Here is a 144,179-nt window from a genome sequence, read left to right as displayed (position 1 = left end):
AGAGATGCTATACTAGAGTATCTGAAGAAGAATAACCTCATGACCCAATATCAACATGGGTTTACGAGGGACCGTTTCTGTCAAACTAATCTGATCAGCTTTTATGAGGAGGCAAGTTCTGGACTGGACCAAGGAAATGTAGTGGATGTTGTGTATATGGACTTTTCAAAAGCTTTTGATACGGTTCCACACCAAAGGTTGATACATAAAATGAGAACAATGGGGATAGGGGAAAATATATGTGTGTGGGTTAAGAATTGGCTCAGTGATAAGAAACAAAGGGTGGTTATTAATGGAAAACACTCAGACTGAGTCTCAGTTAACAGTGGGGTACCACAGGGGTCAGTATTGGGCCCACTTCTTTTTAACATATTAATGACCTGGTAGGGGGCATACAGAGTAATATTTCAATATTTGCAGATGACACTAAACTCTGCAGGGTAATCAATACAGAGGAGGACAATTTTATATTACAAGGAGGATCTATGTAAACTAGAAGCTTGGGCTGATAAATGGCAAATGAGCTTTAATGGGGATAAATGTAAGGTAATGCACTTGGGCAGAGGAAATAAAATGTATAATTATATGCTTAATTGTAAAACACTGGGCAAAACTGTAACTGAAAAAGACCTGAGTGTATTGGTGGACGACAAGCTAACGTTTAGTGGCCAGTGTCAGGCAGCTGCTGCAAAGGCAAATAAGATAATGGGATGCATTAAAAGAAGCATAGATGCTCATGAGGAGAACATAATTTCACCTCTATACAAGTCACTAGTGCGACCACACTTAGAATACTGTGTACAGTTCTGGTCTCTGGTGTATAAGAAAGACATAGCTGAACTAGAGAGGGTGCAGAGAAGAGCGACAAAGCTTATTAGAGGACTGGGGGGTCTGCAATACCAAGACAGGTTATTACACTTGGGGTTATTTACTGTGGAAAAAAGAAGGCTTAGGGGTGATCTTATTACTATGCACAAGTATATGAGGGGACAGTATAAAGACCTTTCTACTGATCTTTTTACTCTGAGGCCTCAGACGGGGACAAGGGGGCATCTTCTACGTCTGGAGGAAAGAAGGTTTAATCATAATCACAGACGCGGATTCTTTACTGTAAGAGCAGTGAGACTATGGAGCTCTCTGCCGCATGATGTTGTAATGAGTGATTCACTAATAAAATTTAAGAAGGGCATGGATGCCTTTCTTGATAAGTATAATATTACAGGTTATAAATACTAGATTCCTTGATAGGGTGTTGATCCAGGGAACTAGTCTGATTGCCGTATGGAGTCGGGAAGGAATTTTTTTTCCCCAATGTGGAGCTTAGTGTTTGCCACATGTTTTTTTTTTTGCCTTCCTCTAGATCAACATGTTAGGCTATGGGTTGAACTTGATGGACTTAGTCTTCCTTCAACCTTAAAAACTGTTACTATGTGGTCCGGCCATGGTGTGACGGTATTTGTCCCTTGTATGTGATACTATTGGTCATTTTTAAAAAATGTATGTGACATATTCCCTTAAAGAAAAATAAATAAAAATATTCCTAAAAAGAGTACTGGATATTTCAAGAAATGTTTAATAGGCTAGAGTAGAGCAGGGTCCAGTCAGAAGAGTCTACCTTGTCATGGTGTTGGCTTACAAAATCTTTTGGCCAAAACAAAAGCTGCTGGCTATGTATGTGATATGGTGTTCTATGAGAACTGTTAGGGTATGTGCACATAGTCTGGAGCCACTGCGGGTTTGACACTGCGTGCTTATGCAGCATGAAACCTACAGCGGCCAGGTGTTACAGCATAGTGCATGGATTTCTAGAAATTGTGGGTCCACATGTGGACTTTCTCCACAGACTTTACCTTTATGAATACAGTCTGCATGTACAAAAAAAAATAATTGTGCCACTCATTTGCATAAAATGTGGTGCAGAAGTGGAGTTTTTCCAACAGTGGGTGGTGTGACTGATGAAGGTTCGAGGAGTGAAGGCAGAGCTGGGGTGGAGTCTCAGGGGGCCTGAAAATTTTTCCAGTATGGGACCTGAAATTCCAGGTGGCAGCCCTGTCCACATATACATACACTCATATACTAATCTTTTATGATATTGGGGTCTTCTGGAGAGGGCTGCAGAACCCACTGTGGAGGAGAGGACACAGCAAACAGGACTGATTTCAGCTTCCTGCTCCTGCTTGCTGTCCGATGCTGTGAACTCTCCTCCACCACCTTCTACTCTTTGAGGAAATGCTGCTGGGAAAGGAACCGCAGGAGGCAGAAGACCCCCTGTAAGCGCTCTCAACAGTCTGATGGGGAAGCGTTCATTGGCCAGCGGCCTCTCTCCTGCATGACATGCCCCCTTTTGCAATGCTCGCACTCTGCCCAGGGTATCAAAAATCATTACGGGTGGGAGTGGACGGGGTTAAGCAGCATCAGCCCTCAGTCAAGGGGCACCATAGCAGCTGCGTGGTCTACTGCCTGAGCACTGCGCCCCTTCCTGCATGGGCCCCCCTCCACCTGTGGGCCCGGGTGCGGCTGCATCGGCGGTGTGTCCACCCCTGGCTGAACCCCTCGCTGCGGCTCTGAGCAAATGTAATATTATTTACACACAAACGAGTGGTAAAGTAATCAGTGAGACACCTGTGGGATAAGAACGTAAGAACGCCCATTACACCCTCAGATGACTTCCCTGGTGGGTACAGTGTCCGAAATGGGGTCACTTTAGGGGTTCTTCACACGTCGGGGGCTTTGCTATTGGCCCTCACAAGTGAGGACTGACAAACACACACGGCTCTGCTCCGTACACCTCGTACACACACGGCTCCGCTCCGTACACCTCGTACACGCACGGCTCCGCTCCGCACACCTCGTACACGCACGGCTCCGCTTCGCACACCTCGTACACGCGCGGCTCCGCTCCGTACACACCGTACACGCGCGGCTCCGCTCCGTACACCTCGTACACGCGGGGCTCCGCTCCGTACACCTCGTACACGCGCGGCCCCGCTCCGTACACCACATACACGCGGGGCTCCTCAACCGTACACCTCGTACACGCACGGCTCCACTCCGTACACCTCGTACACGCGCGGCTCCGCTCCGTACACCTCGTACACGCGCGGCTCCGCTCCGTACACCTCGTACACGCGCGGCTCCGCTCCGTACACCTCGTACACGCGCGGCTCCGCTCCGTACACCTCGTACACGCGCGGCTCCGCTCCGTACACCTCGTACACGCGCGGCTCCGCTCCGTACACCTCGTACACACGCGGCTCCGCTCGTACACCTCGTACACACGCGGCTCCGCTCCGTACACCTCGTACACACGCGGCTCCGCTCGTACACCTCGTACACACGTGGCTCCGCTCCGTACACCTCGTACACACACGGCTACGCTCCGTACACCTCGTACACACGCGGCTCCGCTCCGTACACCTCGTACACACGGCTCTGCTCCGTACGCCTCGTACACACGCGGCTCTGCTCCGTACGCCTCGTACACACGCGGCTACGCTCCATACACCTCGTACACACGCGGCTCTGCTCCGTACACCTCGTACACACGTGGCTCTGCTCCGTACACCTCGTACACACGCGGCTCTGCTCCGTACACCTCGTACACACGCGGCTCTGCTCCGTACACCTCGTACACACGCGGCTCTGCTCCGTACGCCTCGTACACGCGCTGCTCCGCTCCACTCCGTACACCTCGTACACACGCGGCTCCGCTCCATGCACCTCATACACACGCGGCTCTGCTCCGTACACCTCGTACACACGCGGCTCTGCTCCGTACACCTCGCACACGCGCGGCTCTGCTCCGTACACCTCGCACACGCGCGGCTCTGCTCCGTACACCTCGCACACGCGCGGCTCCGCTCCGTACACCTCGTACACACGCGGCTCTGCTCCGTACACCTCATACACACGCGGCTCTGCTACATCCACACTGTAAACCCCTCCTGACCCCACACATAAACTTCAGCTCATCCAGCACCATGACAACCAGCACAGCAGAGTCCTGCATCCACTGAGGCCCCTGATCATGTGACCCCTGACTCCTCCCCTCCTGTGACCTCATCACAGCTCCTGTGCACACAGAGCAGCCATATATGTGGTGGCGGCTCTGCAGGTGGAGGTATGTGGAGACCCCCATTACTGGGTGCAGGGGGCATTAACCCCTTCAGCACGGAGGCTCTTTTGGGGTCTTGTGTGGGGTCTTGTGTTGCCCCTTTATAAGCTCTGCTCCGTACACCTCGTACACACGTGGCTCTGCTCCGTACGCCTCGTACACGCGTTGCTCCGCTCCGTACGCCTCGTACACACGCGGCTACGCTCCGTACACCTCGTACACACGCGGCTCCGCTCCGTACACCTCGTACACACGCGGCTCTGCTCCGTACGCCTCGTATACACGCGGCTACGCTCCGTACACCTCGTAAACACGCGGCTCCGCTCCGTACACCTCGTACACACGGCTCCGCTCCGTACACCTCGTACACACGCGGCTCCGCTCCGTACACCTCGTACACACGGCTCCGCTCCGTACACCTCGTACACGCGCGGCTCCGCTCCGTACACCTCGTACACACGCGGCTCTGCTCCGTACACCTCGTACACACGCGGCTCTGCTCCGTACGCCTCGTACACGCGCTGCTCCGCTCCGTACGCCTTGTACACACGCGACTCCGCTCCATGCACCTCGTACACACGCGGCTCCGCTCCGTACACCTCGTACACGCGCGGCTCCGCTCCGTACACCTCGTACACGCGCGGCTCTGCTCCGTACACCTCGTACACACTCGGCTCTGCTCCGTACACCTCGTACACACGCGGCTCTGCTCCGTACACCTCGTACACACGCGGCTCTGCTCCGTACACCTCATACACACTTGGCTCTGCTCCGTACACCTCGTACACACGCGGCTCTGCTCCGTACACCTCGTACACACGCGGCTCTGCTCCGTACACCTCGTACACGCGGCTCCGCTCCGTACACCTCGTACACACACGGCTCTGCTCCGTACACCTCGTACACACGCGGCTCTGCTCCGTACACCTCGTACACACGCGGCTCTGCTCCGTACACACGCGGCTCTGCTCCGTACACCTCGTACACACGCGGCTCTGCTCCGTACACCTCGTACACACGCGGCTCCGCTCCGTACACCTCGTACACACACGGCTCTGCTCCGTACACCTCGTACACGCGCGGCTCCGCTCCGTACACCTCGTACACGCGCGGCTCCGCTCCGTACGCCTCGTACACACGTGGCTCTGCTCCGTACACCTCGTACACACGCGGCTCCGCTCCGTACACCTCGTACACACGCGGCTCCGCTCCGTACACCTCGTACACACGCGGCTCCGCTCCGTACACCTCGTACACACGCGGCTCTGCTCCGTACACCTCGTACACACGGCTCCGCTCCGTACACCTCGTACACACGCGGCTCCGCTCCGTACACCTCGTACACACGCGGCTCTGCTCCGTACGCCTCGTACACACGCGGCTACGCTCCGTACACCTCGTAAACACGCGGCTCCGCTCCGTACACCTCGTACACACGCGGCTCCGCTCCGTACACCTCGTACACACGCGGCTCCGCTCCGTACACCTCGTACACACGGCTCCGCTCCGTACACCTCGTACACGCGCGGCTCCGCTCCGTACACCTCGTACACACGCGGCTCTGCTCCGTACACCTCGTACACACGCGGCTCTGCTCCGTACGCCTCGTACACGCGCTGCTCCGCTCCGCTCCGTACGCCTCGTACACACGCGACTCCGCTCCATGCACCTCGTACACACGCGGCTCCGCTCCGTACACCTCGTACACGCGCGGCTCCGCTCCGTACATCTCGTACACGCGCGGCTCTGCTCCGTACACCTCGTACACACGCGGCTCTGCTCCGTACACCTCGTACACACGCGGCTCTGCTCCATACACCTCGTACACACTCGGCTCTGCTCCGTACACCTCGTACACACGCGGCTCTGCTCCGTACACCCGCGGCTCTGCTCCGTACACCTCGTGCACACGCGGCTCTGCTCCGTACACCTCATACACACTTGGCTCTGCTCCGTACACCTCGTACACACGCGGCTCTGCTCCGTACACCTCGTACACACGCGGCTCTGCTCCGTACACCTCGTACACGCGGCTCCGCTCCGTACACCTCGTACACACACGGCTCTGCTCCGTACACCTCGTACACACGCGGCTCTGCTCCGTACACCTCGTACACACGCGGCTCTGCTCCGTACACCTCGTACACACGCGGCTCCGCTCCGTACACCTCGTACACGCGCGGCTCCGCTCCGTACGCCTCGTACACGCGTGGCTCTGCTCCGTACACCTCGTACACACGCGGCTCCGCTCCGTACACCTCGTACACACGCGGCTCCGCTCCGTACACCTCGTACACACGCGGCTCCGCTCCGTACACCTCGTACACACGCGGCTCCGCTCCGTACACCTCGTACACACACGGCTCTGCTCCGTACACCTCGTACACACGGCTCCGCTCCGTACACCTCGTACACACGCGGCTCTGCTACATCCACACTGTAAACCCCTCCTGACCCCACACATAAACTTCAGCTCATCCAGCACCATGACAACCAGCACAGCAGAGTCCTGCATCCACTGAGGCCCCTGATCATGTGACCCCTGACTCCTCCCCTCCTGTAACCTCATCACAGCTCCTGTGCACACAGAGCAGCCATATATGTGGTGGCGGCTCTGCAGGTGGCGGTATGTGGAGACCCCATTACTGGGCGCAGGGGGCATTAACCCCTTCAGCACGGAGGCTCTTTTGGGGTCTTGTGTTGCCCCTTTATAAGACTCATAAGGTTTTTGTCCTGATTCCTGTAATAGATACATACGACCCAACTATGGAGACAGGAAGGGAGGAAACGTATTGTTCTCATAGTACAGGGCCCCTTTACTGGCTCCACAGTGTAATGCCCCCATTATGCCCCTTATACAGGATGTATGATGCCCCCACACAGTGTAATGCCCCCATTATGCCCCTTATGCAGGATGCATGATGCCCCCACACAGTGTAATGCCCCCATTATGCCCCTTATGCAGGATGTATGATGCCCCCACACAGTGTAATGCCCCCATTATGCCCCTTATGCAGGATGTATGATGCCCGCACACAGTGTAATGCCCCCATTATGCCCCTTATGTAGTATGTATGATGCCCCCACACAGTGTAATGCCCCCATTATGCCCCTTATGTAGTATGTATGATTCCCCCACACAGTGTAATGCCCCCATTATGCCCCTTATGCAGGATGTATGATGCCCCCATTATGCCCCTTATACAGGAGGTATGATGCCCCCACACAGTGTAATGCCTCCATTATGCCCCTTATGCAGTATGTATAAACCAGGGGAGGAGTCCTGAGGAGATAATTTGCATATTCCCACTGCATTTTGGGGTAAGTGAAGAGTCTCCGCGAGCTCAAAGAACACTGGATTTTGGCTGTTGGAGCTGAAAAGAGGACATCGGCAAACCAGGGGAGGAGTCCTGAGGAGATAATTTGCATATTCCCACTGCATTTTGGGGTAAGTGAAGAGTCTCCGCGAGCTCAAAGAACACTGGATTTTGGCTGTTGGAGCTGAAAAGAGGACATCGGCAAACCAGGGGAGGAGTCCTGAGGAGATAATTTGCATATTCCCACTGCATTTTGGGGTAAGTGAAGAGTCTCCGCGAGCTCAAAGAACACTGGATTTTGGCTGTTGGAGCTGAAAAGAGGACATCGGCAAACCAGGGGAGGAGTCCTGAGGAGATAATTTGCATATTCCCACTGCATTTTGGGGTAAGTGAAGAGTCTCCGCGAGCTCAAAGAACACTGGATTTTGGCTGTTGGAGCTGAAAAGAGGACATCGGTAAACCGCTTTTTTCACTGTTTTCAGAACATTAACAATAAGAACATGGAAGAGTCCAGGAGCCATTTGGTGAGCTGCATATCCTGCTACATGTTCACAGACTTGCCAGTGGAAAAGCCAAACTTCACATGCCAGAAATGCAAGCTTGTGTCCCTGTTGGAGGAAAAGTTGCGAAATCTAGAAGAGAGGTTAACTACCTTGAAAATCATTAAGGAAGGTGAAGAGTTCTTAGACAGAGCAGAATTATCTCTTCATGATTCAGAAAGAGAAGAAATTCGAACTGCACCTGAGGAAACAGAGGAATGGAAGCATGTGACCCACAGAAGCAGGAGGATCGAGAGGCAGTCAGCACCCATACTGCTCAGGAACCAGTACCAGGCTCTCACGCAGGAGAACCATGAAGAAATACAGCAAAATAAGACTTTGCCAGCAATGAATAACCTTGTAAGCCCTCAGAATCCTCCTGGATGGAGAAAGAAGAATGTTGTGAAGAAAAAACGGAGAGTGGTGGTCATGGGGGATTCCCTGTTAAGAGGAACAGAGGCCGCTATCTGCAGACCAGACATAACCTCAAGAGAAATGTGCTGTCTTCCAGGAGCAAAAATTAAAGATGTGTCTGACAGGATATCAAGACTCTTCAGACCTACAGATCACTACCCATTCCTGCTAATACATGTGGGGACAAATGACACCGCAAGAAAGGACCTGGAAACCATCTGCAGTGACTTTGAAGACTTAGGCAAGAAAGTGAAAGAATTGGGAGCGCAGGTGGTCTTCTCATCCATCCTCCCAGTGGATGGCCATGGAACAATGAGGTGGAATAAGATTCTACAGGTGAACAACTGGCTACGTCGATGGTGCCGTCAACAAGGATTTGGATTTCTGGATCACGGAATGAATTACCTATACGATGGACTACTTGCTAGAGATGGGGTGCACCTTACGAAGACTGGAAAACATGTATTTGGAAGTCGCCTTGCTACACTCATCAGAAGAGCTTTAAACTAGAACAATGTGGGAAGGGAAGCAAAAGGCCAGAAAAAGCCATACAGCTGACAAATACTATTGAGATCTCTGCTACTGGAAGTGGAAAGGAAGAACAAAGACAAAACAATTTAAATAATAAAAATATGGGAGGAAGAGAAACCAATCACAAACTAAAATGTTTTTATACAAATGCACAAAGCATGGGCAACAAACAAGGAGAATTGGAACTACTAATGCAGGAAAAGGAATATGATGTCATTGGAATCACTGAAACTTGGTGGGACGATACACATGATTGGAATAAAAGGCTAAAAGGATACAACTTATTTGCAAGAAACAGACTTGATAAACGAGGAGGAGGTGTTGCATTGTATGTTAGAAAAGTGTATATCTGCACAGAGATTGAAGCTTCAGAGACTGGGAGTTCTGTGGAAACTGTTTGGGTAAGAATACAAGGAGAGAACAACGGAAAGGACACCATTGTAGGCATTTACTACAGGCCACCTGGGCAAGCTGAAGATATGGATGAACTCTTTATGTATCAAATGACCAAGTTCTCCAAAAAATATGACGTAGTGGTCATGGGAGATTTCAACTATCCAGACATTTGTAAAACTAACAGGTCAAGCAAATTCTTATCCTCTCTTGCTGACAACTTTATCTTCCAAAAGGTAGGGGAGAAAACAAGGGGATCTGCTACTTTGGATCTAATCCTTATAAACAGGGAGGAAATGGTTGAGGATGTAAAGGTGGCTGGGACCCTAGGAGGCAGCGATCATGCTATTATAGAATTTTGGATAACTAGAGGAGGAAGACATGTGAAGACTCAAACTTCAAGGTTAGATTTTAGAAAGGCAGATTTTAAGAGACTCAGAAAGAGAATAGGAGGGATCCAATGGCTGGATGTCCTTAAGGACAAAAATGTCCAGGAAGGATGGGAAATTTTTAAAAATGAAATTCTCAAAGCACAATCGTTAACAATCCCGAAAAGTAGGAAGAATGGGAAGCATTTAAGGAAACCAGGATGGATGAACACAGAACTTAAACACATGCTAAAAAGAAAGAAAGAAATGTTTATTAAATGGAAAGAGGGAGGCATATCTAAAGAAGATTATAATGCAGTCTGCAGATCCTGTAGGGCACGTATCAGGTTAGCTAAAGCTGACAATGAATTAAGGCTTGCAAGAGATGTCAAAAGCAATAAAAAAGGATTTTGGGGGTATGTCAAAAGTAAAAGAAAAGTCAAAGATGCTATAGGATTTTTACAGGATGAAAATGGAGAAATGGTAAGAGAGGATGTTGAGAAGGCCGAACTTTTTAATTCCTATTTTGCATCTGTTTTCTCTCAGAAAGAAAATGTAACATCAACTGATCTTCACTGTCCTTTTAAAGGAATAGAGGAATCCAAGTTATCTGTAAACAGAAAGATTGTGAGGGAATATTTAGCTAACATAAATGAGTTCAAGTCTCCAGGTCCAGATGAATTACACCCCAGAGTACTGAAGGAGATCGTAGAAGAAATTTTAGAACCACTCTCCATAATCTTTGAAAATTCTTGGAGAACAGGAGAAGTCCCAGAAGACTGGAGAAGAGCAAATGTTGTTCCTATCTTCAAAAAGGGGAAGAAGGTGGACCCAGGGAACTATAGGCCGGTGAGTCTGACTTCTATACCAGGAAAGATCTTTGAACAAATTATTAAACAACATGTATGTAAGTACATGGATAAGAATGAAGTGATTAACCAGAGTCAGCATGGGTTTGTAACTAACAAGTCATGTCAGACTAACTTAATTTCCTTCTATGACAGAATCACTGACTGGGTGGATCAGGGAAATGCTGTAGATATAGTATATCTTGACTTCAGCAAAGCATTTGACAAAGTATCTCACACCATCCTTATTGAAAAAATGACCAAGTATGCAATGGACCAGGCAACTGTTAGGTGGATTCATAACTGGCTTAGTGATCGGACTCAAAGAGTGGTTGTAAATGGCTTCACATCCAGCTAGATGAATGTCTCAAGTGGGGTACCACAGGGCTCCGTCCTGGGACCTGTATTGTTCAACATCTTTAGCAATGATTTAGATGAAGGAATTGAGGGTAAACTGATTAAATTTGCTGATGACACAAAGCTAGGAGGGATAGCTAATACTAGAGAAGAGAGAGAGAGGATTCAAAAAGACCTAAATAAACTGGAGCAGTGGGCAGCAACCAACAGAATGGTTTTTAACAGGGAAAAATGCAAAGTACTACATCTGGGCAATAAAAATGAAAAAAGCATATACAGAATGGTAGGAATAGAGCTAAGCAACAGTACATGTGAAAAAGATTTAGGTATACTAATAGATCATAGACTGAACATGAGTCAACAGTGTGATGCAGCAGCAAAAAAGGCAAATACAATTCTGGGATGTATTAACAGAAGCATACAGTCTAGATCACGTGAAGTCATTATCGGTCTTTACTCCTCTTTGGTCAGACCTCATCTGGAATACTGTGTACAGTTTTGGGCACCACATTTTAAAAAAGACATAGACAAACTGGAGCAAGTTCAGAGAAGAGCGACCAGAATGGTGACTGGTCTGCAAACCATGTCCTATGAGAAACGGTTGCAGGATTTGGGAATGTTTAGCTTGCAAAAAAGAAGACTGAGAGGAGACTTAATAGCTGTCTACAAATATGTCAAGGGCTGTCACATTGTAGAAGGATCATCTTTATTCTCATTTGCACAAGGAAAGACTAGAAGCAATGGGATGAAACTAAATGGGAGGAGACACAGATTAGATATTAGAAAAAACTTTTTGACAGTTAGGGTGATTAATGAGTGGAACAGGCTGCCACGAGAGGTGGTGAGTTCCCCTTCAATGGACGTCTTCAAACAGAGGCTGGACAGACATCTGTCTGAGATGATCTAGTGAATCCTGCTTTGAGCAGGGGGTTGGACCAGATGACCCAGGAGGTCCCTTCCAACTCTACCATTCTATGATTCTATGTATGATGCCCCACAGTGTAATGCCCCCATTATGCCCCTTATGCAGTATGTATGATGCCCCACAGTGTAATGCCCCCATTATGCCCCTTATGCAGGATGTATGATGCCCCCACACAGTGTAATGCCCCCATTATGCCCCTTATGCAGGATGTATGATGCCCCCACACAGTGTAATGCCCCCATTATGCCCCTTATGCAGTATGTATGATGCCACACACACTGTAATGTCCCCATTATGCCCCTTATGCAGTATGTATGATGCCCCCACACAGTGTAATGCCCCCCTTATGCAGGATGTATGATGCCCCCCACACAGTGTAATGCCCCCATTATACCCCTTATGCAGGATGTATGATGCCCCCCACACAGTGTAATGCCCCCATTATGCCCCTTATGCAGGATGTATGATGCCCCCCACACAGTGTAATGCCCCCATTATGCCCCTTATGCAGGATGTATGATGCCCCACAGTGTAATGCCCCCATTATGCCCCTTATGCAGGATGTATGATGCCCCCACACAGTGTAATGTCCCCATTATGCCCCTTATGCAGGATGTATGATGCCCCCACACAGTGTAATGCCTCCATTATGGCCCTTATGCAGTATGTATGATGCCCCCACAGTGTAATGCCCCCATTATGCCCCTTATGCAGTATGTATGATGCCACACACACTGTAATGTCCCCATTATGCCCCTTATGCAGTATGTATGATGCCCCCACACAGTGTAATGCCCCCCTTATGCAGGATGTATGATGCCCCCCACACAGTGTAATGCCCCCATTATACCCCTTATGCAGGATGTATGATGCCCCCCACACAGTGTAATGCCCCCATTATGCCCCTTATGCAGGATGTATGATGCCCCCCACACAGTGTAATGCCCCCATTATGCCCCTTATGCAGGATGTATGATGCCCCCCACACAGTGTAATGCCCCCATTATGCCCCTTATGCAGGATGTATGATGCCCCCACACAGTGTAATGCCCCCATTATGCCCCTTATGCAGGATGTATGATGCCCCCACACAGTGTAATGCCCCCATTATGCCCCTTATGCAGGATGTATGATGCCCCCACACAGTGTAATGCCTCCATTATGGCCCTTATGCAGTATGTATGATGCCCCCACAGTGTAATGCCCCCATTATGCCCCTTATGCAGTATGTATGATGCCACACACACTGTAATGTCCCCATTATGCCCCTTATGCAGTATGTATAATGCCCCCCTTATGCAGGATGTATGATGCCCCCCACACAGTGTAATGCCCCCATTATACCCCTTATGCAGGATGTATGATGCCCCCCACACAGTGTAATGCCCCCATTATGCCCCTTATGCAGGATGTATGATGCCCCCACACAGTGTAATGCCCCCATTATGCCCCTTATGCAGGATGTATGATGCCCCACACAGTGTAATGCCCCCATTATGCCCCTTATGCAGGATGTATGATGCCCCCACACAGTGTAATGCCCCCATTATGCCCCTTATGCAGGATGTATGATGCCCCCACACAGTGTAATGCCCCCATTATGCCCCTTATGCAGGATGTATGATGCCCCACACAGTGTAATGCCCCCATTATGCTCCTTATGCAGGATGTAAGATGCCCCCACACAGTGTAATGCCTCCATTATGGCCCTTATGCAGTATGTATGATGTCCCCACAGTGTAATGCCCCCATTATGCCCCTTATGCAGTATGTACGATGCCCCCACAGTGTAATGCCCCCATTATGCCCCTTATGCAGGATGTATGATGCCCCCACACAGTGTAATGCCCCCATTATGCCCCTTATGCAGGATGTATGATGCCCCACACAGTGTAATGCCCCCATTATGCCCCTTATGTAGTATGTATAATGCCCCCATTATGCCCCTTATGCAGTATGTACGATGCCCCCACAGTGTAATGCCCCCATTATGCCCCTTATGCAGGATGTATGATGCCCCCACACAGTGTAATGCCCCCATTATGCCCCTTATGTAGTATGTATGATGCCCCCATTATGCCCCTTATGCAGTATGTATGATGCCCCCATACAGTGTAATGCCCCCATTATGCCCCTTATGCAGTATGTATGATGCCCCCACACAGTATAATATTTCCACAGTACCGCCTGAGGTCCTGCAGTCGGAATAAGTCCTGAGATTTTACAGTTGAAATAATCCCTCTGGAGTTGGATTTCCCTCTGCCTGCTCCCCTACATGTATACCCTCTGAGCATATATACATGCATGTAGGGGAGCAGGTCTTACTAGATATCGTAAAAAACAAGGGGTAGGGTGGAGAAGTGCTGTGCTTGTGTGAACCTGTATATTGAATGGAGTACACGTACAGATGACAATTGTCTGCTCACCTTTATGGGTTGTGCAGACTGCACAACCCGGGTTTAGTAGCCACTGATGCTGATGTCGTTACCACCGCGCCCACTGTGTCTCCTCTGAAACCGCAGACTGAGCTCCCAATCAATTGGTTCCGGATGTAGATCACGCGGGTGGTGACATAACAGGTCCTATTGCTGGAAGTGCATCCAGTTCCCTGCAGCTCCAAGCCACAACTCCCAACGGGAAAGGTGAGACAATGTGCAAAGTGTTGCGGTCAATATGGGCGCCGGATACTGAATGGAGCACTTGGGACAGGTGACTAAAAGAAACAAACCTTTTTATTTGGATATTCTTATGCCCACAACGCGTTTCTGCAGCGATCCGCTGCCTTCATCAGGTGGAATTTCACCTGATGAAGGCAGCAGATCGCTGCAGAAACGCGTTGTGGGCATAAGAATATCCAAATAAAAAGGTTTGTCTTACTAGATATCGAGGCTTTGTACAGTAATATACTGCATGAGGATGATATCAGAGGAGCATGAGATTTACCAATTATCCTTATGGTAGCATGAGACGGACTCTACAACCCACAGAAGTTGATCAGAAGTTGATGCAGCTCATCCAGGATGGCACATCAATGCAAGCTGTGGCAAGAAGGTTGGCTGTGTCCAGAGGCTGGAGGCGCTACCAGGAGACAGGCCAGTATACCAGGTGACGTGGAGGGGGCCGTATGAGGACAACAACCCAGCAGCAGGACCGCTACCTCTGCCTTTGTTCAAGGAAGAGCACTGCCAGAGCCCTGCAAAATGACCTCCAGCAGGCTACAAATGTGCATGTGTCTGCACAAACGGTTAGAAACCGACTCCATGAGGGTGGTATGAGGGCCCGACGTCCACAGGTGGGGGTTGTGCTCACAGGCAAAACACCGTGCAGGACGCTTGGCATTTGCCACAGAAAACCAGGATTGGCTAAGTCGCCACTGGCGCCCTGTGCTCTTCACAGATGAAAGCAGGTTCACACTGAGCACATGTGACAGACAAGTCTGGAGATGCCTTTGAGATATATATATATATATATATATATAACACACACACACACACACACACACACACTGCTCAAGAAAAATAAAGGGATTCAGGTCTGGGGAACGGGCGGGACAGTCCATAGCTTCAATGCCTCCATCTTGCAGGAACTGCAGACACACTCCAGCCACATGAGGTCTGGCATTGTCCTGCATTAGGAGGAACCCAGGGCCAACCGCACCAGCATATGGTCTCCCAAGGGGTCTGAGTATCTCATCTCGGTACCTAATGGCAGTCAGGCTACCTCTGGCGAGCACATGGAGGGCTGTGCGGCCCTCCAAAGAAATGCCACCCCACACCATTACTGACCCACTGCCAAATCGCTCTCCACGGCGTCTCCAGACTCTGTCATGTCTGTCATATGTGCTCAGTGTGAACCTGCTTTCATCTGTGAAGAGCACAGGGCGCCAGTGGCGACTTTGACAATCCTGGTGTTCTGTGGCAAAAGTAAAGCGTCCTGCACGGTGTTGGGCTGTGAGCACAACCCCCATCTGTGGATGTCGGGCCCTCATACCACCCTCATGGAGTCGGTTTCTAATCGTTTGTGCAGACACATGCACATTTGTGGCCTGCTGGAGGTCATTTTGCAGGGCTCTGGCAGTGCTCCTCCTGTTCCTCCTTGCACAAAGGAGGAGGTAACAGTCCTGCTGCTGGGTTGTTGCCCTCCTATGGCTCCCTCCACATCTCCTGGTATCTGCTCCATGCTCTGGAAACTGTGCTGACAGACACAGCTACACTTCTTGCCACAGTTCGCACTGATGTGCTATCCTGGATGAACTGCACTACCTGAGCAACTTCTGTGGGTTGTCCTGTAGACACCGCCTCATGCTACTGTATCTCTAGGGGTGAGAGCAATGGAAAAATGAAAAAGTGACCAAAACAACAGCCAAAAGGATGAGAACAGAGAGATGGTCTGTGGTCACCACCTGCAGAACCACTCCTTTATAGGGGGTATCTGGCTAATTGCCTATCATTTCTACCAGTTGTCTGTTCCATTTGCACAACAGCAGTAGAAATTGATTCACAATCAGTGTTGCTTCATAACTGGACAGGTAGATTTCACAGAAGTGTTATTGACTTGGAGTTACATTGTGTTGTTTAAGTGTTCCCTTTATTTTTTGAGCAGTGTGTGTGTATATATATATAATATATTTCCATATTTTTATTGATCATATTAAAATTGTACATATACAGTACAGACCAAAAGTTTGGACACACCTTCTCATTTAAAGATTTTTCTGTATTTTCATGACTTTGAAAATTGTACATTCACACTGAAGGCATCAAAACTATGAATTAACACATGTGGAATTATATACTTAACAGAAAAGTGTGAAACAACTGAAAATATGTCTTATAGTCTAGGTTATTTAAAGTAGCCACCTTTTGCTTTGATGACTGCTTTGCACACTCTTGGCATTCTCTTGATGAGCTTCAAGAGGTAGTCACCGGAAATGGATTTCACTTCACAGGTGTGCCCTGTTAGGTTTAATAAGTGGGATTTCTTGCCTTATAAATGGGGTTGGGACCATCAGATGTGTTGTGCAGAAGTCAGGTGGATACACAGCTGATAGTCCTACTGAATAGACTGTTAGCTGCTTTTTTCTTGCCATAATACAAATTCTAAGTAAAGAAAAACGAGTGGCCATCATTACTTTAAGAAATGAAGGTCAGTCAGTCTGAAAAATTGGGCAAACTTTGAAAGTGTCCCCAAGTGCAGTTGCAAAAACCATCAAGCGCTACAAAGAAACTGGCTCAAATGAGGACCACCCCAGGAAAGGAAGACCAAGAGTCACCTCTGCTTCTGAGGATAAGTTTATCCTAGTCACCAGCCTCAGAAATCGCAGGTGAACTGCAGCTCAGATTAGAGACCAGGTCAATGCCACACAGAGTTCTAGCAGCAGACACATCTCTAGAACAACTGTTAAGAGGAGACTTTGTGCAGCAGGCCTTCATGGAATAATAGCTGCTAGGAAACCACTGCTAAGGACAGGCAACAAGCAGAAGAGACTTGTTTGGGCTAAAGAACACAAGGAATGGACATTAGACCAGTGGAAATCTGTGCTTTGGTCTGATGAGTCCAAATTTGAGATCTTTTGTTTCCAGCCACCGTGTCTTTGTGCGATGCAGAAAAGGTGAACGGATGGACTCTACATGCCTGGTTCCCACCGTGAAGCATGGAGGAGGAGGTGTGATGGTGTGGGGGTGCTTTGCTTGTGACACTGTTGGGGATTTATTAAAAATTGAAGGCATACTGAACCAGCATGGCTACCACAGCATCTTGCAGCGGCATGCTATTCCATCCGGTTTGCGTTTAGTTGAACCATTTATTTTTCAACAGGACAATGATCCCAAACACACCTCCAGGCTGTGTAAGGGCCATTTGACCAAGAAGGAGAGTGATGGGGTGCTACGCCAGATGACCTGGCCTCCGCAGTCACCAGACCTGAACCAAATCGAGATGGTTTGGGGTGAGCTGGACCGCAGAGTGAAGGCAAAAGGGCCAACAAGTGTTAAGCATCTCTGGGAACTCCTTCAAGATTGTTGGAAGACCTTTTCCGGTGACTACCTCTTGAAGCTCATCAAGAGAATGCCAAGAGTGTGCAAAGCAGTCATCAAATCAAAAGGTGGCTACTTTGAAGAACCTAGAATATAAGACATATTTTCAGTTGTTTCACACTTTTTTGTTAAGTATATAATTCCACATGTGTTAATTCATAGTTTTGATGCCTTCAGTGTGAATGTACAATTTTCATAGTCATGAAAATACAGAAAAATCTTTAAATGAGAAGGTGGGTCCAAACTTTTGGTCTGTACTGTATATCGTGCAAGACAAATTTGTTTTGCATCAGGCTGGAGATGACTACGGAATTGCACCCAATTCCTCAAATTATATACTATTATCTAAATGATCAAAGGTTCATTATTATGCCATCAAGTTTAGTTGATTTGATAATCAGAATTATACTATGTCAAATAATAAAGGAGATTATTTATGAAAAATTCTAAAGTGACTAGTGCATCAAATAGATAACAATTGATCATATATACTGTGTATAAAAATAATAAATAAACAAACGATACAACAAAGATACCACCTATAAAGTACTCTTGTGCCATATTTCGATATGAAATTCATATGACAAGATTGATAGATTATTAATTACCAGAGATGAGCGACTATTTTGATGTTCCAGTTCGGCAAATAAACCTGTAACATCAGAAAAATGTTCGGGCTCCCTATCACGGACACGAACATGGCCCGAATATCTTTGGTTTCCCGCGCTGTCATCTGCGTGACATCGTGGGAATCAGGGCCTGTGATTGGCGGTAATATAGCTACCACCGGACACAGCACTGCAGGGACTATACTGACAGCTGTCACCGTGATCCCCGCAGGTTTGACAGTGACCTGCGATAATATATCTACCGCCGGTCACAGCGCTGCAGGGACCATACTGACTGCTGTCTGCGTAATCCCCGCAACTGTGACAGTCACCCGGGGTAGAAAAGCTTACCGAGGGTGACAGGCGCCGGCTGATGGGGCTACTACCCTCATCATCCGGCGCCTCGTGGCATTGTAGACGAGCGCCGCTGATAGGAGAATTAACATGTCATCAGCGCGCTTGCGCGGTGAAAGTAAAAGTAAAATTAAAAAAAGTTAAAATAATTAAATAAAAATTATAAGCACATATACTCACCTATCACTTACCCGCACCTTGACCCTGATGTTCTCGTCCCCTGTAAAAAATAAAAAACACCATATACTCTCATTTCAGCTAATCCTCGAAGCCCATCATCACCTGCAATAAAGGTAAAATAATAAACCAACCTCAATCTCACCTGTCTGCCACAGTCCATATAGCGAGGGTCCCATGACGATCTCAGTGATAGACCAGCCACATCCCGAGATATTTATACTCTCCAATCTGCGTTCTTTTTTAAAGCTACATGCAAATGTGCTCACCATCTTTTTATACAGATAATCACCAATAACATTTCATAAAAATATCACATGACCCCGAACAATTTACATACAGAATTATTAAAAAAAAATGTCACATGATCCGAGGCAATTTACATATATGATTATTTATACAAAAAACATACAACGTATATTAAAAAACTCTTTCAATACAATGTTTTTAGAACAGACTGAATTATCCTTTAATAATGGAACATTATTTCTCTTCGCATGTTTAGTCCATTTGGATGGCATGTATTTAGGTGGAACATCAAATATGTCTCCCGATCTAGTAGGCGTTTTTCAAATCACCTCCTATGGGATTGGGAAAGATTTTTTCTCAGTACCATACATAAAGCTGAGAGATATCTTTGCTATGGATCTGAATAAAGTGTCTGGAAGCATAAGAAACATTTCTATTAGATTCATTGACATTGAATATATCAGCTACAGTTAGGTCCATATATATTTGGACAGAGACAACATTTTTCTAATTTTGGTTTTAGACATTACCACAATTAATTTTAAACAAAACAATTCAGATACAGTTGAAGTTCAGACTTTCAGCTTTCATTTGAGAGTATCCACATTAAAATTGGATGAAGGGTTTAGGAGTTTCAGCTTCTTAACATGTGCCACCCTGTTTTTAAAGGGACCAAAAGTAATTGGACAATTGACTCCAAGGCTATTTCATGGACAGGTGTGGGCAATCCATTCGTTATGTCATTCTCAATTAAGCAGATAAAAGGCCTGGAGTTGATTTGAGGTGTGGTGCTTGCATTTAGAAGGTTTTGCTGTGAAGTAAACATGCGGTCAAAGGAGCTCTCCATGCAGGTGAAACAAGCCGTCCTTAAGCTGAAAAAACCTATTCGAGAAATTGCTACAATATTAGGAGTGGCAAAATCTACAGTTTGGTACATCCTGAGAAAGAAAGAAAGCACTGGTGAACTCATCAATGCAAAAAGACCTGGGCGCCCACGGAAGACAACAGTGGTGGATGATCGCAGAATAATCTCCATGGTGAAGAGAAACCCCTTCACAACAGCCAACCAAGTGAACAACACTCCAGGAGGTAGGCGTATGAATATCCAAATCTACCGTAAATAGAAGACTGCATGAAAGTAAATACAAAGGGTTCACTGCACGGTGCAAGCCACTCATAAGTATCAAGAATAAAAAGGCTAGATTGGACTTTGCTAAAAAAACATCTAAAAAAGCCAGCACAGTTCTGGAAGAACATTCTTTGGACAGATGAAACCAAGATCAACCTCTACCAGTATGATGGAAAGAGAAAAGTATGGCGAAGGCGTGGTACAGCTCATGATCCAAAGCATACCACATCATCTGTAAAACACAGCGGAGGCAGTGTGATGGCTTGGACATGCATGGCTGCCAATGTTTATTGATGATGTGACACAGGACAGAAGCAGCCGAATGAATTCTGATGTATTCAGAGCCATACTGTGTGCTCAGATCCAGCCAAATGCAGCCAAACTGATTGGTCGTCATTTCATACTACAGATGGACGATGACCCAAAACATAAAGCCAAAGCAACCCAGGAGTTTATTAAAGCAAAGAAGTGGAATATTCTTGAATGGCCAAGTCAGTCACCTGATCTCAACCCAATTGAGCATGCATTTCACTTGTTAAAGACTAAACTTCAGACAGGCCCACAAACAAACAGCAACTGAAAACCACCGTAGTGAAGGCCTGGCAGAGTATCAAAAAGGAGGAAACACAGCGTCTAGTGATGTCCATGAGTTCAAGACTTCAGGCAGTCATTGCTAACAAAGGGTTTTCAACCAAGTACTAGAAATGAACATTTTATTTACAATTATTTCATCTGTCTCTTGTAGCTAGGATCCTTGAAGCTCTGTCCAGAGTCCAGGGTGGGTAACCTCTCCTAATTAGTTTATCCCACAAGTAGTGATTTCACTTTCTAGTTTGTCAGCTTTAGGCTGCAGTTACGCTTTATCCTGGTATACTCTCCCACTGGGATGGCTTTTATGGTGTGACACGGTTGACTGCTTGCAGCATGCAGTATCGTATTTCCTGAGCGGGGTTTAGAAAATGTTGAAGTAGCTATACTGCCATTTCCCCCCTCCAGTCTGAGGTCCAAGAATGGAATTACAGTGGGTGAGTATTGTATGTGAATGACAAATTAAAATCATTAAGATACTGTACAAATTCCGGTATGGCAGATATATTGCCCCTCCATATGAAGATCAAATCATCGATGTATCTGCCATACCAGAACAGACAATTCACATAAGGATTCGCAGAAGTATACCAACATTTATGCTCCCAGAAGGACATTATTAAGTTTGCGAGCGACGGGGAGTATTTAGCTCCCATGGAGACCCCCTTGCACTGAAGGAAAAAAACCTGCTTGTACATAAAAAAATTATTAGTTATTAAAAATTGCACCAACAAGACAATATATTCACATAGATCAGAAGAATAAGCGCTGAATTTAAATAGATGATTCTTTAGCGTTTGGATAACAATATTATGAGGAATGCAAGTATACAATGACACTACATCGCAGCTAAGCCACGTGTAGTTAGGCTGCCATTGCATTTTAGATACCTGATTTAAGACATCCCTGGAGTCCTTTAAAAATCCTGCAGTTCTTTGAACTAATGGCTGCAACAAATTATCCTTCCAATCCCCTATTAATTCAGTAACTGAGTTTATACCCGATACTATGAGTCTCATCGGGGGAGGAATTATATTTTTATGTATTTTTGGCAGACCATATAAACCTGGCAACATTGGTTGCTCCACAATTAAATAATCTCTTTCTTTTTCAGTTATAACCTCTAGGGCAAAACCCTCTTGAATAATAGAATGGGTATCTATAACTAGCTTTGATAAGGGATTATTTAGGACTTTTTTATATGTTGTATTATCTGACAGCATTTGTAAATCATACATCCCTACTTCCATTAACCTCTTCCCAACCTCCCACTTGTAAGGCGGCGGTGTTCACACCGTGCAGTAACTGAGGCAGTGACCCAAGCAAGTCATAGAATGGTAGAGTTGGAAGGGACCTCCTCGGTCATCTGGTCCAACCCCCTGCTCAAAGCCGGATTCACTAAATCATCTCAGACAGATGTCTGTCCAGCCTCTGTTTGAAGACGTCCATTAAAGGGGATCTCACCACCTCTCGTGGCAGCCTGTTCCACTCATTGATCACCCTAACTGTCAAAAAGTTTTTTCTAATATCTAATCTGTGTCTCCTCCCGTTCAGTTTCATCCCATTGCTTCTAGTCTTTCCTTGTGCAAATGAGAATAAAGATGATCCTTCTACAATGTGACAGCCCTTGACATATTTGTAGACCGCTATTAAGTCTCCTCTCTGTCTTCTTTTTTGCAAGCTAAACATTCCCAAATCCTGCAACCGTTCCTCATAGGACATGGTTTGCAGTCCGGTCACCATTCTGGTCGCTCTTCTCTGAACTTGCTCCAGTTTGTCAATGTCTTTTTTAAAATGTGGTGCCCAAAACTGGACACAGTATTCCAGATGACTTCACGTGATCTAGACTGTATGCTTCTGTTAATACATCCCAGAATTGTATTTGCCTTTTTTGCTGCTGCATCATACTGTTGACTCCTGTTCAGTAGTGTTGAGCGAACATGCTCGACACTGCTCGGTACTCGCCCGAGCATCGCGCTACTCGGGATGTTCGGCGAGCACCGAGCATTTCCGGGTTACTCGTGCGGGAGCTCGGGTCTCCTCCCTGCATGTTTGGCGCTCTTTACAGAGCCAATGAGCATGCAGGGATTGCCAGCCAGTCACTGTAATGCCGCAGCCATGTTGGTTGTGGGCATTACATTGATTTGCTGGCCGCACAGCATCACCTCGAGTATTTAAAACCGGGCGCCGCCATCTTGGACACAGACGCCCGGGATTAGCTAGTGTAGGGAAAGTGCTGCTGAGCTAGGGAGAGATTTATAGTGCAAAATAGGTAGTGTAGGGTCTCTAAAGGCTGCCAGATCAAACAAACAGACCTTCTCAGGACTAATATCCATCCCAGATATCAGGCAGGCAGGCTGTATAGGAGATGCAGTGGTTATACCAGCAAGCACTGCATTACAGTCCTGTGTGCTCCTGTTGCTGAAATTTCTGGACTTAGCTCCAGGTCTCGGGGGGCCAGGAAAAATCCTTTTTTTTTTTTTCATCTAAATCCTCTTTTTTTTTCCCTCCTTCACACTGTACAAATACCCGTCTTATTAACCTTTTGGTGCCCCCCCCCCATCCAAAAAAAAAAAGCGTGTCTGTGACAGTTCAGACACAAATATATCTGTTGAAAATAGTCTGGTGTAGGCCAGAGAAACAGGAGTGTGGTTTTGCAGTTCCACGGTTCAAACCTCTGTATTATCCACTTTTGGGCCATTTTTACCCCCCAAAAAAACAGTTTGAGTGTGTCGCTCACTGTTCAGCCGCAAATATCTATATTTAAAAAAGTCTGGTATACACCAGTAAATTATAACTGTGGTTTTGCTGTTCCACGGTAAAAAATCTCTGTATTATCCTGCTTTTGGCATTTTTTGCTGTAAAGAAAAACAGTAATAGTGTCTCCTGATTGTTCAGACACAAATATATCTGTTGAAAATAGTCTGTTGTACACCAGTAAATTATAACTGGTTTTGCCGTTCCACGATAAAAAATCTCTATTATTCAGCTTTTGGTATTTTTTGACGTAAAGAAAAACAATAATAGTTCCTCCCTGATTGTTCAGATTGTTTAAAAGAGTCGGGTGTAGGCCAGAGAAATTGAACTGTGGTTTTCCTCTTCCACAGTTGTAATCTACTTTTTATTACACTTTTTCCATTGATAGTGCGAGTATAAGCTATTTTACTTGATTTACAATGGGCAAGGTGCGTGCCAAGGCATGTGGAACTGGACGTTCTGGTGATGGTGCGTGCAGAGGACGGGGCCGTGGCCAAGGTGAAAATGTGCCACAACCAACAGTCACATCTTCTCACTCCCAGTTCTTGACCGAATTACTAGGGAAGCACAGAACAACACCAGTATTGCGACCTGATCAGTGTGAACAGGTTATTAATTGGATAGCAGATAATACTTCCAGTTACCTGGCCACCACCAGCTCCGGTTTGTCTTCCACACGGTCAAATGTTAGTAGCCGTGAGTCTCGACCGCATACTCCTCCTCACCCTGATGCTCCTTCCTCCCACTATGCCAAGTGTCGTCAGACAGCAACTGATCCCACATTTGGACACTCTGAAGATCTGTTCACTGGTCCATTTCCAGATTTGTGCCCCTCGCCTGCTCCGCTTGAAGTGGTGGAAGAGGAGATCCCATGTAGCGATGCCCAAATATTTGAACAGCCACGGCCACAGGAAGTCGACGCTGGCAATTTGTCACAAGAGGTGGACGATGACGAGACACAATTGCCAGGAAGTGAGGAGGAGGATCGTGGTGTGCAAGTGGAAGAGGAGGTGGTGTTGGAAGATCTAGTAACTGACCCTGCGTGGCAGGAGGACATGCAGAGCGAGGCCAGCAGCACACAGGGTGAGGGAGGCAGAGTACCCCAACAGGCAGGAAGAAGCAGTATGGTAGCCGCACACAGAAGGCAGGTAACAGTTCCTCGTAACACCAACACGAGGGACGTTGCCAGTACAACCGGTAGGTCTTCCAGAGTCTGGAATTGTTTTAAAGACTCTGCTGATAACCCCAAAAAGGCCATTTGTACCACCTGCCATGCCAGCATCAGCAGGGGTGACAAAACTACCAGCCTGACCACCACCAGCATGATCAGGCACATGGCAACAAAGCACCCGACTTTGTGGGGTGAACCCCAGGGTCCACGACCAGTGTCAGCGGGTGTCACCACTGCTTCTTCCGCTGTTGTGCGAGCAATAGAATCCCCTGTTGTGTGTGCAAGGCAATCCCCTGTCCATACTGCATGCAAAGATGCCCCCTCCTTTCAGTCTTCACTTGTTATGGCAGTTTCTCAAGAAATAGCATCAACGTCCACGTCCAACCGCAGCGTTCAATTGTCCATATCCCAGACCTTTGAACGAAAGCTTAAATTCGCAGCTAACGCCCCACAGGCCACAGTCCTAAATTCGCACATTTCACGACTGCTTGCATTGGAAATGCTGCCTTTTAGGCTGGTGGAGACGGAATCCTTCCCCAACCTTATGGCGGTGGCCGTCCCTCGGTACTCGGTCCCCAGCCGACACTATTTTGCCTGGTGTGCCATCCCCGCACTACACAAGTACGTGTCCCAAAACATCTGCCGTGCCCTCAACAGCGCAGTTACTGGGAGAGTCCACCTGACAACGGACACGTGGACAAGTGCTTGTGGCCAGGGATGGTACATCTCCCTGACGGCACACTGGGTAAACATAATGGAAGCCGGGACCCAGTCGGACCTTGGGGCGGAACACATCCTCCCCACACCGAGGATTGCGGGCCCTATGTCAGTCAGAGTTGCCCCCACAGTGTACAGCTCCTGCGCATCGTCCTCCTCCTCCTCCTCATGTTCAGCCTCCATCTCGGCTATCACCACATCAGTTACAAGCTGGAAACACTGCCTCCGCCAAGCGGCAACAGGCTGTGCTGAAAGTCATAAGCTTAGGTGAGAAACCTCACACTGCTTGTGAGTTGTGGACAGCTGTGAAAGAGCAGGCAGATCTGTGGATGTGACCGCTGAACCTACATCCAGGCATGGTTTTGTGTAACAATGGCCGAAACCTGGTGGCGGCTCTGAGGCGAGGCGAGATCACACATGTACCATGCCTGGCTCATGTGCTTAACCTCGTGGTTCAGCGGTTTCTTAAATCGTACCCAGAGTTGCCAGATCTGCTCGTCAAGGTACGCCGCCTGTCAGCTCATTTTCGCAAGTCGGCTACAGCTTCCGCCGCCCTTGCTGTGTTGCAGCAGCGTTTGCAGCTTCCGGTACACTGACTGGTGTGTGATGTCCCCACACATTGGAACTCTACCCTCCACATGTTGCAAAGGATTTGTGAGCAGAAGAGAGCAGTTGTGGAGTACCAGCTGCAACAAGGCCGTCGATATTCAGGTCAGACTCCACACATAAGACCTCAGGAGTGGACCTGGATGTCTGACATATGTACCATCCTGACAAACTTTGAGGAGGCCACCAAGATGGTGAGTGGCGATGACGCCATCATTAGCGTCAGCATCCCACTTGTCTGTCTTTTGCAACGCTCTCTGCAGAGAATTAAAGAGGAGGCATTGCAGCCAGAGTATGATGAGATGGATCAAGAAGCCGTAGCGGGCTTTTACACACAGCCCAGCCTCATCTCATCCCAACATGCATTGGGGGACAATGAGGGAGAGGAGGAGGAGGAGGAAGAACAGGAGCTGGTATCATGCGCTGTAGACGGTAGTACCTGTACAGCTGTCATACCGTTAGTTCAGCGTGGGTGGCCTGAGGACAGGGGGGAGGAGGAGGAGGAGGAGAGCATGGTCAGTCGTCATCTTGGTGAGGACACGGAAGTCTTGCCCGTTACCAGTCTGGCACACATGGCTGACTTTATGTTACGCTGCCTTAACCGTGACCTTCGACTTGTCAAAATGTTGGGTGATAGTCATTACTGGTTGGTGACACTTTTAGACCCCCGCTACAAGGAGAACTTTAACTCTCTTATTTCTGAGGTGGAGAGGTCTACAAAAATGGGGCAGTACCAGAAGGCCCTTGCTGCAGAACTGTTAAAAAAAATTCCCATCTGAACACGCTAGCGGCAGAGATCACAGTTCTTTGCCCAACCAAGGCATACATGCGAAAGGGACGCAACTCAAATCCAGCAGAGGCAGGGGAACACTGTCAACGTTCTGGGACAGTTTTCTCAGACCCTCCTTCCGGATAGACCCTGAGGCGCAGGGTACTCTCACAAGGAGTGGAAAGTTTCAAAAGATGGTGAGGGAGTACCTTGCCGACCGTACCAGCGTCCTCCGTGATTCCTCTGTGCCTTTTAATTATTGGGTATCCAAGCTGCACACTTGAAATGAATTCACTCTGTACGCCTTGGAGGTCCTGGCCTGCCCTGCCGCTAGCGTGTTATCGGAGCATGTTTTTAGTGCCACTGGGGGAATTATAACTGATAAGCGCACTCGCCTGTCAACTGACAATGCTGACAAGCTGACCCTTATCAAAATGAACAAGGGCTGGATTGGGCCAGACTTCTCATCACCACCAAATGACAGCACAGTAACATAAAGTCAAATCCACTGTGTTATTTCGGGAGGTGTATTCACATGCTCCACTTCACACCCACACATGGGTATACGCGTCCTCATTTCGGCTGTTTTATGTTCTTCTCCTTATCATCAGCCTCCGCCACCACTATACCACCAGGGTGACCGTGTTGCCATTATTGAAAGTTCCTCCGTCCTTATTTTTGTCAGCTTTTGCTTGGAAGGCATAAGCAAATACTGTGGAAGACCCACTCCCCAATAATGGAAATAATATTTTTAAGATGCTGTACTGTATGGCTCTTGCAAGGGGCAATAAAACCGTCTTGTTAAGCTACTGCGACCTTCACCACTCTTCCATGGGGCATTGATAATGTGTTTTTATTCCACTGCGACCTCCACCACTCTTCCAAGGGGCATTGATATTGTCTTTTTATTCCACTGCGACCTCCACCACTCTTCCAAGGGGCATTAAAACTGTCTTGTTAAACCACTCTGAACTCCACCACTTTTCCAAGGGGCATTAAAACAGTCTTGTTAAGCTACTGCGACCTCCACCACTCTTCCTTGGGGCATTAAAACCGTCTTGTTAAGCTACTGTGACCTCCACGTCTCTTCCACGGGGCATTGATATTGTGTTTTTATTCCACTGCGACCACCACTTTTCCAAGTGGCATTAAAACCGTCTTGTTAAGCTACTGTGACCTCCACGTCTCTTCCACGGGGCATTGATATTGTCTTTTTATTCCACTGTAACCTCCACCACTCTTCCAAGGGGCATTAAAACCGTCTTGTTAAGCTACTGTGACCTCCACGTCTCTTCCAAGGGACATAGAAATGTTGTTTTTAATTAACTCTAACCTCCACGACTCTTCGAACGGGCATTGCATTTCCTCATAATTTTTGGCAGCTTTTGCTTGGAAGGCATAAGCAAAGACTATGGGAGACCCACTCCCCAACAATGGGACTGTTTGTAATATACTGTACTGTATGGCTCTTGTAAGGGGCATTAAAACTGTCTTGTTAAGCTACTGTGACCTCCACCACTTTTCCAAGGGGCATTAAAACTGTCTTGTTAAACCACTCTGAACTCCACCACTTTTCCAAGGGGCATTAAAACAGTCTTGTGAAGCTACTGCGACCTCCACCACTCTTCCTTGGGGCATTAAAACCGTCTTGTTAAGCTACTGTGACCTCCACGTCTCTTCCACGGGGCATTGATATTGTGTTTTTATTCCACTGCGACCACCACTTTTCCAAGTGGCATTAAAACCGTCTTGTTAAGCTACTGTGACCTCCACGTCTCTTCCACGGGGCATTGATATTGTCTTTTTATTCCACTGTAACCTCCACCACTCTTCCAAGGGGCATTAAAACCGTCTTGTTAAGCTACTGTGACCTCCACGTCTCTTCCAAGGGACATAGAAATGTTGTTTTTAATTAACTCTAACCTCCACGACTCTTCGAACGGGCATTGCATTTCCTCATAATTTTTGGCAGCTTTTGCTTGGAAGGCATAAGCAAAGACTATGGGAGACCCACTCCCCAACAATGGGACTGTTTGTAATATACTGTACTGTATGGCTCTTGTAAGGGGCATTAAAACTGTCTTGTTAAGCTACTGTGACCTCCACCACTTTTCTAAGGGGCATTAAAACTGTCTTGTTAAACCACTCTGAACTCCACCACTTTTCCAAGGGGCATTAAAACAGTCTTGTGAAGCTACTGCGACCTCCACCACTCTTCCTTGGGGCATTAAAACCGTCTTGTTAAGCTACTGTGACCTCCACGTCTCTTCCACGGGGCATTGATATTGTGTTTTTATTCCACTGCGACCACCACTTTTCCAAGTGGCATTAAAACCGTCTTGTTAAGCTACTGTGACCTCCACGTCTCTTCCACGGGGCATTGATATTGTCTTTTTATTCCACTGTAACCTCCACCACTCTTCCAAGGGGCATTAAAACCGTCTTGTTAAGCTACTGTGACCTCCACGTCTCTTCCAAGGGACATAGAAATGTTGTTTTTAATTAACTCTAACCTCCACGACTCTTCGAACGGGCATTGCATTTCCTCATAATTTTTGGCAGCTTTTGCTTGGAAGGCATAAGCAAAGACTATGGGAGACCCACTCCCCAACAATGGGACTGTTTGTAATATACTGTACTGTATGGCTCTTGTAAGGGGCATTAAAACTGTCTTGTTAAGCTACTGTGACCTCCACCACTTTTCCAAGGGGCATTAAAACCGTCTTGTTAAGCTACTGTGACCTCCACGTCTCTTCAAAGGGGCATTAAAAGTGTTTTGTTAAACCACTCTGAACTCCACAGCTCTTCCAAGGGGCATTGAAATGTTGTTTTTAATTACCTCCAACCTCCACGACTCTTCCAACGTGCATTGCATTTCCTCCTAATTTTAGTCAGCTTTTGCTTTTCAATGCAAAGGCAAAAACTAAGGGAGACCCACTCCCCAATAATGGGTAGAAGGTTTTTAGTACGCTGTAATCCACGTCTGTTTCAAGGGACATTGCAGTTCCTCATAATTTTTGGAAAGCCTTCCATGCACTGCTTAGGCCAACAGTGTACAGGAGACCCAGTTGCTATAAATGGCAAAAATGGTTTAGTTAAGGCCCTCTAACCTCCAAGTCACTTCCAAGGGGCATTGGAGTGCCTCGAAATTTTTGGTAGGCATTGCACTCACTGTATGACCTATAACTGTGTAGCCGAACCGCTCATTTTGTTACAGAAACATATCCTACAAGACATGTGTGGTTGACTGGCCTGATTTTGATGTGAATGGTCCCTGTTCCTCCTGCTCTTTCTCCTTTGCCACCACCTCATCCATCATTTATCACCTGAAGCTTTGTTTTAACGGGAGTCATAGAACTGGGATAGTAGCAGGAAAACATCCAGCAATCCTCGGAGGAGGTAAGATATGGTCCAAAACGCTGACCACCTCAGGCCTAGCCGCTGCTACATACATGCGCTTGCATTCCAAGAAAACAAAGCAGATGCTAACTTCTATCATCATCATGCTCCTCACCTTGGCACTCTCAACTCCCCTGATGGAGAAGCCAGGGCCCACTGGAGGAGTCGGGTTCTCTGGTGGGCTCATCCAATGCTGCCCTAAAGCATGCCAGTCTAAGAAAAGTGTGTGGGTCGGTAACAGGAGAAATAGGGGCGACTGGGGACCGTTTATGGACACCCGGCCGCCCCCATGCGGCTGGGGACCGTGTGTGGACACCCGGCCGCGGGGCGGTTGGGGACTGAGGGTGGACACCCGGCCGCCCCCTGGCTGCTGGGGACCGAGCGTGGACACCCGGCCGCCGGGCTGCTGGGGACTGAGTACGGATAAAACGGCCGCCGATGCAGCCATGACATGGTGGCCAGCGTCTGCCTCCACATGCCTAAAAGGCCCAATTTCAAGTGCAAGCAAGCTAGCAGTATGGTATTGCAGCCTGCGGGTGGGTGGGTGGTTGGCTGCATATTTGCGCTTGCATTGCAAGGAATGGGGGAGGTACAATTGAACACTGCCCTGGGACAAGGACTTGCACGGGGATAGTTGCAAGTCTGCATCTACTGAAGCGGCAAGGATCTCTTCTGATGGGCACACTTTTAGGCAGTTACCTGGGTGTCAGAGATGCTTCCAGGGGTCTTCCCCATGCTGTTCCCATGTCTTTTCAGCACTGTATGCATGTGTCACACAGCACATGGCCAGATAAGGTTGTAAAATGTTAAAATTACATTTCCCAGTGAATGCATTTGTCATGGTTGAAAGCAATACAAAAGTGCAAAAACGCATGAAAAATGCTACTTGTGAACATAGCCCAAGATGTGGAGCAGTATTTTTGTTTTTGGTTATTTATTTTACCTTATACACAAGTCTTTACCCTGGAAAGGAAATTCCTTAACATATTTCACAGGAAAACCGTTTGTTTCGTTTTTGAACGTTTATTGTGAGCCCGTAAAAGTGGCTTAATACCTCTGACCACGTTGTTGACAGCAGTGACCTGGGGGTCAGAAATGCTTCCAGGGGCGGTCCCCATGCTGCCCCCATGTCTTTTGAGCACTGTCACTATCATTTTGGTCAATTTTTAGGCTTTCTACAGACTGCCGGCGGTGCCGCCGCAAAAATGCTCGGGTCTCCCATAGACTAACATTGGGCTCGTTGCTCGGGTCGAGCACCTGAGTATCACGGTGAGCTCGCCCCGAGCTTCGAGCACCCGACCATTTTAGTGCTCGCTCAACACTAATGTTCAGTCTATGATCTATTAGTATACTTAAGTCTTTTTCACATGTACAAGTCCAACATAAGCAGCTTTTATTCAGCACTCACGAGTAAAACAGAAAGTCCTCTGGTTTGCAGCCTTGTTAACATAAGTCCATAACAACAGTTGCCATGGGCAACCTCCCCGCTGGGCTGCTCAGAGCCTGACTGGTGCAGAACCTTCCCAGGCGTAGGTTCTGCTACACACAGGCCCGCCAAGCTTTCCTGCTATGTCCCAACACTGAACAACACTAATCCTTAATGCAGGGTTTTTAAAGGACCTGTGGCAAGAGCCACTGGAAAACCCGGGTTGGATGGAGGAATCCGCCCCACTGCCTTCCTGTAGCCTCCTCCAAGAAATGAAGGCCCTGCCGGGTTTTACTAATCTGCCTTAGCCAGATAGCCTGACCAGGTCAATGCTCACCTTCATTCCTGCATTGCAGCCGCAGGTGTGACTGCAATGCACTTCAATGGGTTTAATAGGTCTCTGTACACATTCTGGGGGATATATACCGTCCCTTGTATACGATCCCCGTCACTGCCTCACATATCTGCAACCCCCCATTCAAACTTGATGGGTTGAACATTTATCACCATACAGGGTGCCCGGGACAGGGCATCCGCGTTTGCCTGTGACTTCCCAGGCGATGTTCTGCAGAGAAACTGAAATTTTGCAGTGACAGTAACCACCTGGTGACTCGCGCATTCCTCTCCCTGGCGTTACTCATCCATGTCAAGGGTGAGTGGTCCGTCACCAAGCGGAACTGACTCCCGAGTAAATAATAACGTATCGATTCCAAGGCCCACTTGTTAGCCAAACACTCCTTCTCTACCCCTATAGTTTTTCTCTGCCGGGATAAGCTTTCTACTCAAGTAGATGACCGAGTGCTCTTCACCATTCACTTTTTGTGACAATACTGCCCTGAAGCCTACCTCCGAGGCGTCTGTCTGTACAATGAAGGTTTCCTTGAAGTTGGGGCTGATGAGGACTGTCTGTCCACACAGAGCCAATTTCATGGACTGAAAGGCTTCTTCTTCCTGAGGGTTCCACCGAACCATTACTGATTTTTTTTTCCTTTCAAGAGATCGGTCAGGGCTGCCGTTATCCCAGCAAAATTAATAACCAAGGATGCCGAGGAACGCCCTCATCTGTTTTGTACTTGAGGGTTTAGGCCAGTTTTTAATGGCCTCAACTTTATTGATTTGGTGCTTGATAACTCCTCGGCCAATCACATACCCCAAATATCGGGCTTCCTCTAGCCCTAGCCCACATTTTTGGGGGTTTACCATTAACCCCGTGGCTCTGAGAGAATCCAGCATCGCTTGTACCTGGGATAGGTGTGTATGCCAGTCGGTGTTAAAGATGATAATATCATCGGGACCCCATGTAACCCAAAAGGTAAGACCACATAGTAATATAGACCCTCCAGAGTTATGAAGACGGTCTTTTCCTTTGCCGATTCCATGAGAGGTACCTGCCAGTAACCCTTGGTGAGATCGAGCGTGGTAAAGTACTGGGCCTGCCCCAGTCTCTCAATCAGCTCATCCACCCTTGGCATTGGATAGAGGTCAAGCTTCGACACTTCATTTAATTTCTGGAAATCGTTACAGAAGCGTAACGATCCGTCTAGTTTCGGAATCAGTATGATGGGGCTAGCCCACTCACTCCGTGATTCCTCAATGACGCCTAACTGGAGCATTTGTTTTACCTCAGCCGTGATGGCTTGCCGCCGGGCTTCAGGTACCCGGTACGGTCTCATTCGTACCCTTGCCCCAGATTCAGTGACAATGTCATGTTGGAGAACCATAGTCTTACCTGGTATCTCTGAGAACATGTCGGTATTCTGCTGCACCAGCAAGCGAGCCTCCTGTCGCTGCTGTTTAGTGAGCGCATCACTTATCCTGACCTCTCCCCTGGACGCATCCCTGGCTGAAGGTAGAGAAGTCTCTGGCAATATGCCCGGAGTGACGTCTGTAACTAAACACTCTCGATCTTTCCAAGGTTTTAGCACGTTTACATGATAAAGCTGCTCAGGGGTCCTCCTTCAGGGCTGATACACCCGGTAATTTGCCTCTCCCACCTTTTCTCGAACTTCATATGGCCCTTTCCACTTGGCCATGAGCTTACTCTCGGCTGTGGGTACCAGTACAAACACCCGATCGCCCTTGTTAAAAGACCTGACCGTGGCTCTTTTATTATATGTGCTCCTCTGGGCTGCCTGGGCATCTAAGATGTTCTCTCACGATGGGCGTGACCGTCACGATCCGGTCCTGCATGCTAGCCACGTGTTCAATTACACTCCTATGTGGAGTCAGCTCTTATTCCCACGTCTCTTTGGCTTCGTCCAACAGACCCCTAAGGTGTCTGCCGTACAATAACTCAAAGGGAGAGAACCCTGTGGAAGCCTGGGGTACCTCACGGACTGCGAACATCAAATAGTGTAACAACATGTCCCAATCCCTTCCGTCCTTAGAAACCATCTTTTTTAACATGGACTTGAGGGTTTTATTGAACCGTTCTACTAACCCGTCGGTCTGAGGGTGGTACACCAAGGTGCGCAATTGTTTTATTCTCCGCAGTTTGCACAGTTCCCTCGTCACCTTGGACATAAAAGGGGTCCCTTGATCCGTCAGGATCTCCTTAGGTAGCCCAAGGCGACAGAACATGGCAAACAGCTCCTGTGCAATCAGTTTTGCCGAGGTGTGGCGTAGCGGTATAGCCTCCGGGTACCGGGTGGCATAGTCGACGACCACAAGTATATGTTGGTGGCCACGAGCGGATTTTACAATGGGCCCTACCAAGTCCATTGCAATCCGTTCAAAACGTAGCTCTATCACTGGCAGAGGTACCAACGGGCTACGGAAGCTTGCGGTGGGGGTGGTCAGCTGACATTCGGGGTAGGATTCGCAGTACTTTTGGACCTCCGCGTAAATCCCCGGCCGAAAGAACCGCCCGACTGTACGACTGAGGTACCACTAACTGTTCCACGACCTCGTCCTTGATTTTGTCTACCCTATAGAGCAACTCATTGTTGACCACCACAGTATCTGCACCGGGCTGTTGAGCTATGCCATTTACCTCTAACACCCTTTCCCGCGCCCGAGTCAGGGTGGGATCCTGTAGCTGAGCTGTCCCAAATGTGCCCCGGGACACTTCCAGCTCGGGGATCGATGGGGTCTCCTCGACCTTTCCTGCCAGCACCTCTAAGGAAAACCTATCGGGGTCACACTCTGCCCCTAGGTTAGACACCCCTACGGCAGGTACCCCTGACTTGGGTTATTTGGGTACAGCTCCTGTAATAACTTTTACCGGGGGAGAGTGGATTTTGTCCAGAACAGGGGCAAGTCTCTTCTCAACACAGCCCCATAGGGAAGAGTTTTTACCACCCCCACCACATGGTTTATGTCTCCACATGGCGTGGTCAAAACTACCTCCGCGGTTGGGTACTCTCAGAGGTCCCCATGGATACACACAACCCCGACTGTCTGTCCACTGGGGTTGTCTCCTGCCACCAGCGACCCATGTACCAAAGTCACTAGGCTTCCCGAATCTAGGAGGGCCTCCGTGGGGTACCCATTAACCAGTACTTGGCACAGTTGGGGTTCACTCTCCGGGGGGTCGGCGCTCGCATTGTAGACGGTCTGGGCATACATTGAGACCCGGCGGTTATACCCGCAGTCCATGGGCTCTGTAGTCAGGGGGCAGTTCTTGTGACAGTTTGGGAGGGAACCAGTCTCCCGCCACTCTCACTCAGTGGTACCCCTTCAGCACGGGTACGGTGCTGACTGTCTTTTAGAAGAGGGACGCGACCCCTTTCCTGGTTCCTGGGGTTAGCAGAGATCGGTGTGACAGCCGTGAGGGGGCAGAGTCCCGGATAAAGTCCTGAGTGGTCGAGTAGCGCTCGATGAGGCTGACCACTTGGTCGAGTGTGCCGGGGTCCTCGTGCCGCACCCATTGTTGGATAGCGGCCAGCAGAGTCCTCACCAGCCGGTCAGCTACCACCCTCTCCACCAGCTGGGCGGGAGCCAAAGTCTCAGGCTGGAGCCACCTCTTTACCAACTGCAGAAGGTCATAAGCCTGAGACCGGGTGGGAAAATACGCGCTGAGCCCTCACGTATGTATTGACCCCCAGTTGGGCAAGAATCTCACCTTTGAGCCTCTGGTAGTCCTGGGCGTCCACCCGACTGAGGTCGAAGTAGGCCTTCTGGGTGTCGCTGACCAAAAACGGAGCCACCACTTCCGCCCACTGGCCGGCTGGTAGGTTTTCCCACTCTGCTGTACGTTCGTAGATGGACAGGAAGACTTCCATATCATCCTGCGGTCCCATCTTCCTTTATGCTGAGCGAACCTTGTCCCAGGCCTCTCGACGTTCCGGGGCTGGTGCCGTCGGCGTCTCCCGCAGGGCTGTGAGCTGCTGCACGATCAGCTCATTGGTGTGCTGCTGCTTAAACTGCTCCTGCTGCCGCTGTGTGAGTACCAATTGCCTTAACAGCTCCTCCATTTTGTCCACGGGGTTGGGCTCAAAGGTGGCCGGCCGAATCATGGGCATGCAGCTGCCGGTGGGGTATGCCTCAGTCACAATGCCCACATTCTCCACTAAGCTGTAAGTTGGCGATGTTCACACCGTGCAGTAACTGAGGCAGTGACCCAAGCAAGTCCAACATAAGCAGCTTTTATTCAGCAATCATGGGTAAAACAGAAAGTCCTCCGGTTCGCAGCCAGGCTAACACAAGTTCATAACAACGGTTGCTGTGGGCAACGGCCGCGCCAGGCCGCTCAGAGCCTGACTGGTGCAGAGCCGTCCCAGGCTTAGGTTCAGCTACACACAGGCCCGCCAAGCTTTCCTGCTATGTTCCTAGCAGGTCCCAACACTGAACAACACAAATCCTTAATGCAGGTTTTTTAAAGGACCTTTGGCAAGAGCCACTGGGAAACCTGGGTTGGAGGGAGGAAGCTGTCCCACTGCCTTCCTGTAGCCTCCTCCAAGAAATGAAGGCCCTACCGGGTTTTACTAATCTGCCTTAGCCAGATAGCCTGACCAGGTCAATGCTCCCCTTCATTCCTGCATTGCAGCCACAGGTGTGTCTGTGACTGCAATGCACTTCAATGGGTTTAATAGGTCTCTGTACACATTCTGGGGGATATATACCGTCCCTTGTATACGATCCCCGTCACTGCCTCACACACTGTACATAAACGTCGGTGCTGGCTGGGCTCTGTGCAGCGCCCACGTTTATGAACAGTCGGCCCCAGGGTCCTGCAAGCGCTGCGGTTGTGGTGCAGAGCAACAGCTCTGACAGGTAACATCATCGGGACCTGATTGGATCAGGTCCCAGTGATGCTAACCCTTTGCTATCTTCTAGATTCCGCAATCCATAGCGATCGCTGCATTTAGGAGATAGTGAGGTCGTCCAGTCACCTTTCCGACGGCCCCTGTGATAGGACCTGGCGTTGTCATGGCAGCAGGAGGTAATATGGTGACTTCCTGGTCTGCCATGCATGGTGTCCTTCTAAAATCAGCCAGCAGCTGAGTCTAGCAGTAGATCTGACAGTGTAAAACTGTCTGCTCTCATGCAATGCAATACATGTCTATTGCATTGCATAAGACCAGTGATCAGAAAAATAAAAATTGAAGTTCCATACAGGGACTAAGTAAAAATGTAAAAAAAAAAAAAAAAGTATAAAAATGTTTTCAAACTGTTAAAAAAAAAATCACAAAATAAAATTAAATAAATACGGTAAATAAACCAATACATCAATATATTTATGCAAAAACAAAAAAAGTACATATATTTGGATATTTGGTATCGCCGCATCCGGAACAACCCTATAAAACTGTCACACTAATTAACCCCTTCTGTAAACACCATAAAAAATAAAAAACGGAGCAAAAAGCTATGCTTTTTCATGATACCGCTCTCAGAACAAAGCGATGGAAAAACAATTCTTTTGTCTATAAAATAGTTTTTATTGTGTAAAAGCGCCAAAACATAAAAAACCTATGTGTGGTATCCAGGGCTGTGGAGGTGGAGTTGGAGTCGGTATAAAATGGAGCGACTCCGACTCCTAAAATATATAATAAATTGGGTACAGTAGTTGAATGCAGAATGTGCTGAATATTTTTTCATAGGAATTTGGGAAAGTTATGAAATGTCCTATAAATGGCTGTCCTATTCCTGATCTAAGGCTACATTCACACACAGCGTTTTTGCTGTGTTTTTTTGCGGATGTATTTTTCAGCTGCAAAAGCAGACCAGCTTTTTAAAAATCATCTGAAAGGTTTTTGAACTCATAGATAATGTTTTTAATAGCAAAAGCAGATTAGAAAAACGCTGCACAAACTGACATGCTCATTCTTTGTGAGGATCCATTTGTGAGCCCTAAAAACGGACCCTCACAAAACGATGTGTCTGAATGTCATATCTTGAAACCCATTGACTTTGCTGGGATGCCCAGAGTCAGTGCATTTTACTGCAAAAAACGGATCAGCAAAAACGCTGTGTGTGAATCATGGCTGTAGCCAGGGAGGGCCGGGGGGGGGGGGGGCAGCTGCCCCCCCTAGAAGCAGGGACACGCACCTATCAAAACTCACTTGTATGCTGCAGTGCTCCCGTCCTGCACTGGCTCCAGACTGCAGGGGGCAATCTCCCCTCCTCTGTCCTGTCTTCTGCCGTCTTCACCAGAGAGAGGAGGGGGAGGGTGCCTGCCCTGCACAGGATCTGATTCCTGGGCCCCGAGCTGGGTAAAGTGAGAAAGTGAAAGTACTACTGCTCATCTCTGTCACAGGAAGGTAGCTAATGCTAATATTGTAGGTGATTATTATGTGCTCTCTGTACAATGTGTGAACTATATGTGCGATGTGTGCAATGTACTTTTTGCTGTCTGTAGCTGTCATCTGTCTACCACACTCTATCTATCCCTCTATCCATCTATCCCTCCATCTATCTGTTCATTTATCCTTTCATTTATCCCTCTATCTATCTATCTATCCTTTCATCTATCCCTCCAGCTATCCATCCATATCTATCTATCCATCCCTTTATTTACCTATCCATCCCTTTATTTACCTATCTATCCCTCTATTTACCTATCCATCCCTCTATTAATCTTTCGATTCCTCCATCATTCTATCCATCCCTCCATCTATCTATCTATGATTTTATCTATGTTATCTATCTATTCTTGTCTTATGTTATCTATCTACAGTACAGACCAAAAGTTTGGACACACCTCATTTAAAGATTTTTCTGTATTTTCATGACTATGAAAATTGTACATTCACACTGAAGGCATCAAAACTATGAATTAACACATGTGGAATTATATACTTAACAAAACAGTGTGAAACAACTGAAAATATGTCTTATATTGTAGGTTTTTCAAAGTAGCCACCTTTTGCTTTGATGACTGCTTTGCACACTCTTGGCATTCTCCCGCAAAATATGGAAAAATTATAGCTCTCAAAATATGGAGATGCAAAAACTAGATTTTGCGAAACAAAGCAGCTGTCAATCATAAAAACCCTATATAAATCTGGTATCACTGTAATTGCACCGACCCGAAGAATATAGTTGTCTGATCACTTATACCGCATGAGGAACGGCGTAAAAAATGAATAAAAACAATTCTTCACCTGCTGCTAATTTGTTAATTCTGCTTCCCAAAACAACGCAGTATGGCACGGCTCATGTTTATTCTGCACTAAGCGCTTACACCGGGGTTTCCGTGTAAATCTCTGAAATACATGATTCAGACAGAACACCCGACGGAAGATTCCCTGTAATGAGGCAGATGGAGGCGCCGTGGACACCATCTAGCCTATCATCCCACTATGTCAGTTTTTTTAGACATGCGTAAAAGTGTGGTTGGCCACAATTTTGTGCACCTCTGAAAAAAAGGACACCGCTAAACAGAGCCAAGACTGAGTCCTGAGTAATTCTGCTGCCTCACTATAGTGAATGGATCCCTCGGGGGTTTCATCTGAATTACATCACTTGGAGATTTAGCGTAGAGAGACGGATAAACGTTATCTAAAATGTTCCCAATAAAAGCATCAACTCAATCCACAAAAAAAAGCAAGTCCCCACTCAGGTCTGTCATCTAACAAAAATATAAGGGCCTTTCAAGTTACTGGTAGCACAAAGGCTCTGGAAAAGCGAAATGGCCCTTGCCCCCCAAAAGAAATTCAGAAAATTCTGTGCTCCCAAGTCCAAATGCTCCCCTCCCTTCTGAGCCCCACAATGTGCCTAAACTATATTTAGGGTCCACATGTCTGGCATTCCTGTAGCGATGACAGCCCGCCTAATTTACAGGTGCATGTCTTAGAAGCATGAGCTGGGCACAACGTACTGGTCACTACAAGGTACTAGTCACTACAACAGCAGTTTGAAATTTTCACTCAGCAACATCCACTGCTGCATGTTTCTGGAAAACACCCATGAAGTGAAAATTGTCACTACACCTGTATGTAAATTCCCAAAGGGGTATAATTTCCTAAAAGGGGTCACTTGAGGGGGAATTCTGCTCTTCTAGCACTTAGGGGCTCTGTATGGAGTCCTCAAACTATTCTACAATAATTTGTTCTCCAGGAGTCAAATAGCGCTCCCTCCCTCCTGGGTCTTGCCGTATGGCTAGGCGGTACTGTACAGCCACATATGGGGTATGGCCACGTTTAGAAGAAATTGTGTGACACATTTCGGCACCATTTTTACCCTTTCCCCTGTGTGAAAATGTAAAATCTGAGGCTAAAACAATTTTTTTGTCTTAAAAATGTAATTATTTTTTCCTCACTGCCCAATGGTATAAATTTCTGTCACATGTGATGTAAATATGATCACTGCACCCCTAGATGAATTCATGAATTTATTGAGAGGTGTAGTTTGTAAAATTGAGTCATTTATGGGGGGGGTTCTTCTGTTCTGGGACCTCAGGGCCTCTCCCAGTGGGTCATGTCACCAGCAAACCACAACATTAAAATCTGCACTGTAACATGGCGCTCCTTCCCTTATGAACTTTGCATTGTGCCTGAAAAGTAGTTTTCGACCACTTATGGGGTATTGATGTACTTAAGAGAAGCTGTGTAACATTTTCTCTTATTACCCCTTTTGAAAACGGCAAACTTGGGGTAAAAGCAACATTTTAATGGAAAAAAATAGTAATATTTCATTTACTCAGCCCAATGTTATACAAGTTTGTGTATCGCCTGAGGGTTAAAAAATACTCACTACTCCCCTAGATGAATTCCTTGAGAGGTGTAGTTTACAAAGTGGTGTCACTTGTGGGGGTTTCTGCTGTTTTGGTATGTCAGCGACTCTTCAAATGTGACATGGTGTCTGCAATCTCTTCCAAGCCCTGCCGTGCGCTAAAGCAGTAGTTTTCCTCCACATATGGGTTATCGGCTTACTCAGGAGGAATTGCACAACAAATTGCATGGTGCAATTTCTCCTGTTACCCTTATGAAAATGTAAAATCGGGGGCTGAAAAACATTTTTGTGGGAAAAATGTAAAAATTTTATTTTTACGGCTCAATGTTATAAACTTCTGTGTAGCACCTGGGGGTTTAAGATGCTCACCACACATCTAGATAAGTTCCCTGAGGGGTCTAGTTTCCAAAATGGTGTCACTTGTGGGGGGTTTCCACTGTTTAAGCACACCAGGGGCTCCCCAAACACGAGATGGCGTCCACTAATTATTTAAGCAAATTTTACATTCAAAAAGTCAAATGGTGCTCCTTCCCTTCCAAGCCCTGCCGTGCGCCCCCACAGTAATTTTCCCTCACATATGAGGTATCAGCGTGCTCAGGAGAAACTGCACAGCACATTTTGTAGTTCATTTTTTCCTGTTACCCTTGTGGGAAAAAAAAAAAATTTGGTCTAAAGTAACATTTTTGTGAAAAAAGTTAAATGTTCGTTGTTTACTTCCATATTCCGAAAATTCCTGTGAATCACCTGAAGGGTTAATAAACTTAAGGAATGTGGTTTTGAGCTCCTTGAGGGGTGCAGTTTTTAAAATGGTGTCACTTTGGGGTATTTTCTGTCATAAAGGCCCCTCAAAGTCACTTCAAATAAAATGTGGTCCCTAAAAATGGTTTTGTAAATTTTGTTGGATAAATGAGAAATCAATGGTCAACTTTTAACCCCTATAACTTCCTAACAAAAAAAATTTGGTTCCAAAATTGTGCTCATGTAAAGTAGACATGTTAGAAATGTTATTAACTATTTTGTGTGACATATCTCTCTGATTTAAGGGCATAAAAATTCGAAGTTTGAAAATTGCGAAATTTTCAAAATTTTTGCCATGCCAAATTTCCGATTTTTTTTTCACAAAGTAACGCAAGTCATATCGAAGAAATTTTACCACAATCATGACATACTATATGTCACGAAAAAACAATCTCAGAATCAGTGGGATCCGCTGAAGCGTTCCAGAGTTATTACCTCATAAAGTGACAGTGGTCAGAATTGAAAAAATTGGCCCGGTCATGAAGGCGAAAACAGGCTCTGGCGTGAAAGGGTTAATACTACTACTCCTCCCTTGTCTGACATTCTTATGACAAGATCTTTCATACATTTTAATTCTTGAAGGGCAATCCGTTCTTTCTTGGTCACATTTCACTTGGCAGTCACCATATTCTGAGATGAATGCAACACCTTTAACTCTCGCTGCACAACATCCTGAAAAATATCCATTGAATCAGATCTGGACTGAATAGAATAAAATCCTAAAAATTTTACTTTGGTTTCTTTTGATATGGGTCACACTATGACTAAGAACATCTGAGTTCGAAACATGTTATTGTGACTCCTAAGTCCCATTGTCTTGTTTTAACTTTTTCACAATAAATGGAGTTTTAATTTTTTTCACATTACCTGGATTTCGTGCTGGATTTTTCGCCCTTCTGTAGAGTGGGTACGGAAAGTATTCAGACCCCTTTCAATTTTTCACTCTTTGTTTCATTGCAGCCATTTGGTAAATTCTAAAAAGTTCATTTTTTTTCTCATTAAAGTACACTCTGCACCCCATCTTGACTGAAAAAAACAGAAATGTAGACATTTTTGCAAATGTATTAAAAATGAAAAACTGAAAAATCACATGGTCATGAGTATTCAGACCCTTAGCTCAGTATTGAGTAGAAGCACCCTTTTGAGCTAGTACAGCCATGAGTCTTCTTGGGAATGATGCAACAAGTTTTTCACACCTGAATTTGGGGATCCTCTGCCATTCTTCCTTGCAGATCATCTCCAGTTCTGTCAGGTTGGATGGTGAACGTTGGTGGACAGCCATTTTCAGTTCTCTCTAGAGATGCTCAATTAGGTTTAGGTCAGGGCTCTGGCTGGGCCAGTCAAGAATGGTCACAGAGTTGTTCTGAAGCCACTCCTTTTGTTATTTTAGCTGTGTGCTTAGGGTCATTGTCTTGTTGGAAGGTGAACTTTCCACCAAGTCTGAGGCCCAGAGCACTCTGGAAGAGGTTTTCATCCTGGATTTCTCTGTACTTGGCTGCATTCATGTATCTTTCAATTGCAACCAGTCGTCCTGTCCCTGCAGCTGAAAAACACCCCCATTGCATGATGCTGCCACCACCATGTTTCACTGTTGGTATTGTATTGGGCAGGTGATGAGCAGTGCCTGGTTTTCTCCACACATACCGCTTAGAATTATCACCAAAAAGTTCTATCTTCATCTCATCAGACCAGAGAATTTTATATCTCATAATCTGGGAGTCCTTCATGTGTTTTTGAGCAAACTCTATGCTAGCTTTCATATGTCTTGCCCTGAGGAGAGGCTTCCGTCGGGCCACTCTGCCATAAAGGCCCGACTGGTGGAGGGCTGCAGTGATAGTTAACTTTGTGGACCTTTCTCCCATCTCTCTACCTCATCTCTGGAGCTCAGCCACAGTGATCTTGGGGTTCTTCTTTACCTCTCTCACCAAGGCTTTTCTCCCACGATTGCTCAGTTTGGCTAGACGGCCAGGTCTAGGAAGACTTCTGGTGGTCCCAAACTTCTTCCATTTAAGGATTATGGAGGTCATTGTGCTCTTGAGAACCTTGAGTAAAGCAGAAATTCTTTTGTAACCTTGGCCAGATCTGTGCCTTGCCACAATTCTGTCTCTGAGCTCCTTGGGCAGTTCCTTTGAGCTCATGATTCTCATTTGGTCTGACATGCACTGTGAGCTGTGGGGTCTTATATAGACAGGTGTGTGCTTTTCCAAATCAAGTCCTATCAGTTTAATTAATCACAGCTGGAGTTCAATGAAGGAGTAGAACCATCTCAAGAAGGATCATAAGGAAATGGACAGCATGTGACTTAAATATGAGTGTCTGAGCAAAGGGTCTGAATACTTATGACCATATGATATTTCAGTTTTTCTTTAATAAATTTACAAAAATTTCTACATTTCTGTTTTTTTTTCAGTCAAAATGGGGTGCAGAGTGTACTTTAATGAGAAAAAAATGAACTTTTTAGAATTTACCAAATGGCTGCAATGAGACAGAGTGAATAAAGTAAAGGGGTCTGAATACTTTGCATACCCACTGTATATATACAGTGGGGAAAAAAAGTATTTAGTCAGCCACCAATTGTGCAAGTTCTCCCACTTAAAAATATGAGAGAGGCCTGTAATTGACTTCATAGGTAGACCTCAACTATGAGAGACAAAATGAGAAAACAAATCCTGAAAATCACATTGTCTGATTTGGAAAGAATTTTTTTTCAAATTTTGGTGGAAAATAAGTATTTGGTCAATTACAAACAAGCAAGATTTCTGGCTCTCACAGACCTGTAACTTCTTCTTTAAGAGGCTCCTCTATCCTCCACTCATAGCTGTAGTACTGGCACCTGTTTGAACTTGTTATCAGTATAAAAGACACCTGTCCACAACCTCAAACAATCACACTCCAGACTCCACTATGGTGAAGACCAAAGACCTGTCGAAGGACTCCAGAAACAAAATTGTAGCCTCGCACCAGGCTGGGATGACTGAATCTGCAATAGGCTAGCAGCTTGGTGTGAAGAAATCAACTGTGGGAGCAATAATTAGAAAATAGAAGACTTACATGACCACTGATAATCTCCCTCGATCTGGGGCTCCACACGAGATCTCACCCCTTGGGTCAAAATGATCTCAAGAACGGTGAGCAAAAATCCCAGAACCATACAGGGGGGGGGGGACCTAGTGAATGACCTGCAGAGAGCTGGGACCAACGTTACACAGGCTACCTTCAGTAACACACTACGCCGCCAGGGACTCAGATCCTGCAGTGCCAGACGTGTCCCGCTGCTTAAGCCATTACATGTCCAGGCCCTTCTGAAGTTTGCTAGAGAGCATTTGGATGATCCAGAAGAGTATTGGGAGAATGTTCTATGGTCAGATGAAACCAAAGTAGAACTGTTTGGTAGAAGCACAACTCGTTGTGTTTGGAGAAGAAAGAATGCTGTGTTGCATCCAAAGAACACCATACCTACTGTGAAGCATGGGGGTGGAAACATCATGCTTTGGGGCTGTTTCTCTGCCAAGGGACCAGAACTACTGATCCGTGCAGATGAAAGAATGAATGGGGCCATATATCGTGAAATTTTGAGTGCAAACCTCATTACATCAGCAAGGGCATTGGAGATGAAACGTGGCTGGGTCTTTCAGCATGACAATGATCCCAAGCACATCGCAAGGGCAATGAAGGAGTGGCTTTTTAAGAAACTTTTCATGGTCCTGGACTGGCCTAGCCAGTCTCCAGATCTAAACTCTATAGAAAACCTTTGGAGCGAGTTGAAAGTCTGTGTTGCCCAACGACAGCCCCAAAACAGCCCCAAAACATCACTGCTCTAGAGGAGATATGCATGGAGGAATGGGCCAACATACCAGCAACAGTGTTTGCCAACCTTGTGAAGACTTACAGAAAACGTTTGATCTCTGTCATTGCCGACAAAGGATATATAACAAAGTATTGAGATGAACTTTTGTAATTGACCAAATACTTATTTTCCACCAAAATATGAAAAAAATTTCTTTCCAAATCAGACAATGTGATTTTCAGGATTTGTTTTCTCATTTTGTCTCTCGTAGTTGAGGTCTACCTATGATGTCAATTACAGGCCTCTCTCATCTTTTTAAGTGGGAGAACTTGCACAATTGGTGGCTGACTAAATACTTTTTCCCCACTGTATAATATAGTGTGTATGTGCTAATTATACATTCTATAGGGCTTCTGAGGGACACAATTGTCGTTCCTTAGGGTGCCAACCTCCTCTTCTAGGCAGCATCAGCTTAGTTTAGGTACAGGATTGGGTAAGGTAGTGACTGTATCAATCATTCATTGTTTACATCTGTTTATATACAGTACATCCACAACAAGCTATTGAGCTTGTAATTTTGGTAGTGTTGACCCCTTCATGACCGGGCCATTTTCCATTTTTGCATTTTCTTTTTTTGCTCCCCTTCCCACAGCCATAACTTTTTTTATTTTTTGGTCAAAAAACAAAGCCACAATAAGAAGAATTAAAATTCCCCCAAAATTCAAGAAAAAAAAAAAAATTAATTCTTCTTATTGTGGCTTTGCTTTTTATGTTTAGCGTAGGGACTCATAAGCATGAGGACCCTTGACACTGATTACGAGCGTGCGTATTTTGGCCAAAATATCGGCCAATACGTCATATATATGCATTTTTGCACTTTTTTATTCCAGGGTGCAGCCAAGCCCATCAGTTGTGGCATTGTAGACTAGGGTGTCTGTTCTCATGGGGTGCACTTAGATAGTACCGGATGCCCCGCCTAATCTTATAGTAAGGGTGTAACTAATTGGCTGTAAGCCGGATACTGTGCACTACCCAGGTGTGAACAACGCCCTATGCAAGCCATTTCATGTGCAATTCTAATACTAAGCAGTCACCCCCTCCATGAAATGGTAGGTTGTGAGTGATTGTCTCATCAGTATATTGCACCTGTATAGCCGCTGTTACCATTATGGATAATGTCGTTTGGATTTACACTTTCTTAAAAGGACTGCTGCTACTGGATACCTTTGCTTTCATCGTTGTATCTGCCGTCTAGAGGATCATGGACTGTGGCTACAGACTATACTGGCTGGAGATACGAAATCTGTGGGCCAACCAAAAGTTGGGAGACAGTGAGTATGGCCTTATACAAAGCCAGTGGAACTTCTGAACCCAGATTGGGAACTTGAGGACTGAGAGAACTGTATTTTGACCATTTACCTGGAATTGCTTTATTAACATGGTTGGGATCAATAAAATATTGTTGCATCGTTAACCTGCCTAGGTGATTACTTACAACCCACAACATCAGATCTTTACAAGTGGTGGCAAGCGGTGGGATCACCTATCTCTGGACAGCATACCAGGGAAAGTTACTGAGAGGTGACTTGGCAGAAGAAATGGCAGACTCCATCTACAAGAGGCTCAAGAAGGAGGAGCTGAGAGCCTTTTGCTCTGAGAGAGATCTACAGTGGTTGCCGGAGGACAATCGGGCGACCCTAATGCTACGCTTGGCCGATTGGGACCAGGAACAACCACATGAGGAGGTCAGGGCTGTCATCCAGATGGTGGAGGATTGACCGACTGAGTTGAGGCGGATGCTGGACGCGCTAGAAGATCGGGCTACGGAAATAGGGCGGGCGGCAGTGTTAAGAAAATATCTGGGTGTGCATGTAGCAGTACCCCAACCCGCCCCATTGGAGAGGACAGTGGATAACAGGAGAGAGGGGCCCGCATCTTTAAGGTACCGGGATATACCACAGTTCAATGAGGACACCTCGGATATTGACGAACATCTCCAGTTATTTGAGAACCTCTGTATGCTGCATGAGGTATCAGTCAGTGACTGGCCCAGATTTTTGAGTGTTGGCCTGACAGGAAAAGCAAGAGAAGCTTTTAATAACTTGTTTTCTGGGGATCAGAGATGTTACTCTACTATTCGCAGTGCATTACTAGAGAAGTATGCCATAACACCGGAAACCTACCGGAGGAAGTTTCGGGAGACTGACAAGCCCGCTGCACAGACGCATCGGGAGTTTGCTAATACACTATGTACGGCATGCACTCGGTGGATAGAAGGACTAAGGGCACGGGAAGCAGAACATGTAATGGATATAGTCATGCTGGAACAATTTATGTCAAAGCTCCCAGGTAATTTAAAAGAATGGGTGGCAGATAGAAAACCACTCAGCCTGGATGAGGCTGCAAGATTGGCTGATGATTGGTCTGCTAATTGACTAGGGCAACGTGGAAGTACAGCCCCAGTGAGTCAGGAACAGGATTTTACAGGGAGGCCATCGAAACCCATGGACCAGCCAGATGAGGAACTGCAGGGATTTTGTACTTCACAAAGAGGGGGAGGTTTCCCAAACCCCCAAGTTCGGTCTGTGTTGGGGCGAGGAGGGCTAAACTACCATAACTGTGGCCACATGGGGCATTTTGCCAGGGAATGCTGGGAATGTTCTAGCCCACATCACAACCTAGGACGAGGATTGGTGTGCAACTGGGCCAATGTGGTAACCCAAAGCCAAAGACCGGTTCTCACTGCTTCAGCCGAGAGGGAGCGGCACTATCTGCAGACTAACCCCCCACCTGTGGTGAGTAATACACAAAGTGCAATGACTGTCACAATGAAGGAATGTAATCTGTGGGAGGTAAATTGCATCAGGGAGGAGGTCCAGGGACATCGGGACACTGGATGTACCCTCACCCTGGTCAGCTCAGATACTGTTCCCCCAGAGCTCCCTTTACCAGGCCGCCAAGTGACCATCCCCCTAACTGGGTGTCAGCACTCTGGGGTTGGTCACAATGAATACAAGTTTGGTGCTCATCGGGCACGTGTGGAGTTTCCCAGGACAAACTGGGGATCAGGGGGAGGATATGGAGGACCCCGTGGAAGGGACAGATCCCTGATCCAGCGAACTAAATACAGAGTCATCGTCTCAGGGCTTCCCCCATCGGGAAGTTGGCAGGATCTGAAAGACCATATGAGAGAAGCTGGAGATGTCTATTACACTGACGTATACCAGGGTGGAATGGGGACTGTGGAGTATATTCGCAAGGACGACATGGAATATGCTTTGAGGAAACTGGATAATACAAGGTTTCGTTATCACAAAGGCGAGACCTCTTACATTTGTGTCCGTGCTGAAAAAGTGGGGGAGGTATATGAGGAGCTGCCCACTTACTAAAGACTATGATACTTTTCCAGCAACGGACCACCATTTTTGTCAATATTATTATTGTGTATTATTAGTGATTTACTTGTTATGTTTTATATAGTTCTGCTTACTTGTCAGTATGTAAGATTCACTTCTAAAATGTCCAGCATTCCACTAATCTCATCTTTATCACAGGAGTCCATTGTTGCAACAGCCAATAATCTCATTACGTGAGTGTAGATTGAGACACAGTGGAGCCGTCACCACAGGGGGTCTTACAGGCAGTCTCAGATGAAGGCTTCTAGAATATTCTTCATTGTTTGAGCGAACAGTGAATGTTTAAGGGGGAGGGTGTGATCACTTCTGACCTGGGAGGGGACTGATCCCAGTGGAAGAAAGTGGAGACATGCTTTAGTGAAGAGTTGTGTGTAAGGATTGAAGGAAGAGGATGGAGACCGTGAACTTGGGAGGATGGATTGATAAACATGTTACCATTATGGATTATGTTGTTTGGATTTACACATTCTAAAAAGGACTGCTGCTATTGGATACCTGTGCTTTCATCGTTTTATGTGCCGTCTAGAGGATCATGGACTGTGGCTACAGACTATACTGGCTGGAGATACAAAATCTGTGGGCCAACCAAAAGTTGGGAGACAATGAGTATGGCCTTATACAAAGCCAGTGGAACTTCTGAACCCAGATTGGGAACTTGAGGACTGAGAGAACTGTATTTTGGCCATTTACCTGGAATTGCTTTATTGCCATGGTTGGGATCAATAAAATACTGTTGCATCGTTAACCTGACTAGGTGATTACTTACAACCCACAACCTCAGGTCTCTCCATCATTGTTATATGGGTTTGCTGCATCCTGGTAGTTCATTAGGTCTGAAGAACTGAGCAGGTAAATACTACTGCTTTTTTGCTATATATATATATATATATATATATATATATATATATAATATGTTTAAGATTTTAATTTGATGGGGGGTTCCCACAATACTGTACTGCCCCCTACACTAACAAATTTGGTACCATCCTCCCCACTGAGTAGCCCATGGGTAATTAATAAATACCCATTTAGCTCTGTTATTGGTGCAGATGACGTCACTACATCACACCTGTAGTATGGATACTCAAAACTCACACTGCAGAGACCGGAGCAGCGCACCTCGGGAATGGTGTTGGTTGAGTAGTGTGTGTGTGTGTGTGTGTGTGTGTGTGTGTGTGTGTGTGTGTGTGTGTGTGTGTTTTTAAATACCAGTAATTGTGTGGGCATTATATTACGTGAAGGACTGGGGGAGCTCTCATACTGAGTGGAATTCCTCATTTTGTGTAGCAGGCTGTTGTGGCCATAATACTGTGGAGGTGCTGAGGGGCCATCTTACTGTGTGAGAGCCCTCATTCTGATCTACTTGGGCACACAGGAGAACAAAATCCTGTTGATGAGTCAGATAGGGATAAGTAAGTGAGAAATACAAACCTTTGTTCTATCTGGTTGAAGACTTGAATTGATATGGTGTTGTGTGCCAGTGGGACATCAGATAGTACGTTCTGAAGGAAAGGAAAGATATAATGGCAGTGGGAATCCAGATTCCAGGCATGGAGCATAGTGGAGAAAAAGAGCAGGATGAGGCCCTTATCTCAGATCAGGAGGCCAACCTTAAAAGGTTTGCCATTGGTGGCAGAAGGACTAATTAAAGGGTGATTAAGTTAAGGAAGGATTCCTTATCTTAGACTAACAGAATTTAAACAAACCATTGTCTATACTAGAGAGAAAGCTACAGTGTTGCCTAACTGGGACATGAGTTCTCCTAGGGAGAGCTGAAGATGCAGTGCCACAGTAGTGTGTGGCCCTCATCGAATGTACTTTGAGACTACTACTGTGGAGTTGTACCGATGCACCTCAGCCAGTGAGGTCCTCACAAATCAACTGGAAGCTGTGAGTAGCTCTCAGAGGCACACATCTTGACCCGTATGGTCCCCACTGGGGATGATAAGCCTTCCCATAATGGTTTGCTGCACTGATGTAGCTTGTAAGAAAAGTTATGTACTGCCAAATGTAACAAGAAAGTTCCTGACTCTGCATAATGCAGAAGAAACATTCATAAAGTGTTGTGCCTGCTATCTGATGTATATACTTCTCATCAAGTTCTTGTTTAGTGTGGAAAACTTTGCCTTTGGACTTTAGTTTTCCTCATTAATCTCCATTCCATCTGGTCCGTGCCTGCCAAGTACAGCAGCGGCATGCGGTCTGCAGAGTCGGGAGATATGACTCCACCAGATATACAGTATATATTTATAGCTACAGTACAGACCAAAAGTTTGGACACGCCTTCTCATTTAAAGATTTTTCTGTATTTTCATGACTATGAAAATTGTACATTCACACTGAAGGCATCAAAACTATGAATTAACACATGTGGAATTATATACTTAACAAAAAGGTTCTTCAAAGTAGCCACCTTTTGCTTTGATGACTGTTTTGTACACTCTTGACATTCTCTTGATGTACAGTTGAAACTAGAAGTTTCCATACACTGTATAAATAGACACATCTGCATGTTTTTCTCAATACCTGACATGAAATCAGAATAAACCTTTCCCGTTTTAGGTCAATTAGGATTACCATAATTTACCATAATTTTTAATATTTGCCAAATGAGAGAGAATGTTTTAAGGCATTTTTTATTACTTACTGCAAAGTTAAAACATTACATACATTTCATTAGTATTTGGTACCGTTGCCCTTAAACTTGTCTTGTGCTTTTTGCATGTTTTTACTATTTCTGCTGGTGTCTTTCTTGTAACATAGGAAAGCCTAAGCCAAGAAATAAACACCATAAAACAATGTACATGGAGACTTTGGTATCAAATAATTTCTGTCCATGATGTTTGTGTAAACAAAAAAGCTGCACATAACACATCTGCATCTCTGGCTGCTATGGGCATAAAAGGGGACAAACTTATGGTGTGCCACCCATGCTCCCCTCACCTCAACCCCATTGAGAACCTCTGGAGCATCATTAAAAGGAGTGTCTATGATGGCGGGAGGCAGTTCACATCTAAGCAACAGCTCTGGGAGGGTATTCTGTCCTCATGCAAAACAATTGAAGCAGAAACCATCCAAAACCTGACAAATTCAATGGACGAGAGAGTTCAGAAGCTCCTTTCGAACAAGGGGTCCTATGTGCAAATGTAACATCACCTAGAATAACGTTTTGAGTTGAAAACTGTTTGATTTCAGTTTCTAATAACCTGCTAATGCTTATAATTTCAAAAATGACCATTTTTTTGCTCTTTATTAAAATGAAAAGGTTGAAAACTCTGCTGTGCATAATAATTTGGAACATGCATTTTGAGTGCAGTTTGAGTTTTTAATTTTTTTAAAAATATACTGTTATCATAGGCAGTTTATACAAAAACTTTTCAATTGTACTCTAATAGTTATTTGACTGGAAAATTACAATGACTGCAATTCATATAGGTAATTTGGGAAAATCTGAGAAAATATTATTTGCATAATAATTTGGAACACAGTGTATAAAAGCCTCAAACTTCTGTGTGTGAATCAGCCATGAAATCATATGATACAAGATTACAGTACGGGGAAGACGGGAAACCTTCATATAGACGACTGTTGGTGATGTAGTCGGTGACGGATTCTGGCCCAATATGTTTCTAGAGCCGTAGTAGAAAATGAAGATGTCGTCCTCCTCATGAAGTAGTTATTTCTCATGTCACGTGTAATGAATATCTCCTGCAGTATTGCTAATACCGATTCTAGTGTCCATAAGTGAGACGAGAATTAGCATTATGGAAGATGAGTCTATGAGAAACTTGTTCAGCTGCAGACTCCAAGGAAGAAACTGCTTGTTGTCTGTGGCCTAAAATAGACTGCTGAAAAAAATAAAGGGAACACTTTTTAAACAACAGAATATAACTCCAAGTAAATCAAACTTCTGTGAAATCAAACTGTCCACTTAGGAAGCAACACTGATTGACAATCAATTTCACATGCTGCTGTGCAAATGGAATAGACAATAGATGGAAATTATTGGCAATTATCAAGACACACTCAATAAAGGAGTGTTTCTGCAGGTGGGAACCACAGACCATATCTCAGTACCAATGGTTTCTGGCTGATGTTTTGGTCACTTTTGAATGTTGGCTGTGTTTTCACACTCGTGGTAGCATGAGACGGACTCTACAACCCACAGAAGTTGCTCGGGTAGTGCAGCTCATCCAGGATGGAACATCAATGCGAGCTGTGGCAAGAAGGTTTGCTGTGTCTGTCAGCGTAGTGTCCAGAGGCTGGAGCCGCTACTAGGAGACAGGCCAGTACACCAGGAGATGTGGAGGGGGCCGTAGGAGGACTACAACCCAGCAGCAGGACCGCTACCTCTGCCTTTGTGCAAGGAGGAGCACTGCCAGAGCCTTGCAAAATGACCTCCAGCAGGCAACAAATGTGCATGTGTCTGCACAATCAATTAGAAACCGACTCCATGAGGGTGGTAGGAGGGCCCGACGTCCACAGATGGGGGTTGTGCTCACAGCCCAACACCGTGCAGGACGCTTGGCATTTGCCACGGAACACCAGGATTGGCAAAGTCGCCACTGGCACCCTGTGCGCTTCACAGATGAAAGCAGGTTCACACTGAGCTCATGTGACAGTCTGGAGACGCCGTGGAGAGCGATCTGCTGCCTGCAACATCCTTCAGCATGACTGGTTTGGCAGTGGGTCAGTAATGGTGTGGGGTGGCATTTCTTTGGAGCCAGACTGCCATTAGGTACCAAGGTGAGATCCTCAGACCCCTTGCGAGACCATATGTTGTTGCGGTTGGCCCTGGGTTCCTCCTAATGCAGGACAATGTCAGACCTCATGTGGCTGGAGTGTGTCAGCAGTTCCTGGAAGATGAAGGCATTAAAGCTATGGACTGGCCCGCCCGTTCCCCAGACCTGAATCCGATTGAGCACATCTGGGACATCCTGTCTCGCTCCATCCACCAAGGTCACGTTGCACCACAGACTGTCCAGAAGTTGGCGGATGCTTTAGTCCAGTCTGAGAGGAGATCCCACAGGAGACCATCCGCAACCTCATCAGGAGCATGCCCAGGCATTGTAGGGAGGTCCTATAGACACGTGGAGGCCACACACATTACTGAGCCTCATTTTGACTTGTTTTAAGGACATTACATCAAAGTTGGATCAGCCTGTAGTGTGTTTTTCCACTTTAATTTTGGTGGTGACTCCAAATCCAGGCCTCCATTGGTTAATAAATTTGATTTCCATTGATGATTTTTGTGTGATTTTGTTGTCAGCACATTCAACTTTGTACAGAACAAAGTATTCAATGAGAATGTTTCATTCATTCAGATCTAGGATGTGTTATTTGAGTGTTCCCTTTATTTTTTTGAGCAGTGTATATAGGTTTTATTAGTAGATGTAAAGAAGAAAACTAAATACTGTAAAATTATAAATCTCCTCATATGTTTCCCTGATTATCTCCAGTAATTGTATTATTACACAGGATTTTTATGATGTTACATAGGCTCATCATCTTCTCATTCAGGTCTCTACAATTTCGGATCCTCTCAGTAAAATCTTCTATACAAGAGAATTTTCCTGATTTATCCATCAAAGATGGAAATGGACAAAGACAAGATGGTGGAGAGGATATTACACCTCACCCTAGAGATCCTCTTCCGGCTTACTGGAGAGGTGAGAGATTCTGATGACATCACATTACATCATTCTTATCTATGGGAATAACAGATGGACAGAACTGGAGAGGTGAGGACTCTGGAAATGTCTGGAGGGAGATTTATTAATGTGTCTCTCCATAACCAGGATTACACAGTAGTGAAGAAGACCTCTAGTGAGCGCTGTCAGGACCCTGTGTCTGAGGGATGGGTGAGACCCCAGAGCCCAATCATTGGGCCTCCATCTCACCCCCTGATGCATGAGAACATCAATCGCCAGAAGATCCTAGAACTCACCTACAAGATGATTGAGCTGCTGACTGGAGAGGTGACACTGCTGGGAATGCTGTGATATTATACAGTAACGCTATGAAGGGATCGGTGGGATGACGGTATCATTGTATGTGTCAGGTTCCTATAAGGTTTCAGGATGTCGCCATTTATTTCTCCATGGAGGAGTGGGAGTATTTAGAAGGACACAAAGATCTGTACAAGGACATCATGATGGAGGTTCCCCAGCCCCTCGCATCACCAGGTAATAGGACTAAATACACACGGCCTATAATTATCTGTATGTAAAGAATTAATTCAGTCCCTGTATGTGTTTCCTCCAGATCTATCCAGTAAGAGGACAACACCAGAGAGATGTCCCCGTCCTCTTCTTCCACAGGACTGTGAACAAGAAGATCCCAATGTTCCTCGGGATCATCAGGTAGATGGAGAGAGGGTGTCATGAGATCTCCCCTATGATGTGTAGACGGCTGTGAAGGTCTTGTGCTCAGTCTTGTTTTATCTACCAGTATTATATGTTTTATACTTGTATAATGAGAACGGTGGAGATGGCAGGATTAGAGCTGATCATAGATGGGACTTCTCCATCTGTCTGTGACTTTTACAATATTTGTTTTAGGGTGAAGATCTGACCCATATTGATACTACAGAGACATATGTGAGGGGTGATGAGCTGTGTAAAGAGATGATTCCTACAGATAACCTCCCAGGTGAGTAGTAACCACTAAATGCAGAGAAGTCACAGATTCATCTCAGTCACCGGCTGTGGCTGCTTTATCGGTGGTGTAGTCCGGCCATGTCATAATTGTGTGATCACCAATTTACCTCTAGACCACAACATTCTCCTCCACCCAAAACTGTTCAAATGATTTTGAGCATTGAAAGCCCTTTTCTATTGAACTTATAACCTGGAGGATCCACCTACCAACTGAAATTAGAAGACGCTGACCCTTACCTCCTCAGATCTGTAAACTACAGAACCAGATGACAACGTATGTAGAATGTACAGACAAGTTAGAAAATCACTTGAAGAAAATATTATGATGGGCCTGTAAGAGAAAGCAGAGGGTAATGATGCTGTTGGCTTCCTAGATCCCTGATATCTTATTGGATGAATCTACCTTCTCTCCCTTCTGTGCTGCTGAATGTCCTCATATGGTCCCTACAGGACCAGGTCCAGTCTTTCTGGCCAAACTTTACTTTTATGATCGAAAACATTAAATGTACAATGAGGGTCAAGTGTGAATTTCTGTACATTAACAACCAAGTTTCCCTTTATCCTGACTTTTCAATTTCTTTTAAAACCGACTAACTTCATACAGGATTGCGATTAACTATGCAAAAAGCATTACACCTGTGCCATGATATACAGGTACTTCTCAATAAATTAGAATATCATCAAAAAGTTAATTTATTTCAGTTCTTCAAAAAAGTGAAACTCATATATTATATAGAGCCATTACACACAGAGGGATCTATTATATAGAGCCATTACAAACAGAGTGATCTATTTCAAGTGTTTATTTCTGTTAATGTTGATGATTATGGCTTATTGCCAATGAAAACACGAAAGTCATTATCTCAGTAAATTAGAATACTTTATACCACCAACTTGAAAAATGTTTTTAAAATCCGAAATGTTGGCCTACCGAAATGTATGTTAGTAAATGCACTCAATACTTGGTCAGGGCTCCTTTTGCATCAATTACTGCATCAATGCGGCAATGTGGCATGGAGGCGATCAGCCTGTGGCACTGCTGAGGTGTTATAGCAGCCCAGGTTGCTTTGATAACAGCCTTCAGCTCGTCTGCATTGTTGGGTCTGGGGTTTCTCATCTGCCTCTTGACAATACCCCATAGATTCTCTATAATAGATTCTCTATTGGGTTAAGGTCAGGCGAGTTGCTGGCCAATCAAGCACATTGATACTGTTGTTTTTAAACCAGGTATTGGTACTTTTGGCAGTGTGGACAGGTGCCAAGTCCTGCTTCAGAATGAAATTTCCATCTCCAAAAAGCTTGTCGGCAGAGGGAAGCATGAAGTGCTCTAAAATTTCCTGGTAGATAGCTGCGCTGACTTTGGTCTTGATAAAACATAGTGGACCTACACCACCAGATGACATGGCCCCCCAAACCATCACTGATTGTGGAGACTTCACACTAGACCTCAAGCTGCTTGGATTGTGGCCTCTCCACTCTTCATCCAGACTCTGGGAGCTTGATTTCCAAATGAAATGCAAAATTTACTTTCTGAAAACAACACCTTGGACCACTGAGCATCAGTCCAGGTCTTTTTCTCCTTGGCCCAGGTAAGATTCTTCTGGCGTTGTCTGTTGATCATGAGTGGCTTGACACAAGGAATGTGACACTTGTAGCCCATGTCCTGGATACGTCTGTGTGTTGTGGCTCTTGAAGCAATGACTCCAGCAGCAGTCCACTCCTTGTGAATCTCCCCCCAAATTTTTGAATGGCCTTTTCTTAACAATCCTTTCAAGGCTGCGGTTATCCCGGTTGCTTGTGCACCTTTTCCTACCACACTTTTTCCTTCCACTCAACTTTCCATTAATATGCTTGGATACAGTACTCTGTGAACAGCCAGCTTCTTTAGCAATGACCTTTTGTGGCTTACCCTCCTTGTGGAGTGTGTAAGTGACTGCCTTCTAGACATCTGTCAAGTCAGCAGTCTTCCCCATGATTGTGGAGCCTACTGAAACAGACTAAGGAACCTTTTTAAACGCATAGGAAGCCTTTGCAGGTGGTTTTTGTTAATTTTTCTAATTTACTGAGATAATGACTTTTGTGTTTTCATTGGCTGTAAGCCATAATCATCAACATTAACAGAAATAAACACTTGAAATAGATCACTCTGTATGTAATGACTCTATATAATATGAGTTTCACTTTTTGTATTGAAGAACTGAAATAAATTAACTTTTTGATGATATTCTAATTTATTAAGAAGCACCTGTATCTCTAAGTTGTGCGAGGCTGATGGCTGTAATATACTGTAATATACACACCTGCATGAATGTGTTGGTATGACTCAAGCCCTGGTATGTTGGATTCACTTCACGTCATGAATTCCATTATGTTTTCATCCTAAGGAATTCAGATTACTGCACAACCTCTCCTGAAATGGGGGCACTAATACTTCTCCACTCTTCTGATCAGGTTATTGTAGCTCCAATGGTCCACCATAAATAAGTGTAAGTTAATGTTGGAGTTCTCCCCTCATACATATGTTCTTGTTGAGGATGTAGCATATTTTTTATGTCTTTTTTTACAGGTTCATTCTGTATGATAGTTTGATTGTGGTGGGATCGGCCTGACTCACTTATGTGAATCTGTAACTCCCTGGTAGTCTTTAAAAAAAGGTCTCCATTACCTCTTCACAATGCCCGAGGTCTAAATTTAAGACACCCCAGCTCTGCACTATTATAAAAAGTTCATTTAAAATGTCTAATATTTCTTCTTGAAACTCATCTGATCTGAAAATATTGGAACTTAGCGATAATTTAGATTGCCAAGAACCACATGCTCTAATTACCCGCGAGAGGTTTCACCACTATTTACTCATTTTTTTTACTAAAGAAGCCTGTTCAGCTTGATTTCTTCAGTTCTTCAGTAGATGTGTTATGGTCTATAGTCACAGTTTTGCCCATCAGCCCTTTAACTTCTTTAAAGGGAATCTGTCCCCCCCCTGGGAGATGTGAGACCTCTAATATGGGCATACAGGTTATAGAAAAGTAAATCTATACATACCTGTATGGCCCATAGTAGAGGTCTGCTTGCAGTGAAATGGAGTTTTATAAAATCTGTCTTCACATGCTTGGCGTCCCCCGGACACCAAGAAATCCCCGCCTATCTCTTTAGTTAGGCCAGAAATTCCTGCCTATCTGCTTATTTAGCATGTCCCCACCCCCCACCCCGTCACAGGGCCCTATGATGTGCGCTCTTGTCACTCACTTCCCACTCATGTGCAATACGACGCTCACATCAGGAGCGCTTTGTTTCCTCCCGGCCCGTTTGTCTCTACAGTGTTCTGGTGCATCGGGGAGCCTGCACACCAGAACACTGCGGAGCAGTGCAGAGACAAACGGGCCGGGAGGAAACAAGGCGTTTCTGATGTGAGCGTCGTATTGCACATGTGCGGGAAATGAGTTAGACCAGTGCACGTCACAGGTCCCTGTGACGTGCAGGGGAGGTGGGGAACATGCTAAATAAGCAGATAGGCGGGGACTTCTTGATATCCGGGGGACGCCAAGCATGTGATAACGGATTTTATAAAACTCCATTACACTGCAAGCAGACCTCTACTATGGGCCATACAGGCATGTATAGATCTACTTTTCTATAACCTGTATGCCCATACTTTAGGTCTCCAATCTCCCAGGGGGTGGCATATTCTCTTTAACCCCTCTACATGGATCTAGACTTACACAGAGACCCCTAGGCTTGGGCCACTGTGTTATCTGCTGTTCTGTGGTGTGAGATGGGAAGAATAGTCTGGTATTCGGGTCAGAACCAGGAGGGCAGAGAAAATACAAAATCAGAAGAAACGAGTAGTCAGTAAACGGGCCGAGGTCACAACAGAAACAAATACACAAGCCGGGAGCTGAGCACAGAGGACTGAACCAGAGGAGAACAAGGCTGTATCTGGCAGCTTCCAGCGATATGCTTCCAGCTTTAGTAGGGTGTGGTGCTTTCCAATTGGCTGAAGCAGGGAGTAGATTACTCCAGCTGGACAGCACACACACCCATACTGCCAGACTGGATGGTACTACAGGTCCCAGGCACCCTAATCTTAGTGGCTGGACAGAACCTGCACCACCCAGAGCTTCTGGTTCTGACGTCTCCTCCATCACCAGCGCCGCCTGCAGGATGAATAAGGCTTCTGGTGACAGAATTAGACGTTGCAGGAGCAGATCCCAGAAAAAATGGGACCCACCATTTGCAGAAACGTTGATATGGCAAAATGAAAGTAAACCAGAGCAGTAGAAATCCCTATAAAGTGACTCCATCTTGGAAATTATAACCTTCAGGACATTAATCTATAGGAGTAGGGATTATTTTGACTCCACAGGCACTTTCCGGAAATTAGCACGCAGGGATGTTGGAGAGTGAAAATTGCAAAAATGCCATTTTATTACCCAACACACAGTGCCCTGATAAATTAAGTGGGTTCTTCTCACTATAGTAATGCCAAATACATGAATGCTAAATGTGGTTTGGGCACAGTCTTTTAGACTGTGAACTGTCATTGACTTGGTGAATAATTCTTTTTTTTTTTACGCAACTTGCCATTTTTACAGACACTTTAAGTAAAAATGTTAAAAAATTTAAGAATATTTTATTCACAAATAATACTTAATTTTATTCTTGGCAGATGACTGTACCAGGAGATCAGAAGGACAACTGACATCTTCAATTTTTAAATCACATGAGGTTGAGATCACACAAGATACAATTGAAGTGAATGCCATTACTCCAGATATACCATCATCCCTTCACAGCAAAGATCAATCATCTAATCCTTTGAAACAGATCCTGTCTTCTGATTCATTAGCGACTACTAAGGAAAATCGAAGTTACAAAATAAGCATTAAAAAACAAACTGCTCCTAAAGCAAAGAAGTCATTTTCAAGTTCAGAATATAGAAATACTCTTCTTAAACAAGAAAAAATTCACAGATCAGATCTTGTGAGGCACCAGAGAACTCACACAGGGGAGAAGCCTTTTTCATGTTCAGAATGTGGGAAATGTTTTAACCAAAAATCAGCTTTAGTTATGCACCAGACAACTCACACAGGGGAGAAGCCTTTTTCATGTTCGGAATGTGGGAAATGTTTTAACCAAAAATCAGTTTTCATTAATCACCAGAGAACTCACACAGGGGAGAAGCCTTTTTCCTGTTCAGAATGTGGGAATGGTTTTAACTACAAATCAGAGCTTGTTATACATCAGAGAACCCACACAGGGGAGAAACCTTTTTCCTGTTCAGAATGTGGAAAATGTTTTAACCAGAAATCGGGGCTTTATAGACATCAGAGAACCCACACAGGGGAGAAGCCTTTTTCATGTCCAGAATGTGGGAAATGTTTTAACCATAAATTGGTTATGGTTAATCACCAGAGAACTCACACAGGGGAGAAGCCTTTTTCCTGTTCAGAATGTGGGAAATGTTTTAACCAAATATCAGTTTTAGTTATGCACCAGAGAACTCACACAGGGGAGAAGCCTTTTTCCTGTTCAGAATGTGGGAAATGTTTTAACCAAAAATCAGCTTTAGTTATGCACCAGAGAACCCACACAGGGGAGAAGCCTTTTTCCTGTTCAGAATGTGGGAAATGTTTTAACCGAAAATCAGCTTTAGTTATGCACCAGAGAACCCACACAGGGGAGAAGCCTTTTTCCTGTTCAGAATGTGGGAATGGTTTTAAATACAAATCAGAGCTTGTTATACATCAGAGAACCCACACAGGGGAGAAGCCTTTTTCTTGTCCAGAATGTGGAAAATGTTTTAACTTAAAATCACATTTAGTTATACACCAGAGAACTCACACAGGGGAGAAGCCTTTTTCCTGTTCAGAATGTGGAAAATATTTTAACCTGAAATCGGGGCTTTATAGACATCAGAGAACCCACACAGGGGAGAAGCCTTTTTCATGTTCAGAATGTGGGAAATGTTTTAACCATAAATCGGTTATGGTTAATCACCAGAGAACTCACACAAGGGAGAAGCCTTTTTCCTGTTCAGAGTGTGGGAAATGTTTTAACCGGAAATCGGTGCTTTATACACATCAGAGAACCCACACAGGGGAGAAGCCTTTTTCCTGTTCAGAATGTGAAAAATGTTTTAATCAGAAATCGGGGCTTTATAGTCATCAGAGAACCCACACAGGGGAGAAGCCTTTTTCCTGTTCAGAATGTGGGAAATGTTTTGTGAAGAAATTATCTCTTTTGAGTCACCAAAAAACTCACACAGGGGAGAAGCCTTTTTCATGTTCTTAATGTGGGAAATGTTTTACATGGAAATCAATTCTTCATAAACATCATAGAAACCACAGAGGGGAAAAGCCTTTTCATGTTCAGAATTTTGGAAATGTTTTAAGCGAAAATTGTATCTTCTTAAAGGGGTTACTAAGAAAAAAAAAAACAAAATAAATCAGCTCAACCATTGAGGAATCCAAAGCTCAGGAAACCAGCAGGGCAGCAGGAGTACGAATCAAGAGCAGAAAAAAATCCAGCTTCAATGACTAAAGACCTTACTGTCTGAAACGTGTCTGCTAGAAAATATTTTCCCCTCTAGGGGTAGTAAAATCCATGCTGTTATCTCAGGTTTTTGATATTTACGCAATAAAGCAATGTTTTTAGAGGATCATTGAAGCTGGATTTTTTTCTGCTTTCGATTGTTAAAGGGGTTGTCCTCTACTTGGACAATGCTTTGTCATTCCTCATGTTTGGCCTCGTTAAATATGACACCAGCGCTGATGGGGCTCAGGGCTCACATGGCGTAATAACCTGACCTGAGCCCCGGGAACACAAGTGCTGACACCGATGGAACGGCACAAGTATGGGAGCTTTGTATAATTCTTATAATAATTTTTGTAATAAGTATATTGTTTATCCATTATGTATATATTCAGTGTGTTCATTAATAGAGATTTGAATCCTTAGTTATAGAAATATAGGTTTATCAAAAGATCATAACCTGTCTACTTTTCAGTCATGCTCTTTGCGGTCAGAAGCATCTAACATTCTGAGATACAGTGGTGTAAAACAAAGTGTTTGCCCCGTCCTGATTTCTTATTCTTTTGCATATTTGTCTCACCTAAATGTTTCAGATCATCAGATGTAAATATTAGACAAAGATAACACAAGTAAACACAAAATGCAGTTTTTAAATAAGGTATTTTATTATTAAGGGAAAAAGAAATCCAAAGCTCCAGGGCCCTGTGTAAAAAAAGGCCCCACTCATACTCATATACACACACACACACACCCCACTTAATTTATGTTTTAACTGTGGTTTATCACATCTTTGGGATTCTGAGTTAAATTTCCCTAGCCACACTCAGGCCTGATTGCAGCCACACCTGTTCTCAATCAAGAAAATACTTTAATAGGAATTGCTTGACAAAGTGAGGTAGACCAAAAGATCCTCAAAAGCTAGACATCATGCCGCGATCCAAATAAATTCAAGAACAAATGAGAAAAAAGTAATTGAGATCGATCAATCTGGAAAAGGTTATAAAGCCATTTCTAAAGCTTTAGGACTTCAGCGAACCACAGTGAGAGCCATTATCCACAAATAGCAAAAGCATGGAACAGTGGTCAACCTTCCCAGGAGTGGCCGGCCGACCAAAATTACCCTAAGAGCGCAGCGGCCACTCATCCAAGAGGTCAAAAAAGACCCCACAACAACATCCAAAGAATTGTAGGCCTCACTTGTCTCAGTTAAGGTCAGTGTTCAAGACTCCGCCATAAGAAAGAGACTAGGCAAAAATGGCCTGCATGGCAGAGTTCCAAGACTAAAACCATTGCTAAGCAATAAGAACATAAATGCTCTTCTCAGTTTTGTCTGAAAACATCTTGATGATCTCCAAAGACTTTTGGGAGAATACACTGTGGACTGGCGAGACAAAAGTTTAACTTTTTGAAAGGTGAATGTCCCATTACATCTGACATAGAAGTAACACAGCATTTCAGAAAAGGAACATCATACCCACAGTAAAATATGATGGTGGTAGTGTGATGGTCTGGGGCTGTTTTGCTGCTTCAGGACCTGGAAGACTTGCTGTGGTAAATGGAACCATGAATTCTGCTGTCTACCAAAAAATCCTGAAGGAGAATGTCCGGCCATCTGTTCGCGACCTCAAGCTGAAGCGGATTTGGGTTATGCAACAGGACAATGATCCAAAACACACCAGCAAATCCACCTACCTCTGAATGGCTTAAGAAAAACAAAATTAAGATTTTGGAGTGGCCTAGTCAAAGTCCTGACTTTAATCTGATTTAGATGCTGTGGCATCACCTTAAATAGGCGGTTCATGCTCGGAAACCCTCCAATGTGGCTGAATTACAAAAATTTAGCAAAGATAAGTGGCCAAAATTCCCCCAGAGCGTTGTAAAAGACTCATTGCCAAACTGCAAACGCTTGATTGCAGTTGTTGCTGCGAAGGGTGGCCCAACTAGTTATTAGGTTTAGGGGGCAATCACTTTTACACACAGGGTCCTGTAGGTTTGGCTTTCTTTTTCCCTTAATAATAAAGACCTTCATTTAAAAACTGCATTTTGTGGTTACTTGTGTTATCTTTGTCTAACATTTAAATTTGTTTGGTGATCTGAAACATTTAAGTGACAAACATGCAAAAGAATAAGAAATCAGGAAGGGGCAAACATTTTCACACCACTGTATGTGTAGAAGCTGTAACCGTATCTTTTGAAACACAGTATGCTTAGAATATTATCTATAGTCGGCAGCGAGTATTAGTTTTAACTGCCTGTCATATCTGATTGTGTATATTTTGCATTGCCTGTATAAGCTTGATCGGAATGAATTAGCGTCAGACGACCTGCTGAGTATCTCACTTGTCTCCTTGTTAAACAAAATAAACAGATTTTTACTGCGGACTTCAGGATGATCTCCTATCTCACTTGGTAGAAAGTGAACTATTTCTGTCAATAATTGTTTTTATTTTAGGGTCAAACATGTGGAATGTTTGTCCACTACTTGGACAACCCCTTTAAACATCAAAAATCCCACAGCGGGAGAAGTCATTCTCATACCAAGAGAGTGAAAAATGAAAAATTAATTACTGGAAAATCAAATTTTGTTGACCATCAAAAATGACTCAGATGGGGAGAAACTATATATGTTATTGACAAATTGTACAAAAACATATAAGATAATTAACCCCTTAATGACCACCAATATGTCTTTACTGACCTGAGATATAAGAGACTAGCATCCTCCAACAGGTGACAATCCAGCTGTACACTATAGCTGACAACTTGCTGCATTGGCCACAATCAGTGTTGGAACCGACCATGACCGTTTAACTCCTTAGATGCTGCTGTCTATAGTAACTACAGCAATTAGATGATTAAAGGGAAGGTGCCATAAAAAAATGTAAACAATTAAAAAAATGTAAAGTATTAATGTTTTGATTTTTTTTTAAATATTATTTGTTTTTAATGAAGTAAAATATGAAAAATGTAACAAGGTTTGGTATTTCCACTTTTAAACACTAGGGGGAAGAGCTGCTGAAATTTGCCATGAAAACCTAGTGTACAACTAGCTCACATTACGACTGCAGTAAATGTGGGCTGGGTCTGCTCTCATGTGTGTCATGTCGCTTCTCTACTCCCTTTCTGGGTGTTTGTAACAGGATAAGAGAGGATGACGTTTAGGATCACAGTGTGGAGCCATTTTGTTGGTGAGTGCCAGTGATACTGACAAGTACAGTGTCACCGAGGACGGCCGGCAGCGCCACTTCTGTTAGTGCTGCTCTCTGTATCATACGCTGGGGTTAGATACTGTCGTGGTAGCCCTTCCATGAATTTGGATTGAGATAATTATCTTCTGCCATTTTTGGTTCAAATTAAATAAATAAATACGATGCATCGGAGAAAGAAAATGACGTACAGCCAATGTCTGAGAGTATAATTCTAGTCTGCCCTCAGAACCCAAGCAACAAGTATTTATTACACCCCCAGAAGACAGGGGTGGCGAACATTACCTAAGAAAGAAAGTATTTTAATTGGAAATAACAGTCGTGCTTGAAAGCTAGCTCTGTCTAATTTACTATACTTTTAAAAACTAAGGAAAGCTTAACACGAAGACAGCTCTATATTTCATACAATGCCGTGTTATCGCTTTTATGAGTAACACTTATAAGGCTAATATTAAAATATTAAATTATCAAAAATATATAGGTAGATTTAATTGTCTAACATAATAATCAAAGCAAAGTATAAATAATTACCATAACAATACGCGGAGTGTTACACACAGTGGGATTATTCACAGCACATGATACACTACACATATCTAGATACAGGACTCAGTGTAGTGTATCACATGATGGGATTAGATACACCAGTCCGGGGCGTATCGCACACGATGACGGGATTAGATACATCAGTCCAGGGTGTATCGCACACGATGACGGGATTAGATACATCAGTCCAGTCCAGGGCGTAATGCACACGATGACGGGATTAGATACACTGGTCTGGAGAGTATCGCACATTTTGTTAGTGACCGCCAGTGATACTGACAAGTACAGTGTCACTGAGGACGACCGGCAGAGCTGATCCTGATGGTGCTGCTCGCTGTATCATAAACTGGGGTTGGATATGTGGACTGTATCACATGCGCGATTAGATACAGGACTAAGTGTAGTGTATCACATTATGGGATTAGATATTGAGCTCAGCAGAGTGTATCATACAGGATGGAATTACATACACAGTTTCTAATGTATGGAGCAGGGCCACACCTTACACCACTGCTCCCATAGAAGTGGACGAGAGGGGTCACACCTTACACCACTGCTCCCATAGAAGTGGACGAAGTGGAGTCACACATTACACCACTGCTCCTATAGAAGTGGACTGAGCACAGTCACACATGACACCACTGCAACCATAGAAGTGGACTGAGCGGGGTCACACATGACACCACTCCTCCCATAGAAGTGGATGGAGCGGGGTCAGACATTACACCACTGCTTCCATAGAAGTGAACAGAGCGGGGTCAGACATTACACCACTGCTCCCATAGAAGTGAACAGAGCAGGGTCAGACATTACACCACTGCTTCCATAGAAGTGGACAGAACAGGATCAGGCAAAAAAAAAACAAACCTGTTGTCCAAGTCTCAGGAATTCCACATATTCACAGGGATCAAATGGAATCTACAGGACGGTGAGGAGTTGGTCTCCAAAGCATACAACCACATGGAGGTCTGCGGAACACAGAAAAGCCACAAAGGACCATCCATCAACGGTTGGATCAATCCAGGAGAGGAAAAGCCATTCCATAGGTGAGAAATGGATTTTATTCATGACTATTCTAAGAAAACTAACATACAGTTTAAGTTTGTTCATAGCCATACAGATGCACATTTATGGTCTAGTTTGTATAGCCAATGTGAAGCAGAGAATCTTAGTACTGATAAAAGGTTTCTCTCTGTAAAATAGTTACAGAGAAGGCTTCAAAATGTGATGCATATGGTCCGTGTGTACAATAATTTAGTCTTTGAAGAAACTGACACACAGAAAGCATGGATTATCACACAGGACATCAGTCATACTGACAAACAGGCGGACACACAAGAGACCAGTCATACTGACACACAGGACACTGACGGGGATTACTCTGATTGTCCAAATTGTTTGATTTTGGCAGAACATATTGAATAATTGGATCAAATTGATCCTTGGACAGAGTTATTGTCCAAACTACACCAAGACATAAAAAAGGTTTCTGTTCGTACAAGATCCAATAGTAAAAGTGAAGATAATACCTCTACATCATTTGTACCAGACACACAAAATCCAGATATTTCAGTAGAAAGTTTACAGGGAAATGAATTACAAAGGAAAAAATTACATGACAGAGCAGCACAAATCAATCTTAAAATACACGATCAATTAATGAAAATTGTAAAAGACTTTCCAAAGTACAATGAGAAGATGGATGCTTTTTATAATGCAGATATTTTTGAATCTAATAAAGATAAATTCAATCTTAATGATGAACAAAAAAACAAGACATTCAGAGTTTGGTTACCCTCACATATGGCAAAAAGATTACAGACCACACCCAGACTAAATGAGGATAATGAACTGACACATAGTACAAAAGAAGACAGACTTAGACAATTGCTATTATTTACCACAGGAGACTCGCCCTCTCTTGACATTTTGCGTCATTTGAGTGCGAGTATCCATGATGACCCATTTGCTTTTTTGGTCAAATTTGAACAGGCCTATAGAATGGTGATGCCTGTTGGGCCTAATGAGGAACCAACATCCATGATCAAATTGTATGTAACAAAATTAAAGTACCTAGATCCTGTATCAGTGCAATTGGCTAATGTTCAGACATCATTGCAGGAGGCAACATCTTTTATTGACAAAATTAGGAGATCCATGAAGCAGAACCAGGTCAAGGCAAAAATAGCTGTAGTTCATGAGGAAAAAGATAGACAACTGACATCAGAGAAAACTCAACCAAAACCTAAACCCACATTAACATCTAGGAACAGAGATTACACTGAACATAGAGGTAAAAATATCACACAGAGGAGCAATATTAATTGTTATTTTTGTGGTATACTTGGACACTTAAAGTGGCAAGGCAGGAAATTTTTGAGAGCAAAATCAGAGGCAGGTACACCGGGAACAGGTAAGCTTGCAAGGGAAAACTGACTTATTCCAAAATCATCCAACAAACCTTCCGCCCCTCCATTCAATTCTCTCACATACCCTCACACTGACAGGACACAAACAGTCACCATATGCTCCATTAATCAGACAGATCAGAGAAATGACCGTGAAAGTCAAATTGCAGGGACACTGGTCTGCTCCCATCTCCTCCATCTCTCTGACTAGCAAAGAATGCTCCCACACCCCATCCATTGGAATTTGTGACTCGAGTTACATTGGATGACTGTGGAAGACCATTTCTCAATGTGATTTTGGCAGAACAGAGTGCTGTGTTTCTTATTGATACGGGGGCACAATTAAGTGTTACTAACCTTGATTTGATGGTAAAACCAGAATCTCCAAGTTGTAATATTATCAGATTCAGCGGAAAAGGAAAAACAAACGCAAAGCGCGTTCTCAATGTTATGTTGGAAATACCAGGTTCTTTCAAAACAGGAATTGACATTTGGCATTGTTGTGATTCTGAGAATATACTTGGCACAGATTTTATGCAGAAATTCGAATGGGTAATTGATCTAGGGAATCAAGTGATCTGGAACCTGTAGTCATTGACCCTAGTGAATATAGCCATGTTGGAAGTATTTGCTTGAATGATGTTGTGTCATCAGATCATTTATGGCCTGAAACTGGTGGTGATGAGGTACTGACTGAAATTGTACAATGCTTCCCTTCTCTTTGGGCTCAGTTCAGTTATGAGGTTGGGTACAATGAAGGATTTTGTTGTGAATGTAGAAGGATGTGATCCTCCTCCACAGCGTCAGTATAAATTGCCTCCAGATTAAATTGGTTCTATGTCTAAGATCATACAGGAATCGCTAGCTCAAGGTGTCATACCTAAGGCTAACTCTGTAAGTAACAATCCTTTATGGTGTGTATAGAAATCTGATGGTACATATCGAATGATATTGGATTTGCGGATGTTTAATAAACATACTCCCAATGTTGCTCCCATTGTTGCCGATACTCATGACATGATGGCAAGGCTAAATGCAAAGGCAAAATATTTCTCTGTACTAGACATCAGTAATGATTTTTCAGTATACCTCTTGAAAAGAGCTGTCAGTACAAGTTTGCATTTACTTTCTTGGATGAGCAATATCTGTTTTGCAGGTTACCTCTAGGAGCACATTTGTCACCTAGTGTTTTTCATCAGGTGTTGGTAAAGGTATTATCCAGATTTTCTAGGCCTGATTGCATACTGCAATATGTGGATGATATTCTGTTGTCTACTTAGGATAAGGAGTCACATGTTTCTCTTTTGACAGAATTGTTTGAACTGTTGTATGACGCAGGGTTGAAATTTAACACTAAAAAGGTCAAATTGATGCAGACCGAGGTCAGGTTTCTGGGAGTGTTGTTGAGTCCAGGAAAAAGACCGCCATTGCAGGAAAGAATAGAGGCGATCGCTTCTCTCCCAATCCCAACCACACACAAGGCATTGCGACATTTTTTGGGTCTTGTAAACTATTCCAGGAATCTCATTGAAAATTTTGCTGAAAAGGCCAGGCCTTTGTACGATCTTTTGAAAGGTGAAAATAATGATTATTTTGGTCCTTGGGATGTTGAACAACAAACCTCATTTGAACAATTGAAAATTAATTTACAGAATGCATCTGCTTTGTCCATAGTAGATTCTTCAGCTCCATTTGTTTTGCAAGTTCACCCATCAGAGACATCGGTGTCTGCTGTTCTGTTACAATTGCAGGCAGAAGAGTGGAGAATTTTGGGCTATTTGGTAGGTGTCTTCTTTGCAGTGAAAGCAACTGAACGCATTGGTTTTAAAAAAATCATTCTACAAACTCCTCATTCTACACTAAAACTTCTCTTTGAGAAAAATATCCCAGATATCCCACATCAGAGATTTGCTCATTGGTTACTGTCATTGTCTCCCAATCAAATTGAGGTAGATTATAAGGTCAAATATGTTCTTCCTCAGTTGATGCAATATGAAGGGCAAATTCATGATTGTCTCCAGTCTTTTCAGGATCCTATTCCATCATTTTTCAGACGGTAGGCAGAGGTAACAGATGAAGCAGTCTTTGTAGATGGTTCCAGATTCTATTCAGATGGGCACTCTTATACAGGATATGACATTTTTTATCCCAAAAGAGGACCAGTGGTAAAGCACAAGTTACCGAGTCATTTTTCAGCTCAGAGGGCTAGAAGCGGTAAGAATGGTGCTACAGCTGAATGAGGCTGATGATCAGTGTCCCATTGTAATCTACAGTGATAGCTCCTATGTTGTGAGATCACTGACAGATTACCTGTCAGTTTTGAAAAAGAGATGCTGTAGATTCTTCTAAGGCTATGTGCCCACAATGCGGAAATGCTCCGGATTTTTTCCTGAGCGTTTCTGCATCTCCCTGGCAAAAAAACGCATGCGGATTGTACATGCACATTGTACATGCGTTTTTCCTGCCAGGGACATGCGGATGTGAAGCGTTCTTCACATGTATTTCCACATGTGGGTTGTCAAGCACTTTCCAAGCGATTTTAGCATCACTTGGAAAGTACTTGACAACTTGGTCACACTATATAAATCCATGCAAATGGCATGGATTTATATAGTGTGACTGAAAGAATGGTAAAAAATAAATATCATACTTACCTTCCGATGGCCCCTGGAGTCTTTATTCAATGCGTCTCGGCTTGCCGGCAGCTCGCGGTACACTGAAGGACCTGCCGACATCAGCGTTGCGTGACCCATCACATGACTAAATGACGTCAGCGCAGGTCCTTAAGTCTACCGCGATCTGCCGGCAAGCCAAGACAAGCACACCGGAGGCCATAAGAAGGTAAATATAATATTTATTTTTTATTTTATTCTTTTTTTCACAGTTTCTATGGTACCCAGGTCCAGAGGATAGTCTCCTCCTCTCCAGACCCGGGTACCATCCGCACATTGAAACGCATGGAATGCGCATCTACAGATCCAGGGATGCATATTCCATGCGTTCCAATGCAAGTCAATGGTGGCGAAAATGCAGCGCTTCCGCAAAATAATTGGCAGTGCTTCATTTTTTTCCGCAATGATAATCCGCAGCGGAAATTTCCGCAGCATGTGCACAGCATTGGGGAGCATGGCAGGCCTTCTACCAAGCGTTTTTTAAGCGTTTCTGCAGCGGAATTGCCGCTGCAGAAACTCTTAAAAAATGCATTGTGGGCACACAGCCTTACAAGACTCTTGTACATAGTGACACACTGAAAACAATTTTTGAGATAGCTTCAAAAACCCCTAATAGTTTTGCAATTGTCAAAGTTCCTGCCCATAAAAATTCTGATGATGAATTATCTGTTGGAAATGCAACCGCAGATACGTTAGCCAAAAAAGGCAGCCCTGACAGGAGAAGTGTTTGAGCCTAAACCTCTTGAGGTTTCAGCAGTTCAAAGAACAGACACGCATATCCCTTCTTTTGCGGAAGAACAAGAAAAAGATACAACTCTTGTTGCTTCCCGGGTTTTGTGTCATGACTTAAATGGGGACTTGCGTCCTGTTGTACCAAAACATCTACAGGATGAGTTCACGAGATATAATCATGACAGCTTGGGTCATTTGGGCTAACAGAGATTGTTAGGCATTCTCAAAGAGAGATTTTACTGGGAAAAGATGGAAGAGACTGTACGCAATATTGTTCAATCATGCTTCATTTGTGCCCAAATTAATCCAAGACCAAAATGACAGAAACCGCCACTACTGAGAACCGCACCTGCAGATGGTCCTTGGTCTACGTTACAAATAGACTACATTGGTCCATTACCATCAGGTAAAAATGGTCTCAGGTATGCATTGATTGTAGTAGATGTTTTTTCTAAATGGGTTGAATTTTTACCTGTCAGGAAAGATGGTGCTTTGTCTACAGCTAGAGCATTAGTTAATCACGTCTTTTGTACTTGGGGGATCCCCAGAATAATTATCTCCGATCGAGGAAGTCACTTCACAGGAAAAATCATGCGAGCAGTTTGTACTATTCTAGGGGTACAATAGTTTCATGTACCTTACCATCGACAGTCTGCTGGTATTGTGGAAAGGATGAATAGGATAATAAAATCCAGAATTGCCAAAATGTTATTGGACAAAGGTAATACTTGGGTGGATGCAGTACCTTTTGTACTGTTGAGTGTTGGAGGAACAACTTTCTCCACAACTCAGTTTACTCCTTTTGAACTAATGACAGGAAGAAAAATGCCATTGTTTTTCCCACATGAACCATTTTTGTCCACACCTCAAAAAGATGCTGTTCCAAGGTCCAAATGGTGGCAATTGTTGCAGGAAAACTTGAAAACCATTCTTCTACATCCTGCATCAAGAATGCAGAGGATGAAGCCACCATATGAATCCAAATTCAAAAAAGGGGCTCTAGTCATGATTAAAACTTTCAGGAAGAGTGAACCTTGGGAAAGTAACTGGGAAGGTCCCTTTAAAATAATCGATACCATGGGACGAGTTAAGATCCTAGTGCAACCAGCATCCAACGTGGTTAAAACTACCCGCAGACAACAAAAATTGTGGGTACATGTTGATCAATGCAAATTTTATATTGCAAAATAACGATATTGCATTTCTTTTAGGAAGAAATGGATTCCAAAAAGAGCTGGAATGCAGAATACCATGTCCTTGATGGAAGGGATTCAACACCAATCCTTCAAGAAAAGAAAGTTTCTCAGGAAAGCTACTATCTGATGGGAACCACATTTCTGCTACTTTGTACTATTTTAATTGTGGTCTACGCAGAAGACATTTTATATCATGGAACAAATACTAGTGAAGTGGATGGACATATCAAAGGAACTTTACACTCAAGGAAACCAAAAGGATCAAGTATACAAAATCTAATAGAGGAAGACATACCAGATGATTTAGTAGATATTACTGGAAACATTTGCATGGGTTATGGTGTAAAATGCTGCATTGAGCTACACTTCATACACAACACTGCCATAATATTACATGCTGCCATAGGACCTAAGAGTAAGTTTACACAGTTACAAGGAGATTATATACATAATAATAAGACAGGCACATGGGAATGTAATCCTACAGATGTGTTATACTGGAATATAGAGATAAGAGGTGAAGAGAAAGCTGTGTGGTCGAGTGATATTACTAATGATATGCTCGCAAAAGGGACAGTTAGAACATATGAAACCGAGATTGTGTTAAAGACACAACGTTTTGGGAAAATTTTTGATCCTTCATTACTTTCTATTACAGAAGGAGATGAAGATTGGGTAAAAACATGGAACTTCCAGAGAACCAGTACAAGTACAGGTATCTGTAGTTTTTACAGTAACAAGTACTATCGCTCCAGAAGTAAGGGTCGCACCACAAGCAGTACATAGTCAAGAAAATATGTCTCCTCTTGAATTGAAATGCAACACAAGGTTAGAGTTACGTCCCGAGTGTTTGTTAACATGGACCAGAAACCAATTATTTTTGGGAAGTTTTTCAAATGGTCCAACAAATGTTATACCCAGAAGTCAATATGGGAATGTGAGATGGTTGGATAAGAATTTTTTTTTTTCTCTAGATAATCCATCTCTTAAAGATTCTGGACTTTATCAATTTGTGTTTTAACTAAAAATAATTACAAACAATGTAAAGATGTAAATGTTTGGTCAGCAGTAGGTAATGTATGTACACAGACAAGGTTTCAACCATCAACTCCTTTCCAAATCAATCAATTCCAATCTAAACCTCTATTAAGGGATGGAGTGTTGATGACTATGGTCTGGACTTTTAGCATGTCTAGTTGGAAAATATCATCCAGATATCCCCAGTGTCAATCACATCTCATCAACATGGAAATGGGAATACAACAATGTTTTGGGAGAAGAACTTCAACACAGGTTAGAAGTAAGAGGGGGATATTAGAAGGTATTTTGGGGGAATTAGGAACAGTGGGAAGTTAAATTAACACTATGGACATTCATACACTTAAATCAGATTTGGAAAATATTGGGTATATCGGAGGTAAAGGGGTAAAAATTCAGAAAAGTTTGAATCAACTCCTTGAAAAGATGGTTTTGAACACTGCTGCTGTGCTGGGATCTTCAGTGTCACATCTACAAGATGCTACTTTAGCTCTAATAGAAAGTGAACAGGAATCCCAAGTGGCCGGAGCATGTCTAGAAATTCAGATTGAATATTCCACCAATCTGAAAATGATTGCACAGGCATTGCAAAGTGGAATTACACCTTTAGGAATAATGAGAATTTTTCATACAGAATATAATTTTGCAATAAATCACACAGATTTGTGGGTAAATAAGTGGTTAGGATGTGAACAGAACATTTGTATAGTAACATCGCTAATCCCAATATCGGGAAGAGAAGAACCCATGGTTCCTATTACTGGGAATTCCTGTTAGTAATACATAATTGCTGTATTATCTATTACAGGACACAGATTTTGCATTTGATGGTACAAACACTGAACAATTAGAAATTTCTTCATGCTTACATTTTGTTTCTAAGGTAATGTGTCTACCTGGACAGGATAAAGTCATTTATAACTCATGTTTCCATAATCATACCTCATGTCATGCCAGAGTTGAGAATGTGCACACGATACATGACTTGGTGACTCCAATAAACTCAAACAAAATTTGTTTCCAAGTTATGTCCAAAAAATAAGTTGTTTCTGCATTCTTCTCATCTTGTGTACATGCTGAAAATCTGACAATAGGTTTATATTGTATGGGGGGAAATGTGAAAACTATCTACAAGAAGGAAGAAAGTATTAATATTACATCAATAGGGACAAGAAATCTGAAAATCCTTCCAATACAGTTCAATTTGTCTCAAATATATAATTTCCCTTGGGATATGTGGACAAATGAGATAAAGAAAGACAAAGGTTTGTTAACAAAACAACTAAAAGAAGCTGAAATTGTATTCAGACATGAACAAGGTAACTTAAATTATGTTGAACATGAATGGACAAGTATGTCAGGCTCATCTTGGTGGAGAAATCTAGGAAGATCGGTAACTAGTTGGTCACAGTCTTCAGAAAAAATGCCAGCAGAAAATGTATTAACAAACCCAATCATAATCATATTTATTTTGGTCTTGCTGTGTATTTTTTATCAGATTTTTATTATGTGTAAAATTAAGAAAATATACAAAAAAAGATAAAGACAGAAATTAATGATATTTTAAGAGAAAATGTTAAAATAAAAAAATATAACTTTTTGATTTTAATTTTTAATTTAGAAGTTTTTGGGAACTCAGATGACATTCAATACAGATGTTGATACAAGGTTTTCAGAATAAAGAATGAATGTGATACGAATGGTGAGAGAATGAGTTTAGGATTGATTATGATAATTTTTAAATCATAATCGGGGGGACTGTAAAATATTAATTTCTTATGATAGAAAATATATATACATAAGCTTTAACATGCTTAGGCTCTAACCATGCTTAGATTCAAATACAGAGAAAGAATGTGCAGTTATTCTGGGACCTTGGTAGAAACCTGTTCTGTACGTCAAACCTATAGGACTCTTGTCTATATGGGTTATTTGGGGATAACTAATGATCCTTAAAGGTCACTAACCATATGTTTAAAATATACCAACAAGAGGTGATGTGCACGTAGCTAAAATGCATATGTCACAAGTTACTAGTTTTGTTCTAATATGGTAGAAGCTACTAATATACCAGCAAGTCGCCATATTGGGTTATGAAACTGTAAAAATATTCTCCAATGTATGTCTATGAGGCAAGATGGTATATAAGCAGAGCCAGAAATGAATGGGGGAGATCACTCATTCCTCGAGTATCTCCAACACGGATCATGCTTCTATTCTAGATACGTAAGAACCTATAATTGTTTCCTTTCTCTCTTCTAACCTAATACTTCTTTTTTTGTGCTATGAAATATTTTTCTTCATTTTTGTAATAACTTTTGAATGAACATTAAATAAGCTTTTGTTTTATCCACACAATTCAAGATTGTTTTCCTCTCTATTCTCACCGTACCCTTACCTAAAGTAAGGAAGTGTTAGTTTTTCTAACACCAACCAACAACCTTTTCACACTGCTCTGGCTTCAAGAGTGGTATTACGCGACCCATAGCAATTGGGACAGGAAGGTAGTTTGACATGATGTGGGTGCCTGTTGTGCTCCCTCAGCAGGCACAGTTTCATGTTGCCCACGGCCTCGGCGTGCATGTCCACTTCCCCCTCCCTTGTTACGCACCTTGCCCATTTTAAATTGAGTTTAATATTTGTCATGTTGCCAAAAATGTCTGTATTATTACCACAGTAATATAGGATCATTAGGCAATGACCTGGGACTCAGAGATGCTTCGAGGGGTCTTCCCCATGCTGTTCCCATGTCTTTTCAGCACTGCATGGATGTGTCTGATCATGTCTCACACACCACATGGCCAGATAAGGTTGTAAAATGTTAAAATGTCATTTACCGGTGAATGTATTTTTCACAGTTGAAAGCAATGCAAAAGTGCAAAAACGCATCAAAAACGAGACCCCTGTACAGGAGTATTAGGGCTCCAGCGACATCACATCTATTATACAGAGGATAGCGCTATCTCCATAGCTCTGTACACAAGGACATAGAGATCAGACAAGGTCCTCATATTCAGGCAGCTTCTATTTCACTCCAACCCTCTTTATAAGAACAAGATCAGAGTCTCATTATACCGAGCAGAGAAGCTCCAGGGACAAAGACCCCGTCTGGTCCTAACACGCTGGGGGCCCGGAGTATCCAGCCACGGGGCCCGGATTCTCTCATTTGTGGCCCCAGCGTTTCTTGTAGAATAAATCCCTTTCTCATCCAGTCCTGTAGTAATGACTTTGTTATCAGGTTTTGTAGGAGGGTTCGTCTGACTCCATCTTATGTTATCAATATCTGTGCGAGAAACAGGAGACGTCCGAGCGCAGTTTGACAGAGTGTCCAGAGTCAGTTCTTCTACAGTCTGATAAAGAGCCGCGGTGTCTCTGACCGAACCTGGGAGTATACAGCGTACACACGGCTCCGTAGACACACGGCTCTGCTCAGTACACCTCGTACACGCATGGCTCCGCTCCGTACGCCTCGTACACGCGCGGCTCCGCTCCGTACGCCTCGTACACGCGCGGCTCCGCTCCGTACGCCTCGTACACGCGCGGCTCCGCTCGCCTCGTACACGCGCGGCTCTGCTCCGTACGCCTCGTACACGCGTGGCTCGGCTCGGTACGCCTCGTACACGCGCGGCTCCACTAGGTACGCCTCGTACACGTGCGGCTCCGCTACGTACGCCTCGTACACGCGCGGCTCCACTACGTACGCCTCGTACACGCGCGCCTCCGCACCGTACGCCTAGTACACGCGCGCCTCCGCACCGTACGCCTAGTACACGCGCGCCTCCGCACCGTACGCCTAGTACACGCGCGCCTCCGCTCCGTACGCCTCGTACACGCGCGCCTCCGCTCCGTACGCCTCGTACACGCGCGCCTCCGCTCCGTACGCCTCGAACACGCGCGCCTCCGCTCCGTACGCCTCGTACACGCGCGCCTCCGCTCCGTACGCCTCGTACACGCGCGGCTCCGCTCCGTACACCTCGTACACGCGCGGCTCCTCTCCGTACACCTCGTACACACGCGCGGCTCCGCTCCGTACACCTCGTACACACACGCGGCTCCGCTCCGTACACCTCGTACACACACGCGGCTCCGCTCCGTACACCTCGTACACACACGCGGCTCCGCTCCGTACACCTCGTACACACACGCGGCTCCGCTCCGTACACCTCGTACACACGCGGCTCCGCTCCGTACACCTCGTACACACGCGGCTCCGCTCCGTACACCTCGTACACACGCGGCTCCGCTCCGTACACCTCGTACACACGCGGCTCCGCTCCGTACACCTCGTACACACACGGCTCCGTACACCTCGTACACACGGCTCCGCTCCGTACACCTCGTATACACGCGGCTCCGCTCCATACACCTCGTACACACGCGGCTCCGCTCCGTACACCTCTTACACGCGCGGCTCCGCTCCGTACACCTCGTACACACGCGGCTCCGCACACCGCGTACACACGGCTCCGCTCCGTACACCTCGTATACACGCGGCTCCGCTCCATACACCTCGTACACACGCGGCTCCGCTCCGTACACCTTTTACACGCGCGGCTCCGCCTCGTACACCTCGTACACACGCGGCTCCGCTCCGTACACCTCGTACACGCGTGGCTCCGCTCCGTACACCTCGTACACACGCGGCTCCGCACACCTCGTACACACGGCTCCGCTCCGTACACCTCGTACACGCGTGGCTCCGCTCCGTACACCTCGTACACACGCGGCTCCGCACACCTCGTACACACGGCTCTGCTCCGTACACCTCGTACACATGCGGCTCCGCTCCGTACACCTCGTACACGCGCGGCTCCGCTCCGTACACCTCGTACACACGCGGCTCTGCTACATCCACACTGTAAACCCCTCCTGACCCCACACATAAACTTCAGCTCATCCAGCACCATGACAACCAGCACAGCAGAGTCCTGCATCCACTGAGGCCCCTGATCATGTGACCCCTGACTCCTCCCCTCCTGTGACCTCATCACAGGTCCTGTGCGCACAGAGCAGCCATATATGTGGTGGCGGCTCTGCAGGTGGAGGTGTGTGGAGACCCCCATTACTGGGCGCAGGGGGCATTAACCCCTTCAGCACGGAGACTCTTTTGGGGTCTTGTGTTGCCCCTTTATAAGAATCATAAGGTTTTTGTTCTGTTTCCTGTAATAGATACATACAACCCAACTATGGAGACAGGAAGGGAGGAAACGTATTGTTCTCATAGTACAGGACCCCTTTACTGGCCCCACAGTGTAATGCCCCCATTATGCCCCTTATACAGGATGTATGATGCCCCCCACAGTGTAATGCCCCCATTATGCCCCTTATGCAGTATGTATGATGCCCCCACACAGTGTAATGCCCCCATTATGCCCCTTATGCAGTATGTATGATGCCCCCACACAGTGTAATGCCCCCATTATGCCCCTTATGCAGTATGTATGATCCCCCACACAGTGTAATGCCCCCATTATGCCCCTTATGCAGGATGTATGATCCCCCACACAGTGTAATGCCCCCATTATGCCCCTTATGCAGGATGTATGATCCCCCACACAGTGTAATGCCCCCATTATGCCCCTTATGCAGGATGTATGATGCCCCCACACAGTGTAATGCCCCCATTATGCTCCTTATGCAGGATGTATGATGCCCCCCCACAGTGTAATGCCCCCATTATGCCCCTTATGCAGGATGTATGATCCCCCACACAGTGTAATGCCCCCATTATGCCGCTTATGCAGTATGTATGATGTCCCCACGCGGTGTAATGCCCCCATTATGCCCCTTATGCAGTATAGTAGATGAAATTCATAGGAACAATAGCAGGGAACAATATATCAATCACAATAATACAATAATAAACTCCTACCATTTATTAGGACTAAATATCACGGCCAATCGCCATAAACATAAACAAAAACCGAAGAAAGACGATGTAGAGGCCGTATTGTAAAACTACAATATTCTTTATTAGTATCTGTAAAGATGTGCGGTTGTAGATTTTAATAATCACCTAGGCAGGTTATCGATGCAATTAGTTTTATTCATTCCGGCCACTGTGAACAGCAATTCCAGATAAATGTCCAACAGGCAATTCTCTTAGTCCTCGAGTTTCCAACCTGGGATCAGTAGTTCCACTGCCCCGTACCAGGTGATACCCACTGTCCCCCAACTTTTGGTTGGCCCACAGCTTTTTGTATCTCCCGCAGGTATATCGGCAGTCACAGCATATGCTCCTTCGGATGATGGATATTACGACCGCAGCCGGTGATACCACCCAGCTCTCAGTCCGACTAGCAATGAATCTTCTTTCTCTATCTTCCCTGCTGGCGTCTTTGTGCATAGCCATTTGCACTGTGCTCTGTTCACTTCCATAGTAACATAGTAACATAGTTTGTAAAGCCGAATAAAGACTTGCGCCCATCAAGTTCGACCTGTTAGTTCTGTAATTGCTAAAGTTGATCCAGAGGAGGGCAAAAACCTCAAGTGATTTAGCCAATCTTCACCTGAGGAAAAATTCCCTCCCGACTCTGAAACCAGCAGTCAGAATAAATCCCTGTATCAACCTACTATTTTATTTTATTTTTAAGTATACGCTGAAATCTGCCTGGTATCTAGAAATGCATCCAGTCCCCGCTTGAACTGGTGTAGTGAATCTGACATTACCGTCTCCTCACTCGGTGAACTCCATATTCTCACTGCTCTTACCGTAAAGAACCTGTAACGGGTCTGGGAGGCGGAACCTCTGAGCTACTATACAAGGGGGCGGTCCTTGTAAGGGAGCGGGTGGCGACCAGGGAAGACGGACAGGCAGTCACAGCAGGTGACCGGGACAGTCTCTGGGTGAACGGGCTGGAGGTCACGGCAAGTGACCGGGGTAGTCTCTGGATGAACGGGCAGGAGGTCACGGCAAGTGACCGGGGCAGTCTCTGGATGAACGGGCAGGAGGTCACGGCAAGTGACCGGGGCAGTCTCTGGGTAAAGGGTAGGTATGACCTGTGATGGCTGAGCCTCCAGGTAGGCTAGCAGGCAGATGGTAGATGTGTGCTCCCAGGTGAGCAAGCGAGAGTCTCTGGATAAACGGGTGGTCACAGCATGTGACGGCGGAGCCTCCAGGTAGGCCAACAGACAGGCAGCAGATGAGCGCTCCCAGGTGAGCGGGCAGGAGTCTCTGGAATGGCAGGTGGTCACAGCACGTGACGGCGGAGCCTCCAGGTAGGCCAACAGACAGGCAGCAGATGAGCGCTCCCAGGTGAGCGGGCAGGAGTCTCTGGAATGGCAGGTGGTCACAGCACGTAACGGCGGAGCCTCCAGGTAGGCTAGCAGGCAGGTAGCAGATGTGCGCTCCCAGGTGAGCGGGCAGGAGTCTCTGGAATGGCAGGTGGTCACAGCACGTGACGGCGGAGCCTCCAGGTAGGCTAGCAGGCAGGTAGCAGATGTGCGCTCCCAGGTGAGCGGGCAAGTTGGTCCATAGACAGACTGACAGGAGTAGGAAGGCAGACCGTCGGACCTCAGGCTAGCAAGCAGGTAGGAGGAATGTCAGGCAGGAAACAGACAGCAAACTGGCAGGTTTCTGGCAGGTAACTGGCAACGGGACCTGAGGGCTGAAGCAGAGTAGTGAACAGTGCAACAACATTGCTCGGGCACCTCCATTTTGGAGGAGGTGCCTTGTATATGGTGAAGTCCTCCGGCCATTGGCCAGGGACTCCTGAGGACGGCGCGCGCGGCCCCTTTAAGAGGGAGGAAGCGCGCGCGCGTGCGCCCTAAGCACAATGGCCGGGAAGGAGCGCGCGCTGCCAGCAGAGCGGGAGGAGGACGCCGGGCTCGGAGCAGAGGGGTGAGGGGAGCAGCGTCCCTGCCTAGCAGAGGGCAGGGACGCTGGCGCTACAGTACCCCCCCCCTTTAGGCCCCCCCTTTTTTAGGCCAGAGAGAAATTTATCAAGGATAAGAGGGGCATGGATGTTCTCCCGGGGCTCCCACGTTCTCTCTTCAGGACCAAACCCCTTCCAATCTACTAGAAAAAAGGTCTTCCCTCTTACCCTTTTGGTGGCCAGAATGTTCTCTACCTCAAATTCGTTTTCAGCGGAAACCGGAGCAAGAGGCGTACCTGTAGACTTGGAAAAAGAGTTAAGTACCACAGGTTTGAGGAGAGATACATGGAAGGAGTTAGGGATCCGCAAGTTGGCCGGGAGTTTCAATTTATAGGCCACCGGGTTGATCTGACTGATGACCTCCAGAGGACCGATGAACCGAGGCCCTAACTTATAGGAAGGAATCTTGAGCCGGACATACTTGGACGAGAGCCAGACCTTATCCCCTGGACGGAATTGAGGAGGATCCAGACGTTTTTTGTCAGCATGTCTTTTCATGCGCTCGGATGACAGAAGGAGTGCGGACCGGGTACTCTCCCATATGGAGGAAAATTTGTTAACAAGAGATTCCGCAGCCGGATTGTCCACCGAGGTGGAGACGGGAAATGGGATCCGAGGATGCTGACCGAAGACAACAAAAAACGGGGATTTGGAGGAAGATTCGCTCTCGTGATTGTTGTAAGAAAATTCGGCCCATGGCAGGAGATCCACCCAGTCTGAATGGTGGGCATTAACGAAGTGCCGGAGGTAATTGGTCAGGTTCTGATTGATCCGCTCCACTTGACCATTAGACTGTGGGTGGTAAGCGGAGGAGAAGTCCAGGGTGACGTCTAGCAGTTTACAAGTGGCTCTCCAGAAGCGTGAGGTGAACTGTACCCCACGATCCGACACTATGTGGAGGGGCAGTCCATGAAGACGGAAGATGTGGCGGATAAAGTCTTTAGCCAGCTCGGGTGCAGACGGGAGGCCTGGCAGGGGAACGAAATGAGCCATCTTGGAAAAGCGGTCAGCGACCACCCAAATGACCGTACAACCGGCAGAGACGGGGAGATCAGTTATAAAGTCCATTGCTATATGCTGCCAGGGGGCAGCAGGTACTGGGAGCGGAAGGAGGCGACCGGCTGGCAGATGTCTCGGAACCTTGTTGCGGGCGCAGGACACACAGGCAGAAACAAAGTCTATTACGTCCTTGTGCAGGGTAGGCCACCAGTAGTGCCGAGTAATAAGTTGGAGGGTCTTTTTCTGACCGGCGTGGCCAGCTAGTTTAGACGAGTGACCCCAGTGTAGGATCTTCTCCCAATCAGGTACTGATACGAACGTCTTACCGCGAGGGAGACGATTTAGATTCACGGGAGCCACCTGCATTACTCTGGCGGGATCGATGATGTGTTTCGGTTCTTCCTCGAGATCAGACACCAGAAAGGATCGGGACAAGGCGTCCGCCTTGATGTTTTTGTCAGCCGGGCGAAAATGAAGAATAAAATCAAAGCGAGCAAAAAACAAGGACCACCGAGCTTGGCGCGGGTTAAGTCTCTGGGCATGCTGGAGGTAAGCCAAGTTCTTGTGGTCAGTGTAAATTATTACCGGGTGAAGAGCCCCTTCGAGCAGGTAACGCCACTCCTCCAATGCCAGCTTGATGTCCAATAACTCTCGATCTCCTATGGAATAGTTGCGCTCAGAAGAGGAGAAGAGTTTGGAGAAGAAGCCACAAGTTACCATTCTCCCGGAAGATGATTTTTGGGTAAGTACCGCTCCTGCTCCAGAGGAGGAGGCGTCAACCTCCAGGAAGAACTGCTTGTTGCCATCTGGGCGATGCAGCACCGGGGCGGAAGAGAAGGCCTGTTTTAAGGAAAGAAAGGCCTCCTCTGCTTCGGGCGGCCACTCTCTGGGATTAGTGCCCTTATGGGTGAGTTCGGAAATTGGGGCAGTCCGGGAAGAGAAGTGCGGTATGAAGAGGCGGTAGTAGTTGGCGAAGCCCAGGAACCGCTGAATGGCCTTCAACCCCTCCGGTCGGGGCCATTTCTCGATGGCAGACAGTTTCTCTGGATCCATTCGTAGGCCGGTCTGAAAAATAATGTAGCCCAAAAACGGAAGCGAGGTCTGCTCAAAGAGGCACTTCTCATATTTAGCGAAGAGGTGATTCTGCCTGAGCCTGAGCAGGACCTGACGAACGTCTCTCCGGTGAGTCTGGAGATCCGGAGAGAAGACCAAGATGTCGTCCAGGTACACCACTACGCAGGAGTAGAGAAGGTCCCGGAAGATGTCATTGACCAACTCTTGAAAGACGGCAGGAGCGTTACAGAGACCAAAGGGCATTACCAGATATTCATAGTGGCCGTCCCGGGTGTTGAATGCAGTCTTCCATTCATCCCCTTGACGGATACGGACCAGGTTGTACGCCCCACGGAGGTCCAGTTTGGTGAAGATTCTAGCCCCTCTCAGACGATCAAATAATTCTGGAATGAGCGGAAGGGGGTACTTATTCTTCACCGTGATCTGGTTAAGGCCTCTATAGTCTATACAGGGACGGAGAGAGCCGTCCTTCTTTTTTACGAAAAAGAAGCCCGCTCCCGCCGGGGAGGTAGATTTCCGGATGAATCCCCTGGCCAAATTCTCCTCAATATATTCGGACATCGACCGGGTCTCAGCAGCGGACAATGGGTAAATACGCCCACGGGGAGGCGTAGTACCGGGTAACAGGTCGATAGGACAGTCGTATGGTCTATGAGGGGGTAATGTCGCTGCCTCCTTTTTATTAAAGACATCAGCAAATGACCAATAGGGAATCGGAAGTCCAGGTAGATTAGTTTGGGTAGGAGAAGGACGGGCGGGATGAACAGGAACCAAACAAGTCTTATGACAGTCCTGTCCCCAGCGAAGGACTTCTCCGGTCTGCCAGTCAAGCACGGGTGCATGTCTCTGGAGCCAAGGTAGGCCTAGCAAGAGGGCGTGAGAGAGTCCAGGCAGAACGTGAAAAGAGATGCTCTCAGAATGCAGCATTCCCACCTGCAGAGTTATGGATTCGGTGATGAGTTGGATGGGACGTGGTAAGAGGCCCCCATCCACAGCAGCGACAGATAATGCTATAGCCAGAGGTTTGGTGGGAATGCGGTATTTTTCTACCAGGGCCTGTGAAATAAGATTCCCGGCCGCTCCAGAGTCAAGTTGGGCTAGTTCGAAATAACGATTCTCCCCGCAGATAATTGAGACTGACAGCAGCAGAGATGGAGAGGATTTATTCTTGTCTAGGTCGACCTCTCTGAGCGAACCTAGACACAGGCGTTTCCCGACCTCTCCGGGCAGGTACGGATCCGGTGCTCCTTACTGCCACAGTAGAAGCAGCTCCCCTCGGCACGGCGTAAGTCCAGACGGGTTTTGACCATCTTGGTCTGGTCGACCTGCATAGGCTCAGGAGAGTGTACCTGGGGAGAAACGGAGGGAGTGACGGGTTTCTGAAAAGTAGGAGCTAGACGTGGAAACCTCCTCTCACGGGTGACTTCTTTGGCACGCTCCTGGAACCGTAGGTCAATCCGGGTGGCAAGAGTTATTAGGTCATCGAGAGTGGTAGGAATGTCTCGACCGGCGAGTTCATCTTTAATACGGCCGGACAGACCCTCCCAGAAGACAGATACCAGAGCGTCGTTATCCCAGGCCAGCTCCGAGGCAAGGGTACAGAACCGTATGGCATATTGGCCCACGGTGAGACTTCCCTGACGGAGGCGTAGCAGAGATGATGCAGATGAGGTCTTCCGTCCGGGTTCGTCGAAGACTTTCCGGAAAGCCGTGAGAAAGGCAGGCAAGTCGGACACCAGGGGGTCTCCTCTCTCCCATAGGGATTTAGCCAGGCCAGGGCCTCCCCGGTGAGATGGGACATGATGAAGGCAATTTTGGCCCGGTCGGAGTTAAACTGGTGGGACAGGAGTTCAAAGTGCAGGGTGCACTGATTTATAAAGCCCCGAGCCTGAGCGGAGTCGCCTCCGAAGCGAGGAGTTGCAGAAAGCCGGGGTCCGGGGTAGGATACCATAGTATTGGTGGGCAGCGGAGCTGCCGGATTGCGAGTCATGGCACTGGCGGTGGTTGCTGGTGGAGCAGTCAGAGTGTCCAGGCGAGAATTGACATTCCGCAGGTGACCCAGGATGGACTCCTGTTGGGACCTCTGACGGGACAGTTCATGACACAGGTCCGAGAGTGAGGGAGCTTGGGTGCCACCGGGTTCCCTGGCCCGAGCAAACTGTAACGGGTCTGGGAGGCGGAACCTCTGAGCTACTATACAAGGGGGCGGTCCTTGTAAGGGAGCGGGTGGCGACCAGGGAAGACGGGCAGGCAGTCACAGCAGGTGACCGGGACAGTCTCTGGGTGAACGGGCTGGAGGTCACTGCAAGTGACCGGGGTAGTCTCTGGATGAACGGGCAGGAGGTCACGGCAAGTGACCGGGGCAGTCTCTGGATGAACGGGCAGGAGGTCACGGCAAGTGACCGGGGCAGTCTCTCTGCGTAAAGGGTAGGTACGACCTGTGATGGCTGAGCCTCCAGGTAGGCTAGCAGGCAGATGGTAGATGTGTGCTCCCAGGTGAGCAAGCGAGAGTCTCTGGATAAACGGGTGGTCACAGCATGTGACGGCGGAGCCTCCAGGTAGGCCAACAGACAGGCAGCAGATGAGCGCTCCCAGGTGAGCGGGCAGGAGTCTCTGGAATGGCAGGTGGTCACAGCACGTGACGGCGGAGCCTCCAGGTAGGCCAACAGACAGGCAGCAGATGAGCGCTCCCAGGTGAGTGGGCAGGAGTCTCTGGAATGGCAGGTGGTCACAGCACGTAACGGCGGAGCCTCCAGGTAGGCTAGCAGGCAGGTAGCAGATGTGCGCTCCCAGGTGAGCGGGCAGGAGTCTCTGGAATGGCAGGTGGTCACAGCACGTGACGGCAGAGCCTCCAGGTAGGCTAGCAGGCAGGCAGCAGATGTGCGCTCCCAGGTGAGCGGGCAAGCTGGTCTATAGACAGACTGACAGGAGTAGGAAGGCAGACCGTCGGACCTCAGGCTAGCAAGCAGGTAGGAGGAATGTCAGGCAGGAAACAGACAGCAAACTGGCAGGTAACTGGCAACGGGACCTGAGGGCTGAAGCAGAGTAGTGAGCAGTGCAACAACATTGCTCGGGCACCTCCATTTTGGAGGAGGTGCCTTATATATGGTGAAGTCCTCCGGCCATTGGCCGGGGACTCCTTAGGACGGCGCGCGCGGCCCCTTTAAGAGGGAGGGAGCGCGCGCGCGCCCTAAGCACAGTGGCCAGGAAGGAGCGCGCGCTGCCAGCAGAGCGGGAGGAGAGGACGCCGGGCTCGGAGCAGAGGGGTGAGGGGAACAGCGTCCCTGCCTAGCAGAGGGCAGGGACGCCGGCGCTACAGAACCCCTTCCTATGCTGGTGCTGAAACCTTTTCTCTTCCAGTCTTAGTGAATGCCCTCTTGTTACCGTAATATCCCTCCTTTTGAACAAATCCTGGGCAAGATCTCTATACTGTCCCCTAACATATTTGTACACATTTATTATGTCCCCCCTCAACCTTCTCTTTTCCAGGCTGAATAGTCCTAGTTTTGCCAACCTCTCTGGGTATTGCAGTCCCTCCATTCCCTTTATTAATTTTGTTGCCCTCCTTTGTACCTTTTCAAGCTCATTTATATCCTTTCTATATATTGGGGCCCATAACTGAGCACAGTATTCCAAGTGGGGTCTGACCAGTGCTTTGTACAGTGGAAGAACAATGTTCTCATCCTTTGCAGCTATACCTCTTCTGATACATCCCATTACCCTGTTTGCCCTTACAGCAGCGGCCTGACTTTGGGCACTCCAATTTAGTTTGCTATCAATCAAGATGCCCAAGTCCTTCTCCATCTCTGAATTCCCCAATGATTTCCCATTCAGTGAGTACTGGTGACTTCCATTTTTCCTTCCCATATGTATGACCTTACATTTCTCCTCGTTAAACCTCATTTGCCATTTAATGCTCCACCTACCCAGCTTATCCAAATCCCTCTGTAGGTCTGCACTGTCCTCTTTTGTATTAATTGTTTTACATAACTTTGTGTCATCTGCAAATATTGATATTTTACTATTTATCCCGTTGACTATGTCGTTAATAAAGATATTAAATAACATTGGGCCTAGTACAGACCCCTGTGGTACCCCACTAGTGACGCTTACCCAATCTGAGTTTATTCCATTTATAACCACCCTCTGCCTTCTATCCTTTAGCCAGTTAGCTACCCACTTGCAGACATTTTCCCCCAGCCCCATCATTCTCATTTTGTATACCAACCTATTATGTGGCACGCTATCGAACGCTTTTGAGAAGTCGAGATACACGACATCCACTGGTTCCCCCTGATCTAATCGAGAGCTAACCTCCTCGTAGAAGTCAATCAGGTTTGTTTGGCAGGAGCGATTCCTCATGAATCCATGTTGGTTCGGGATTAAAAGATTATTAGCATCAAGATGCTCCGTAATTGCCTCTTTAATGAAGCTTTCAAAAATTTTGCCCACAACGGACGTCAGACTCACCGGGCGATAGTTTCCGGCGTCACTTTTCGCTCCCTTTTTGAATATTGGCACTACATTCGCCTGTCGCCAATCAAGTGGTACAGACCCAGTCTCAACAGAGTCCTTAAATATAAGATATAACGGTCTGTCTATCACATTACTTAGTTCCCTTAGTACCCGTGGGTGTATGCCATCAGGTCCTGGTGATTTGTTTATTTTAATGTTACTGAGGAGTTTCTGTACCTCAACTTGGGTTAGATTAGTCATACTTAGTGGAGGATTAAGCTTGTCACTTCTCATTTCTCCTGTTAGTTCTATTTCCTTTGTGAAAGTTGTCGAAAAAAAATTATTTAATAGATTAGCTTTATCCTCATCTTTCTCTATGATTTTGCCTTCTTCACTTTTTATCGGTCCAATATTATCCGATTTAATCCTTTTACTATTTATATACGTAAAGAACAGTTTGGGATTTGATCTACTTTCCCTAGCAATACGTTTCTCTGTTTCCTCCTTCGCTATTTTTATTTGTTTTTTACAGGTTCTCGTTTTTTCCTTGTAACACATTAGTGCCTCCTTACTGTTTTCCTGTTTTAATCTCTTGAATGCCTCTTTTTTGCTATTTAACGCCCCTTTTGCGTTCTTGTTCAACCATATTGGTTTCCTCTTATTTCTGGCCCTTTTATTCCCATACGGTATATACCTCTCGCACTGAGTATTCAGAATTCTTTTGAAGGTTTCCCATTTACTATTCGTATTCCTTTGATTAAGTACTTTGTCCCAGTCAATAAGTTGAATGTTTTCTATCAGCTGATCAAACTTCGCCCTCCTAAAGTTTAATGTTTTTGTTGTTCCCTTATTGATAACCCTACTGAAGGGCATTTTGAAGTCGATAATATTATGATCGCTATTACCTAGGTGCCCCCCTATCTGTACCTCAGTTATTCTATCAGGCCTATTAGTCAATATTAAGTCCAACACGGCCTTCTCTCTCGTTGGCTCCTGCACTAGTTGGGAGAGATAATTATCCTTAATATTTGTCAAGAACCTTTTTCCTTTCTGAGATCTACAGGTTTCTGTTTCCCAGTCAATATCCGGGTAGTTGAAATCCCCCATTACAATCACTTCATTATGTTTTGCTACTTTGTCTATTTGTCCTAATAGCAGATTCTCATTCTCCTCTGTTATATTTGGTGGCTTATAGCAGACCCCCAGTAATATTTTATTATTATTTTTTGCCCCCTCTATCTCTACCCACATGGACTCGACCCCCTCTTCTCCCTCTCCTATATCTTCCCTTAGTCTGGGTTTTAGACATGACTTTACATATAAGCAGACTCCTCCGCCTTTCCCCTGTTTCCGGTCCCTTCTAAATAAACTATAATCTAATAAATTTACCGCCCAGTCGTAGCTATCGTCTAGCCAAGTCTCTGTTATGCCTACGATGTCATACCTCTCCTCCGATATAAGCGCCCGCAGCTCATCCGCCTTATTGGTCAGGCTTCTTGCGTTGGTCAGCATGCAAGATAAAACTTTGGGGTTATTTAGCATCCTATTCTTCTCTAACGATCTAACTGTACTATCCCCACCCCCCTCTCCACCCTCATTATATTCACTTCTCCCCTTCCCCCTTGCTTGCCTCACATCCCACCTATTTCCTTGGTTTCCCCCCCCCCGTCTCTAGTTTAAAAACTCCTCCAACCTATTAGCCATCTTCTTCCCCAGCACTGCTGCACCCTCCCCATTGAGGTGCAGCCCGTCCCTACGGTAGAGCCTGTAGCCGACCGCGAAGTCAACCCAGTTCTCCATGAACCCAAACCCTTCTGCCTTACACCAACTCTTTAGCCACTTATTCACCTCCCTAACTTCCCGTTGGCGCTCCTGTGTGGCTCGCGGGATTGGTAGTATTTCTGAGAAAACTACCTTGGAGGTCCTTGCCCTAAGCTTCCTACCTAGGTCCCTGAAATCATTTTTAAGGACCCTCCATCTACCACTCACTTCTTCGCCAGCCCCACCCAGTAACCTGTCAACCCGATCCGCGATGTGCCGGACTCGAGCGCCAGGGAGGCAGCACACCGTTCGGCGATTCCGGTCTTTGTGACAGATTGCCCTGTCTGTCCCCCTAATAATAGAGTCACCCACTACCAGAACCTGTCTTGCCTGCCCTACACTTCCCCCCTCCCCCTCATTACTGGAGCATACACTCCCCCGGCGGTCAGAGGATCTGTCGTGCTCCAATAATGCCGGTTCTGAACCAGCCTTCCTATACTTCTTCCCTCTATCCCTCCTAACTGTTATCCAGCTCCCTGCCTGTTCAGCCTGCACTTCCCCTCTATGCTCCACCCCCAGTATTGACCCATTGAGTGTCTGCTCGGTGAGCAGCAAACTCCGTTCCATGTTGTCGATGCTCCTCAGTATCGCTATCTGAGCACTTAGATCCAGAATTTGGGCTTCCAAGTGCACGATATGCTCACATCTCTCGCAGCAGTATGGATCCTCGAGCGGTTGCTCACGGAATGCATACATTGCGCAAGATGTACACTGCACGGCTCCGGCCAACATGGACGTCATTCTAAATATGGGGATACAGTCAGTATATATATACAAGTACAAAACACAATTATTTATATATAGGTGTATGGACGGGGATCAATTAGAGATGTGCAAGTGTATCAATTAGATATCGGCGGGGGATCAGTTAAGTATGGACGGGGGATCAATTAAGTATCAAGTATGGACGGGGGAATCAGCTAAGTAGGTCAGGTGGATTAATTAAGTAAAAAGTAAAGTAAAGAAAAATGAAATACAGTCAGCAATTCAGTCCTAAGTCCTCCCTTCCAAACTCCCTGAATACAAAGTCACTGAAAAACAAGTCACACACTTACTTTCGTTCGCACTTACGCTCCGGACACACGCAGCTCGTTCACACTCGCAAACTAAGAGATTTAGAGAGTTTTTTTTTTTTTTTTTTTTTCCTTTTCCAGCAATGCACCCTTCACCTCAATGCACTTCCAAAAAAAAAAAAAAAATTGATTATTGATACTAATAAAGATTATTGTAGTTTTACAATACGGCCTCTAGATCATCTTTCTTCGGTTTTTTGTTTGCCCTTATGCAGTATATATGATGCCCCCACACAGTGTAATGTTCCCACAGTACCGCCATCCCCCCCACACACAGTATAATATATTCCAGTGTCAGTAAATGAGACGAGAATTAGCTTTATGGAAAATGAGTCTATGAGAAACGTATTCAGCTACAGACTCCAAGGAAGAAACTGCTTGTTGTCTGTGGCCTAAAATATATAGGTTTTATTAGTAGAAGTCAATGAAAATAACTGAATGTTGTAAAATAATAAAAATACCATTGCTGTTAGGGTCCCCGCCAATCTCTGTATTTCCTGGTCAGCCCCAACGAACTTGTGATTATTACAGCCAATCAGCTGCTGACGCAGTGAGTAACACAGCCAGTGATTGGGAGCATGGAGGAGATGTCTGAGTCAGCAATTCAACTTATGTTCCAGTCCATACAAGACTAGAGAATACAACACCTACACCTTCTATCTCCTGATATATTTCCCCTTATTGTCTCCAGTAATTGTATTATTACACAGGATTTTTATGATGTTACATCGGCTCATCTTCTTCTCATTCGGGTCTCTACAATATCAGATGCTGTCGGTGAAGATCTTCTATATAAGAGAATTTTTCAGAATTACCCATCAAAGATGGATATGGACAGAGACAAGATGGCTGAGAGGTTATTACACCTCACCCTAGAGATCCTCTTCCGGCTTACTGGAGAGGTGAGAGATTCTGATGACGTCACATTACATCATTCTTATCTATGGGAATAACAGATGGACAGGACTGGAGAGGTGAGGACTCTGGAAATGTCTGGAGGGAGATTTATTAATGTGTCTCTCCATAACCAGGATTACACAGTAGTGAAGAAGACCTCTAGTGAGTGCCGTCAGGACCCTGTGTCTGAGGGATGGGGAAGACCTCTGTGCCCAATCACGAGGCCTCCACCTCACCCCCTGATACATGAGGACATCGATGACCAGAAGATCCTAGAACTCATCTACAAGATGATTGAGCTGCTGACTGGAGAGGTGACACTGCTGGGACATTATACAGTAACGCTATGAAGTGATTGGGGGGGATGACGATATCATTGTATGTGTCAGGTTCCTATAAGGTGTCAGGATGTCGCTGTCTATTTCTCCATGGAGGAGTGGGAGTATTTAGAAGGACACAAAGATCTGTACAAGGACGTCATGATGGAGGTTCCCCAGCCCCTCACATCACCAGGTAATAGACAGGACTAAATACACACGGCCTATAATTATCTGTATGTAAAGAATGAATTCAGTCCCTGTATGTGTTTCCTCCAGATCTATCCAGTAAGAGGACAACACCAGAGAGATGTCCCCGTCCTCTTCTTCCACAAGACTGTAAACAAGAAGACCCCAATGTTCCTCAGGATCATCAGGTAGATGGAGTGAAGGTGTCATGAGATCTCCCCTGTGATTTGTAGATGGATGTGAAGGTCTTGTGCTCAGTCTTGTTTTATCCACCAGTATTATGTGTTTTATACTTGTGTAATGAGAACGGTGGAGATGGCAGGATTAGAGCTGATCATAGATGTGACCTCTCCATCTGTCTGTGACTTTTACAATATTTGTTTCAGGGTGAATATCTGACCCATATTGATACTACAGAGACATATGTGAAGGGTGATGAGCGGTGTAAAGAGGAGATTCCTACATATGACTATCCAGGTGAGTAGTAACCACTAAATGCTGATAAGTCACAGATTATTCTCAGTCACCGGCTGTGGCTGCTTTATGGGTGATGTAGACCGGCCGTATCACAATCGTGTGATCACCATTTCCCTCTAGACCACAACATATTTTAACACCCAAAACTGTCCAAATGACTTTGGGCATTAAAAGCCCTTTTCTATAGAACTTACAACCTGGAGGATCCACGTACCCACTGTGATTAGGAGACGTTGACCCTTGCCTGCCCAGATCTGTAAACTACAAAGCCAAATGTCAGCGTATTGTGATCGACTCACTCAGCTTCTTAAAGAGGCAGACACAGGAACAGTTTCTATTTAAAGTTCGGCTGTTACCTCCAGGCCCACCCCACAAATACTCTAAAGGCTGCGAATTTTATCCTATGACCTCCTCCCTCTCTACAGGTGTTCAATCATTCTATCACTAAAGATGGCTGATTTACCCCCTCGTGTGCTGAAATCTTTTTCCTATGTTTAATTACTGGAGCTAACAATCTCAGTGCTACACATCTCTCCTCCAGTACTTTACCAGTGACTTTGTCACATTATGTAGAATGTGCTGAGAAGTTCGAAAATCACTTGAAGAAAAATATTATAATGGACCTCTTAGGGAAAGCGGAGGGTAATGATGCTGTTGGCTTCCTAGAACCCTGATAACTTATTGGATGAATCTACCTTCTCTCCCTTCTGTGCTGCTGAATGTGCTCATATGGTCCCTACATGACCACGTCCCGTCTTTCTGGCCAAACTTCACTTTTATGATCGACAACATTAAATGTGCAGTGAGGACCAAGTGTGAATTTCTGTACAATAACAGCAGAGTTTCCCTTTATCCTGACTTTTCAATTTCTTTTAAAACCAACTAACTTCAAACAGGATTGTGATAAACTATACAGAAAACATTACACCTGTGCCATGATATATCTCTAAGCTGTGCGTGGCTGATGGCTGTAATATACATTTATTCACGCCTGCAGGAGATGTGTTGGCTCGAGCCCTGGTTTCATGGATTCACTCCACGTCATAAATTCCATTATGTTTTCAATCCTAAGGAATTCAGATTACTGCACAATCTCTCCTGAAATGGGGGCACTAATACTTTCTCTACTCTCCTGGTCAGGACTCAGTAGCTCCAATGGTCCACCATAAATGAGTGCAACTCCAGTTTAGTGTTGGAGCTCCCCCCTCATACATATATTGTTGTTGGGGATGTAACATTTTTTTATTCTATGTCTATTGGTTTACAGATTTTCATTTTGTATGATTTGTGGTGGGATCGGTCGGCCTCACTTATGTTACTCAGTAACTCCTTGGTCTCTTTAAAAAGAGGTCTCCATTGCCTTTTCCAAATGCCAGATATTCAAATTTAAGACACCTCAGCTCTGCACTATTATAAAAAGTTCTCTTTAAATGTCTAATATTTCTTCTTGAAGCTCATCTGACAGAAAATATTGGATTTTACGATAATTTAGAGTTTGTGGCTGCTGGTAATCTATTTACTCCAGGGAGGTTTCTCCACTAGTTACTCTTCTCATTTTTTTTTACTGATTAAGGCTAGGTGCCCACGATGCAGAAATGCTCTGGGTTTTTTCCTGAGCATTTCTGCATCTCCCTGGCAGAAAAAATGCATGCGGATTGTACATGCGTTTTTCCTGCCAGTGACAAGCGGATGTGAAGCGTTCTTCACATGCATTTCCGCATGCGGGTTGACAAGCGTTTTCCAAGCGATTTTAGCATCACTTGGAAAGTGCTTGACAACTTGGTCACACTATATAAATCCATGCAAACGACCCCAAAGAATGTCAAAAAATAGAAAAATAAATCTATACTTACCATCTGATGGCCCCTGGAGTCTTGCTTCATTCTGTCCTGGCATACCGGCAGCTTGCGGTACACTACACTGAAGGACCTGCCAGCAAGCGAAGACAAGGAGACCGGGGGCCGTCAGAAGGTAAGTATAATATTTATTTTTTATTTTATTCTTTTTTTCACAGGTTCTATGTTACCCGGGTGTGGAGGAGAGTCTCCTCTCCTCCACACCTGGGTACCATCCGCACATTGAAACGCTTGTATTCCGCATGTACAGATGCAGTGATGCGGATTCCATGTTTTCCAATGCAAGTCAATGGCGGCGAAAACGCAGCGCTTCCGCAAAATAATTGGTAGTGCTGCGTTTTTTTCCGTAATGATAACCCGCAGCGGAAATTTCCGCAGCTTGTGCACAGCACATGCGGATTATCATTGGGCAACATGGCAGGTCTTCTACCATGCGTTTTTTAAGCGTTTCTGCAGCGTTTTTGCCACTGCAGAAAAAACGCATCGTGGGCACAGAGCCTAAGACTGTTCAGCCTAATCTTTTCAGTAGAAAATGTGATGTGTTATTGTCTATAGTCACAGTTTTCCCCATCAACCTTTAACTTCTTTAACCCATCTACATGAATCTGGACTTACACAGAGACACCTAGGCTTGGGCCTTGGTGTGACCTGTTGTTCTGTGGAGTGAGATATGAAGAATAGTCAGGTAGCCGGGTCAGAACAAGGAGGGCAGAGAAAATACAAAATCAGAAGACAAAAGAGTAGTCAGAAGTGATGCTCGGTTATTTGTTACTCGAGCAATTTTCCGGCGGTTCCCTCCCCAACCCCCCCCCCCCATATCCTCCGTAGGGCTGGAGGGAGTCTAAAAATTGTTCAGATCTATGAAAATAGTGCTGAAATGGCATGGAAACAGCATGGGGAAGACCCCTGGAATCATCTCTGAATCCCAGGTCGCTGCTGTGAACAATGTTACCAGAGTAGTATGCCACTTTTACGGGCTGACAATAAAAAATACAAAAGCGAAGATAAAATGGATTTTCCTGGAAACAACAATTTTTAAGAAACATTCTTTCCAGGATAATGACTTCTATATAATGCAAAATAAATAACAGAAAAAATATTCCTCCACACCTTGGGCTATGTTCACACTTAGTGTTTTTGCACGTTCACATTGCCTTCAACGGTGGAAAATGCATTCACCGGTAAATGTAATTTTAACATTTTACTACCTTATCTGGCCATGTGGTGTGTAAGACATGATCAGATACATCTGTTTCATTTATGAAAGAGAGACTCTGTAAGTCCCATTTTTTTTTCAGGCCTCACTATTTATAAAGCGCCATCAGGCGGCCCTTACTATTGTTTGAGTACCCTGCGGCGGCCACTAAAGCTAGACGGCCAAGCTCTGCAAGTAAGCGCTTCCGGCCGACGGAAGCCACTGGCACCAATAGCAGCTGATTGGCGGGGTTGCCGGGTGCGGGATTATGTGGTCCAGACTCAAGACTACTGAGACTGGACCGTGTGGAAGACAGGGTGGTGCTGGAAACTGACTGGAAGCATTGTCTGCTATCAACCCAACAACCTTTTCACACTGGTCTGGCTTCAAGAGTGTTGTTCTGCAACCCCCTACAAAGTGGGGGTTTGTAGACAGGACGCTAGGTCGACATGATGTGGATGTTTGTTGTGCTACTGCAGCAGGCACAGTTTCACCTTGCCCACAGCCTTAGCCTCTGCGTGCACCATCAGCATCACATCCACTTCCCCGTCCCTTACTACGCGCCTTGCTCATTTTAAATGCAGTATAATATTTGGCAACTTCAACAAAATTTCACGATTATTAACGCAGTAAAAATCTGACCACTTCAGATGAGCAAGTTTTACTGCAATAGCAATATGCTATTGGTTAGCGGCCAAGTCAGGATGTATGTTTTCAACACACAACTGGCACATTTTAAATGGAGTATAATATTTTGCAGATTCCAAAAAATTTCAGGATCATTACGCAGTAAAATCTGACCACCACAGATGGACTTTTTCTATGCTTGCACTACATAGCAATGCTAGTCAAATCAACTAAGTGTGGCTGTATACTGTTAACAAACAAATGGAGCAGTAAAAATAGTGTACTATATTGCTTTTCACAAAAATTAGCAGGATTAAGAGCAAAAAGGAATATTATTATCCCTGAGAACTAGGGCTATTGATATGAGTTACAGCACCAGAAAGAACATGCAATGAAGCCTAACCTGTAGTGCACTATCTCTCCACAAACTCTGCCTAACCTGCTAACAGCAGTATTAATATACATCAGAATGAGCCATTACAAGGGCTGTTGGTTCAGATGAAATAAATACAACTGGTGTGGAATTCCTGTCTAAAAGCTAGAATTCTCTGCATCGCTCAGCCGCAGCTCTCCCTACTCTGCCTATTTCCGGGGTAGACTGTGATGAGGGCAGGGTCCCTGGTCTTATATAGACCTGATGATGCTATGTGGCCAGCCATTCACTATAATGTCACTACCAACATGGCTACGGCATTACAGTGACTGGCAGGCAATCCCTACATGTTAATTGGCTGCCTAAAAAGTGCCAAACATGTGAGGCCGGGACTCGAGCTCGCTCCCGAAAATTTAAGAAAAAAAAATACTCGCTGAGTACTGAGCATTTCGAGCATTGTGATGCTCAGGTAAGTAACGAGTAGTGACAAGCATGCTCGCTCATCACTAATAGTCAGTAAATGGGCCAAGGCCACATCCGGAAACAAACACACAAGCCGGGTGCTGAGTACAGAGGACTGAACCAGAGGAGAACAAGGCTGTATCAGGCAGCTTCTGGCAATATGCTCCGAGCTTTAGTAGTGTGACTTCAGCTAGATTGCACACACTCATACTGCCAGACTGGATGGTACTACAGGTCCCAAGCACCCTAATCTTAATGGCTGGACAGAGCCTGCACCGCCCAGAGCTTCTGGTTCCGACATCTCCATCACCAGCGCAACCCGCAGAATGAATGAGGCAGTTCCTGGTGACAGAAGCAGACATCGCAGGAGAAGATCCCAGAGGAGACGGGATACACCATTTGCAGAAGCCCTAATATGACAAAATGGCAGAAAACCAGAACATTAGAAATCCCCATAAAGTGACTCCATTTTGGAAATTATAACCCTCAATGAATTAATCTATAGGACTAGTGACTCCACAGACACTTTCCGGAAATTAGCACGCACTGAATTTTGGAGAGTGAAAATTGCACATTGGCCATTTTATTACCCAACACATAGTGCCCATATTGTGCTCCAGGAGGCACACAATAAATTTACTGGGTTCTTCTCACTATAGTAATGCCAAATTCATGGATGCTAAATGTGGTTTCGGCGCACTGCAAGGGTCAGAAGCAAGGGGGGCATTTGTTTTTGGGAGAGCGGATATTGCTGGATTGGTTTATGGAAGCCATGTTTCTTTTTAAGAGCCTTTGAGCCACTAATAATGTGGAAACCTCTGTTTTTCCACTGACAGATAATGGACCTGAGTGGGGACTTGTTTTTTTGCAGGATGAGTAGAAGTTTTTATTGGTATTATTTTCGCCTACATAACATTGTTTGGTGGCTTTTTATTCCATATTTGACAGGCAGAATGAACAAACAGTTGAACACCACGCTCCACTGGTTCATGCTATGAGGTTTTCTATTAGACTGTGAACTGTCATTGTCTTGGTGAATAATAAAATTTTTCTACGTAACTTTCCATTGTTACCGACAGTTTAAGTAGAAATGTTCAAAAATATTACATTCAGGGATATTTTATTCAAACATAATAATTGTTTTTTTCTTGGCAGATGACTGTACCAGGAGATCAGAGGGACAGCTGATATCTTCAATTTTTAAATCCGATGATCTTGAGATCCCACAGGGTACAATTGAAGTGAATGCCATTACTCCAGATATACCATCAACCCTTCACAGCAAAGATCTGTCATCTGATCCTTTGAAACAGATCCTGTCTTCTGATTCATTACCGAATACTAAGGAAAATCAAAGTCACAAAATAAGCATTAAAAATCAAACTGCTCCTAAAGCAAATAATCCATTTTCACGTTCAGATTATGGGAATAGTTTTCCTCTCCAAAAGTTTTTTCTTAAGAATCAAGACATTCACACAGCAGAAAATATATTTTATTGTTCCAAGTGTGGGAAATGTTTTAACCAGAAATCGAAGCTTGTTCGTCACCAGAGAACTCACACAGGGGAGAAGCCATTTTCATGTTCAGAATGTGGGAAATGTTTTATGAAGAAATCATCTCTTCTTAGTCACCAGAGAACACACACAGGGGAGAAGTCTTTTTCCTGTTCAGAATGTGGGAAATATTTTAGACATAAATGTAGTCTTGTTTTGCACCAAGTAACGCACACAGGGAAGAAGTCTTTTTCATGTTCAGAATGTGGGAAATGTTTTAACCTAAAAGCGTATCTTGATAGCCATCAGAGAACCCACACAGGGGAGAAGCCTTTTTCATGTTCAGAATGTGGGAAATGTTTCAGCTGGAAACAGCATCTTGATAACCACCAGAGAACTCACACAGGGGAGAAGCCTTTTTCATGTTCAGAATGTGGGAAATGTTTTAAACGGAAACAGAATCTTGATAACCACCAGAGAACCCACACAGGGGAGAAGCCTTTTTCATGTTCAGAATGTGGGAAATGTTTTAAATGGAAATCAGATGTTGTTATACACCAAAGAACCCACACAGGGGAGAAGCCTTTTTCATGCTCAGAATGTGGGAAATGTTTTAGCTGGAAATCACATCTTCGTAGCCACCAGAAAACCCACACAGGGGAGAAGTCTTTTTCATGTTCAGAATGTGGGAAATGTTTTATCCGGAAACAGAATCTTGATAACCACCAGAGAACCCACACAGGGGAGAAGCCTTTTTCATGTTCAGAATGTGGGAAATGTTTTATCCGGAAACAGAATCTTGATAACCACCAGAGAACCCACACAGGGGAGAAGCCTTTTTCATGTTCAGAATGTGGGAAATGTTTTAACCAGAAACACAATCTTGATTACCACCAGAGAACCCACACAGGGGAGAAGCCTTTTTCATGTTCAGAATGTGGGAAATGTTTTAACCAGAAATCAGCTTTGATTAAGCACCAGAGAACCCACACAGAAGTGAGGCCTTTTTCCTGTTGAGAATGTGGGAAATGTTTTAACCAGAAATCAGATTTGAATAAGCCCCAGAGAATTCATACAGGGGATAAGCGGTTTTCATGTTCAGAATGTTTGAAAAGTTTTAACTGAAAATTGTATCTTCCTAATAAGGTTGTCCAATACTAGGGCAACCACTTGTCATTCCTCATGTTTGGCCTCATTAAAATAAAAACACTCATACTCACCCTCTATGTTGTCGCTGTTCCAGCCGTGTCTGCACTTGTGTACCCGGGGCTATTGTGAGGTTGTTACATCACACGAGCCCTACGCCCAGTCAGCGCCAGCTTCACTGTCCCCGCCTTCGGACAGATTGAACATCAACAGGAAGCCAGGGCTACAGCTTCTTTCTGAGTTTCTCTTATTGTTCGATGTGTTAAAAGGTGGAGACAGTCATGCCATGGCTGATTGGGCACAGGGCTTACATGACGTAACAACGTCATATAATCCCTGGAAATGCAAGTGCTGACACCGCTAGAACGCCACAGACATGGGAGGTTTGTATAATTGTTTTTATATTAACAGGACCAAACATGAGAAATGAGAAGGGGTTGTCTAAGTAGTGGACAGCCCCATTTAAAGATCAAAAATCCGATACAGAGAGAAGACATTATCATACCTAGAGTGTGAGAAATGAATTTCTGGAAAATCGTATTTTGTTGATCATCAAAAATAACTCAGACGGTTAGAAACTATATATGTTATTAACATATTGTATGTACGTATTGTGTGTATGTAAATGTGAATCAGAGCTCTGTGTATATAAATATGCATATGTAGCAGAGCTGTGTGTATGTAAATGTGCGTATGTAGCTGAGCTGAGTGTGCATGCACTGTCCATGCAGCAGTGTTACAAAGACCACATGGGCCAGAGTTCATCCTATTGATTGCCGTACTCCTTTCCCGTTGGTCTAACACTTCTCAGACCATGCAGGGTAGGGGACCACACTCAGATAAGACTTTATTGGATCAACAACAGTTAACAGCATATACAATCCCATTGGCTCTCTGGGGATTAGAACCTCAGAAACTTTGGGGCATTTAGGGCCAACTACCAGGATGATGAAGATTCCCCAAGGGACCTTCAGAATTTTAAGAGTGTTAGTGTGGAATAATGGGCCAAAATCACACCTGGGCAATGCATGTGACTAGTTTCTCCATACAGGAGGCATCTTGAAGCTGTCATCGCCAACAAAGGCTTTTGTGTGAAGTATTAAATAAACTTAAGTAAGTGAGTTAAATACTTATTCCCTGTGTCATTTCTCATTATTACAAATAGCTTAATTTTTGGCCATCTTTGGTTTGATTTCTTTAAATTGTTGGGTCCAGAAAATATTTGGACAGTGATACAAGTTTGGGCATTTTAGTTGTTTTCCAAAACATATTTAGGATACAATTATATAATCAGTCTGGCCTTAAAGTTCCAACTCTCCGCTTTAATTTGAGGGTGTTCACATCATAATTGGATATAGGGTTTAGGAATTACAGCTCTTTAATATGGGGCTGCATCTTTTTCAAGGGACCAAAGGTAATTAGACAATTATTTCAAAAGCTCTTTCACTGGCTGTATGGGCTCTTCCCCCATTAATCCATCATCAATTAAAGGTAAAAGGTCTTGTGCTGATTCCAGGTGTGGCTTCGTATTTGGAAGCTGTTGCTGTGAACTCATAACACAGAAATGAGCTCTCAATGGAAGAGAAAAGATCAAATCTACAAATGATCAGAAATATTAGGAGTTGCTAAATTAACAGCATGGTATATTTTGCAAAAAAAAAGTTCACTTCTGAGCTTGGGGACTCAAAAAGGTGTGCACGCCCACTGAAGGCAACCGTGGAGGATGATTGCAGAATCCTTTAAATGATGAAGAAAAGCCCCTTCACAATATGAACCTACGTGAAGAAAACTTTCCAGGAAAAAGGGGTTTCAGTGTTTAGGCCCACCATAAAAGAGCAGACTTCATAAGAGCAAATACAGAGGGTTCACCACAAGGTGCAAAGCATTCTTTGGAGAGATGAAACTAATATCAACCTGTATAAAAAAGATGGGAAGAATAAAGTTTGGAGAAGGCTTGAAACGGCTCATGATCCAAACACAGCACATCTTCTGTAACACATGGTGGAGGCTGTGTGAAGTTTCAGGCATGCTTGGTTTCCAATGGCCGATATTTTCTGCTCAGATACCACCAAATGCAGTAAGGTTGATTGGACGGTGTGTTACGATATCGGCACAGTACTTCTGGAAACCAGTGGCCAAAGGAGCACGAGCAGAAGAGCAAGCAGTAGCAGAAGTTCTTGTAGTTAGCAAAAGGAGTTGTAGGAACAATCCGTAGATGGGTGAGAACAATCTAGGAAAGAATGTTCAGGAGCTTGGAGACTGGAAACTAAGCTAACACCTAGACACAATACTACTTGTCACATACATCATCAAATTCTTTATACACAGATGGTAGTTTAGAAGATTAATCAGGATTGTGAAGACCCGGGGTCTTCCGTGGGCGTAACGCTACTCAGACAGCACAGGGTGAGGGTAAAACAGCGTGGCAATACTTTATTGACCCACAAACTGACAAACACACAGAACAATCCCATCATATACCCAAGACGGAACATTACACAGTCTCACCCTTCCTTCTTCGACTGCCTAGGATAGAACAACTGCACCTTTGGAGACTTCCAGGGCCGACTACCTCAACCAGTGGCCCCCCGCTTCTGGTGGGCCCCCACAGAGAGGAGGTAGCAGTAAGCTTAGGAAGCTAGCAGTCCATCAAGGTACAAGGCCAGGAGACCTGAGGGTCCCAACCTGGCCTCTCCGAGTGTTTCCATGGGGCCAGGCGACCGGTGGGTCCCTCCTGGCAACTCTAAATGTCTCCATGGGTTCTAGGTGACTGGTGGGTTCACCCTAGCAACGCCCAAACAACATCCATGGGACCAGGTGACTTCTTTGTCCTCTCCTGGTCTCCCCAAAAGTATCTATGGTATCTCTGATGGTTAAATGGAGCAAATCCATATCTGACTAGAATCATGTGAAATACAAATCGGTGTCTCTTTGGATGCCGTGCAATCCATCTGCTGTCCTGAAGGATGTCTCTCATTCTCCTTTCATCTTTCTGATGTTCCTTGATTCTCTGTCCCAAGTCCCACAGCTACAGAAACACATGCTCCCTTCTGCTTCTCTGGGCTCAAGTCTCTTGAATGGGCAGAACTCCTTTCACCCACCCCCTCCAAAGCTAAGTGTGCATTAGTGGAGGTATCTTTCTCCGGTCGACCGCATCACCTGGGTCTACATGTGAGATTCCCTGTGGTGAAGGCTCTGCCGGATCTTCTTTCAACACTTACACAATAGGCCTAGACGACTTTTGAAAAATGGTTAGAGGCTGCTTAGATAGTAATGAAATTAGTGGAATGCTGAACACTTTACAAGCTAAATTAGTGTACATAAACTGAAGAGCAAGCAGAACATTAATAAAACAGCCAGCAATCTCTAATAAAACCCAATAATGTATTTCTTTTGGATTACCACATCTAATCATCTGGCTAATTAAAGTATTACACTGTATCGGCACAAGAATCCTCTACAAACTCTTCATTTGGTGAAGCCTGTGGGAAGGGTACAGTAGATGGAAAAGACATTTCTTTGGTTTCCAAATTGATAGTGGGATTTTGAGTCTGTAGCCATGGAAACCCCAGGATTATTGGAAAATGTGGAGATGAGATTAGTAGGAAGGATAAAACCTCATGGTGATTAGGTTCCATAACATCTCTAAGGGTTCAGTCTCTTGATTCACTGGTTCCGAATTTTGTGTAGATCTGTCAACAGTTTCCATGATAATAGATGAAAGTCTGTTTTGAATTTTTACCCCATGTTCATTTGCGAAAGATGTCCATAAAATTGCCTTTTGCTCCTGAATCATCCATGGCAGATGTGGAAATCATTTGAGAATCAACTTGAAACTTGATAAAAATAAAGCAATGAGAGACCTTGTTTTCTTTTTTACTGTTGGGTGCAATAGAAGAAATTGAATGGATGACCACATTCACTGGAGGCGCTGGTTCAGACAAGACTGATTCTTCTTCGGAAAAGTTGAGATCCACTGCCACAGCTTTATGTAGTCGAGAAGGACAATTGACGAGAAAGTGGTCAGTGTTGCCACAATAAAAACACAGATTTTCCCAAAGTCTCCGTTCTTTTCTCTAAGCACTTTCACATTTTAATAGGCGGTTAACTTGCATGGGTTCAGCTTCAGATACGTGAGGACTTTTTATCATTTTAGCCTCCACTGTAGACTGCTCACTAGTGAGGAGACTAAAATGGAGTTGCTAGAGTGAGGTCCTGAAAAATCAACTCCAAATTAAGAGTTTGGGTATAAATTTGCCGGGAGGGTCATGACCGTGATGGAGCAGAAAACAAAATCATCAGCATTGACAACACAAAAGTGGTGTAAATTACAGCAGAAGTGTCCTCCAGTGACCCTGGACTTTCCTGTATATATACAGGTGCTTCTCACAAAATTAGAATATCATCAAAAAGTTAATTTATTTCAGTTATTCAATACAAAAAGTGAAACATATATTGTATAGAGTCATCACAAACAGTGATCTATTTCCAGTGTTTATTTCTATTAATGTTGATGATTATGGCTTACAGCCAATGAAAACACTAAAGTCATTATCTCACTAAATTAAAATACGTTATAACAACAGCTTGAAAAAATGATTTTAAAATCCGAAATGTTGTCCTACTGAAATGTATGTTCAGTAAATGCACTCAATACTTGGTCGGGGCTCCTTTTGCATCAATTACTGCATCAATGTGGCATGGAGGTGATCAGCCTGTGGCACTGCTGAGGTGTTATGGAAGCCCAGGTTGATTTGATAACCGCCTTCAGCTCGTCTGCATTGTTGGGTCTGGTGTCTCTCATCTTCTTCTTGACAATACCCCATTGATTTTCTATGGGGTTAAGATCAGGCGAGTTTGCTGGCCAATCAAGCACAGTGATACTGTTGTGTGTAAACCAGGTATTGGTACTTTTGGCAGTGTGGACAGGTGCCAAGTCCTCCCGGAGAATGAAAATTCCATCTCCAGAAAGCTTGTCGGCAGAGGGAATCATGAAGTGCTCTAAAATTTCCTGATAGACGGCTGTGCTGACTTTGGTCTTGATTATTGATGAGCGAGCATGCTCGTTATTCGAGATTTACAAGCATGCTCAGGCGAACACAGCTCTGTGTTATGTTTGAATCACTCTCGTGTGCCTGATTTGCAACTGTTTGACAGCTTTAATACATGTGAGGAATGCCTAAGAAACATACATTCCTCACATTTATTAAAGCTGTCAAACAGTTGCAAAACATGCACACAGTAGTGATTCAAACATAACACAGAGCACTCTGAAGATACTCGGTGTTTGCCTGAGCATGCTCGGCGAAATGATTAACAGAACATACTCGCTCATCACTAGTCTTGATAAAACACAGTGCACCTACACCAGCAGATGACATGGCTCCTCAAACCATCACTGATTGTGGAAACTTCACACTAGACCTCAAGCAGCTTGGATTGTGACCTCTCCACTCTTCTTCCAGACTCTGGGAACTTGATTTCCAAATTAAATGCAAAATTTACTTTCATCTGAAAACAACTCCTTGGACCACTGAGTAACAGTCTGGGTCTTTTTCTACTTGGCCCAGGTAAGACGCTTCTGGCGTTGTCTATTGGTCATGAGTGGCTTGACACAAGCAATGCGACACTTGTAGCCCATGTCCTGGATACGTCTGTGTGTGGTGGCTCTTGAAGCAATTACTCCAGCAGCAGTCCACTCCTTGTGAATCTCCCCCAAATTTTTGAATGGCCTTTTCTTAGCAATCCTTTCAAGGCTGTGGTTATCCCGGTTGCTTGTGCACCTTTTCCTACCACACTTTTTCCTTGCACTCAACTTTCCTTTAACCCCTTTACCCCCGAAGATAGTTTGCACATTAATGACCGGGCCAATTTTTACAATTCTGACCACTGTCACTTCATGAGGTAATTACTCTGGAACGCTTCAACGATCCCACTGATTCTGAGATTGTTTTTTCATGACATATTGTACTTCATGATAGTTGTAAAATTTCTTCGATATGACTTGCGTATATTTGTGAAAAAAATCGGAAATTTGGCAAAAATGTTGAAAATTTTGCAATTTTCAAACTTTGAATTTTCATGCCCTTAAATCAGAGAGATATGTCACACAAAATAGTTAATAAATAACATTTCCCACATGTCTAATTTACATTAGCACAATTTTGGAACCCAAATTTTTTTGTTAGGAAGTTATAAGGATTTAAAGTTGACCAGCGATTTCCCCTTTTTCCAACAAGATTTAGAAAACCATTTATTTAATGACCACATCACATTTGAAGTGACTTTGAGGGCCCTTTATGATAAAATACCCCCCTTAATAACCATCGGACCCCCGCGATGAGAATCGTGGGTCCCGATGGTTACCATGGTACCTTGAGATCATGTGATGATCCCATGGTACGGTGGCCTATGGGATCCAGCAATAAGCTGGCTCTCACAGGTACAGTCAGTGAGTCAGACATGACTCACTGACAGGTCTCATACTACCTCTTGAAGCTCATCAAGAGAATGCCAAGAGTGTGCAAAGCAGTCATCAAAGCAAAAGGTGGCTACTTTGAAGAACCTAGAACATAAGACATATTTTCAGTTGTTTCACACTTTTTTGTTAAGTATATAATTCCACATGTGGTAATTCATAGTTTTGATGCCTTCAGTGTGAATGTACAATTTTCATAGTCATGAAAATACAGAAAAATCTTTAAATGAGAAGGTGTGTCCAAACTTTTGGTCTGTACTGTATATACAGTATACATTAAAGTACAACGTGTACCACCGACTCCCCTGCTATGGATTTTTAATGGATGAAATAAAGGAGGTTTTTTTAGACTGGTGAGTGCTCTCTTGTTTTTCTCCGTATTGTTACTTGTTGAACAATAGTCTGTGTTGAGCAACCAAAGAAGAACACAGTTTAAAAAAAGTCAACATAAAAATAAAGGTATATTGCTCTTGGCCATCAGAAATTATGTCTGGCATAATTAAGAAAAAAAGCTGTGTCGTCACAAAAGGATGAATGGACAAATGTATTGAGACATTCTTAATAAAAGTCTGCCGCCATCTACCAGGATGATGAAGCTGAAATAAGGCTATATTGACACACGCTGGCTTTTGCAACGTATTTTGCTACTGATTTTTATGCAAATTTTCAGCTGCGTTTTGCAGCACTAGCAAAGTCTATGAGAAACCAGAATTCTCCGCTCACACATTTTTATTTTTTTGCTGTGTATTTTGTGACTTGGTTGTGTTTTTTGGAAAATAGAGCATGTCACCTCATTCAGTGTTTTTGCAGCAGAAAACGCACCAGTGTTTTTGCTGCGTTTTTTCACCCATAGGAAGTAATGGGTGGTCAAAAAAATGCAGCAAAAACGCAACAAAACCTGCGTTTTTTAAACAGCTGTTTTCCTGCCAAAGAAAAGATAACAGCAGAAAAAAACACAACGTGTGTGAACATAGCCTAAGGGTTTACATTTCAGCAATACAATGATTCCAAACACACAGCCAAGGAAACTTTCAATTGGTTTCAGATAAAAATAAAGCTGCTATAATGACCCAGCCAATCACCTGACCTGAATCCAATAGAAAATATATGGAAGGAACTAAAACTCAGAGTTCATAGTAATAGCCCACGGGACCTTCAGGATTTGAATAGTGTTTGTGTGGAAGAATGGGCCAAAATCACATCTGAGCAATGCATGCGACTAGTTTCTCCATACAGAAGGTGTATTGAAGCTGTCATCACCAACAAAGGCTTTTGTATGTAGTATTAAAAAAATTGCAGACAGCAACTTCAATACTCTTTCCCTGTGTCATTTCTCATAACTTAATTTACGGACATCTATGGTTTGATTTCTTTGCCTGTTTTAATTGCATTGGTTGTTATCATCATCTGCTGAGAATGTCATGTCAATAGCACTTTTAGATAGTTAGGTCTGCTAAATATTTGGACAGTGACACAAGTTTTGGCATTTTATCTGTTTACCAAAACATATTGAAGATACATATGTACAAGAGAGGAGGAATCCAGCAGTGAGACATCATTCCAGGTAAGTATATATAAAGCTTTACTTGTATTTCATCATTAAAAACATCCAGAAGCAGTAACTGGCTGGTCAGAAAGATAAAATAGGTATTGGGACGGACCTTCGCTTTTCAGCAATAAGCCTTATTCATGGTCTGAACATGATACTTCTAGCTCCCTATATATATGATATATCTATGCACTCTTTGGATGTGACCCATGTCATGGGCCAATTGGAGGTTAATTGTCAGCTGGTACCTAAAATTAAAAACACAAAAAATATATACCCAAAAATAGAATATATAGATGACTGGGATGACAATGATCCCAGTCATCTATTCATGAACATTAGGGATTTTTTACAGACACAAGCAGTTGGCATCGGAGACAAATTTTCACCTTCCCTGGCTAATATAGTCATGTCCAAATGGGATGAATAATTTTTATAATTTTTATATGGAGACTGTAATTTTCAATCAAGTATCATATGGTACGTCTGTTTTATTGATGACATTTTGATATTCTGCTAGGGTACACGAGAGGAAATAGAGAACTTGGGTCACTACATTAATAACAAGCCTTTCAATTCAAGGTTCACTCATTTTTCTCATTAAAAAAACTCTTAATTTTCTTGATATTAATCTTACTGTTAAACAAGTTAGTGGAATATATTTCGCACCATACAGAAAACTTGTGAATATTCACATAAATGTAAAAGCATTTATCCCCTTAGTGACCGAGCCAAATTTCACCTTCCTAACCAGGTCAAATTTTTTAAATCTGACCAGTGTAACTTTATGTGATAACTCTGGAACGCTTCAACGGATCCTAGTGCTTCTGAGACGGCTTTCCGTGACACATTTTACTTTATGTTAATGGTAAATTTGGGTCCATATATTTTTGCATTCATTTGTGAAGATATCAGAAGTTTGGGGAAAGTTTTCAAACTTTCAATTTTTATATCCTTAAACCAGTTAGTTCTGCCGTAAAAAATAATTAATAAATAAAATTTCCCATATGTCTACTTTACATCTGCATCATTTTTCAAACGTCACTTTATTTTGTTAGAATGTTAGAAAGGTTAAAAGTTTAGCAGCAATTTCTCATTTTTTCAAGAAATTTTCAAAACCTTTTTTTTTTAAGGACCTATTCAGATTTCAATGAACTTTAAGGGGCCTATATACCGTAAACTCCCCAAAAGTGATGCCATTTTAAGAACCACATCCCTCAAATATTTCAAAATTGCTGTCAGGAAATTTTTTAACCCTTCAGGTGCTACACAGGAATTAATGCAAAGTGGAATTAAAAAAATATTCATTTAAATCTTGCCTCTAAAATGTTACTTTAGCCCCAATTTTTTAATTTACAAGGGATAGCACACCAAAATTTGTTACACAGTTAATGTGGACAAACGGCCGGGTTCGGAAGGGAAGGAGCACTATTTGAATTTTGGAACACAAATTTGGGTGAAATAAATTGTGGACACTATGTCGCATTTGCAGGGCCCCTAAGGTGCCCAAACAGCCGAAACCCCCCACAATTGACCCCATTTTGGAGACTACACACCTCAAAGATTTTTTACAGGGGTATAGTGAGCATTTTGAACCAACAAGTACTACACAGAATTTGATAACATTAGGTCGACATATTGAAAATTTTAAGTTTTTCAATGTTGTTTTAGCCCCAAATTTGTAATTTTCACAATGGATAACAGGAGAAAACGGACCCCATAATTTGTAATGCAATTTCTACTGAACGCGATGATACCCCATATGTGGTCAAAAACTACTGTTTGGGCATATGGCAGGGCTAGGAAAGGAAAGAGTGCTATTTGTCTGGAATAGATGAATGCCATGTCGCATTTGGAGAGCCCCTGGCATAGAAAAACAGAAGAAACCTCCCAATGAATTCATCTAGGGGTGTGCTGAGCATTTCTAACCTACAAGTGATTCACAAAACTTCATAACATTTAGGTGTGAGAACAAAAAATATATTTTTTCCACTAAAATACTGTTTTAGCACCAAATTTATAATTTACACAAGGGATAATGGGAGAAACTGGACCCCACAATTTGTTAAGCAATTTCTCCCAAATGTGGCAGTACCCCATATGTGGTTGTACACTAGTGTTTGAGAACAATAATCAGAAACCCAAAGCAGAAACACCAATCATGAGGTCAGTCAAAAACCTTTATTTCACAAGCAATTGGTTACATGGTGGCACTGCAGAAGCGGGTGCCCACACTATATATATATTTACACACACAAGTATCCTGAACCACAAAGGAGCAAATATGTACAAGTAGAATGAGGCCAAGCGTATAAAGCAATATGCCTAGTGCCTAGTGTAGCATATCAATGATCCTGGGTTAGCCTAAAAATAATAACATATAGATGAGCTTAACTGTATAGCATAAGATGATTATAGATATAAAGTGGTCCTACACAGGCGGCGAATCAACTGGTGGGACCAGGGAATGAATCCCTCTTGTAAAGATTTAAATAGAGTCAATGACTAATGAAGGAAGTGTAATGTAAGGTACGGAGTATTCCAAAGAGAGGGAAGGGGGATGGGAAACAATGGACACAACATCAGATCAATGGCAGACAGCGTTATATATAAGAAAGGGGCTTAATGACCGGCTGTGGAGAGAAGTGCCCAGAAGATGCTGGTTAGATGTTAGAGGACGTGTTCAACATGAGGGTCAGGTCAAAACTTGTAGACAATCAGACAAGATAGGTAATATGCCTTATACTTCTGCTCTAAGTGGTCCAAGGTACCGAGTGTGGAGCAATAGCTAAAAGCTAAAACCCAAAACCCAAAGCAGAAACGTCTTCCATGACGTCATGTTCTGTGTTTCTGCTTTGGATTTTGGCTTTTAAAACGCAGATTTCTAAAAGCCACCCTGAGGTGGCAGAACCGTTCCCCCTCCCCATGTGACACCATTTTGGAAACTTCACTGCCTATGAAATCCATCTAGGAGTGTAGTGAGTATTATGAACCATAGGTACCTTACAGAATTTTTTAACATTGGGTTGTGGAAATGACATTTTAGTGGTAAAAATGCAATTTTTGTATTTGCTGCAAATTTGTCAGGTACACAAGGGTTAATAGGTGAATCTGGACCCCATAATTTATTGCACAATTTCTCCTGAAAGCGGTGATGTCCCATATGTCATCAGAAACTAGTTACCTCAGGGGCCGATCATTGCCATGGTGACTCGATGTCGTCATGATGACATCCGGGTGACCAGAGCTAACAAGTTATTTAGGTCGTGCGCAGTGCATGATCTACCTAACTGGTGTCAGTGCAGCACTGACTGTTATAAAGCATAGCAAAGCTCTTACATTGCTGCTATGCTTTATAACTGCAATCAGAGCTGTGAAAGTGAAAATCACATAGTGGGACTAAGTAAAAAAAAAAATTCTGAAAAAAATAGTAAAAACTTTTTTAAAAAAATTACAAAATAATAGTAATAAAAAATACATGCATATATACTGTACATACAACTATATTGTACCGATAAATATTTTTTATGAAAAAATAAATATAAAAAGTACACACATTTGGTATGGTCGCGTCCAGAATGACCCGACCTATAAAACGGTCCCACTAGTTAACCCCTTCAGTGAACACAGTAAAAAATTTATTAAAAAACAAGGCAGGGGGCGTGGCCTGAGGCTTGATGTGAGCAGACACATGGACTGAGCTCCCGCTCATAATCCTGTAATCCCAGCCTGCACCGACAGAAAACAGATTTATACCAATGATCCTACCATCTAACACACTCCGGGACCTGTGAGGAGTTGATTTCGGCGTCCCCTGAGGAGAATGACCAGTCAAAAGAGCCACACTGGCAAGGAGGACAGCCAGCCCAACAGGGAGATAAGATGTTGGAGGCTGCATCTCGTCAGACGCTTTGCCCGGGTGACAGAGGCGGCCATAGAGGATTCTCCTAAAGGTCACCCGGGGGAGGAACAGGAGGAGCAGGGAGAAGCGTGTGCTCCTGATAAAGAGCAGATGACGCAGCAAAAAAATTCAGCACCAACTTTCCTGGGTATAAAGTAAGGAATTTACTTGGTGCCGGCAGTAAACTTAGAGCATACCACAGACCAGAAACCCACCATGAGGGATGTGCCATCTGTGGTCAATATGTCCAACAAGTCCCTGTCCAGCATTACCACCCATATGGGATTTATGAAGGAAGATATGTCATCTATAAGGAGAGACATTCAAAGGGCGTTTGAAAGAATTAAAGAAACAGAGGGCAGAATTAGTAATATTGAGGATCAATTGTCTCCTATGTAAAAGGATATGAAAACATACAAGCAAAATCTGATTACCCTACTTAATAAAACAGTTGACTTGGAGAAAAGACCCTGTAGAAACAATCTACTCCTTATAGGAGTCGCAGAAAGAGCTGAAGGCAAAAATCCGGTTGAATTTATGGAGACCTGGTTCAGGGATGTGTTTGGAAGAGAGGTTCTGTCTCCTTACTTGGCAATAGAGTGTGCTCATAGGGTGCCTTTCAGACCCCCTCTACCAGGATTATAGCGATACAATCATGTAACTGTCCTAACTTATCGAAGACCAAAGGTGGCCATCTTTCCTGACATCTCTGCTGAAGTGTAGAAACGCAAAGCACAATTTACACCTGTAAAGAAAAGGTTGCGAGACTTACTACTCCCATATTCTGTGATGTGTCCGGCACACCTGAGGATTGTAGTCTCAGGAAAGGGGCTCATCCATGAATCTCCCCGGGAAACTACACAATGGCTGGACATCAGCGAAGCTAAATTTAAAGTGGATAAATCCGGACCTCCATAAACATCAACACTTTTGCTTTGGTGGCTTTTGAATCTTGATGCCATTTGATATGGACAGCGGGAATCTCTAAAAAGGTTTTGAAGAAGAGCTTTTCTTTTTAGGTCAGGTTTTGAACTTATAAAAGCTTCCAATCTCTCCTCCGGGGAGAAATGTCTGTAATGTTTGATTGGTTGTATTGCAATGTTAGAAGTTATTTATGTTATGTGTTAAAAAAGGGTACATGCAAAAAAGAAGGGAGGGTGGAGGAACAGCTCAAAACGGTCTACTGGTTATTCTGTTTTCCTGCGCACATATGGCTAAGCTTGTAAATATTATAGCGTGGAAGGTGCGGGGCATGGGAGACCCAACTAAGAGGTGTGCTGTATATACTTGTTACATCAATACCAACCAGCTATTGTCTGCTTGTTGGAAACACATTTGACCCATGAAACAAAACAAATTAATAGGTCGTGGATAGGCCATGCTTTTCATTCAGTATTTTCTTCTCATGCCAGAGCGGTATCTGTTTTGATTTATAAATCAATCCCATTTAAATGCCTTAAAACTGTCATGGATACTGAAGGACGGTATATTGGTATATTAGGCTATATATACAGAATTAAAATAATTTTGGTAGCTTTATATAAACCCCCTCCATATAAGGATACAATTATTAAAAAAACGTATTATACTTTACCTTGGACTCTCCTACGACTCCAGTTTTGTTGGTTGGAGATTTCAATAATTATTTCCATCCACATTGGGATAGACTACATATGGGTAACATACCTGACTCGGCCTCCTCTACGGGGATGGCTAGATTATTTTCAGAAATTGGGTATGTGGATATTTGGAGACAGAGAAATCCCTCAATTAGACAATATTCATGCTACTCAATGTCACACCATTCCTTGTCAAGGACTGACTTAGCAATTGGACCAGAATCTCTGAATCCGTTAATTCATTAAGTGAAATATTTACCCGGGGGAATCTCAGGCCATTCTCTGATATGTGTGCAATTGAGAACAGGGGGAATAGAGGGGGTAATGAAATGCCCGTGATGATTGAACCATATTGGCTAATGTTGGTGGGTAATTCTTTAAAAGAGGATCTGATAGAATTTTTGAAATAAACAAGGAATCAACATCAAAAATCAAGATGAGTTGATTGAGAAATTTCATCTAAGCTCTAATCAGACATTACAATTGGAACAAATTAGACGCTCTATCATGAGTCACGTGAAAGACACCTCCCTAGAAATTACTACTAATGGCTTTGATTGCTTAGTGAGGGCCACGAGGACGTCATCATCTATCTTTCTGTAATGAGGGATGTGATGTTGGGAGTAAATACTGAATTATCTTTCAAACACTGGGAGAAAATTTAATGATCAAGACATTGGAGTTAAGATAAGAGAAAGTTGGAGAAAAAACTGTAAAGCAATAACTAATGAGATGTGGAGGGAAACCCAATTTAAGATCATTCATAAAGTCAGATCCGCCTTTGATCTCCCCAAAACGCCCCTTAAACCTGATAGAATTCTACGGACTTATTACATGGGCTTTGGCTGTGTTCAAGACTACGCATCTTCTGGGGGGCTATTCTAGATTGCATTAACCCCTTTATGACCTGGAACGTATTAGTATGCCCCAGGTCATCACCCCCAGTTCAGCGTGGGCTCCGGCGCTGAACCCGCACTGAACCGGGCACATGTCAGCTGATTTATACAGCTGAATGTGTCCGCAACAGCCAATGGGGGAATTGCGATCCACCCGCAGCTGTTAACCAGTTAAATGCTGCTGTCAATCTCTGACAGCGGCATTTAACATTGGCGCGCCGGAAGCACGGCATTAGCCCCGCCCATCGGTGACCCTGTCACATGATCTCGGGTCACCGATGGGTTGGCATGACAACCCGGGGTCTGTAGCAGACCCCTGTGGTTGTCATGTCCTTATTACTATGAGCGCCGCCCAGTGGTCGGCGCTCATAACAAGTGAGCATTTCTGCTGCATACAGGCGATCTGCTCACCACCTGTATGCAGCAGAGGCAATCGGACAACTGCTGCTTCGAATCTCCCATGGAGACTATTGAAGCAAGCAAAAAGTGTAAAAAATGTTTTTAAAAATATAAAAAAATAAAACAAATATAAAAGTTTAAAATCACCCTCCTTCCACCCCATTCAAAATAAAAAAAACAACAAACAAACACATATTTGATATTGCCGCATTCAGAATTGCCCGATCTATCAACATAAAAAAGAATTAATCCGATCGGTAAATGGCGTAACGAGAAAAAAATTCTAAATGCCAGAATTACATTTTTTTGGTCGTTGCAACATTGCAATAAAATGCAATAATGGGCGATTAAAATATAGGATCTACCCCAAAATAGTATCAATAAAAATGTCAGCTCAGCTCGCAAAAAATAAGCCCTCACCTGGCTCCAGATCCCGAAAATTGGAGACGCTACGGGTCTCGGAAAATGGCATTTTTTTCACCACTTAAAGAACCTACACATGTTTGCTGTCTAAGAACTCGTAATGACCTGGAGAATAATAATGGCAGCTCAGTTTTAGCATTCAGTGAACGTGGTAAAAAAAACAACTGTAGAATTGCATTTTTTTTACAAATTCACCGCATTTGGAGTTTTTTTCCCATTTCCCAGTACACAATATGATAAAACCAGTGATGCTGTTCAAAAGTACAACTTGTCCCACAAAAAATAAGCCCTCACATGGCCATATTGACCAAAAAATAAAAAAGCTATACCTCTGGGAACAAGGGGAGCAAAAAATTAAAATACAAAAACGGAAAATCCCAAGGTCCTTAAGGGGTTAAAGAAATGTGGAACTTTAAAACACAACTCCCTCTTATGATGATATTGTTTCACTACTGGCCTAGACAGAAAACGAAAGAAGGAAGGTCTTCATTTAAGATCTCTCCATTATTCTATGTTTTGGTTCTATTGGCAAAGCGTATGTTACTAGGCTGCTGGTTGGAACCTTCAATCCCGACTTTACAGGATTTCATCTCACAATTAACAAATCTATTATATCTAGAAAGAATAGAAGCAGAAAAAAATAAGAAACTCACGAGCAAATACTTTGTTAAATGGAAAAACTTTTATTGGAAAACACTGTAATCAAGAAGAAATCACATATTGTAACGTCGTTCGTTAATTCTGTTTGGTGTCACACTGAGAGATTGAGAGGGTCCCTAGGAAAACTACAAGACCCAACAGATGATTCTGCAAATATTGTCTGATACATACGAAGCTACTGGGAAAAGTAATAGATATTACAACATAATGAGAAACCAACTTGCATAAGGCTGAGTTCACACGATGCGTATTTCATGCGTTTCCGCGGCGTTTTTGCAGTTGCGTAAACGCCGCGGAAACGCATGAAAAACGCATGGTAGAAGGGAAGCAATGTTCCCCAATGGAAATCCGCATGTGCTGTGCTCATGAAGCGGATTTTTCCGCAGCGTGAACGCTGCGGTCAAAAATCCGCAGCATGTCAATTAATTTTGCGGAAACGCGGCGATTTCGCCGCCATTGACTTGCATTAGAACGCGCCAATTCCGCAAGACAGCATCTGTACTTGCGCTATTGGCGCGTTCTAATATGCGGATGGTACCCGAGTGTGGAGGAGAGGAGACTCTCCTCCACACCCAGGTACCATTAAAAAAGCTGTAAAAAAAGAATAAAATAAAAAATAAATGTATTCTTACCTTCTGTCGGCCCGCGCTCCGCTCCCGCTTGGTTCCCGGCACTTGCAGTGAGTTGTAGGACCTGCGCTGACGTCAGAGTCATGTGACGGGTCACGTGACGCTGACGTCGGCAGGTCTTTCAATTCAAAGTTGCCGGCAGCCGGGAACTTTGTAAAGCAGGACAGCGCGGGCCATCGGAGGTAAGTATATACACTCTCTCGGGTCACACTATATAAATCCATGCTGTTTGCATGGATTTATATAGTGTGACCTAGTTGTCAAGCACTTTCCAGGTGATGCTAAAATCGCCTGGAAAGCGCTTGTCAATCTGCATGCGTTTTTTCTGCCAGGGAGATGCAGAAATGATGCAGAAATTTTCTGCTTCATTTCTGCATCGTGTGCACATACCCTAAAGGTGTGAAATGGTTAGACAAAGATTAACAATCAATAGCATGTAGATCAGGGAAAGGAAGGAGGAGGAGAATAAGAACAAATTAGCAAGGAAGGATTGGTCTATTTCACAAGGTATGGCTGAAAGCTCAAGAATCAACAGCTAGACCCATTTGGATTGATTTTTTCTTGTGTTTGTTTGGATTATTTCATGATCATCTTATCTCTAAGGCGGAAAACAAGCAGTTCTTTACAAAGCAAAAATATTTTGAACAGAGGGAAAGTGTGAGGCATCTTCTTTCTACCGTAGATAAATCACAGGAGGGTCCATCTTATGTCACGGAAAATCGAGACACCACATCAGGAAACAATGTGCTAAATGCCTTTCATACTTACTATTCTAGTATTTATGAATCAAGATTTAGAGGAAATGCGGTCGAACTTGGATTGTTTCTTGAGGATATAAAATTACCTAAGTTTAAAGAGGAAAGTAGCTCCTACCTAGAAAACCCACTGACAATGTCTGAACTTGAGGACGCATTACAGTCCCTTGGTAATGAAAAGGCACCCGGCTCTGATGGACTGTTATGTGAATTTTTAAAAAAATGTAAGGATCTCCTAATCCCTAAACTATGAGATACTTTTAATGAAGCATTAGAATTGGGTCACATGCCAAAATCTATGAATGATGCAATTGTAGTTATCCTTTTGAACCCAGGGAAAGACCTGCTGTCATATCGTCCCATTTTTCTTCTATTGGTAGACACTAAAATTATTGCAAAGGCCCTGGCAAATAGATTATTTCACATTATTACAGAGATTATTCATCAGGATCAATCAGGCTTTATGCAAAACTGGTCCACAGCAATGAATTTAGAAAGGCCTTTTTTGAATATTCAGAAATCAGATGTAATAATAGGACATAAAGCTATTCTTTCTTTCTTTCTTTCTCTATGCAGCTAAAGCATTCGATGGCGTAGAATGGAAATACCTGTAGAAGGTTCTGAAAAGGTTTGGGGTGGGTCCCAAATTCCTATCATACATACAGGTTTTGTACTCAGGACCTCAGACTAAAATAAGAACTAACGGTCTCTTATCTGCTTCAATCGTGATGGGGAGGGGCACACAGCAGGGATGCCCCCTGTCTCCACTCCTGCTCGCGATGGCCATTGAACCTTTGGCCTATATGTTGAGTGCTAGCCCGGATATTGTAGGCTTTAAATATGGTAACTTAGATGAATGAGTTCACTCTATGCTGACGATTTACTGATATATATACAGTTGAAACCAGAAGTTTACATACACTATATAAAAAGACACATATGCATACTTTTCTCAATATCTGACATTAGTGATGAGTGAGCATGCTTGTTTAACCCTTTAAACGAGCACGCTCGGGTATTCGCTGAATAGTTTTGGCGTGCTCGGCATTTCAGTTGAAGCAACCGCGTCTGCATGTGTCGCGGCTGTTACACAGCTGTGACATATGCAGGGATTGCCTGTTTGTTAGGCAATCCCTTCATATGTCACAGCTGTATAACAGCAGCGGATGATGGCGGAAGCTGGTAAGATTGTGTCAATATCCACCATGAAACGTGTACTGTATCAACATGGGCTGAAAGGCCACTCTGCCAGGAAGAAGCCATTACTCCAGAAGAAACAAAAAAGGCAGATTAATGTTTGCAAATGCACACAGGAACACAGACCTTAATTTTTGGGGACATGTCCTGTGGTCTGATGAAACTAAAATTGAAATTTTGGGGCATAATGACCATTGTTGCGTTTGGAAGAAAAAGGAAGAAGCTTGGATGCCTAAGAACACAATCCCAACTGTGAAACACAGGGGTGTCAGCATCATGTTGTGGGTCTGTTTTGCTGCAGGAGGGACTGGTGCACTTCACAAAATAGATGGCATCATGAGAAAAGAAGATTATGTGGCAATAATGAAGCAGCATCTGAAGACATCAGTCAGGAAGTTAAAGCTTGGGCGGAAATGGGTCTTCCAAATGGACAATGACCGAAAGCATACTGCCAAAATGATAACAAAGTGGCTGAAGGATAGCAAAGTCAATGTTTTGGAGTGGCCATCACAAAGCCCTGATCTCAATCCTATTGAAGATTTAGGAGCAAAGCTGAAAAGGCCGGTGCGAGCAAGGTGACCTATAAACCTGGGTCAGATACAGCAGTTTTGTCAGGAGGAATCGGCCCAAATTCCGACCAACTATTGTGAGAAGCTTGTGGAAGGATATCCCAAACGATTGACCCAAGTCATTCAGTTTAAGGGTAATGGTACCAAATACTAATGAAATGTATGTACACTTTTGATTTTGCAGTAAGTTATAAAAATTCCTTAAAACAGTCTCTCTCTCTCATTATTCTGGCGTTTGGCAAATATTATAAATGATGGTAATCCTAATTTACCTAAAACGGGAAAGGTTTATTCTGATTTCATGTCCGATATTGAGAAAAACCTGCAAATGTGTCTTTTTACATAGTGTATGGAAACTTCTGGTTTCTACTGTAGGTGATATCCAGAAGTCTACTGATCCTATTCTGAACATTATTGGAGAGTTTGGTGAATGGTCAGGCCTGTCCATTAATTGGGATAAGTCGGTTATTCTACCATTTGATGATATCCCTAATTCGAGCATATTAGAACATACACGAATACGAACGGTGGAGAAATTCTAATACCGAGTATAAGTATAACAAAAAGATCTCCGGATTACATTGCACTGATTCTATATCTTCTTCTGGAAAAGTATAAAAAGAAAATCGATGCGTGGTGGAGATTACCATTATCAGCTGTAGGAAGAGGGAACTTATTAAAAATTATATAGATGCCCCAACTCATACATTCTGGATAATGCCCCTATTTGGATCCATAATTCCCATTTTCAGAAAATTCATAGCAAGTTTCATTCTCTTATATGAAAAAGAAATCGGCTAGGATAAAATGTGAATATCTACAAAGTGACAAGGAATCTGGTGGATTGGCGATTCCTAATGCACTAATATATTATATTGCAGCGCAATTGTCACATTTGGGTGGGTGGCATAGCGCTGCAAACCCAAATAGTATTAAGGGGTTAATTACCTCAGGAACACGGTGGAATATTCCTATTCATATAGTGGAACTGAATGACCTCGCACACAAGAAATCAATATACCCTACACCTGCTCTACTCTACAAGGTCTGGGATAGGGGTAAAGATATAATGGAAATAGGAGACTGCAATGAATCTACACCTATATGGTTTAATAATAAATATGCTGAGTTCTGTAAATTAGAGGGATTTTGGAGTTGGGAGGATAAAGGAATATATACGATATAAAACATATTGTGTGAAGGAATACTTAAGTCCTTTGATCAATTAAAGGGGGGATTTGGGTTGACAAACAATTGTATAAATATCTACAGTTTCGGCATTCATTTAATGCACAATCAAGATGGACGCCCTTTTGGGTAGAAAATAATACTATTGTTAAGTTGGTATTAGAGAAGGGAAATACTAAGGGTCATATTTCTGATATTTACTGAGTCCTTCTTGATAATTATTTAACAAAATTTCCTTCTCCAGCTAGACAAAAATGGATGGAGATATAGGTCCAATTTCTGAGGATCAATGGAGAGCGGTATTAGAACTGCAAGTTATCAGGCGGTAATGGGCAAGCTGAAAGGATATATAGGAGAGATGCATGTATGTCATCCCTATGGTATGTTATTTTATTATTGTATGTACTGGTTTCTTGTTTTGTAAAAAAAAAAAAAATGAAAAAAATCTCAATAAAAATTTACTGGATTAAAAAAAAATAGAATAGGAAAAAGGCTTCTCCCCTGTGTGGGTTCTCTGGTGCCTAATCAAATTGGATTTCTGGTTAAAACATTTCCCACAATCTGAACATGAAAAAGGCTTCTCCCCTGTGTGGGTTCTCTGGTGCTTAACCAAATCCGATTTATGGGTAAAACATTTCCCACATTCTGAACATGAAAAGGGCTTCTCCCCTGTGTGGGTTCTCTGGTGCGTAACCAAAGCTGATTTAAGGTTAAAACATTTCCCACATTCTGAACATGAAAAGGGCTTCTCCCCTGTGTGGGTTCTCTGGTGCGTAACCAAAACTGATTTATGGTTAAAATATTTCCCACATTCTGAACAAAAAAAAGGCTTCTCCCCTGTGTGGGTTCTCTGGTGCTTAAGCAAACCTGATTTCTTGTTAAAACATTTCCCACATTCTGAACAGGAAAACGGCTTCTCCCCTATGTGGGTGCTCTTGTGTCTATCAAGAATCATTTTACGATTAAAACATTTCCCACATTCTGAACAGGAAAAGGGCTTCTCGCCTGTGTGGGTTCTCTGGTGGTTATCAAGATGCTCTTTCCGGTTAAAACATTTCCCACATTCTGAACAGGAAAAGGGCTTCTCCCCTGTGTGGGTTCTCTGGTGGTTATCAAGATGGTCTTTCCGGTTAAAATATTTCCCACATTCTAAACAGGAAAAGGGCTTCTCCCCTGTGTGAGTTCTCTTGTGTCTATGAAGAAACTTTTTACGGTTAAAACATTTCCCACATTCTGAACATGAAAAAGGCTTCTCCTCTGTGTGGGTTCTCTGGTGATCAACAAAAACTGATTTCTGGTTAAAATATTTTCTACATTTGGAACAAAAAAATCTATTGTCCGCTGTTTGTATTTTTTGAGGTTTAAGAATAGACTTTTCGAGGGTAAAACTATTTCCATTTTCTGAACATAAAAATGATTTCTTTGCTTTAGGAGCAGTTCGTTTTTTAATGCTTATTTTATTTTCATTTTCCTTAGTAGTTGGTAATGAATCAGAAGATAGGACCTGTTTCATAGGATCAGATGATTGATGTTTACTGTGAAGGGATGATGGTATATCTGGAGTAATGGCATTCACTTCAATTGTATCCTGTGGGATCTCAAGATCGTCAGATTTAAAAATCTCCTGTCCCTCTGATCTTCTGGTACAGTCATCTGCCAAGAAAAAAAAACAATTATTAATTTTGAATAAAATGTCCTTGAAATTTATGGTTTTGAACATTTCTACTTAAAATGTCTAAACAAACACATCCCTGGGCTACATGCTAATCCAGGAAAATCAAGAAATATATGCTCAAGTTTAAAAATCAATTTTATTAGACACAAATCTAAAAAATAGAGGAATATTTAAAATATTTTAAATATTCCTCTATTTTTTAGATTTGTGTCTAATAAAATAGATTTTTAAACTTGAGCATATATCTCTTCATTTTCCTGGACTAGCATGTAGCCCAGGGATGTGTTTGTTTAGATTGATTTAGAAGTGGTATGCAATCTTTATTTATTTTTCTATGGGATTCTTGTGTTAATTGTGCTTAAAATGTCTGTAGAAATGGCAAGTTATTGACAGAATGACAGTTCACAGTCTAATAGAAAACCTCATAGGATGAACCAGTAGAGCGTGGTGTCCAACTGTTCATTCTGCCTCCAAAATATGGAATAAGAAGCCATCAAACAATGTTATGTAGGCAAAAATGATACCAATAAAAACTTCTACTCATCCCACACAAAAACAAGTCCCCACTCAGGTCCATCATCTGTCAGTGGAAAAACAGAGGTTTCCACATTATTAGTGGCTCAAAGGCTCTTGAGAATCAACATGGCTTCCATAAACCAATCCAGCAATATCTTCTTTTCCGAAGTCAGATCTCCCCCTCACTTCTGAGCCTTGCAGTGCGCCCAAACCACATTTAGCATCTATGTATTTGGCATTACTATAATGAGAAGAACCCACTTAATTTAAGGTGTTTTTGTCTCCTGGAGCACAATCTGAGCACTATGTGTTGGGTAATAAAATGGCCAATATGCAATTTTTACTCTCCAACATCCAGGGCTAATTTTCGGAAAATGCCTGTGTAGTCAAAATAATCAATACTCCTATAGATTAATTCACTGAGAGTTGTAATTTCCAAAATGAAGTCACTTTATGGGGATTTCTACTGCTCTGGTTTTCTGACATTTTGTCATATTAGGGCTTCTGCAAATGGTTTGTCCCATCTCCTCTGGGATCTGATCCTGTGAATCGGCTTCTGTCACCAGGAGCCGCCTTATTCATTCTGCAGGCGGCGCTGGTGATGGGAGTAATTAGAGTATGGGGCTCGGTGGCTCTTGGCAATCTAAACTATCTTAAGGGACAATATTTTCTGGCAGATTAGTTTCAAGAAGAAATATTAGACATTTAAAGTGAACTTTTTATAATAGTGCAGAGATGAGGTGTCTTAAATTTAGAGCTTGGGCATTTGGAAGAGGCAATGGAGATCTTTTTGAAAGGCTACCAGGGAGTTACAGAGTCACATAAGTGAGGAAGGCCGATCCCACTACAATGAAGCTATCATACAGAATGAACTGGTAAAAAAAAAAAAAAAGAATATAAAAACATGTAACATCCCCAACAACAACAACGTATGTATGAAGGGAGAAATCCAACACTAAACCGGAGTTGCACTCATTTATGGTGGACCATTGGAGCTACTATGAATTCTGACCAGCAGAGTAGAGAAAGTATTAGCGCTCCCATTTCAGGAGAGATTGAGCAGTAATCTGAATTCCTTAGGATTGAAAACATAATGGAATTTATGACGTGGAGTGAATCCATGAAACCAGGGCTCGAGCCATGCCAGCACATCTCCTGCAGGCGGGAATAAATGTATATTACAGCTATCAGCCACGCACAGTTTAGAGATATATCATGGCACAGGTGTAATGTTTTTAGTGTAGCTTATCGCAATCCTGTTTGAAGTTAGTTTTGTTGAAAAGAAATTGAAAAGTCAAGATAAAGGGAAACTCTGCTGTTATTGTACAGTGTCTTGTAAGGACCATATGAGCACATTCAGCAGCACAGAAGGGCGAGAAGGTAGATTCATCCAATAAGATATCAGGGATCTAGGAAGCCAACAGCATCATTACCCTCCGCTTTCTCTTACAGGCCCATCATAATATTTTTCTTCAAGTGATTTTCTAACTTGTCAGCACATTCTACATACGCTGTCATTTGGCTTTGTAGTTTACAGATCTGGGCAGGTAACGGACAGTGTCTTCTAATCCTAGGGAGTAGGTGGATCCTCCAGGTTGTAAGTTCTATAGAAAAGGTCTTTCACAATTTCACAAAGTAATTTGAACATTTTCGGACAGAGGAGAATGTTGTGGTCGAGCGGCAAAATGGTGATCCACGATTGTGATACGGCCGGACTACACCACCGATAAAGCAGCCACAGCCGGTGACTGAGAAGAATCTGTGAGTTCACTGCATTTAGTGGTTACGACTCACCTGGGTAGTCATATGTAGGAATCTCCTCTTTACACTGCTCATCACCCATCACATATGTCTCTGTAGTATTAATATGGGTCTGATCTTCACTCTGGAACAAATATTATAGAAGTAAGATGGAGAAGTCACATCTATGATCAGCTCTAATCCCGTCATCTCCACCGTTCTCATTACACAAATATAAATATTTGTGGATAAAACAAGACTGAACACAAGACCTTTACAGCCGTCTACACATTGTAGGGGAGATCTCATGACACCTTCTCTCCATCTACCTGATGATCCTGAGGAACATTGGGATCTTCTTGTTTACAGGCCTGTGGAAGAAGAGGACGGGGATATCTCTCTGGTGTTGTCCTCTTACTGGATAGATCTGGAGGAAACACATACAGGGACTGAATTAATTATTTTCATACAGATAATTGTAAGCTGCGTGTATTTAGTCCTGTCTATTACCTGGTGATGTGAGGGGCTGGGGAATCTTCATCATGACGTCCCTGTACAGATCTTTGTGTCCTTCTAAATACTCCCACTCCTCCATGGAGAAATAGACGGCGACATCCTGACACCGTATAGGAACCTGACACATACATTGATACCGTCATCTCCACAATCCCTTCATAGCGTTACTGTATAATGTCCCCACATTCCCAGTAATGTCACCTCTCCAATCAGAAGCTCAATCATCTTGTAGGTGAGTTCTAGGATCTTCTGGTCATTGATGTCCTCATGTATCAGGGGGTGAGGTGGAGGCCCCGTGATTAGTCTCAGGGGTTTTCCCCATCCCTCAGACACAGGGTCCTGACAGCACTCACTAGAGGTCTTCTTCACTACTGTGTAATCCTGGTTATGGAAAGACACATTAATAAATCTCACAACAGACATTTCCAGAGTCCTCACCTCTCCAGTTCAGTTCATCTGTTATTCCCATAGATAAGAATGATTAAATGTGATGTCATCAGAATCTCTCACCTCTCCAGTAAGCCGGAAGAGGATCTCTAGGGTGAGGTGTAATATCCTCTCCGCCATCTTGTCCCTGTCCATATCCATCTTTGATGGATAAATCAGGAAAATTTTCTTATATAGAAGATCTCCACTGAGAGGATCCGGTGTTGTAGAGACCTGAATGAGGAGATGATGAGCCGATGGAACATCATAAAAATCCTGTTGGTATAATACAACTATTGGACATAATGAGGGGAAACATATAAGATTTATGATTTTACAGTATTTAGTTTTTTCTTTACATCTAGTAATAAAACCTTTATATTTTAGGCCACAGACAACAAGCAATTTCTTCCTCGGAGTCTGCAGCTGAATACGTTTCTCATAGACTTATCTTCCATACCACTAATTCTCGTCTCATTTTCCGACACTGGCATTAGCAGTACTGCAGGAGATATTAATTTCACGTGAAATGAGAAATAACTACATGATGAGGCAACATCTTCTACTACGGTTCTAAAAACATATTTAGTCACAAACCGTCACTAAACACATCAACACCGGCTGTCTGTATGAATGTTTCCCGTCTTCCCCGGACTGTAATCTTCTATCAAGTTACCGCTCATGTCTGATTAACACACAGAAGTTTGAGGCTTTTATAAAAGCTGTTTTGATTGCACAAACACCGCGGACAGCAATTATTTGATACCAAAGTCTACGTGTACAGTGTATTATGGGGTTTATTTCTGGCCTTAGGCTTTCCTATATTACAAGAAAAACCCCAGAAAAAAAGCAGATATTAAAATGTTTCAAAAGAAAATGGTCACCAACAATTCTTGTAAAAAGAAAAAACATGCAAAAAGCAGAAGACACATATTATTTTTTAACAAGTTAAACATTTGTTTTTGTTTTTATATGAACTCTTTTGGGCACCAGAACATAGATGTACACAGCAAGGATGAGACAGGTGCGGCTGCAACAAAATCTCTGGCAGCTTAACCACTTGCTCCTGCAAAAAGCTAACATGGCATCTAAGAAGGTGTGACAGAGTTTGGCCCAATGCCCCTTCTTCCCCAAGTGCTCAATGGTATAGTTCCTACAATACTTAAATGCCTAATAATGGTTTCTGGGCCTGCAATGTACAAAAGTCTATTAGGCCGGGCCAGAGGCAGCGTCCAATAAGTTACCTTTTAACGCCACCCTTAAATATTAGACTAAAGTTGCATGAAAGCACTGATTTGGGGGGTTTTGGTCGACTATATAATGTATTTGGGGGCCTCCCTACAGATGCAGTCAGTCATACAGACCACAGGAAAGCTGGAATATTTGTGTGTATGGGGGAGTCGGGAGAGATAGCCATCTGCCAAATGACCATTCAACCAATACTTATCTCATGTGTATGGGGTCGTTACTATTGCACTGACAGGCAGTGATAATACACGGCACTACAGTAGTACAGTGCATCACCTGAGCAATCAAAGGTTTGTATGTTGTATGATCGCACTAATGAAAGTTGTTTAAAAAAGTTTATAAAAAAGGTTTAAAAAAAAGTTTAAGTGAAAATATCACAGTTTTAGCAAAAATAAATATTTGTCACTATAGGGAAAACATGCATGTAATGGGAAAATGGAGAGGGAGGTCAGCTCACTGTTTATTCAATGCACTTTGTCTAAAGATCACTGGAGCCGCCCTGGTCAGGGACATTTCAAGTAGAGAAAGGAGGAGAGATGGATTCTCCAGCATTGTCTATATTGTTAAAACCTCTCATTTATTGTAAATTCATAAAAACTGTTGTGATGGCATACCACCAAGTGCCCACATACCAAACCAAGGCTTATTCATGGTTTGCAACATGTGAGTCTCTGATACTTTTATATCCTTCCCTTTCAAACACCTGGGTGTCCGTTGATTACTGAGTACTTCTCAGACAATTTGACCCTGTACTGTATGGAAGGAAAAGATAATTGTCACAGTTCCACCCCTCACTGTGTCTGGGATGCAGTTACTGACAGCTCAGCCGTCCAATCTTGTACAGGGGCATGCTGGAGCGGTCGGTACTTTGACAGCTCGGTGGTCCAATCTGGTACAGGGGCGTGCTGAAGCAGTCAGTGTGTTGATTGACAGCTTGGCTGTCCAATCTGAGACTGGGAGGCACTGGCTATCTCCAGGTGTTCATCATTCCAGGTGACTGCCAGGCTACATATCTAGCTGTTTCTCCCTGACCTCTGCCAGACGTACATTCAGCTAGTGTGAGGTTTGTTTCTCTGTGCCTAAGTGTTCTGTGTATTGATATTCTGTTGCCTGACCTTGGACCTTGTTCTGACCATCCGTCTGTTTAACCCCTTCTGCTCTGATCCGCTATCCTCCTGGTATTCTGACCAACGTAACGTTACCTGAATAAGCCTTTGCCTCTTCCTTCTGTTTATGACGTACCCTACTGGCTTTTAACTCCGGACTCCTCGGCTATTCCGTCTCACAGCTTGGCTGTGAAAAGTGACTCAGCGTCACAATAATACACAAATACAACTCATGCATGAGATATTCAATAAAATCAAATACAATTAATTGCACTGTAATATTAAATCCTGTCTGATGTTCATTCCCTGTGGGGCTCTAGTTTGTAATTTAAAAATCCAATGTGACTCTCTATTTAACATTTTTCTTTTCATATCTCTGCCTTTTAATGGTTTATAAGCCTTTTCTATTCCTAAAATCTGAAGGATATGATATCCCCTTTATACATAGTAACATAGTAACGTAGGTTGAATAAAGACCTAGGTCCATCAAGTTCAACCTTTCTCCCCCAATTGTACTCCCTACGCTAACACTAAACTAACTTACTGGAACCAGGCCTCACAAATGTATTACCATTTTTATTATTACTGCACTATTACAGTTACAAATGAACCAGTTTATAATTTTTTAATTAGTTTTATTTTTTGTATTACTCATATGGTATTACTAAAATCCCTGTATTTAAATCTGTTGATCCAGAAGAAGGCAAAAACCCCAGGACACATTCAGACAATTTGCATCCTTCTTGACCCCGAGAAAAAGCGATCAGTACAAGAACCCTGGATCAAATGTACTACTATAGGTGTAACATTTTGTATAATTTAACTGTAACCCACAATGTTACCTGTGTCAAGGAAATCATTCAGCCCTTTTTTGAAAGCTGATATAGTGTCTGCCATTACTACCTACTGTAGTAGGGCATTCCACAGCCCAACTGCTCTTACTGCAAAGAACCATTTCCTGCTTAGGTGCCGGAATCACCTTTCTTTCACCCGTAATGATTGCCCTCTGGTCCTTAGTATAGTCTTTGGAAGGAATAAGTCATGTGCTAGACCTTTGTATTGACCACACATATATCTATACATGTAGATGAGATCCCCTCTGAGGCGTCGTTTTTCTAAGCTAAACAAGCTCAACTTTTTCAACCGCTCATCATATGAGAGGTCTACCATTCTATATAATAATCTAGTTGCTGCCTTTGAACTGACTCTAACTTCTGAATATCCTTTTTAAAATGTGGAGCCCAAAACTGGATCCCATATTCCAGATGTGGCCTCACCAGTGATTTATAAAGGGGTAACAATACGTTGGGATTGTAGGATTTTATTTCTCTTTTTATACACCCTAAAATCTTGTTTGCTTTTGCGGCTGCTGCTTGACATTGAGTACTGCTGCTCAGCTTACTTGTAACCAGAATACCAAAATCCTTCTCCTGTTCTGTAGTCCTGAGTATACTCCCACTTAATGTATATGCAGCAATAGGATTACTCCATCTTATGTGCATTACTCTACATTTATCTACATTAAACTTAATCTGCCAAGTGTTTGCCCATTCAGTCATCTTATCCAGATCGTTCTGCAATATCGTAATGTCAAGATCAGATTTTAATATCCTACATAGTTTGGCATCGTCAGCAAAAACTGTCACTTTACTTACAATTCCATTCCCAAGGTCATTAATAAAGAGGTTAAAAAGAATTGGTCCTAGCACAGATCCCTGTAGCACCCCACTGCTGACTATGTCCTATTTAGAGAATGTACCATTTATGACGACTCTTTGTTTCCTATCATTTAGCCAATTCCTTACCCATCTACATATAGTTCCCCCAAGTCATTGCTTCTGTAGCTTCAGTATAAGGCTGCTATGTGGTACAGTATCAAATGCCTTTGCAAAGTCCAGGTAAATCACATCAGCCACATTAGCAACATCTAGATTTGCACTTATCCCCTCATAGAACCCCAACATGTTGGTTAGACACAACCTATTTTTCATGAATCCGTGCTGATTATCATTTATTATATTATTCTCTGCAATATATCTCTGCAGGTCATCTCTTATGATGCCCTCAAAAACTATGCACACTACTGATGTCAGACTTACCGGACGGTAGTTACCTGGATCCACCTTCTTACCTTTCTTAAATATCGGTACATTTGCTATCCTCCAATCCTGTGGCACTACCCCTGTTACAAGAGTGTCTAAGAATACGAGATGCAGCGGTTTGTCAATTACTGAGCTCAATTCCCTCAGTATCCGTGGATGAATACCATCTGGTCCAGGGGATTTGACAATGTTTAATTTGCTCAGACGCAGGCGTACTTCTTTTTGTGTTAAACTAGTTATATTAGGAAGTGAACTTTGATTTTTGCCCTCTTGAAAGAACCCTGAAACAGACTGTTTGTTGGTGAACACGTATGAAAAGTGTCTGCTTAATATCTCAGCCTTTTCTTTGTCCTCTATAATTATCTTGTTATTATTGTCTTTTAAGGGGCCAATACCATCTGATTTACTCTTTTTGGCATTGATGTATGCATAACATTTTTGGGAATTTAATGTCTCTGTCAATTTATTTCTCTGTAGATAATTTTGCTAGGTTGATTTCTTTTTTACATTTCTTATTTAGGTCTTTATACTACTGAAATGCTATTTCAGTATTCTCGGCCTTCAAGATTTTGAATGCCCTTTGTTTTTGTCCATAATGGTTTCTTTTTATTCCTGGTTCCTTTTTATTCCAGGGTATAAATTTTCTACAGGAATCTAGTAGTATTTCCTTAAACATGACCCATTTACATTTGGTATTCCCAGTTACCATGATATGGTCCCAGTCTACACAATTAAGCTCTTCCCTTAATTTGTTGAAATCAGCTTTCCTAAAGTTCCAGGTTTTAGCATTTTCGTTTTGAAATGTTTTATTAAATATTACATTGAAACTTATCATATTATGGTCGCTGTTTCCCAAATGCTCCCGGACCTCTAGATCTGAAATTGTATCTGGTCTATTTGACAGCACCAGATCCAGCAGATTACCTCCTCTGGTTGGTTCATCTACCAACTGAGAGAGGTAATTGTTCTGAACTGTGGATAAGAATTTGCAGCTTTTAGAACAAAAGATTCTATGTCCAAATGAAAATCTGGATAGTTAAAATCCCCCATAATAAGGACCCTATTATTATTTGCTGCATTTTTAATTTGTTCCAACATTTCGTCCTCTAGAAGTTCAGCTATATTAGGAGGCTTGTAACAAACTCCTCTTAGCAGCTTTCCATTATTGCCATCCCCGTGTACATTCACCCAAATTGACTCTACATTGTCGCAGCTCCCACCAATGTTGTCATTGAGCACAGATTTTAAGTTGGATCTTACGAAAATACACATCCCTCCACCTTTTTTCTCTTTCCTGTCCTTTCTAAATGTAGTGTATCCCTCTATATTTGTCACCCAGTCATGGCTTTCATCCAGCCAGGTTTCTGTAATACCCACCACATCGTATTCTCTGACCGACATAAGAGTCTCCAGTTCAGCCATTTTGTTTGCAAGACTTCTTGCATTTGCTAGCAGACATTTAATACAATTAGCAAATTTCCTACTCCTACTCAACTCCTTACTTTCCTTGCTTATCCCAGCCCCCCCTACTCTCCCACTCTGTCTAGTCTATCTAACCCCTTATAAGCATGACTACCCTCCCCCCAGATCTTCGTTTAAAAGCTCCCCCATCCGTCTGACCATTTTTTTCCCCCAGCAAAGCTGCACCTTCCCCTATTGAGATGCAACCCATCCCTACCGTAGAGCCTGTAGCCAATAGCGAAATCGGCACAGTTCTCCATGAGCCCAAACCCTTCTTTCCTGCACTAATTTCTAAGCCACTGATTTATCTCCCTAAGCTCCCGACGTCTTTCTAGTGACGCAGGTGGAGAAAGACGCAGGTGGCACCGGCAGTATTTGTGAAAACACCACCTTTGAGGTCCTGGTCTTCAGCTTCCCTGTACTCATTTTTAAGGACCTTCCACCTCCCTCTAACTTTGTCATTAGTACCAATGTGTACCATGAACGGTGGGTTTTCCCCAGCTCCACCCAGCAATCTGTCTATCCGATCCGCAATATGTTGAACCCGAGCACCCGCGTTATGTTTTTGTGAAAAGTGTCTTGAAACCACAGACACGTTTAATGTTGTGGGATTGATGGTGTCGGATAATTGTCTGCTAATATAGTTTTTTGCGGACCTGACGTGCATCCCACATATTGTAGTTAACTCTCTATACACTCTATTAAATAGATGACCCCTATAGTGTTACAATTGATGAAATTGTGTATTGCAAATTGCTGTTCCATTAGGTTTTCTTCAAATGTGTCGGTTTTATAAACATAGTTGCATGCTTTACAGGATGAATGTCCACATTTAAAAAAAAAAACTTATAGGATAACCAAGTCACATTGCGTTTGATATTTGTTTCTTGAAAATAACTAGTTGAAAGTATTCCGCCTAGTGTAGAAGCCTTATTGGATACAAAACTCAAAATATGCAAAAGAATTTACAAAGTCTGGAGGATGGATCTCAGACATCAAAAAAACTAAGTTTGAAAGAGATATCAAAGACTACGAGTCAAATTCAATTTACACATGGAAATGAAACAAAACCAAGAGCTACTGTTTTGAAATACAAGTCACAAAACAAATTCAAAGGAAATAGAGGAGAGCGGAGGTCAGCTTCACAAATCCTAATGTGTCCATGGGTTCCTCTAATTAAAATTCTCTGAGGACTTATCTGATGCATCAGTGGGATCAACTAAAGACAGATGGAACAAAAATAAATTCTCAAGTACTCCCCACAATTCAGCACAAAACAACGGAGAGGGGCGAGCAGAAAGCACAAAGGTGCCCGGACATGTGCGTTCCATGCCGGAGTGCATCACAGTCATCGGAAGCATGCGTTCCACACCAGAGCGCATAATTGTTTTAGATTGCATTCCACCAACATAGGATTTTTCTATCTCTGAGATCAGCGTCATGGGAGACTAAAAACAAGTATTGCACATTCTCCCATCATGCAATAAGCATGTAGGTCTACTTTATCACTACAAAAAATATGGGATGATGGCCCACAGTATATTCCTAAATGGTCAAATTTCCCCTCTATTGCACAATTAGAGATACACAAGGATCACCACACTTGTTAATTATGAAATAGTATAAGTGGAATATAATTCAGATATAGAAGCTCAGATATCTCGATGAAGTACAACAATATGTAAACCCCATTCACAGGGAACCAAGTAGCAATGGGTAGAGTATACAATCCAAAAATATAATCCAGAATGGGTCTGTATTCACACTAAACAGGCATAGGAAATTTGCTCATTGAGTCCCTTAGACTGGATTCACTGGCCCCTAACAATCCACTCACTTTCTTTTTTGAGGATACATCTATTGTGATCTCCTCCTCTCACATTGGGTTTAACAACCACAATGATACAAAAGGAGATGTCTCCGGTTTCACCGCAATGTACACTGTTCATGTCTCTCGCTAATGGGGTTTCCCAACCATGGCATATATCACCCAAATGCCCCCCACCCTCCTCCTAGACTCCCTCTTGATCTTGCCTACATAATCTAGGGGGCAGGTGCATGTGACCATATATACTAGTCCTGAGGTTTTACAATTCGAATAATCCCACTGGAAAAAAGATTTCAACCATGGAGGAGCTCAAGAAACATTTACATGGTCTCATCCAATTACATGTACAATGTCTTTCAAATCTAAAGAAACAGCAGATTCCTCTATCTAGCCAAGTCCCCTTGGGTGCAGGTTTTTTTATAGAAATTATGCACTAAATGGTCCCTAATGGACCGACCCTTTCTGAAAGTTATTGTAGGAATAGATCCCACAGCACCCTCAGGTCCGGGATAGTCACAAGTATATCCCAGTGTTTTCTGAGGATATGAAAGATACAGTCACTCTGTCATAAGTTTTTCTTACTCGTGTAGTCCAATATTTTTCTTAGTCTCATGGATTGGTATGGAGGAGCGTTTGGCTCTCCCATTTTTCTGCAAACGATGTGAAATCCAAAATGTTCCATGAGTACCCTTTTTCCCTGAATCTGATGTTCAGGTCTATTGCCTGTATATTAAAATCTGTGACATTAGAGCAGTACCCTCTCAACCATAAAAATTGGCCCTTGGGTATTCCTCTTTTTATGGAGATGGGTTGGTGGTTATCCCACTTCAATAGTTTATTAGTGCTTGAAGGTTTATGGTAGATGTGTGTTCTTAGGGTCCCATCCCAATCTTTCTTGATTAGTACATCCAAGAACGGCAACTGGTAATAATTAAACTCTGATATAAATCTCAGGCCCACTCTATGGATATTGAGTTCCCTGACAAATTCAAAACATTGTTCACTCGTCCCTGACCAGATGATAAAAATGTAGTCAATATATTTGTATCATACCCCAATATATGGATGTCATCACTTATGATCATCCCTGAATATTGTGGATTCCTCCCACCAGCCCAGGAATAGGTTAGCAGTACCCCTGAGCTGGTGGAAGTACTTCCTGTCAAAAAGCAATACGTAATGAGTAAGAGTGAATTTTAGAAGATTCTCCATGAAGTCATTATGTCTGCTACACTCCATTGATCTCGATTTCAATAAATGTCTTACTCCTCTGATACCATCCTCATGCGGTATATTAGTGTACAAAGCCTCGATATCTAGAAAGGCCTGCTCCCCTACATGCATGTATATGTGGCGCCCCTGCGAGTTCAGTCGCCACAGAGGTACTGCATCTCACCCAGAGGTGTGGTATCTCACTCTCAGGTAAGGATAGAGTGCTGCCCAGGACCCAAACACTTGCATCCAACACTACACTACTCCAGACCAGCAGGAGGGGCAAGATGCCTCGTGCTTCCTGCTGAGCCCTGTACCTGGCTGGAGTGGGGGGGACCAAAATAGGGGGAACCATGTAGTGGGTGTGGGTGGAGGAAGAAGTTCAGATGAGCACTTGTTAGGACAGTATATAGAGTGAAGCCATCTTGAAAGGACAGGTCAGTCAGTCAGAGCAGTCTGAGAGGAAGAGTTGGGAGCAGGAGCTCTGCAAGTGCTCGGCTCAGGAGGAGGGCCTAGAGAGAGGCCCAGGACAGACTGAGGAGGAGAGGAGCAGGAGGAAGGCTCCAGGAACGAGGAAGGGATCCCAGGGGTACGGGCAGTGCTGGAGGCCACCCGTACGCCCGAATCTGCCAGGCGGTGGAGGGATCGAGCCGCAGAGGGGACCGGCCCCTAACTAGTGACAATTACAAAGTTCAACTAGAAACCGGAGGCTTCTGTACTTTCAGGGTGCAGTTGCCACATCCGCACTCAAGTCGCCAAAAAGGTAACCACATAGGATCCAGGGAACTCCAGGTTGCCCAGAAAGATCCGAGGATACCGGCTTGGGACATTGTTTGGCGAGGCTCAGGGCAAGGAGGGTGAGCGCCAGTGTGGCACCCCTGAGGGTTCAGTCACCACAGGTGTACTGCACCTCATGGAAAGAGGTGTGGTACTTCCTCTCTGAGGTAAGGATGGAGCACCACACCGGACCCCACCAGACATCCACACTACACACTCCCATTCTGAAGGGGGTTTAGAGCACAATGTGCTGCCCCGGTCCTGAATGGAGGAGTATGGGGGGAACCAAAAGTAGGGGGAATCTTAGTGAGTGAGGATGGAGGAAGCACTTTACGGTTACACCAATGGATCCATATAAATATGGAGTCCATCTTTAATACAGGGTCTTTGGTCGCAGTTCCCTGGAGGAGCCAGACAGTACAAGCTGCAGATGCCTCAGGAGGCTGCGATGCCCGGTCTCAGGCCTTGAGATAGGGGACTTGGGCAGAATTCAGTCACAGCAAGCTCTGTCCAAGTAAGAGGGCCTAGGAGGGGAGCAGAGGAGAAGAGCTCCACAGGCGAAAGGATCTCAACGGGTGCTGACGGAGCGGAGTCGCCACCGGCTACCCTTGTTCTGACTGGGTCAGAGAGACTCCCGCCGCAAAAGGGGGTACCGGTCCCCGATTATCTGACTTTGTACTCCATGTCTCTGTCAGAAAAGTCCGGAGGCTGAAGTGGATCCCAGGGGGAATACGGACGGAGCGGAGTCACCACCTGTATTCCTTTAATCTGCGTCTATCCAGAGGGACCCCAGCCTTGAGCCATGTTTACACTCCAGTCACCAATAAAGGACTTAGGCGGTCCGGGTGCTAGAAGTCACCTTCAACGGACATTGCAGTACCTGTACGGGACTTTAATGGGGCACGAGGCGGTTCTAGTACGGTAGGAGAGAGGAACATTCCGGTGCAGGGGTTTTGTCTGGTGCAGCCGAGCTACCCGGAGTGTGCTGAACCCCATCCTGGTGGCCGCAGTATGCCGTGAGGAACAAAGAGAAGCTTTATGGCTGAAAACAAGTCTACCGTGAGTAAAAACCTGGATGACTTCATACACCGCCTCTTCTCTCTCATTTCTGCGCGGCACCGCGACCACCATTCCTCTGCACTGCACTTCTTCTACCCTGCCCTGAGGCCTAGCTCCACCTGCGGGGAGCTATAACATCCTGGCAGCCAAAACACCGGCCTTAGAGGACTGCTGCAGCGCTGGTGGTCCTCACCAGAAACCACAGGTGGCGTAGTCGACAAATAACCACTCTTCCACTAAAGCCCATATTTTTAATGTGTGCGCCCTGGGCACGGACAGGGCCAAGGCCGCGACTGCATCCACCCCTACAAACACTGGCCCGCCGTCCGAGTACACCTTTTCCCAGGGAGGGCTGACGCTACCGAGTAGTGGGTCACACACCAGCGCAGGAAGACGGCTGAGAAGGACATATAGAACGGGGTCCTGTCAGGCACTCTTGAAATACCTGAGGGATTGCTGAACCCCTGTCCGGTGAAAGCAGCACGACGTGGGTGGTTGTAATCCGGAAAGTGTAACCTGAGGAACTTAACAACTGTGAGTAAACCCTGAAGACTGCAGCCCGCTGTCTCTGAGAAATAATTGCTGCGCCATCACCCCCTGCACTACACCGCACCACAATTGCAACATCTATAACATCTCAGCACAGAGCTAAGGTCTACCTGTGGAGAGCTAAACCAACTCTGCTGCATTAACAACAGCTCCAGAGGACCTGCTCCGCAGTGGCGGCTCCCTTTAGCCGCATACCACAGGTGGCGTCATGAACATTTATATAAAAACTATAAATCCCCTGTAAATTGTCACCTTTTTATTGACCGCCCTGGGTCATGGACCGGGTCACCACCACTGTGACATCTCCCCTAGCAACGACCGGCCGGGCACCGAGTACCCCACGACCCAGGGGGCGCGTCATATACATGCTCGAGGGTATACATATAGGGGAGCAGGCAAAGGTAAAACCAATTCTAGAGGGATTATTCCAACTGTAAAACCTCAGGACTTATTCTAACTGTATGACCTCAGGCGGTACTGTGGGTACATTACACTGTGTGGGGGCATCGCACATCCTGCATAAGGGGCATTACACTGTGTGGGGGCACCATACATCCTGCATAAGGGGCATATTGGGGGAATTACACTGTGTGGAGCATCATACATCCTGCATAAGGGGCATAATGGGGGCATTATACTGTGTGGGGGCATCATACATCCTGCATAAGGGGCATAATGGGGGCATTACACTGTGTGGGGGCATCATACATCCTGCATAAGGGGCAAAATGGGGGCATTACACTGTGGGGGGCATCATACATACTGTATAAGGGGCATAATGGGGGCATTACACTGTGTGGGGGCATCATACATCCTGTATAAGGGGCATAATGGGGGCATTACACTGTGGGGGGCATCATACCTCCTGCATAAGGGGCATAATGGGGGCATTACACTGTGGGGGCATCATACATACTACATAAGGGGCATAATGGGGGCATTACACTGTGGGGGCATCATACATACTGCATAAGGGGCATAATGGGGGCATTACACTGTGGGGCATCATACATCCTGCATAAGGGGCATAATGGGGGCATTACACTGTGGGGGCAGTAAAGGGGTCCTGTACTATGAGAACAATACGTTTCCTCCCTTCCTGTCTCCATAGTTGGGTCGTATGTATCTATTACAGGAAACAGAACAGAAACCTTATGATTCTTATAAAGGGGCAACACAAGACCCCAAAAGAGTCTCCGTGCTGAAGGGGTTAATGCCCCCTGCGCCCAGTAATGGGGTCTCCACATACCTCCACCTGCAGAGCCACCACCACATATATGGCTGCTCTGTGCGCACAGGAGCCGTGATGAGGTCACAGGAGGGGAGGAGTCAGGAGTCACATGATCAGGGGCCTCAGTGGATGCAGGACTCTGCTGTGCTGGTTGTCATGGTGCTGGATGAGCTGAAGTTTATGTGTGGGGTCAGGAGGGGTTTACAGTGTGGATGTAGCAGAGCCGCGTGTGTACGAGGTGTACGGAGCGGAGCCGCGTGTGTACGAGGTGTACGGAGCAGAGCCGCGCGTGTACGAGGTGTACGGAGCAGAGCCGCGTGTGTACGAGGTGTACGGAGCAGAGCCGCGTGTGTACGAGGTGTACGGAGCAGAGCCGCGTGTGTACGAGGTGTACGGAGCGGAGCCGCGCGTGTACGAGGCGTACGGAGCGGAGCCGCGCGTGTACGAGGCGTACGGAGCGGAGCCGCGCGTGTACGAGGCGTACGGAGCGGAGCCGTGTGTGTACGAGGTGTACGGAGCGGAGCCGCGCGTGTACGAGGTGTACGGAGCGGAGCCGCGCGTGTACGAGGTGTACGGAGCGGAGCCGCGCGTGTACGAGGTGTACGGAGCGGAGCCGCGCGTGTACGAGGCGTACGGAGCGGAGCCGCGCGTGTACGAGGCGTACGGAGCGGAGCCGCGCGTGTACGAGGCGTACGGAGCGGAGCCGCGCGTGTACGAGGCGTACGGAGCGGAGCCGCGCGTGTACGAGGCGTACGGAGCGGAGCCGCGCGTGTACGAGGCGTACGGAGCGGAGCCGCGCGTGTACGAGGCGTACGGAGCGGAGCCGCGCGTGTACGAGGCGTACGGAGCGGAGCCGGGTGTGTACGAGGCGTGTGGAGCGGAGCTGGGTGTGTATGAAGTGTACGGAGCGGAGCCGTGTGTGTACGAAGCGTGCGGAGCGGAGCCGGGCGTGTACGAGGTGTGCGGAGCGGAGCTGGGTGTGTACAAGGCATACGGAGCGTATGCTGCCCCTCTCCAGGAGCGATCACAGCAGCACGGCATGAGACATTCTTGTACTACACGGACTGTCCTGACAGAACACAGCTCGTCAGGACATAGCCCCGACCTCCAGCGACAGCCGGACAGTCCCATTGGATCGGGGACGGTTGGGAGGTTTCTGTATATAAGTTGTGTGATAACTGTAGAATTATTAATGTCTTAGCATAAAAGGATGTACCGGAGTGTTTGTGCCGGGGTCCACATGCATGGAGGGGTTGAGGCGGTGCTGGCTGTATTATGCAGACGGCATCTGCCTGTAACAGTAGTAACCAGAAACTACTAGAAACTCTGCACCAAAATGAAGCAAATCCTTATTCTGGGAGCTTCGCCTTGTACGTAACACCCCCGGATCCGGTACAAGCCGGGCAGATGTTCTTATTCATGTCATTTTCTGCTTAAGGTTCTGCGGTTTTCTGGCCAACTATAAAAAAGAAAAAGCGTAAAACAATATTTGTTGCTGCTGCATTGACATAAGTGCAATCTTTCATTACATATAAATCTATTACACGTCGGGTCAATGCTGTAAAGGACAGTAAAGTGCCATGGTTGTGGTTGTGGTTGTGGTTTTTGGGTCACTCTACTTCCCTCCCAAAAATGCAATCAGAAACTTGTAACTACTGATCTCTCCACAATAAAAAGCCGACAACTCCATCAATGGGATCATTTTATAAAATTAGGTCTTCGCAAGATGAAAATGGTCTCACAAACCACTTTTTTTTTTAAATGTTCTTAAAAAAAAAAAACCAAACAAACAAAAATAATAACCTTACTTTGATTTTTTCCCCATTTTTCAATACTTTATGTGGTAAATTGAATGTTGTCATTCCAAAAAACAACTAGTCCCACAAAACACAAGCCCTCCGTCTATGTGAATGAAAAAACAAAGTTATATTTTTTTGGGATAAAGGGGAGGAAAAAAACAAAAAATTGCTCTTGTCAGAATAATGTAATTGCTATATATTTTTAAAAAATTGAATAATTTTACCCCAAAATTGTGATCTGTTATAATATTATCATTCTTCATGCGAGATTAATCATTAGTCTGTAAATAAATCCAAACATCTGGAAGATGTAGAACAATATATCTGTGACTCTCTTCTGCCAGGATAAGCGCCTCCTTTCTGTGATGGAGAAAACGCTTGAAAGATTCAGAAAGTCCGATGAGTTTTTGGAGCTTATTGTAAAGGGCCTTAATGACGACCTGGGAAAGAAACCACCAGAAACAAAGGATCCAACCAGGTAAGTTCTAATGATCCCGTCTGATAAAATGATCAGCTTTATTTCCATGGGATTGTTCTGTAGAAGAGATGGGACCTGCAGCATTTTGATCCTGAACTTCACTATGTATAGATGTAGCAAAGCTTAATGTGACAATTCACACACCGCATTGATAAATTGTCTCAGAAGGTTAGCTCTCATAACAGAATTAACATCACTTATAGTGGAACTAAAATTACAATTTATTTTCAGAATTGTGAAAATTCTGGCACTTTGCAAAGCACTTCATTAGTTTCTTTGGCGTCATATCCGTAAAATGATGATATTAAAGTGGCCTCCAGACCCTGCTTTTCCCCAGTGCAGGAGCGTTGCTGGGGTCCTAAGAGATCAGGGACCCCAGCCCCAAAGTGCATGTTTCCCCTATAACCTCCCTGCCACTTAAAAGAGGATTTATACATATATAATTACAGTATACCACTGCTGCTAATCTAAAATACACTATACAAAGACCAATATTCCCAAAATTACTACTACACAAGGCCAAAATGATCCTGCTACACAATGTTCTCTACCATCACCACCACACAGTGAGTCCATATATGAAAGAAAACCCCGCAGGGTAAAAGACCATCAAAGGAGTCCAGGGAGTATAAAATCTATCATATTTATTCAGCAATAGGATGATGGGGGAAGGGACACAACATATATGTGATTGTTAGACATGTAAAAAAAAGCAAGGCTCGCAAGGAAGGGGCCATTCCAGGTATAATGGCTGTCTATAGTATCATCATGGGTATACTAAAATATCCCAAAATAGACACCGCATATATTCCACTGGGGGCAACAGTCATCATATGCAGGTGCATCTCACTAAATTACAATATCATCAAAAAGATAATTTATTTCAGTTCTTCAATACAAAAAGTGAAACTCCTATATTATATAGAGTCATTACAGACAGAGAGATCTATTTCAAGTGTTTATTTCTGTTAATTATGATTATGGCTTACAGCCAATGAAAACACAAAAGTCATTATCTCAGTATATTAGAATAATTAACAAAAAACACCTGCAACGGCTTCCTAAGTGTTTAAAAATGTCCCATAGTCTGTTTAAGTAGGCTCCACAATCATGGGGAAGACTGCTGACTTGACAAATGCCAAGAAGGCAGTCATTGACACCATCCGCAAGGTCCCAGAGTTCCAATTTTGCATGGGGAAATCAAGGTCCCAGAGTCTGGAGGGAGAGTGGAGAGGCCACAATCCAAGCTGCTGGAGGTCTAGTGTGAAGTGTCCACAATCAGTGATGGTTTGGGGAGCCATGTCATCTGCTTGTGGAGGTCCACTGTGTTTTATCAACACCAAAGTCAGCACAGCCGGCTACCAGGACATTTTACAGCACTTCATGCTTCCCTCTGCCGACAAGCTTTTTGGAGATGGAAATGTCATTCTCCAGCAGGACTTGGCCTCTGTCCACACTGCAAAAAGTACCAATACCTGGTTTACACACAACAGTATCACTCTGCTTAATTGGTCAGCAAACTCACATGACCTTAACCCCATAGAGAATCTATAGGGTATTGTCAAGAGGAAGATGAGAGACACCAGACCCAACAATGCAGAGGAGCTGAAGGCTACAATCAAAGCAACCTGGGCTTCCATAACACCTCAGCAGTGCCACAGGCTGATCGCCTCCATGCCACGCCGCACTATGCAGTAATTGATGCAAAAGGAGCCCTGACCAAGTATTGAGTGCATTTACTGAACATACATTTCAGTAGGCCAACATTTCGGATTTTAAAAACATTTTTCAAGCTGATGTTATAAAGTATTTTAATTTACTGAGATAATGACTTTTGTGATTTCATTGGCTGTAAGCCATAATCAGTGGCGTACCGCCAATGGTGGCAGGCTACACCACTGCTATGGGGCCCGTGAGCCTCGGGGGAGCGAGGAGGATAGGTGAGTATTGGGGTGGTGGGAGGTTGCGGCGGCGGAGGAGCGGGCACACGCAGTAGCGGCTGCTGTAGCTGCCACGTGTGCCCGCTGCTAAAGGAAGATGAATATTCCCTCTTCTCCACTTCCATGGGCGTGGAGAAGAGGGAATATTCATTCTCTTTAGTAGCAGGCACGGAGGAGCGCTGAGCCGTGGCTCCTGCTTACAGTGCCCGCTACTAAATAGAGTGCATATTCACGCTTGTCAACGCTCATAGTCCCGGCTTGGAGAGGAGTGAACATGCCGGCAGCGGCAGCAGCTCACATCGACAACTGAGAGCGCGCGCTGCTCAGATACCAACATGGCAGACAGAACACAGCAGCTCTGGAGCAGAGGTGAGGAAGGAAGGGGAGTATAAGTGTTTATTTTTTGTGTGTGCAGTGATGGGGCCATACATACCAGGATTGGGGGATGAGGGGGGGCACGCATACCAGGATTGGGGGATGAGGGGTGCCATGCATACCAGGATTGGAGATGAGGGGGGCCATATATACCAGGAATGGGGGATGAAGAGGCCATGCATACCAGGATTGGGGGAGGAAGAGGCCATACATACCAGGATTGGGGGATGAGGAGACCATTCATATTAGGATTGGGGAATGAGGAGACCATGCATACCAGGATTGGGGGATGAGGGGGGGCCATGCATCTCAGGATTGGGGGATGAGGGGTGCTATGCATACCTGGATTGGTGGATGAGGGGTGGCCATGCATACCAGGATTGGGGGATGAGGGGGGGGGGGCATGCATACCAGGATTGGGGGATGAGGGGTGCCATATGTACCAGGATTGGGAGATGAGCGGTGCCATACATACCAGGATTGGTGATGAGGGAGCCATACATACCAGAATGGTGAAATTTTCCAGTAGCTGCAGCATTTCCCACCCTAGGCTTATACTCAACTCAATACGTTTTCCCTGTTTTTTTGTGGTAAAATTAGGGGCATCGGCTTATACTCGGGTCGTCTTATTTAAAACATACGGTATTTTAAAATCAGTGAGTACGTGGTGGCCATAATACTGCAGGACTGTGTGGTGCATTATACTATATGGGGGCTGCATTTTACCCTTTGGGGTGTGAATTATACTGTATGGAGGACTATGAGTAGTGCATTATATTCTATCGAGGACCATGGGAAGTTCATTATGCTATATGGAGGATTATGGGGGGTGCATTATACTATATGGAGGATTTTGGAGGGTGCATTATACTATATGGAGGATTATGGGTGGCATATTATACTATATGGAAGTCTATGTGGGGCCATTATGATATTTTGAGGGCTATGTGGGGGGCCGTTATACTGTATAAAAGCAATTATACGGTGTGAAGGTTTGTGTGGGGTCCATCATACTGTTTGGAGGGCTGTGTGGGGCCATTATACTGTTTGGAGGGCTAGTGTGGGCCATTATACTGTATGTAGGCCCATTATACTGTATGGAGGGCTGTGTGGGAGTCACAGTTGGGGGAATCATACTGTGTTAGGGTCACCATACTTTGCCTTGGGAGTTGAAGTGGGGTACAATAAGGTCATTATACTGTTCATATAGAGGCTAATGTGTAGGAGTGCACCATGGGGGTATCATACTGTGTTCGGGGGGCTCTTTTATTGGCATCATACTTCATGGGGGCAATGAAAGAGGGATCTAGGACTTCAGTAGGAGGAACATTAGAAAAGCGAAGTAAAGGCTGGAAAGTTGTGAGATCGGCTCTTCTGTGACACAGACAAATATTTATTTATTTTTTTGGGCGGGGGGTCCAATTAGAGCTTCTGCTATGGGGCCTCATGATTTCTATGTGCGCCCCTGGCCATAATCATCAACATTAACAGAAATATACACTTGAAATAGATCACTTTGATTGTAATGACTTTATATAATATATGAGTTTCATTTTCAGCATTGAAGAACTAAAATAAATAAACTTTTTGATGATATTCTAATTTAGTGAGATGTACCCATATATATAAGGGGTGTGGGTGCCATCATACTAT

At 44.4% G+C, this 144,179-nt stretch overlaps 2 protein-coding genes and 1 pseudogene across 2 annotated transcripts; 2 read left to right on the top strand and 1 right to left on the bottom strand.

Annotated features, from left to right (window-relative positions):
* Positions 1-54,711: 54,711 nt before the first annotated feature.
* LOC141229254 (uncharacterized) lies at positions 54,712-101,272 on the top strand (annotated as a pseudogene).
* On the top strand, positions 78,887-92,469 carry LOC141229253 (oocyte zinc finger protein XlCOF29-like). Its single transcript, XM_073667443.1, has 3 exons — positions 78,887-78,942; positions 91,962-92,095; positions 92,225-92,469. Exons 2-3 carry the CDS (start codon positions 92,018-92,020, stop codon positions 92,438-92,440), a joined length of 294 nt encoding a protein of 97 aa, XP_073523544.1. The 5' UTR covers positions 78,887-78,942; positions 91,962-92,017; the 3' UTR covers positions 92,441-92,469.
* A 14,930-nt stretch (positions 101,273-116,202) lies between the features above and the next one.
* On the bottom strand, positions 116,203-138,015 carry LOC141229252 (uncharacterized). The gene is made up of 7 exons (XM_073667441.1): positions 137,953-138,015; positions 125,446-125,595; positions 125,137-125,316; positions 124,930-125,053; positions 124,749-124,846; positions 124,474-124,564; positions 116,203-122,141 (listed from the first exon to the last, which is right to left on the bottom strand). Exons 2-7 carry the CDS (start codon positions 125,521-125,523, stop codon positions 120,955-120,957), a joined length of 1,758 nt encoding a protein of 585 aa, XP_073523542.1. The 5' UTR covers positions 125,524-125,595; positions 137,953-138,015; the 3' UTR covers positions 116,203-120,954.
* Positions 138,016-144,179: the final 6,164 nt, after the last annotated feature.

This window comes from Phyllobates terribilis, unplaced genomic scaffold (genome assembly GCF_046119375.1).
Source record: "Phyllobates terribilis strain yellow unplaced genomic scaffold, ASM4611937v1 Scaffold_470__1_contigs__length_1423970, whole genome shotgun sequence".
NCBI lineage: Eukaryota > Metazoa > Chordata > Amphibia > Anura > Dendrobatidae > Phyllobates > Phyllobates terribilis.
This window is presented reverse-complemented; position numbering and strand designations above follow the sequence as displayed.

Bases quoted from the DNA above. Each gene is read 5' to 3' on its own strand.
- LOC141229253 (XM_073667443.1), top strand. From the start codon at position 92,018: ATGGATATGGACAGAGACAAGATGGCTGAGAGGTTATTACACCTCACC. The intron at 92,096-92,224 runs GTGAGAGATTCT...CTCCATAACCAG, and splicing joins TCTTCCGGCTTACTGGAGAG to GATTACACAGTAGTGAAGAA.
- LOC141229252 (XM_073667441.1), bottom strand. From the start codon at position 125,523: ATGGATATGGACAGGGACAAGATGGCGGAGAGGATATTACACCTCACC. The intron at 124,565-124,748 runs GTAGATGGAGAG...TATTTGTTCCAG, and splicing joins ATGTTCCTCAGGATCATCAG to AGTGAAGATCAGACCCATAT. The intron at 122,142-124,473 runs GTGAGTCGTAAC...TTTTCTTGGCAG, and splicing joins TCCTACATATGACTACCCAG to ATGACTGTACCAGAAGATCA.